Consider the following 144179-nt stretch of genomic DNA (forward strand, 5'->3'; position numbering starts at 1 on the left):
AACACTAAATACATTCTTATCAGACTAACAGCTGTTTTGAGGAAAACTAACATACAGATGAACTGGTCTGGACTCCAGCTACGAGTTTGTCAGTTCTTAATGAATGCCTGTAGCCTGGGCAAGAGCTGGCATCTGGCCTGCCAGCATCACAATGTCATCATGCCTTTGTGTGATGTCATCCCACCTCTGGGTGGCACTCAATCACTCCAGATGTGCCCTGATTAGATGTGTTGCTAATGACTATACGTGGGGCCCTCTTGACACCCCCTTTGGCACTGCGGCCAGCCAGAAGATGTAGGCCACATACTTGCAGACTGGGCCCATCAGCAAGGGCTGCCTGGTTCACTTGTGGACTGGCACAGTGCCCTACCCTCAGCTGTTGACTTGTTCAGACACTGAGACTGACACCTTGACTTGACCATCTATGTATAGTAGAACCTCAGAGTTACGAATACCTCGGGAATGGAGGTTGTTCATAACTCCGAAATGTTTGTAACTGAACAAAATGTTACGGTTGCTCTTTCAAAAGTTTACAACTGAACATTGACTTAATACAGCTTTGAAACAACTATGCAGAAATAAAATGCTGCTTTTAACCATTTTAATTTAAATGAAACAAGCACAGAGACAGTTTCCTTACCTTGTCAAATTTTTTTTAAACTTTCCCTTTACTTTTTTAGTAGTTTACGTTTAACACAGTACTGTACTGTATTTGCTCCTTTTTTTTTTTGTCCCTACTGCTGCCTGATTGTGTACTTCTGATTCAAATGAGGTGTGTGGTTGACCTGTCAGTTTGTAACTCTGGTGTTCGTAACTCTGAGGGTCTATTGTAAATACAATTGTAAAACATGCACGTGCACACACACACAGAGTGACAATGTTGTATCACAAGGATGTGCAGTAAAAGTCATAACATGAAGAGTGGACAGCTCAAATGGTGCCTGGGTGGATCTGGTGTGCAACTTCTGAGACATACATCTCAATGTGAGGCAGCTGTACGCACATGATGTCCATGATGGGACAGACTTTCTGGATATTTCATCATAATGAGTTTGGGAAGTTTGTTACATGTAGCATCTTGGTCATCTGGCTGTCAATTAGTTGTAACAACGGGCTGTGGTCAGTCTGGAATCTAGGGTCACCAGATAGCAAATGTGAAAAATCGGGACAGAGGGTGGGGGGTAATAGGAGCCTATATAAGAAAAAGACCCAAAAATCGGGACTGTCCCTATAAAATTGGGACATCTGGTCACCCTACTGGAATCCTCGAGTCTTCTTGCTCTCCCTCTGCCATCTACAGAGTTTACTCTGCTGATTGCTCTTTTTGAGGAACAAACTGTAGATGTTGATGGTTTCTGTTGAACTCCGTTGTTAGTCTCGATTACATATGATCTGGGCGCTGAATTCTTTTTCATCATGACAGCTAGAGTTGTCCATCCTTTTTCTCCATCCAATTTGACATGAACATGGTCACCATATGGGGGGGAGGGATAGCTCAGTGGTTTGAGCATTGGCCTGCTAAACCCAGGGTTGTGAGTTCAATCCTGGAGGGGGCCACTTAGGGATCTGGGGCAAAATCAGTACTTGGTCCTGCTAGTAAAGGCAGGGGGCTGGACTCAATGACCTTTCAAGGTCCCTTCCAGTTCTAGGAGATAGGATATCTCCATATTCTAGACCTCACAGTTCTCTGAGTGACATCGGTTGTAAAAGTGTTCATAAACTCTTTTAGCCTTTTTATCTGATTTGGCCACTCTCTTCATGTCTGGCGACATTGGAGATAGATTATTTTCCAAAGTTGGAACAGCAGTTCTGATTGGTCTTCCCATCAGGAACTGTGCTGGACTATATCCAATAGTTGCTATTGGGGTTGATCTGTAATTCAGAAGAGCACAGAATGGATATTCCTGCTGTAGGGTTTTATTAGCTATCTATACAACTCTCTCAGCCTCTCCATTCACTTGGTGGTAAAGTGCTCCGCTGATAATATGATCAAAATCATATTTAGTTAGGAATGACTTAAATTCTGCTGCAGTGAATTATGGTCCATTGTCCATCACTAGTTGTTCTGGAAGACCAAAGTGAGAAAAAGTGCACTTCAGTTTCTCGGTAACACTGCAACATCTTATGTCTTTAATTACATTATTTCTATATACCTGGGGAAATAGTCCAGTACGATCAGATAATGATGTCCTCTGATTTTGCATAAATCTGCAGCTAGCCTCTCCCAAGGTCTCTTTGGTAGAGGTGTTTGTAAACTGTATGGTTCAACGTTGTCTCTTAAGTTGATTTATACTGGATCTCCTTTCAAAAGTCCAATATCATCAAATCCTCCAAGTTCTTCCACCGGTCTCAATAGGCCCATCAGGGTGGCCACACTGCATCTGAGAAGGCTGGTGGTCTTTGATCCTTTGATCACATGCACTCTGAATGCAAAGCTTTTGTATTTGTATGTTATTTCTGTGGTGAACTGAACCCTGCAGTTCAGAATACTTCCAGGACTAGTCAGAGTTCTTTCAGGTGTCTTAAACTATGGGAGGGTTGAAAGTGATTGTAAATCCCTTCTGAGATAAGAACATAAGAATGGCCATACTGGGCCAGACCAAAATCCATCTAGCCCAGTATCCTGTCTTCCGACAGTGGCCAATGCCAGGTGCCCCAGAGGGAATGAACAGAACAGGTAATCATCAAGTGATCCATCCCCTGTCACCCATTCCCAGCTTCTGGCAAACAGGCTAGGGACACCGTTCCTGCCCATCCTGGTTAATAGCCATTGATGGATCTATCCTCCATGAATTTATCTAGTTCTTTTTTTTAACCCTGTTTGAACCACAGATGACTGAGAAGTCAGCTCCCGAGTCAATTTTAAAATCAATAATCTTGCCCTGAATATTCAGTTTCCTTCTCCAGGCAGGCGGTATGCCATCACACATCATAGATCCCAGACACAATGGCTCTTGATTGTCTGTAATATGAGTCAACCTAACTGCTTTGGTGTGGCAAACTGATGCAAAATGTTCATATTTCATGCATATGTCATACTGTGTGCCTCTGGCTAGACATGCATCATCTCTTGCATGTAGGCTGGAATTTGTCCCTCTTAGCCTGGGAGTTCTCTCTCTTTGGCTCAGGCTGTTTATGATCATGACTTTTAACACTCAAATGTCTGTATACAGTCTAAGATAGTTTCAGGTTTTTCAAATTTGTCAGGTTGCTCTGGGTTTTGCTGTTTCCAGCTCAGAATACATTGCTCTCAATATAGCTGTGGACAGAGTTAAATCCCTCTTGAACCGTAGCTGCTGTGAACGTTTTTTATCTGGTAACCCAATAATCAACCTGTCTCTGATATTTTCATGTTTTGCATTCCCCAAATCACAGTTTTCAGCCAATGTATGCACAGTTCTTATAAAACATTCAACATTTCCCCCTCATTCTTGAATTTATTGGGGAAAACATGCTCTTTCATAAACAACATTTCTCTGGGGTATAAAATATGCATCAAACATAGCCAGAAACCTTTCATAGTCACCTTTGTGACTGTTTTCAGTGAAGTCAAAGGATTGAAATATATGTTCTGCTTGCTTCCCTCTAGCATAAATTAGATACCTGTATATCTCCAGCTTCTTTGTGGAGTTTGTTTGCAATTCAAAAATCTTGCAAAATACTGCTTCCAGTCTGTCCATTGTGAAGGTTTGTCAAAGCTGAAGTTCCCTGGGGCATTGATGAGTGGCATGTTGATGAGATCCTGCAACCTTTGTTGCTGTTCCTGCTGTTCCTGTTCTTGGTTTACTCCTGACACCATGCCATGTTTCTGCCATGTGCCAGATATGGACTGGTCACAGAGCTTGCACCAGGTGTTTTCATCATAAGATCCTTTAATCACAGGCGCCAACTTTAGTTGGCGGCGGTGGGTGCTCGCGCCTCCCCGACTCTGCCCCCTCCCTGCCCCTTTTGGACCCCTCCCCAAATCCCTGCCCTGCCTCCTCCCCCAAGTGCGCCGCGTTCCCCCTTCTCCCCCCTCCCTCCCAGACTTGCTGCACCAAACAACTGTTTCGCGGTGCAAGCGCTGGGAGAGAGGGGGGAGAAGCAGGACTCAGAGGCGCGCTCAGGGGAGGAGGCGGAGCGGAGGTGAGCTGGGGCGGGGGTGGCGGGGTGGGGAGCTGCCGGTGGGTGCTAAGCACCCACCAATTTTTCCCTGTGTCGGCGCCTATGCCTTTAATTATCAGAGGGGTAGCCATGTTAGTCTGGATCTGTAAAAAGCAACAGAGAGTCCTGTGGCACCTTTAAGACTAATAGATGTATTGGAGCATAAGCTTTCGTGGGTGAATGCCTGCATCTGACGAAGTGGGCATTCACCCACGAAAGCTTCTGCTCCAATACATCTGTTAGTCTTAAAGGTGCCACAGGACTCTCTGTTGCTTTATGCCTTTAATGTTCTGCCCGGTATTGGTGAGATTAATTTAAATAAGGTAGTTTACACACAGAGCCACCTAGTGGCTGAACAGTATAATACAGTTTAGCATTCCATTACAACAGGTGGGCAAACTACGGCCTGCCAGCCATTTTAATCTGGCCCTCAAGCTCCTGCTGGGGAGCAGGATCTGGGGCTTGCCCTGCTCCGGCGCTCCAGCCGGGGAGCAGGGTCGCGGGCCGCTCCGCGTGACTCCTGGAAGCAGCGGCATGTCCCTCTGGCTCCTACGTATAGGGCAGCCAGGGGGCTCCACTCCGCATGCTGTCCCCACCCAAAGCACCGCCCCCGCAGCCCCCATTGGCTGGGAACTGCGGCCAATGGAAGCTGCAGGGGTGGCGCCTGCAGACAAGGCAGCGTGCAGCAGAGATGCTTGGCCGCGCCTCCACGTAGGAGCCAGAGAGAGGACATGCCGCTGCTTCCAGGAGCTGTTTGAGGTAAGCACCGCCTGCACCCCACTCTGCAGGGTTGCATAGGTGTAACTCCCAGTAGCATTGTGAAAATTATGTGGTGACGTCCTTGCATAAAGATGACCCTAACATTTCTCTGGTTTAGTTCACTTAATAGGTTGTGTATAAATACATATATGTTTTGTGACTGAGTCTCTTGAACTAGAAAATGTATTTTCTAAACAAACTCAGATTTCTCAGAAAACAGTTCCTTAGGGTTGTTTCCCTTCCCCCCCACCCCCCATAGGCACTCACTGCAGACATAGCCTTGAAAAGCAGAATAAAAACAAATTAGACTATTAAGTCTTTTTAACATGTTTTTGTCTAGAGAAAATAAAGCTTAGTGAAAATGACTACAATAAACATTTCCCCTAATTAAGAACATTAGAATATAAGCAATTTTAAAAGACTGTGTGTTTTTTTAAACATAATAAATAAAATTAATCCCTAATGTAGCACTCAGTAAATGGAATTCTATTGGGATGATTTTGACTCAGTATTTACTACTTATGTTGGTATATAATGAATGCCAGTGCCATGCAGCATTGTATATTTGCAGCAGGGCACGCATCCTTGACCCAAAGGGGTTCTGGTTACCTGTTTAAATACCCCCTTAAACACTGTTTGATAAATTCTGGGCTGAGTTCTGTTGATCTATCATCTTATCTAATATTCCTGTTTGTTCCTTTTCACAGTAAACATCCTCCAAGTTAAAATAACAGAATTTCTGTTATGCTGACTTGATTCTTTGTTACTTATTTGCTAAGTGAAGCGACTGTTAGTGACATTTACTGTCCTTGATGCTTAATGTACCTTTTACTACAGGGCTTTTAGCTTTCCATTATTATTACCAAAAATATTACATTTTTCAAAGCATAAGGCAGAGTTATAGCCACAGGATTCCCATTGACTGTAGTGAGCTAAATCTACAATACTTAAATAAATTTACCCCTTAATGTTTCAAAACCTGTCAATAGAGAGACAGAAAAATAATTTTGGAGGCTCTTTACTGGATAAAAGCTTCTTTATTATCACAGAGACAAATATTCCAAAGGGCCAAGTCAAGAATTGCTGAATAAGACAATTTCAGATCAACAACTGAATTTTAGGATTTTATTACGAGTCAATTAGGTATAGTTTGAGCAGCCATATTTGGAACACTTATACAGCATTTATATAATTAGTAACATATTAGAGTGACTCATTTGGCAATCCTGGAAAATGTAATGTCACTTTGACTATGGTAGGTCTTTTATGGAAGTAGAAACCGGCCTGAGTTTTATAGCGTAGTTTTCTGTTACTTTCTGGGCATTTTTCTAAGTTGTCTTCTCCTTGCTGAATGTTAAGCTTGGAATATTTTTAGTATCTGTTTTCCTTTTTCATATTGGGTGAATAAGGTACATTCATGAATGCTCACACATGCTACAGTGATACTATAGGCACTTTATAATTACCAAAAGAGGGAAGGTGAAAGACTGATGACACTGGTCTGAGATGGGCATAGTGCCCCTCAGTCCTACTTAAAGCACACCTCTACTGTTCCAGGCCTACAGCTCTATCAATGCATCTTAATCCTGACCTACTGTACACAGGGTTAGGCCAGTCCTAGGCTTCCAACTAACTCTCTCAATTCATTTCTGTCTTGCCCCACAGCATCTCCTGCTGTTCCAGTCCTAACCCAATCTCAACTCTGCTGATGCTGAGGCATCTCAGACCTGACCTGTAGCAGGCTCTGCTATATACTGGGTGTCCTACAGCTTTCTCAGTGCATCTCATTACAAATTGGCAGAGCTCCTGAACTGTTATACAGAGTACATCTGATATGGTTCTGTGGGGGCAATGGTACATATGTACAAAAAACAGTACTCTGCCTATTTGCCCAGTATAAGGAAGAGCTCATTGGATCGGCGGGTATCGTTCGATGTATCGGGGATCGATTTATCGCGTCTCGATCCGCGAATTGATGCCTGTACCCCACCTCGGCAGGAGGAGTAAGCGGAGTCGATGGGGGAGCCACGGCAGTCGACTCACCGCTGTGAGGACGGCCAGGTAAGTTGAACTAAGATACTTCGACTTCAGCTATGCTAATAGCGTAGCTGAAGTTGCGTATCTTGGTTTGAACCCCCCCGCCTGCTAGTGTAGCCCAAAGAATGTAGAATATATGGGGTTCATAGGAGTTCAGTCCCACAGTCAGGGGACCATCTGCAATGAACCATATCCTACATACAGTGCATACAACTTTAAGAACCATTCAGAACTTCAGTGCCAAGAACTCTAGTCTAACTCTAGTCTGCTTAGTCCGCTAAAGGAACAGCTTCACTAGAGCAGCTAGCAGACCATCAGCAAGTCCATTATATTGCAGCAGAGGGCATAGCACCTCTGCTGCAATATAATTACATAGTTCTATGTAATAGTCTTTGTCTCTGGCCTGTCCCATCCCAGGCATCAACAATACCTGGCTTCAAGCCATTTGTCTTTCTGTTGAGCTTTAATGATTATTTATTATTAATTTTTCTGACTTTAAAGAAGATTCAAGGCCTGTCACTCCTGGAGAAGGACAAAACCAAGAAGAGGGGTAAAATGGAGTATATCACTGTTTTAGGTTTCCATTTCAAGAAGTAAGGCATCCCTGCTTAAGATTCTCACTGGCTGAGATATAAGAGCCAAGTGAAGAGGGGGCAGAAGCAGCAAGTGCCTTACGGAGGCCAATCTGCATTCTCTCAGGCTCAAGGATTGGGCTCTCCACTCCCCCAATAGAATATTTTGACAAAAATAATTTGTTAAATTAAAAAAGAAGTGCAGCATAGGAGCAGGGATCCATGTCCCAGAAATACAGAACTCATTTGAACACTGGAAATTCTCATCAGTTGAGGTTTTAGTCTAACACCACAAATGGAGCAGTCCTTTTAAAACTGCAGCAGCAAAGCTTATACTACAAATCAAGTGATGAGCATTGTCTGTACTGTGGAGTCTTCTTTCTAATTCCTTTGGCTTCTTATCACATTGACTCTGTATAAACTGAAGAGAATGTATAAAGTTGGCCTCTCAAACTTTTCAGTGTTTAACTTCAGTTCGATTAAACACTTATGTATGTGTACAAAGTGAAAAATGAGGTTAAAGAGGTTAATGCTTTAATGCTTTTAATAACTCTTAACCACATGGCTGTATTTTGTCAAATAGAACATGGGTTCTACCAGGAAAAGCATGTGCTAGATAGGAAATGATGCTTCCAAAAAGAACAAAAGTGCTACAATGCAAAATGCTTCTAGGCCATCTTGAAAAGTCACACATAGTATTTCTGCACTGGAAATTAATGTAAAGGGCTTTACAAGGGTGTAACTCACAGCATAAACCAGGAAGGAATGGATTTTTTTTGTCAGACTTGCAGTTTAGAGAAAATTCACAAAACAGCCTGCAGAACTCCTCAGCACTGGGCAGGATTGAGGGGTTTTATAGAGTCCTGAGTGCAAAACAAAGTCAGTAAAACCAGGGGCAACCTCAAGAACTGGTCCTAGGGGCCTTAAAACAGTGCCATCATGTGTGCCAGCCCTCATCCATGGTGACCCACTGGCAGCCAAAATGCTGGAACTGGGAGAAGTGGAAATAAAGCAAAGGTTCCTTCTTTGTATAGTGAGTGTCAGGAGAAGGACGAGACAATATCAGAGATGTGGATGGTAGCTGAGAATGACTGAAGAAACTGGCCTCCTCACCACAGGAGATTCTTGCATTTAGTCAAAAACAGCATTAGACTGGCACCAATAATCACTATTAGTGGTGGGATCAGCATGGTACAAGAGACTATGGACCAAATTCCCTGCTGGTTTAGCTCTCATAGAGTACTGCCAGCAGAAATGGGCTCTGTCCCCGGCTGGAAGTGTTTCTCCTCACATCCCCGCTAGTTGGAAAATCCATTAGATTCAGTGTAGTTACTCTGGATTTAAACCAATGGAAGTGAGAAAAGAATTAGGCCCAAAAGAAGACAATTCTTGCCTTGAGGTGCTTACAGGCTGGATATCTTGGCTCACAATTTAGAAATTGAACTTAAAATATAATTAAATAATTATTATATAAATGTAATTTGCAATTTTTGGATGGCTCATTTTAAAAAGCTGTTTGATTATGGTATTAATGTGAAGGGCAGGTAATGTTGTGATTTAACTGCTACTCGCCTTGACAAAAACTGTAGCAATTAGCAGGATCCACAGAATCCCCACAACTCTCCACTTCGCTGACTAAATCCTATCTACCCATTTCTTATCCTTATATTCTAATGTGTAGCATTGCTGTGCAAAACAGAAATTCGGTGACAAAGGAGTACATATTGGAGGAAATGGATTTCAAAGTTACTAAGAAATGCAGCCCCATTGTTAATCTTAATTACCCAGTTTTGACAAATCTGGAAGAATCACCCATAACACTGTGTAGTTTAAGTTAATGAGTCTAATATTCTTTATATAATTAAAACAAACTTTCATAAGATGGAATCCAGCTTGGAAGAAAAGAAAAACATGATCATTGATAAATGGATGAAATATACATCCAGCTATTTTAGTCTCCCTGCAGCTACACTCCATTCCTGATAAAATGCTGATGGATGCATTCCACAATAATTATTTTGCAGTGCTTAATACAGGGTGTCAAGATACTCTGCCTTATGGAAAGCAAGTCTGAAGTCTGGGATCTCATTGATGTACTTACAAAAACATAGTTTGGTATTGTAATGAGCTGAATATTTCAAATCTTACCCTATATGTTCATTTAAATTCACCAGCATCACAAGAATTTGTGATCTAGCATTGATTAGGTGTAAATTGGCCACTTGCTTTAATATGTAGGTGCTTTAATATTTTATATGTAAATCCCCAAATATCTGTGCATTGTAATATTTCAGGAACAAACCTGGGTTTCTGTGCTTAGATCAAGTATATGAGTGTGGTACAGGGTGTTCCATGGCAGAAGGGGAAGCAAGCCTGCCATTTTGTTAGCATTACTATCCACAGCCACTACTGGAGTCTCAATGCTGAAGTAGGCTCTGGGGCTGTTGTCCCACCGGCCAAGTGGGATAGTGAGGAGGTTTGGCTAAAGGATCTGTATTATCATGGAAGCCAGCTCCCTTATCCCATCCTATCATGGTGCTTCAAAATGACCCCCACGGAACAGCAAAGTTCAGCACAGCTCTGTGAGGTGAAGGGGTGCAGACACCCTATGCAACCTCCCTGTTTCCTATCCTATCCATGCACATTGGGACTGCGCCAGTTCTGCTGCCTACCCAGTTGACCCAGTTTCTGAACACCCACATCTTTGTAGATGGAATAGTGCCATTTCCAAAGCTGATGGAGACCTAGGATAGGATTTTCAAAGGAGCCTAAAGCAGTTAGGCACTCAAATCACATTGAAATGTAGCAGGAGTTGGGTGCCTAACTATCTTAGGTATCTATGAAACACCCAGTCCTCATTCCTGACAGTATAATGGATGAATAGTGAGAATAAGAATAAAACTTTGCTTTTCATGATTGCAAGAGAACATAATGCAGTGTTTTAAGAATAAATAATTCAAGCCCATCTTTCTCCCTGGACTGAGGTATTTTCCCACCACTTTATTCTAGGAAAGCATTTGAGAACTTAATGAGAATTTATATCTTCCATTGACATTATTTCTCTATTAATTTTACTAGGAAGATTTCTCTGATGTCTTTGACATTAAACAGAAGAGTCTTCGTATTATCTAACACCAAGCCAACTGGAATAAGCTCCAGAGAAGAATGAACACCCTCTAATGCTAAACAGGAGCTGTTCACTGTATCTCAGAGCTTTTTCTCCCTGGGTCATAGCTGAGTAATGGAATTTTTAAAATCTGTGTAAATCCTAGTTGAAAGGTGATGCCTGATGAAATTTCCATGGCTGAAGCTCAATCTCTGGTTTTCACCCGCATGCTATAACATCAAATTCTGCCTTCTGAAGACTATTCTTCTTTTTGATTTAACTGCATTGTACAAAAAACTACATAAAGGGAAGGTTAAGACGGCACAAGTAAGTGCTCAAAAGTCAGGAAATGCCAAACAAATCTTGTTGCCAGAGCTACAGAAGTGAGCACAAGCCTGAAAGTTGCCAAAGAAGGAAACCACAGGATGAACTTGTATTGCAAACAAAACTATTCCCTCGTCCCAGATTTCAGGGCTTTAGATTATTATTATTTTATTATATGTATAAGAGCAGGGTCTAGAAACCCCAATCAGGTTGGGGCCCCGTATTGCTAGGTGCTGTAGACATATAGTAAAGATAGACCCTGGCCCACTGAGCAGGCATTTTTAGATTAAGACAAGATGCAACAGGCTAGTGAAATAAACAAAGGGGGATCAGGTGCCAGGGAGAGGGGATGGGGTACCAGTAACATTTCTCACAGACTAGCTGTATGCACCTAACCCTCCTAGATCCTTTAACAAGGAACAGTAACAAAGAATTAAGATCCCTTTGACCAGTGGTTCTCAGACTTTTGTACTGGTGACCCCTTTCACATAGCAAGCCTCTGAGTGCGACCGCCCTTATAAATTAAAAACACTTTTTAATATATTTAATACCATTATAAATGCTGGAGGCAAAGCGGGGTTTGGGGTGGAGGCTGACAGCTCGCGACCCCCCCCATGGAATAACCTGAGGGGTCCCGACCCCCGTTTGAGAACCCCTGCCTTTGACTATTCCTCTCTTTTTCATAACAATACAGCATGTGGTTAGAACCCTTTTTCTGGTTCTTTCCTCCCCAGCCTCTTGGTAATCAGTAACTTTATATGAGTAAGTGACATCACTACAAAAGCCACCCTCATCCATTCTACAATTCCTAGTGCCTGAGCTGCACCCATTGACATCAGTGGTGAAGGATTGGGCCTCTAGTCACCATCAATGATTGTACTGCATCATGAAAGGTGCCATAAAGTGAAGAGCAAGCAGTTGAGAGCTTGTATTTCTTCAGAGATCGTACTGTTCTGTCATCTCCCCATGCAGGCCATGAAACCCCTAATGTGCGGGGCAGGCAATTATTTTCCTTTCATATGCATTGCCATTTACATGAGCGGCTGCAGAAAATTCCAGAACATGCTGAAGAACAATTTCCATTTTGGCAGATATTGGCTCGGATATTTTTATCTTGGTACATGTGAACTAATCATTACAAGTGCAATGCCAACAAAAATGTATCCAATCAGGTTGAAGCTGATTGTCATGCAGAGAGCCAGCAGAAGTGCTTGGCACCACTTACACCCAGAAATCTTAAGTGGAATGTAAGTAGTGGATAGGCTGTGGGGCTGATCTTCTGCACGCGGTGAATTTCACCCCTAGTTCATAGAATTTTGTACACTAGCTTCTGCATGACTGGAAAAATATACCCATACCAGAAACACTGCAAGGACATCTGTACCTTTATCACTTTAATAGATTAATGGGGGCAATTATTCGTCCAAGAAATAGGTGAGCAGAAAACTTGCAGATTTCACAGTTTCCCCAAGAAATGGTGCATTTCTGTAATTCTCAGAACACAGTATATTTGGCATTTATTATTTTTTTCAGTATACCTTTATGCCTGTCTTTATTCCTGTAAAATTGAAAATACATACAGCCAAAATTAGACTGTTTTTGATGAACAAGTATTACATTCATTTTTAACTGCTCTCTTTCCCAGTTTTCAACATTTTGCTGCCATCAGTTATGCTTCTTTTGCATGGCATATAGTAAAAAAGCTTTATTAGTATAATCAATCATCTTAACATATTTTCTGTCCCACATACAACAACAGTCATTGTGGTGCAATCAACAATGAGTATTCCAAGGATTCCTGATTGTTTTGGGTTTGACTCTTCTTTTATCATGTAGTGATTTACAGTAAAGAACTGAAACATCAGTATTTTACATTGAAATGACCAACATTACTATCCAGGCACTGTTGCCCCTATATAACAGATCTCAGATGGACTCTCAGAGAGTTAGCCAAAAGCAATAGATGACTCCATAATTTCTATTTTATTTTTAATGAAAAACAACAAAAAGTGACCACAGTAATTTGCAATCAAAGTCTCAGTAGCTTTTAAAGGACTATTACTTTTCTGAGATTCTGCCCTTTGTTTAAATTTTGTTTGACAAGTGCTTTATAAATGAGCAAAAGAGGTGGTTTATGTTTCATTAATGAGGTTGATAGTGGTTAATTACTGACGTGGCATAAACAATCCAATGCCAGATCAAGCAGGAAGGGTCAGTTATGCAGAAAAGATCCAGCTGGAACAGATATGATTTCCTTTAACTATTTGAATACCAAACCATTTATAGACAAGATCTCCTGAGAACTCGAACCCATAAGAGTTCTGAATTCTATGGTTCTAATTGATGCTAGGCTTGGAACATAAAACAGGATTTAGGAACAGCAACTTTCTGTACTAGCTGTCTGCTGAGCTCAGACTCCAGAAGACGCTCATCACATTTCTTAGACCATTGAAAAGATAGAGACATCTTCACCACATAGGATGGCCTGTAGAAGGGGCCACAATGATGCTAATGAATGAAATGAGGTTGCTAAAGTAGTGTGGCATGACAAATATAAGAGGGTCTTTCAGGTCAGACTCACAGCATCATCACAGCTGATTATTCTTGAATATGAACTTACATGTGCCTTCCATACATTGTACCGTGGTATTTCCAGACTCCAGCTCCTGACATACACAAAGTGTTCTATCAATCTCTGGAGCCTGAATATATAAGTCAAATGAAGTAAACCTTCCCAGTCAAGCAAAGCATGCTCACTGAATTGGGTGATTTCCTTTGTCATCATGCTGTTGACCAGATAGGGTTAGTAGTGTTTTCAAACCTGAGCTATGCCTTATTGCTAAACAATTTGTAATCAGTTTATACTGATTATTTGCCTCATATGATTATTTTGATTTGTTTGTTTGAATTAATTTGCTGTGTTGGGAACTAAGATATGCTATCAAGATTGACTGGTTCTTGTGAACAATCTATAGCAAAAAATGAGAAAAGTTGTGGCTTTGTCATAGCAAAAAAAAAGTATAGAAATGAGCAGCTAATCCTGTGGTAACATCAAAAACTGCTGTTGTAAATGTGAAATGTCAGTAAAACCAGGGGCAAATATGAAATGTGACCTGAGTCCAAATTTAAACCATCTGATGCTTCCTCAACATCATATCAGGCAGGGATAATCATGATGCTTCATGAGAGAAGGCCCTGAACCCCAAAAGTCTTAAATTGTACCCTAGGAAGTCCCGAAAGCCCATTGCTGTAATAGCTAAATCAACAAAAATCTTTCAGAATGGAGGAGCTTTGAGTTCTTTTACAAAAGTGAAATTGGTATAAAGAAATATAGCTAAGCAACTGTTCTCTAAGACTGCTCAACTACAATGCAATATGCTAGAATACAGAACAGCACCATACTACAAAAGTGTGCATAATACAATGTAGCACAAATTATTCTGGTTAATTTAATGAAAAAAGTAGCACTAACTTCTTCATGGGCAGTTAAGAATGCCAAGGGCCAGATTATGCAACGTTTTATAAATGAAAAGAAACAATAGAAAATCACTACAAAAGACCCACATACAGAGATTTCATAAACTTCTCTGGAGCCCATTCCGGAGGTGTGCACATCAGAATTATGTGCTGTTGGGATCCTGAGTGATGCTGAGCTGTAGAATTCTAGGTATGTTCAAATTATAAAATACACAGCCATAACAGCTGCCTAAGAGCTTACAAACAAATGGCAAAACTATAGCCAATGTGTAGTGGAGACATGGATTAATCTTCCTGTACAATACAGCAGCACAGTATGTTAAAATTAAAATATGTAGAAAAAGTTTAATGTTTACATAGTTTAGAGACACTGGCCTCACATATTTCCAAATTCAATTTATTATGGCACATATATATGTTAAAATAATACTATTACAGTGCTCTCTTACTAAGCAACGTATGTTATCTATTAATGTGCAGAGATGCCAGTGTTAAGCAATTAAATTAGGAGAATGTCAAACTCTATCAAGAAAGCAAAATATTTAGTAAGCTGCCTAGAGAGAACTCTGGGAAAATATGACGTGAGACTCCCAGTGGCCTCTGTCCCTGATGATACAGTTATTATTTGATTTATGTGGACTTGCAGCTGCCCTTGCTTTGACCCTAGGAAGGGCTGTGTGGGAAGTTTGTGTCTCAGATAGGCTGAAGCGTTGGTCTGCAGAGTGTCTGGAGCCTAAGTGTATGCAAAGAAACTGATAAATAGGGAAAAGGCCCAGTTTGCTCCAGCTGGAAATCAGAAAGTTGAAGGAACTGCTGCATCCTCACAGACCCACTCTAGGAAGAGAGGGCATTCTCTCCAGAACTACTGTATGTAAGTATTTTATTCAGTTCTCTAAAATCTTGTGGATTTTACAGTATCAGTCTACACAAAAATTAACTGCTCTATTAAGATATTTGCAGTTTAGAACACTTTTGTCATCTGATTTTTAAAATGCTGATCAAGGAACAATAGAAAAAATTATACCTTTTAAATAAGGTGTTCTTTACTGCCAATCATTTTGTTTCAGGAGTATTAGACATATGTAAACTGCTTTGGTGACCTACAATATACTGGCCATTCAAGAGATGCATTTTCCCCTCCTGAAGATAACAAGGAAGTGCAAAATTCAGTGCAATAATAATCAGAAGTATTTTAGTCATATAATTATTATGCAATGGCAGCTTCTAAGCCCCAAGGATTCTGTGTGACATTCAGGATTAGATTTGGTGGTAAAATTAATCCTGTGTCTGAAGTACAAATGTGTCTGTTAACTGTGTAAAAATTTAATTTATTTAATTGTTGATGTCCTTCTAAACTAACTTTTTTTTAGTGGTGGATCCATTTCAGTGTTACCCATTCTCAACAAACCAGACAGGCAGACATCAAAGCTATACAGTTATAAAGGACCTGTCTCCCTTTATTTTTCCAATTAATTTAAATTATTCCTTTTAAATAATTACACACATAGCAATTATTTAAAAGTAAGTAGCAGAGATTACAAAATCGTCACATACAAAACTATCCATCAATAGGATAAAGCAATCCCTGTTACGGAAAGTCCCAAAAAAGACACCATACAGACAGATGAACAGAGCAAATACCATTTACGGGATGGGGGTAAGCTTTCCTCGGAGAGCAGTTTGATTTGGGATTCTTCACATATTAAAAAACAAAAATCCAAAATAAAACAAAAATCCCCACCAGAGCTCATATTATTAAAAGGCCTGATTTATGCAGCACCATGTTATCTGATTCTATTAGCTTTCTTTGCAAAATGAATCCACTCTTAGTTTAATCACAGATGTGGTTAGAGGATTGCCTTTTGAGTGCAGCCAAATATACTACCTGGGATATCAGAATATAATAGCCAGTGAGAGTGGCTGGTAACTTCTTGTCAATTCTTGGTTTAATTTTCATAACTTCAGAAAGTACAACTCCCACTCCGGAGACAAAACAAAGCTGGAATCAAAACTGAGATTGAAATCCACTGCCTAATTCGTGTGGTTGTTCATTCATGCTTTCTTTCCCAGGATATAGGGTGCACTAAATAAATCTAAAAGACCTTCAGCTCAAGTTCCTGACATTCCTTTGGAACAAGAAATTTCCCTTTTAACACAACTGTCAAAATATTTACGATAGATGTTAATGTACTGTCAATTCAGACATTTTGAAGAGCTCCCTGGAGGGTCTCCTTAAAGAAATATGTTCCACATTGTAATAGTTATCATAATAAAATTATGAAAAACAACATAGCATCTTCTGCCATTAATAACATGAAAACAGATGCACAGTATGTCTTCAGTTTGTATACGTGACTTCTGGTAAGTGACTCAGATGTTTTTGTGTCACGAGTTCATACTTTACTTTTTATACATTGATGAGTTTACCATTAAAACGTCACTTTCCCTTCACTTTTGATAAACTGAAGATGACTGACAAATCCTTTCATTAGGACTAATAGCTGAATATTCCTGAACCTTTGTATGACACGCAAGATTTACAGTGGATGGATAACCTACTGTTTTAGTAGATGTTCCAGTTTACATTTTGTCACCTGATGGAGATTTAATACTATCAAAAGTAAGGTTAGAAAAGTAAAACAGTATGATTTTCAGATGTGCCTATGTTACTTAGGAGCCTAAGTACCATTGACTTTAATCTTTGTCAATCAATTAGGCAATTCTTAAAAATTTTTGCTAACTCATTGTGGAAAGGACATTTTATTTCTTTTATATGCTTCCTAATAACTATGAAAAAAGACTTTCCATACAAAAGGCTTAGCAGGAATAACATCAGAAACAGTAAAAAATGAGCAGGGCATAATGTGTATCTTTATACATGAAAAACTCATCTTAAAGCAGCCTAATTAAGGACTAAAGTGTTGGGCCCTAAATGTGGCACTAATTGTGATCCTAGATAACTGATATGATTGCTCTCATTAAGGTGTGCATCACAGTTCCCAGTCTAACACCCCGTTTTCAGTCGCAACTTTCAAAAACGTTTACTTTTTAGGTTAAAATTCCCCAGACTTCATCTCTGTGCAAAGGTGATTTTTTTGTCTTTTCTTTTTAAAGTGTAAGTAATAATGGTTCAATAAGAGAAGTGTGTGTGTGTGTGTGTGTGTGTGTGTGTAATATTCTTTTTCCATTATAAAAAAAATGGTTGTAACTCTTCTGACTGGGGTAAAACATTAAAATTTGTCAGAGAAACAGCTGTCATTGAGGAGAAGAGCTTTTGAGTGTTCTGGTGAAATCTGGTTATGATTCGATCAAGTTATGATACTTTGAAAATTGCATGCGGAGCAATTGAATTTATTTTGCTAAGTTCAGCATGGGCAACTAAGGAATGCTGTGTTCTGTATGTATGCATGCCTAACTTAGAGTATGTGAAAGGAATACTGCAGGTAGACATGTGGGGTGAGGAAATACTTCCACAGAGTTCTTGGTTCAGTCCCTCCAGACCTCGTAAGCTGTAAGAGATTAGAGACAGCTACTGCACCCATTGTAGATGTGCATGTAGGTGCTCTGCACTTCATACGATTTGCAGGTGAAGGCCTCATTCTTGCCGACCTCCTCAAATGTGAGAGATAGAGTTTATAGATTCCAGTTTATAGCATATACACATGCTATTGTCAATTTTGCAAACCAGCAGAGCTTTAATGTCCTGGGGATTGAAGTTCCTTCTTTTAGTATTTTTTCTATTTTCCATATTTTTTATTTACTACCCACCCCTCCAAGGCAATTTCATACCTGAAAACTATATTAAAAATGGTCTCTCAAAGTCAGGAAATTCCAGTTCCTTGTGCATATGCATCACGATGACAATATACAGCCTTTAATTAATTCTCAAATAAACATGTGGTTCTTCATTTTAATATCATTTTGATTGTTTTCTAAAGTGAAGAAATACTCCAGTTTACACTGACCCAGTGTAACCTGAAAATTCAGCGGTCACAGCTGACATTCACATATATAACTGTGAACATAGAATTAAGGACTATGGGCTAGAATCACAAAGGGACTTAGTTATTGCAGTGCTTAGCACTGCAATGCCTAGCTTGGAGGTGCCTTGTCACCCAGTGCAATCCACAGACCTGAGTTAAGCACCTAGGCTCCCTATATAATGCATGGGGAGAGTTGGGTGCCTCAGAATAGGATCCACAAAAACCAACATGATGAGCAGGGTGCTGCCAAGTTAGCCAATAGGAAATGCCAAGGAAAGGGGAGCGTGCTAAGCCCTAGCCTTGCAAGGAGCTGGGTGCCTATCTCTGCTGGGATTCTCAGCTGTGAATCTTCTCCTGGAGTTAGGCACCTAAGTTGTTTTTTACATAAAATGTTGGGGGCAGGAGGCAGTAGCAGCAGTAGTCCTCTTATCTTTAGCCCAGTAGTTAGGACCCTCAATCAGCAGGTGGGAAATCCAGGTTCAATTCCCCCATCTACCTGCTATGGAGAATAGATATGAACTTGGGTCTTCCACTTCTCAGGAGAGTGCCCTAACCACTGGCTGAGTGTCTCTCTCTCCGTTTCCCCTGTTAAAGTTATACCACGTTGTATACATAATTAACTATGTATTGGGTCAGAGAGCATGTCAGACTGACTCTATAGTCCAGTGGTTGGGGCACTCAGCTAACTAGAGGAACACCCCAAGTTTAAATCCCTTCTCCACATCAGGCAGAGGAGGGAAATGAGTCTGGGTCTCCCACATCCTGGGTGAGTTCCTTAACCACTTGGCTAAAGGTTATAAGGGAGGCTGCCATCTCCTCCCCCAGCCTGGCTGTTTTATGTGGGGTCAGGCATGCTCTGATTATGCATACTGTGTTGCATCCCACAGGGTAGATAGACAGATGCCTAATTTGAGTATCCCACTGGGGCTTAAGTGTGAGATAGGCACCGTGTGCTTAGACTGAGGCAGCTGTGGGTATGCTCACTAGCAGAAAATTAAGTGACTTGGGAATTTAACAGTGGAAATATAGATATGTGGGAACTTAAGGTGCCTCCAAGGTTAGATGGCAGCAGCTGAGCAAGAATTTTGAGGATCCCCATGGTGCCTAAATGTTGGCACCTATCTCCTCTTGTGGAACTAGCCCCATACTGTAATGCATACAACACAAGATGATAGAATTAAAGTTGAACGTTCAATCTTAACTTTGGCATTTCCTAACTGTGGAGAGCTTTGCTATGCAACCTTAATGTTCTCATGTCATTTTTTGGATGAAATATAGAACATAATTTAACTTTTGTTTCTCCGTGACCTTGAAAGACCATCACAAAGAGCCCAATCCTGAAATCCTTTCTCAAGTAACACTCATTTAAGTCAGTGGAAACTTCGCCTGAATAAAGACTAATTCATTATATCAGGATCAATTTAATTAATCTGACACATTACAGATGTGAATGTGGGTTTTGTACTCAATTTACATTTTTGATAGACTGGATCAGTGTAACTTTATTTTACTTTGGAATACTTTTTCACATAGAACAACCATCAAAAGGATGTTGGAAACACACACATCAGTTTAAAAAAATGCATATTTACCGAAGGAAAAAATTTAGACTTTGTCCATGCCAAATTGATCTGATTGATAAGGCCCCCACCCAGGATTCACTGAGTCACTCTCTTTCAAACAAATATTTACTAGCAGAGATAACACAATGGCAGCATTCCAGCCTTACAGCACCTTTTCTCCTTGTGCTGGTGACATGAGGGGAAAGTTTTCTATTCCATGAATATGTCTATGCTGGGGGAGGGTATTAATGTATATTTTGGGAGAGGAGGTTTATGCCTCAAGATATGGCTTCAGTTCAGATTCCCTGGAGTCATAAAATCATCTTCTCAGGTACAGTAGATAAACTATTCCATGTAGCCGGCTGTGACCATCTTTCAGGTGAGCCCTTAAGATCCAAGCTCTTATCTGCTCTGCAGGAGTCATTACTGATCCCATGATGCCGTCATTTTCTTCCAGAGTACGGATATGTCTACATTGCAGAGGAAAGTGTGCCTACCAGTTTGGGGAGGCAGAGAGGCACATGCTAGCTTTGCTCAAGCTAGAGCATTAAAAATAGCAGCATGGATGTTGCAGCATGAGCTACCCACCCAGGTACAAGCCTGCCTGACCCTGTGGATCCAAGCTCAGGTGGCTAGGCCATGCTGATGCCCAGGCTGCAATGTCTACACTGCTGGTTTTAATGCATTAGTTAGAGCAAAGTTAGTCTGTCTCCCTAGGCTGTGAGGAGTGCTCCAAGCTGCAGTGTAGACATACCGTAAGAGTTTAACCTAGGATCTTCCCCAAACCATTGTGGAGCATACTATGTGCTTGGTGGCTGCAGTTCAATAATTTTTGTATCAACTGTGAATTTCTTTGGGATAAAAGTTTCAGTAGAAATGTAAAATATTGGGTGCATCTCTCTTAGGGTTCATCTACATTTGATCTTGGGGATGTGATTGAGGCAACGCTAGTGTGAGTACCTCTGTGTGAGCTGGGAATCACATCTCCCAGCTCAAATACAGATGGATCCATAGTGTGAGTATATACTATATTCTTTTTCTGTAGCACATTTCAGCATTTCATACAAGTTTTCAGTTACAGCATATGTTTTGTACACACTACATATTTTACATAAAGTCTATTTTAGAAATGTTTTAGACATTTTACATTTTTTTAGACAGGCATTCCTTGTATCCCTCCTCCTGTGAAGTAAGGTGCCTTATTTATCATGAGTCCAACTGTTCAGTACTTAGAGAGAAAATTATGATGATTAATCAACTTTAGAAACTTCTAAATATTACCTAAAATAGCTTTACTGTGATGATTTCAATAGTCAGAAATGTAGTTTAATTACAGTATTTTCAGCCCAGTTCAGTAGCTGTTAATCTGAAGTTCTCTAGCATGCAGCATTTTCATAGGTGTTAAAGCCCACATTATCCTGTTGTTACCTAAAATAACTGCTGAGTTTTGGATTTTGCAAAATATTGACTTTATATTTAATCAAATCCTGTAATTCTTTGAAAGCAACTTCACAGTTAACAGAATGAGCTTTCATTTATGATATTCTGTGACGTATAAAATGGTAAAATCAACATCACAATTAGTGCTAATTTGCCACCCTTGTCTGCTGTCTCACCCCCCTACTGGTCACAAAGCTCAGCAGAGGGGCCAAGAACCAAGTGAGCCATGGAGAGTTAATGTCCCTTCTCCTCTCTATAGATGGTTCCTCCTGAGCTGAGTTGAAGCATATTGATTGGGGACAGTGCTGGCCAGAAGTTTGCACTGCCACTGCCCATCTTGTACTTGCTCTGGGGATATGCATAGAACTTCTGAGTCCAAGGCTGTCAGACTGGTACTTTTCATCTCTTTGACCCTCTGTACTCACTCCTATCATGCACTTTTTATTTTTACCATATGATTATTTGCCTTCTTCATCTTTGTCATCCCTCCTCTTTGCTAAAGGAGAGACTATTAATATTTTAGTGGTGAGGCCCCCTTTGGAGCCTCACCTCTTCTGGAGAAGTCAAATTGACTGGTACCTTTAATCAATGCAGTTCCCCTAATCCTTCCCCACTGTGGAGGGAAGAGAAGGACACTAAGGCTACGTATGGCAGCTACACCAGACTTTAGGCTGCAGTAGTGGCTTCAGAGCAACTCCACTGCTGCTATGAGATTAGTGTTGGAGAATATTAATCCTAGTCTAATTATTTGGAATGGGAACATAGTTTAGAGTAAAATCAGCAACATGAGAAGACTTATAAATGAATCCTCAACCCTGTTCATTAGCACCAACACAGTCTGAAATGCTGTAGACTCACAGTGACTTTCCACCTATCTGCATTTCTCTCATAATTCGCAAATGGCCTCATTATCTGGAGATGTTTCTTTTTTTTTAGGGCTGTTTAACCTGCCTCCCACAACAATTCTTTCTGAAGTAATGTTTGTCTTCTTTCTAATGAAAGCCTGAGTCTTGTCTTTTGAAGTAACTGGCAATGTTCTACTTCCTCAGATTTTCTTCTTAAAAGCCCATCATACACCAAAGTGAATGAAACAGTGGGAGCTGGAGCAGAGTATGGCAAATACCTTTGTAACTGTATCTGATGGGTACTGTCTTGCTGAACCCATTCAATATTATGGTGAGTAAAGCAAAATGAAAGTATTATGAAAACTCAGATTGTCTGCAGCAGTTACTCTTTTCTTTTGGTTTATTATTACAAAAGGTGCCTACCTTAAAGATCTAGGCACTTATACATTCAAATGGGGAATGATAAGCAAGCAAGTATGTTTCTAGTGAGCTTCCACAGGGATGATAAAAAAGTATGAGATGATACAAAAATTGGCGGGAGTGGTAAATAACTAAGAGGACATGTCACAGATACAGAGCAATCTGGATTGCTTGGTAAACTGGGCACAAGAAAACAATATGTGTTGTAATACCGCTAAATGTAATATCTAGGAGCAAAGAATGTAGGCCATACTTACCGGATGTCATGTGGGACTCTATCCGGGGAAGCAGTGACTGAAAAAGATTTGAGGGTCGTGCTGGATAATCGCTGAATATGAGCACCCAAAGTGATGCTATGCCCAAAAGGGCTAATGTGATCTTTGAGTGCATAAAGAGGGGAATCTCAAATAGGACTAGAGAGCTTATTTTACTTTTGTGTTTGGCACTGGTGTGACCCCTACTGGAATACTGTGTCCAGTTCTGGTGCCAACAATTCAAGAAGGATGTTGATAAATTGGAGAGGGTTCAGAGAAGAGCCACGAGAATGATTACAGGATTAGAAAACTTGCCTTATAGTGATAAACAGACTGAGCTCCTTGATTCTATCTTAACAAAGAGAAGGTTAAGGGGTGTCTTGATTACAGTCTATAAGTACTTACATGGGGAACAAATATTTGATAATGGACTCTTCAATCTAGCAGAGACAGGTATAACATGTTCCAATGGCTGGAAGTTGAACTTAGACAAATTCAGACTGGAAATAAGGCATAATTTTTAACGGTGAGGGTAATTAACCATTGGAACAATTTACCAAGGGTCATTGCAGATTTTCCATCACTGTACATTTTAAAATCAAGATTCAATGTTTTTCTAAAAGATATGCTTTAGGAATTATTTTGGGGAAGCTCCAGGGCCTTTGTTATACAGGTCAGACTAGATGACCACAGTGGTCTCTCCTGGCCTTGGAATCTATGAAATATCCAGTGAGAGATATTCAAAATTCATTAAAATAATTCAGGTACAAAAATCTGTGCATTCAGTGTGATATGCTGACCATCAGTTTTATCCCAGGGTTGCACGGAGCAGTTTTTTTGTCGTCCTCTCGCACACAAAGGTTAAAAGTCTAGGTGTCATTAAACTATTCCAGACATACTGTAAAGGCCCTATGACTATTGCTTCCGCTCCAATGTGACTGTGTAATTGAAGTTAGTATCTGGTTCAGGATGAGTGAACACTAAAGTCCTGATCAAAAGCCCATTTAAGGCAAAAAGACTTTCAAGATACTTCAGTGCTCCTTGGATCAGGCCTGAAAGGTAGACTGAAACATGATACATAATGTACTGAAATATGCACACATATCCTTAACAAGAGGAAAGAACAGGTTAAAGAATATTCAGATAAACTAGATGCATTCAAGTCAGCAGGGCCTGACGAAATTCATCCTAGGGTAGTTAAGGAACCAGCTGAAGCAATCTCAAAACCATTAACAATTATCTTTGAGAGCTCCTGGAGGGCGGGTGAAGTCCCAGAAGACTGGAGAAAGGCAAACATAGTACCTTTCTTTAAAATGGGGAACAAGGAGGACGTGAGGAATTATAAACTAATCAGCCTAACTTTCATACCTGGAAAATACCTGGAAAATACTGGAACAAATTATTAAACAATCAGTTTGTAAGATGAAATTCAGTAATGATAAGTGCAAAGTACTTAGGAAGAAAAAAATCAAATGGACTACTAAAAATGGTGAATAACTGGCTAGGTGGTAGTACTGCTGAAAAGGATCTGGGGGTTAGAGTGGATCAGAAACTGAATATGAGTCAACAAAGTGATGCAGTTGTGAAAAAAGCTAATATTCTGTGGTGTATTAACAGGAATGTTGTATGTAAGACACGAGAAGTAACTATCCCACTCTAGTCAGCAGTGGAGTGGCCTCAGCTAAAGTACTACATACACTTCTGGGTACCACACTTTAGGAAGGATGTGAACAAACTAGAGAGAGTCCAGAGAAGAGCAACAAAAATGAAAAAAAGGTTTAGAGACTCTAAACTATGAGGAAAGGTTAAAAAACTGGGCATGTTTAGACTTGAGAAAAGAAGACAGAGGGGGCACCTGATAAGCCTTCAAATATGTTAAGGGCTGTTATCAAGAAGACTGATCAACTGTTCTTCAGGTCCACTGAAGATAGGACAAGAAATAATACGCGTAGTCTTTAGCAAGGGAGATTTAAGTTAGATATTAGGAAAAACTTCCTAATTATACAGGTAGTTAAACACTGGAATGAGCTTCCAAGGGAGGTTGTAGAATCTCCATCATTGGAGGTTTTAAAAACGTGTTGGACAAACACCTGCCAGGGATGGTCCAGGTTTACTTTGACCTGCCACAGCACAGAGGGCTGGACTTCATAGCTTCTCAAGGTCCTTTCCAGCCCTACATTTCTGTGATTCTTGTACATTTTGTTTCATTTTTAAATCAACTGCAAACATGATAAATAACTGTAAAAATAACTCCTGTCACAATGCTGTACAAACATATTAATGCAAGTATGACTATATGAAATCTGGGTTACACAGAGAAATATTAAATAAAACATGTTCTGGCATTTGTGGTCTGTTGAATATCAGCTTTGAGATGTGTATGTGATGGTAAAATATGTCACCCTTTGGAATTTCTGAAATGCCCTTCTCTGCTTGTTAATGTTTTTCATTTTCATATATTGTGCCTGGAATGTGTTTTAATACAAAACATAAATGTTTCCCTCCTTAAAATGTTTACTTATTTAAGGGTAAATTTTTTGCTGGACTGATACCCAGCCTCTTTTCTGGAGCTCAACCTTAGTCCATATTAATGAACTACAGGCATAAGTCTGAGTATACCAAACTCTCACTACCTGAATTTCCTGCAATTTAACGATCTATGGAAAATTAAATTACTAATCTACAGGATTCCAGTAGCCCACAATATGACACTGACCAAACACATGAAAAGAATTTACTAAGAAAAATTGCAGGCACCAATTTTTAGGTGCAAAAGTGAAGCTACCCTTCTGAAAATTTCTCTTAATATTGACACATTATAAAAATAATTTAATATTTTCAGGTATATGAAGTCACAAATTCTTCCACAGCCTTTTTGTTTTATTCTCATTTTTTTCATTATCTAGATGTTTTGCCAGAGCACATCAATTATCAGCTGCAAGACTCAGACTTTCAGGCTACTCCTTACTGCCAGTATTCAACTGTTCAGTTTCCTCCAATGTTACAGTCACAACCTTCCCAGTCACAATACAACACATACAGCCTGGATTCTCAGTACAGTGATGGGCAGTACATAATCAGTAATTGTGAATTAAACAAGCCCCCCTGCATGGTTGCCCATAATGATGATGATGGATATCATGGACTAAAAAGGCCAAGACTAAGTCATTCCTCCTTGCGAATGAAGGGTCAGGAAGAGCTCTGTGTTGTATGTGGGGACAAAGCCTCAGGATACCACTACAATGCGCTCACTTGTGAAGGCTGTAAAGGTAAGGGAGAAATACCGTATATACTCGATCATAAGCCGGTTTGTTTATAAGCTGACCCCCCCCAAGATGGATAAGTAAAAATGGAAAATTTTTATGACCCGTTCATAAGCCAACCCTATAGTTCAGGGGTCAGCAAACTTTGGCTCCCGGGCCATGAAGATAAGCCGCTGGCGGGCTGAGATGGTTTGTTTACGTCGACCGTCCGCAGGCACGGAGGTAAACCTAAGTAAACAAAGTGTCCCGGTGCACTAGCTGCTAACCCTGACGGGCCGGGACAGCAACTGGTGGGGACATTTTTTGGGGGGGAGAAGCTAGGGGTCAGGGGAGTAACCCCTGTGACCACCCCCCACATGACCCCACCCCTAGCCCGGGACCCCCACACTCTCCCCATCCCATCCCTTCCCACCTTATCTGGGAAGGATGTCTCTGACCTGGCTGGAGCTGCTCCGGCAGGCTGGGCAGCGCGGCCGCAGGTTGCTCCGGCGGGCCAGACCAGGCGGTGCGGCCGCAGCATGTTCCAGTGGGCTGGGCCGGGCAGCACGGCCACAGCCTGCTCTGGGGGGCGGGGCCGAGCGGCACGGCTGCAGCCTGCTAGCCCTGGAGCTGCAGCTGCTTCGGAGGCTGGGTGGAAAGCAGCGTGGCCAGAAGCGGAGAGACTCTGGCCCCGCCTCTTCCCTTCTGGCTGTGCTGCCTCTCCTTGCTCCCTCTGTTGGGGGGAGGGGCTGTGTCCCACCTCTCCCTCTGTATACCCGTTCATAAGCCGACTCCCTTCTCTGGTGCTTCCCTTTTTTACTAAAAAAATTCAGCTTATGAACAAGTATATACGGTAGTTTTATTTTGTGACTTAAAAGAAAAGTGCCCCATATTAATCAGTGCAGCATGCTGAAATTCCACATGTGCAATTTTAATTAACACATTAATGTTAATTTTCAATTGACATTTTGGAGGACAGCTGCAGTCTAGTTGAAGAGTGGAATAACTTATGGGATCCCCTCCTTTGAATCCCACTACTGACTGCTCCTTCTCTGCTACATCAGACTCCATCTTCTTGTCTTTGCTTTCAAGTATCTACATAACTCAACTCCTCTGTACTTATCTACCCTTGTCTCTTTACATGTTGCCCCATCCCCTCTGTTCCACCAATGATGCCAGACTCATCCACTCATTTGTCAGGTATGTAAAAAAAACATCACCACCCTTCTCCCTCCCTGCTTCCCCCACTGCATACAAAGTCTTCCTGAGCTTATGTGTAAGACCACTACCCTCACCACATTAAAATCCCTCCTAGAGATCTATTGCTGCTGTGAGAACTATAGATTGGGCAAATTCTGGAACTCTCTCATACAACACACACACAAAGCTATTGTTATTCAAGCAATATGTTGCAGTGGACAACTACCCCCTTGACCACTTTATCCACATTACTTCTCTTCCTCTATCTTTTATCTGCCTGCTTGTCTTTCAGCTTCTAAGTTGTTCAGGGCAAGGACTGTGCACTCTTTTGCGTTTGAAAAGTGCCTAGCACATTGTGGAAGCTATCAGAAACAGATAATACATTATAATACTGGTCCCAGTTTCACATTTTTGTGGAATTTAATTAATATATATTTTCACAGTAAACATTATGTGAGGTGAAAACTGATTTCACACAATGCTACACATGGCTCTCGGGCCTGGCTGACTTCAGTGAAGTTGTGTCTGCTTATGCTGGTGGTGACTTTGGCTCATAATGCCTATGTATTAGCCCTGTGTTTTTCTCTCTCTCTGCTGGACTTGGATTCCTGAGGATCACTGCGATTTTGCATTTATCAAAGTTCCTTTTTCATGGAAACCAACTCATTTCTCAGGAACCAGATAATACAGCTCTAAGAATGGCGAAATCCCTACAAAGTGGTGTGGTGCATTCATAAGAACACAGGAATGGTGATATTGGGTCAGACCAATGATCTATCTAGCCCGGTATCCTGTTTTCCGACAGTGACCAGTGCCAGATGCTTCAGAGGGAATGGACAGAACAGGGCATCTATCGAGGGATCCCTCCATCATCCAGTTGCAGCTTTTGGCAGTCAGAGGTTTTGGGACACCCAGAGCATGGGGTTGCATCCCTGACCAACTTGGCTAATAGCCATTGATGGACCTATCCTCCATGAACTTAGCTAATTCTTTTTTAAACCCAGTTATGCTTTTGGCCTTCCCAAAATTCCCTGGCAACGAGCTCTACAGGTTGACTGTGCATTGTGTGAAGAAATACTTCCTTATTTTTCTTTTAAACTTGCTACCTATTAATTTCATTGGGTGACCTCTTGTTCTTGTGTTATGTGAAGGGATAAAAAACACTTCCTTATTCATTTTCTCCACACCATTCATGATTCTATAGACCCCTATCATATCTCACCTTAGTCATCTCTTTTCTAAACTGAACAGTCCCCAGTCGTTTTAAACTCTTCTCAGATGGCAGTTGTTCCATACCCCTAATCATTGCTGTTGCCCTTCTCTGTACTTTCTCCAATTCTAATGTATCTTTTTTGAGAGGGGGCAGTGTCACGAGGTGGTCTACTCATCACTGGGTGGCACCCCCTTCTGGCAATTCTGGGGATTACCCCCTTTCTTCTATTCCACTGTTGCAGCTCTTCTCCTGCTCACTGAGTCGCAGTATGGCTGCTTTGTGACTTGGCAGTGTGGCGAGGTCACACTGTGATTTCCCCTTCCAGGGGGTCTGTCAGAGTTCCCTTGCACAAGCAGCGTCAGGCAGTCCTTATGCCCGCTGCCCTGACTATATCACTGCTGTAGCGACTCAGGCAGTCTTCCATTCACTGCCTCCCAGCAAATACCACTCTGCAGTAGATGATAGGGGAACCCAGGCTTGCCCTCTACTCTGGGTTCCAGTCCAGGGCCCAATAGTGAGCAGTTAAGGTCTGGACTTCCCTGGACTACTTCTTACCAGGCTTCCTCCCTGCTGTCTCCCACACTGTTGTTGGTCTCCTGCCTGTTCCCTCACAGCTTCCTTCTCATTGGCAGCCTCCACACAGCCTAATTCTCCCATTTGCAGGTTAATTGATTGATTGGGCCTACCTGGCCTAATTCAACTCTTTCAAGGCCGGAGTGGAGAGTACATCCCATCACAGGCAATCAGAACTGCACACATCATTCAAGGTGTGTGCGTACCATGGATTTATATAGTGGCATTATGATATTTTCTGTCTTATTATCTATACCTTTCCTACTGGTTCCTACCATTCTATTAGCTTTTTTGACTGCTGCTGCACACTGAATGGATGTTTTCAGAGAATTATCCACAATGACTCCAATATCTCTTTCTTGAGTGGTAACAGCTAATTTAGACCCTATTTTAAATGTGTAGTTGGGATTATGCTTTCCAATGTGCATTACTCTACACTTTTCAACTCTGAACTTCCATCTGCCATTTTGTTCCTCAGTCTTCCAGTTTTGTGAGATCCCTTTGAAACTCTTTGCAGTCAGCTTTGGATTTTGTATCATCTGCAAACTTTGCCACCTCATTGTTCACCCCTCTTCCAAGCTGCTAAACATGTTGCCTTTACTGTGTTCTCAGTCTCTATCAGACCGATATTATTTTGCTCATTTCAGTTTTCTTGGAACTACAGTGTCAAGTGTTAGAGTGTTGGTTAGACCTCCTACTTAGAATATGGTTTGAGCCATTACTTAAAAATTGGGGGGGGGGGGGGGAGTTATGCTGGATTCCCTGCCTCTTTTAATAGATCCCTCTAGTTATTGGTAAGGTGCCTGTCACTAGAAAAAGTGAAAGGGAGTTACCTTGGTGAAGCACTGGTTAATATTAGGCATAAAACAGCAACAAAAGTAATCAATGATTATTAGATTCTTAGAAAATATTAAAATTTCATCAATCTGATCCTTTCATTGTAGAAACATCATACAGTAACTCTTTAAATAACTGAGAGTGGAATTACAAAGATTCCTTATATTCCTTTCCATCATCCAAAATATCTTTTGTTTCTAGGATTCTTTCGACGTAGTATTACCAAAAATGCAATATATAGATGCAAGAATGGTGGCCACTGTGAAATGGACATGTACATGCGGAGGAAGTGTCAGGAGTGTCGCCTGAAGAAGTGTAAGGCTGTGGGAATGTTGGCAGAGTGTAAGTGCTTCACTGCTCCTCAGAAGTGCAACAAATTCTCTGGCATACTATTTTCCAAAGCCAGTTTCTTTATTTTGCTTTAGGAAGTTTTAACTTTGGAGGGTCCTCCCCTAGGTTCAGAGCATTTGTGGTATTTCTTTTTCCACCCATATTGGTCATCAGTATTTGGGAAATATCCTCTCTAAAGTGATGCGGACTTACTTGTGATCTAGAATTGCTGTGTCAGGCACCTTAACTGAATCAGAGAAGGGTCTATGAAATTGCCATCAAGAGATAGCTAAAGATGGTGAACTGTGACTGATCTCCATAAGCGTGTTTAATGCTCTTTCATGTTACAAAAAGATAAAAAATAAATTTTGCCCATGTTCATTCTTCACGTGAAACCCTTATGTTCATATGGTTCAGAGCCTAGGTTAAGCGAATGTGACGTCAGACTGTTTGACCCCTGCCCACATCTAGGCTATTGATAGGAACTGACTGACAAAACACATTATGTTGCTACCATCATAGGCAGAACCTGGAACTACCTGTTATCTGAGAACATTCATAGGTAGGAAGCTGCTTTCCATATAGATGATAAGCTACTGAGGTGCCAGACTTATAAAGTCTGCATAATAACACAAGTGTTTGTTTTGAACAGTACAGGTATTTGAACTTTGATAAATACTTTGATACAGAATTATATATCTTACAGGTTTGCTGACTGAAGTCCAGTGTAAATCAAAACGACTCCGAAAGAATTTCAAGCAGAAGAGCAGTTTCCTTTGTAGCATCAAGGTGGAAGATGAGGGAGTAAACAGCAAGCATGTTTCATCCACAACTAGACCTGGAAAAGTGGGAGATTTTACCTATTTAAAATGCATCTTTTCATTGTAATACATTATTTTTACCTTACCACTTATGTATTGTCATTTATCTGATTCTTTTTTTTAAAGATCCAAGAGAGGATGGAACTAACTCCAGTGGAACATCAACTTATTGATCACATTGTGGCAGCCCATCAAAAATATACAATTCCCCTAGAGGAAGCAAAGAAGTTTGTACGTGTTCAGAATGGACAGGACACAATACAGAGATATTAATTAATATTGTTATATTTATTTTTTCACATTCTAGCAGTGTATTTTGGCAATACCAAATGTTTCTAATCTTGCTTGCTTTCTTTTATTCAGCTGCAGGAAACTGCAAACCCTGAAGAGAGTTTTCTGCGGCTCTCAGAGACAGCAGTTGTTCATGTGCAAGTACTAGTGGATTTCACAAAGAGACTCCCAGGTAACTTTATAAAATAATTTAACAAACTCTTCACCACAAGCAGTATAATTTAGCCTTACTGTAAGAGAAGGACATTTATTTATGTGGCATGCATACTCTGAGAAAAGATATACAGTTCAGAAAAACTATTCAATTGATTCATTATTAATTTTATTTGCAAATGTTAATACTTAGGGACGCTCTGGTTATCTTCCCTAGACCTGAGGAAGACCTCTGTGAAGCTCAAAAGCTTATTCCTTCCACCAACAGAAGTTAGTCCACTAAAAGATATTACCTCACCCACATTGTCTCTCTCATATCCTGGGACCAACACAGCTACAACAACACTGCAAATGACAATTAGGAAGGCCATTAATTCACTAGCATTTGAAAAACAAAGAAGCAGTTCCTTATTCTTTCTTTCAAGAAGCCAACTCAACATGTATGACACACATTTCACTTCAATAACAGTACAATTCACCACCTTTTTTTCCAAATCCAAAAATCAGACAATATACAATATGCAATAATTGAGCCATATTTTCTCAAAAATATACAATTAGAAATGCTGTCTCAAGTGAATTATTGTTCATCTTATTGTCTGAACTCTGTTTCACTTTGTCACAGCAAAAAGTGAAGTTACTTTATGTGTCAAAAATAAAAGAGGTATACTATAATAAAATAATGAATGGCGTAGAGAAGACAAATCAGGCACTCCCATTCATCCTCTCTTATAATACAAAAACAAGGAAACGTTTGATTTAGTTGAAAGGTGATACATTTAAAACCGATAAAAGGAAATACTTTTTTTACACAGTGTACAATTAATTTGTAGAACTCATTGTCAAAAGATATTGGGTTTGTCTACAGCAGGAATTTTCACACTAAGTATCTAGCACTGGTACAGCTTCACTGGTGGTAGCACTAGTGGAAAAACAGGAATGTTTACCACCCCGTTAAGTAAACCTGCGCTGATCAGGATCAAGAAATCCTTGCAATTTAACTGAATGTCCCCTTGCTCTTGTAGGAGACCAAGAGGTGAGTACATGTCTGTGGCTAAACAGAACATCCACAGTTACACCAGAGAAGATAACAAATGTATAGGATATAAGCCCTCTGGCTGCAGGGCAGGTTATTCCAAAATTGTCTACTGGTTTCTTGTACCTTCCTCTGAAATTTCTAGTATTGGCCACTGTCATTGACAGAATGGTGGACTAGATGGATCACTGGTCTGATCCATGATGTCAATTCCTATGTACATGTAAAATATCTAGAAAGACCACAAGACTCTGCTAGCTGTGATTGCTCCTTTACTGCTTGGTACAAGGTCCTTGCCTTTGATGCAACTACGGTTCCTACTGTCTCTTAAAGCCAGAGACTAATAATTTTTGGTAACTTATATTGGTAGCCTGAGGCCAAACAGCCACCCCTAATTTTGAATCTTATTGAATACAGGATTTGAAAGTTTAGCCAATGATGACCAGATTGCATTGTTAAAAGGTTCAACGGTGGAAGCAATGTTTTTGCGTTCGGCCCAGATATATAATCAAAGAGCTAATGAATGCCAGTCATCAGTGAGTGAAAGTAAGTAAGTTTTAATGCTAACAGTTGTGTGAATTCAAACAACAGTTTTGTATTTCTTGACTTATTTTTTTCAGCAAGCCTGGCTCCTCTGGACACTGCACCTAAATGGGTTTGTCATTCAAGCATAGAAGGGTTTTTCTTATAATAGCTTTGATAATAATGTCCACCTACCCTTCACTTTTTTAAAAGACCCCAACATATAACTTTCTTGCCTCTCATTAGCCTCAAAGAGGTAGCAGTGCTTCTGGAATGTTTATACAACAGAATATTGGGTGGGTGGGGAGGTATGTGAACTTAACTGTACTGTGTATCTCCTGTATTGGATTTACAAATTGTGCACTCTTGTCTAGGACTCATTTGCAAAACATTTGCAACCCAATGTTTAAATAGAGTAAAATTAAATGCAGAAGTGGACTTTTAATATTGTTTTCCTTGTTCTAGGTCATGTAAGATTTTCTGATCATGCTGTGTATTGTCATGTTCAAGACATTGATAAAAGCACTATTTATTCCATGGAAATATCTCACAGTGAAGAGAGTCCAACTTCCACAACTACCACAGGTAGATGAGCCCTCAATACCTCAAGAATTATCATTCTTTTACTAAATTTGCTAATAATTTTGAGATAAAATAGTTTGAGGATTTTAAAATTACTCAAAAGTTTTTGAGAAAATGAATTGACAATGGCAACACAAGTTTGCTCCTGGATTGATTTTTCAATAGCTTGATTTCATTTTTAAAGGTATCACTGAGGAGTTTATCACTGCGCTATTTTACTTCTACAGAAGCATGGGAGAACTTAATGTGACTGAGACGGAATATGCCCTACTTGTAGCAACTATTATATTTTTTTCAGGTAAACTTTCAGATTAATGAAGAAGTAATTATCTTACATATACAAATTAAATTTTTTTTTTAAATTAACTGATCACTTTCAAATCAAATATGCTCAAGCCACTGTCCTAAGAAGCAAAAAGTGTGTAACTATTTTATGTGTTATTTTGCTTTGCTATACTTTTTCCTCAATGTATAATATTTCTTGAGAGTTCAATTTCGCTAATCATTGCATTTCATTTTATGCCTTTCATTTATGTCAAATCCTGTTATCATTCAAATGAGTAGTCTCACCAAAATTAATGGGACTACTCAGAGAAAATAAAGTGATCAGATTTGGGTCCCAAATTATATTAATATACTATTGTTGTTTTGCAGATCGCCCACTCCTAAAAAACAAACAACACGTGGAAAAACTCCAAGAACCCCTTTTAGGTATTTTGTACAAATATTCAAAAATTTATCATCCAGAAGATCCACAGCATTTTGCACGCCTCATAGGGAGGCTTACCGAACTCAGGACCCTCAATCACAACCATTCAGAAGTGCTAGTAACTTGGAGGACAAAAGACCCCAAACTGACCTCTTTACTCTGTGAAATTTGGGATTTGCATTGAACTATATTACTGTTGTTATACAAATGGCTGATTTTCCTTAAACTTGCAGAAATGCAAACTGTTCAGAAACGTCTTACTTTTATAAAAACATACTAAAATTTTCACTTTTATTTTACATGGCTGCAGCGTCTTCTTCAACAAAAATATTGTATTTAATATCTGTAGTAATAATCTATATTTTAAACAAATATTGGATCACAAGTCATGCTCTGTTGAAGTGATCCAATATTAAATATATAAAATTTATCTTAAACTTTATTACCACAAATGGGAAACAAAGTAGAATTTAAATCAGGTTCACAGTTTGAACTGAGTCCCCAGGAAAAATACAGTAGCAGATCCTTCATTTAAAAACACAAAAAATCTAATCCTCCATGCAAAGTTGTAGTCTGCTCTTACTTAGGTACTATGATTCTAATATTGCTGTGCCATTAGACTGAAAAGTTAATTTCCTGGGATCTGTTCAACTTGTGCAACATCTTCCTTGCAAGAATTATGTGACCATGTTGGGAAATTTGCCAGGTGTATAATCCAGTGGGTAGCATGTATGTCCAAAAGGCCCCAGAAAAAGTAGGAAAAAGGATACAGTGGCCCCGATGGACACTGCAAGTATAATGTTATTAAAACTTTTAAAATCTTGGGAAGGCTGGGTGCATAAATTGTCACCTGAATGTGACCCTGGCAGGATTATAGTGCTCATATTTTTACACATGAATTACTCTGGAATGGTTTCTCCAAAGCAGATAAGCACAAAATATACTTTTTCAATTTCAGCAATGTAGGTCTTTTTTTCTTACCTACTATGGGTGAAATCCTGTCCCCACTGAAGTCAATACCAAAATGCCAACTGACTCTAGTGGGACCAGGATTTAACTGTGTATTTTTGCCTACCAACCATAGTGCAAGTTTTATAGAGGATGTCATAAGGACTCTACATTAATGCTTGAATTCTCTGTTACATTTATCATGACTATAATGGGGTAGAAGATTCCTATATGGATTTGAGGATTCTTTTTCAAGACACCAGTCTCAATTAGAGGCACTCAAATTCATTTGTTGTATAACTTCATTAAAGAAAATGGAAATACAGTGGAGAGGAATGTGATTTTTCTCCAACAATGGTCACATTCTGGAGCGGTTGAGATCAATGTTCTACTGCTGGCATGTGCTGTTCCAGAGTCTGCTCCATCTCCCAACACAGGCTATATATCCCATTTCCTTAATGTATACAAGGACTCCAGCAGCACGCTTTTCCTGCATCAGACATAGCATCATGATAGATTATGTTGGAGGCAGAATACTATGAAGAGTGAAATTCTCCTCTTACTCAGAAGAGCAGAATCAATGGAACTACTTATGTGAGGTTGTCATGGGGTGGATGAACTCCATGCTAGGCCTGCAACCAAAGGGTTAATACAAGCACTGCTAACCACTGCTGATTGGCAGTCTCACAGCAGCTGGGAGGATAAAAATGCTTGGAAGCAGAAAGGTGGGGTGGCTGCCAGAGGAGTGAGCAGGCTAGAGAAAGGAGCTTCTGTCAGCAAGCTACTAAACAGCTGCCCAAAGACAACAGCACAGGAGGGGATGAACTGACCAACAGGTGAGAGAGCCTGCAGAGATCCAGGGGAAGATAGGAAGGTGCTCAGGGCACTGTCTGTTGAAGAGTCCTGATCCTGTTTATCTAGCTTGAGGGCTCTGAGCTGGAACCCCATGGAGTGGGTGGTCCTGGGTACCCCTACTGACAAACTTGTGAGTGAAGAAAGGGTTTTCAGACTCCTGGGCATCAGGACTGCTAGGCTGTTAGCCCCAGGGCTGTGCCATGCTTGACCAGAAGGGGTGCTGTTGCATGGATATACCACCTCACAGGTGAACAGAATCTAGCCTATAAAGGGGAATAATTTGAGGGTTTTTTTTTTTTTTTTTTTTTAGTAGTTTTAGAAAATTACATGCTCCCATTGGAAATTTACATCCAGTCACACTCTGGGCACTGCCTATAACTGTGTGTGGGTAGAATTCCATAGAGTCAGTAGTGCCCCCATCTCTCTAAAAAGAGAGGAATAAAGAGATGAGGGGTATATAAAGAAGACTATAATAAAATCTTATTTGAAACATTCTACACAGCCATTAAACATTTCTCACCATAGAATGAATGTGAACTTTCAAATTGTTCAATCTCAGGATTATTATAAAACTTCTTAGTTTTTTTTATTTTAACAGAATCAAAACATAATATATGTGAAAGAGGATCAGGCAGCTGGTGTGCATCTCCTCCCACAATGAGTTTGCTATTGCACCTAATCATATTTTTTTTACTCCAGACACTTGTCCAGCTTCATTTTGGAATGTGGTTTTTTTTTTTTTTCAATAAAGTTTCATGATACTTAATGGGCTCTTGCTAATGTTTTCAAGGTTATGCTAATATTCTGGCAATGTTAATTAGCACCTATTATATTTTGTCATTAAAATATTTTCATATGGCAGATTAAAAACCATGTATCAATACTTTCATCTAGTCGATATAGACAGATTGAATCAAACCATCATGCATGTGGATCTTGCATCACTTTTGAATTATAATGCAAATAGTGACCACAGACTAAAGATATCTTTAAAACCTTAAATTTAAGTTTTATATTTTTTTTTCAGAAATTATATATGTTTTTGCCCTATATACATACTACTAGTGGTGTTTACTATAGTTTGAGACTTTTTTATTTTGTATGGATTTAGGAAGAGTCAAAGGAGTGCTCTAACCACATAACTTACAACTGTAAGTGGTGTAACTATGTGCATCAAGTATGACTGTTCTGTGGCCTAAACTCTGTTATACTGACTAAAAGGAGTGGAAAATAAGATATGTAAAGCTTTGAGGCACCACAGCCTCAGACTAAAGGAATGAAGGGAACAGGTGAAACAAACACATCAGACCAAGCAGAGACTATTAGGACAAAAAAGGAAATGGAGATAAAAGAAAATAAGTGAAGGGAGCTGTTCCTCCTAATCTTTTCCCCCTCCCTACCTGTTTCTATTTCTTCTCCCTCTCTCCTCCTCTAAAATGAGATATAGTAAAGTGAGTACAAAAGAGCTATTTTTAAAGTGCAGTCCTATCCTGAAAAGTAGGTCTGTAACAAGCATGGGTGGAGATTTCTATGTTTATTACCTTTCAGTGGTGTCCCACTCAAGTTTGCTGTTTAGATAAAAATAAACAGGGGATGTGTACATTTTAGAGCGGGAGTAGGCAACCTATGGCCAAAGGCGGCATGAGAACTGATTTTCAATGGCACTCACACTGGCCGGGTCCTGGCCACTGGTCCGGAGGGCTCTGCATTTTAATGTAGTTTTAAATTAAGCTTCTTAAACATTTTAAAAACCTTATTTACTTTACATACAACAATAGTTTAGTTATATATTATAGACTTACAGAAAGAGACCTTCTAAAACACTTTAAAATGTATTACTGGCACGCGAAACCTTAAATTAGAGTGATAAATGAAGACTCGGCACACCACTTCTGAAAGGTTATCGACCCCTGTTTTAGATTTTTGTCATATCTCACCTTGAGAATCCACCTGGGCTCTTTCCTCCTTATGCACTATCACCAGTAATAGTCCACTGATCAAATTATGCTCTCCATACCACCTGTGCAAAGCCAGTAGCCTTTAAGACAGGTGCAACTGGATAATAATTTAAGAAAGGCCGAGACATTATTTGGCATAGAATGGCAGGCGTTAGGTTTTCAGAGGTATTACCAAGAGCAGAAGTTGGCCTGAAGCATTATTACGGGTAATGACAAATGATATGAGCAGCGCACAGCAACCCTAAGATCCCAGGGAGAAGGTTTGAGGCTGGCAGGTATTCCAAGCCACCTTTTCCCTGAGGGGAGTTGCTGCTGCGAGGCAGTGAATAGGGGAGCAGAGGAGGCTACTGTATCTGAGCACTACGCCCTTCTCAGGGCAGGCCCCGGGGAAGCTGCCCAAAGACTCGGGGTCAATCTGTTTCCAAACAAGGCTGAGGTGTGAAGGGAGCGTCCCGGTTTCTTCTGCCCCACCTGTGTGTGTCCACTTGAGCCGTACCCCGCCGGCTGACAGCCCGATGAGCGTCCCTGCGGCTGGGGCCAGGCTGCGGCCAGCTCGCGCCACACCGCGCCGGGGGCTCCCCACACAGCCACCGCTGCACAGTGCCCCCTCCCAGCTGTCCCCGCGCGGGCAGCACGCGGCCCCCCGGCTCGCGCCACACCGCGCCGGGGGCTCCCCACACAGCCACCGCTGCACAGTGCCCCCTCCCAGCTGTCCCCGCGCGGGCAGCACGCGGCCCCCCGGCTCGCGCTTCCCGCCTTTTCCGTCTCCCGCTGGCTCGCGCGGCCGTCGACCTCCGCGCCGCTGCGCTCGGGTGGGGTAGGGGTAGCGGCGGCGGGGCGCGGTCCCTTTGAGCCCCTGGTTCTCATGCTGCGGGGCCTGGGGAAATGGAAAAAGAAAAGCCCTTTAAACTGTTCGTGCCACCCAGGCTGAGCAGCGGCCAAGTGTCTGCCGTGAAACCGCAGGCGAGCGCCAGGGACGATGGATCCCGTCAGGTAAAGACGGTACGAACGAAACGGCCGCTGCTTGGCCGCTGTCTGTCCTGGCGCGGGCCAGGGGCGGAGACCATGCCGAGCTCTCCAGGCCCCCCCTGCTGCGGGCAGGGAGCGCGACGGCCCGCGCAGACCCTTCTCTTGCTCGAAGTCCTGGTCTTGGAGATGAGTTCAAGGCCCTTGTCAGGCAATATTCGTGTCTTATCGTGTAGTGTCACTTCTACATTGACGCTCCAGGCCAGCCTGGTTCTCATCTAGGCTTGCCAATTCTGGTTGGACATATTCCTGGAGGTTTCATCACATGACCTAATATTTAATTGAATATTAATCTTTACTTCCTGGAGACGCCAGGACACTCCTGGAGGGTTGGCAACCCTATTTCAACCAGGAGTCCAGGGTCCCTAAGGGGGCTGCGAGCAGGTTTCAGGGCCTCTGCCAAAATAAACCAAAGAGCAGGACAAGTGTTAGACTCACAGGAGCGGAGGGCAGAAAGCTGAATCCTGAGCCCCGATGCTCCTGGCTGAAGCTGAAGCCTGAGCAATTTAGCTTTGCGGGGCCCCCCTGTGGCGTGAGGTCCTGGGCAATTGCTCTGCTAGCTACCCCCTAACACCGCCCCGGCTATTAATCTACTGAAAAACTTGCAGTGGCACAAGTGGGCCAGGGAACCTGTATAGCATGGGAGGGGAAGAGGAGAGCCTCAGAAAGAAAAAGGTTGAAAACCCATACACATACACCAAATAATGCATCTGGAAGGTTACACCTGTTGCACTCTGAAAGCTGCAGGGAGAATTATGGTTGTAGCTAGGCTTGGCAGAATTTGGTTTGTTTATTTTTTTAAATAATTTTGATGGATAATAATTAGTTTTAAGCATTTTTTTCAGTTTTTATAGATTTAAATTTTTATAGTTGTGGGAAACTGAGAGGTTCGACAGTAAATATTTAGTCACAATAGATGTTGAAATTCAAGAAGTTAAAGATTTATAGCCATTAAAACATTATCAGTATCTCATGTAGAAATATACAAAATCCTGAAATCAAACAAATAAGCAGCGTTTTTCTTACTTTGCCTATTTGTAAATGTTGATTATTATAGATGGAAATATTTTTTTAGTTGGTTTGTGTGTATATGCTGAAATTGACGCTTATTGATAATATAATCCTTCCAAGCCTAACTATAGCTCCAAAACAACTAAAAATAATGTTACCCGAATTTCCAAAAATGGTAATATTTGGCCTAAGAACAAGAATGAAAAATTTCATCCCCCCCAATATTGTTTTTTACAGAAAGCTACAATAATTTGAGAACAATGACAGAAAAAATATATAGATATTCAGCCAACAAGAAATAAAAGTTGCAAAGCCTATTGTGGATAATTTAGAATACAGAAAATGATCCAGGGATTATAAAATGTCAAGGCCATATTCAGATATCCTTATTCACCCTGAATAGTACCTTACTTGACAAATAGTCCCACTGAAAGTAATTGGATTATGAACTATTTCATGTTCTGTCAGTCAGTAATACTAGTTGAGGCCTGCACACGCTCAATTGTCTATTATTGCATAAATATACATAGGTTCAACATATTATTTTTTTCTTATTGGGGTCTCTTATTCAAGTACTGATCAGTTCCAGATATGCTCAGTTTTTAAAAGCATTTGAGATCAGGTATACTCATATCAGATTTCTATGGTATTTTCTAAAAATGAAAAATTGATTTATAAGGTAAGATTTAGGTTGTGAAATTTCATCACACGTTTTCTGAGAATGTTACAGGGAATGGAAAATAAATTTTGAACAGAGCCTTAGCTATAATATTGTTCTGGGATTGGCACTCCCAGTCTTCAGATATACCTTAACAAACTAATTTTTAAAATTTTCCAGGTTTTTAACAAGTGCACAGAAGATTATTTCAGTTTGCCTTTTGTAATGACAAGTACACCAAGCCATGGTGAAGTCACAGATCCAGGTAAGGCCAAAAAAGGTATTACATCATCTTGTACAATAGTCTCTTTAAATTTAAGTTTCTAGTTATATGCACTTTTTAATGTCTTCTAAGAAGACACTTCTAAATATTGTAACATTTTGCCTAGTTTTAAGCTATTATATTATATGTTATACAAATTTATTTAGAAAAAATACTTATCAAAGTATCTTTTTCAGATCCTGTTTCACAGAAAATAAATTTTTTGCCTGGGGTAGAAGAAGAGGTCAGTTAAGTGTACAGACTGTGAATCTAATATCTCAGCACCTCACAATCTTTAATGTATTTATCCACACTCACAATGCTCCTGTGAGGTAGGCAAGTAATGTTTAACACATGAGGAAACAAAGGTACAGTCACTGAATGACAGAGAAGGTCTGTGGCAGAGGAGGGAATTGAACTCTGGTCTCCAAAGTCCTAGGCTAGTACCCTAACCATTAGACAGCCTTCCAATTATACATAGTACAATCTATGGAAACACCAAATAATTTACTAGCATGAACTACTGAAAAACTGAATTACAGTACTGTACTTTCAGCCCATTTTCCCCAGTTAAAGCTTTTGTGGGTGAATACCCATTTCGTCAGATGCACCCACGAAAGCTTATGCTCCAATACATCTGTTAGTCTATAAGGTGCCACAGGACTCTTTGTCCCTTTTTACATTTCTTGTGTGGTGCTCTACAGTTCTTTTTAGAGTTCTTAATTGACTGATATAATTAACGGCACATAAAGACCCTCTACTGCAGAAAAAACATAGGAATTCTTGGATATGCTCTCTGGAGTCCTACTGATTTCACTCCCAATGTCTGGACTTTTGGGCATTGGAACTTGGTATGGGAAACCTAGTGGGTGAAATCCTGGCCTTAATGAAATTAGTAACAAAACTCCCATTTACTTTAGTGGGGCCTGGATTTGACCCTGTGTAATCATCCATGACTGCCAGGATTTGCCTTCAGCTATGTTAGAAGATCTGAGTATGTTAGGATAATTTTCCCTTATTTTTATTGTATTGTAATTATGCCTTTTTTGTTATTTCTTATTCCATGAAACAAATTGGTACACAGTGGTTTTTAGTGGCTGCTGTAAGCATTCAGAATAATGCATCAATGGTGCTACCAAATTTAATCAGTTTAAACTTTGGTCCCTAGAGCAGCTTGCTTTGCAATTTATTAAAGAAATATGAATTCTTATGATATTTCTAAGAGACGTGTGTAGAATATTTTTAATTAAACAGCATTTCAGATTAAATTGTGAAACCTGTTTCAATAGAATATAGAGACAATGCATGAGCTTTATTCAAAACTCTACAAAGAGGCTGAAAAGATCAAGAGGTGGAAACTGACAGTAGAATCTGAACTGAAGCAGAAGGAGAGAAAACTGCAAGAAAATAAAAAGATTATTGAAGCACAACGTAAAGCTATTCAAGAGTTACAGGCAAGTTTCTGTATAGGATACCTCAAAATATATTTTTAAGAATAAAAACTTTCTGAGTAAACACACATAATTTGGATTTCTGATATAATTTAATATTCAATAATGATTCACAGCTCACAAAAATATTTTAAGCAATTAATCTCATGTGGAAAAAATGTGACTGTCTAATTGATCCAACAGCTTCACCTTTTTACAAGCAAAACTTCACTTTTTAATTGTAAAATGTAAAAACTTATCCTCTCAATAATGAATGTTTGTTTTGAAAGAAAAAAATGAGTTAATATATACAAAGAAAAAATATTAATGTAATTAACACGTGGAAATGAAGCTTCTCTGTAACTTGTAAAAAGAGTACAGTGAAACTTGATATGTTTATTCCCTCTTTCATACAAACTGTATCACAAAACATGGTTCAGAGTTAAATATTGCAGTCAGACTGAAATAACAGCGCAGAGAGAGAAAATAAGAGGTATAATTAACAGCACATAAAAATATATTATCAGGTGAGATTTGAAAAGAAATGGAGCTAGATAATAAGTGTATTTTGAATAACTAATTTTTTAATTGTGTCTCTTAAAATTAGTTTGAAAATGAAAAATTAAGTTTGAAATTGGAAGATGAGATATGTGAAAATAAAGATCTTCTACAAGAGTAAGTAATATGAATAAAATATTATAGAAAAATTTTTCATACTGAACACTTCTCATTTTTATTTATAATTTTAAATAATTGCACTCAAGAAAGACATTAGATTGCAGAGCTTCTCAAGGCAAGGACCTTGTCGTTTTTATATCTGCAAAATACTATGCACCCCTGTAATATTATGTAAATAATAATAAAATAGCTATTTCTTCTTTCAGAAACAGTGCAACAAGACATTTGTGTAATCTGCTCAAGGAAACCTGTGCTCGATCCACAGAGAAGTCCAACAAATGTAAATATATTTAGATATTGTTTTACATTTGTAAATGCACACTGCTGCATGGGAGAAAAAGCTTTCTTTCTGCTGGCATGGATTCTAGTGTAGTTTGAATAAGTTGTGCCTGGCTTATCTCACTAAAATGAAGTTTTCTGTAGAAAATAAGCCATAGACTTAATAGCTATTAGTTTTGTGGTCTTAATTTCAGAGGGTTTTTTTCCCCAAAGGCAACAAGGTTGTTAAAGAGTTATACATTTATGTCTCCCAACCTTTTCTTTGGCATATTCATCGGAAGCAACATTGACCTGTTTGGGGCAGCTTGATTCCTAAACAATGCAGAACAAAATAAGTTCATCACTCTAGTATTCTGTACATTACATTGGCTACCCATTTAGACATTGATCCAGGAAGGTATTTAAGCATATGTGTAAATTTAATAGTCCCATTAAATTCAATTTAAGTACTTAAAATTATGCATGTGCTTAAGTATTTTCCTGAATTGGGACTTTAGAACTATAATCTTGAATTTGATCTGGATTAATCTTCAAAACCCTCACTGTTGCTGAACCCATGCCGCTGGAGAGTTGCTCTGTTTCTCTGGCCTCAATCCTGCACATATTTACACATTTAACTTTACTACTGTGAGTAGCCCCGTTGTTGACCATTATCTTTCATGACCGCTGTGTCAGCTACAAGGGTGAAAGTCTTAAGCGCAAGATGCAGAGATTTTTTTAAGAGTTGTCTCATGGCTTTGAAACCTCTTTTCACAAGAGAAGAGGATGACCTGCATCTTGCCTCATATAGGATAAAATGCAAGACTAAACCTTGCATCATAGCATTCCCTCAATAATAAAAATGTAAAAATATATTCTTCATTCTACAGCAATGGAAGACAGGGCAGAACAAAAAATCAGTATTGATTATGCTATATGGGGAACCCATGACATTTTTGTAAGGTGCTTAGCTACCACAGCAGTGTGATTGGTCACTCTGGCACATTAACTTTGACTCTTTTATCTCCCTTGTGCTCACATCTAGGTCACGTGCAAATCCTGCTGTATTTTCCTTCATAACATTTCTAAAATAAGATCTTTTCTTTCTGTTCACACAGCTAAAACATTGACATCATCCCCCTTTAGTCCATATAAAACAAAGGTGCTAAGATAATCTTCTTTGCCTGTTGCACTAACTATATCACACAAATCTCTTTGGATCTCTTTGCTGACCAAGTTTTCCATTGCATCAGATTCAAATGTTTTGTTCTCACCTTCGAGGCCTTTCACAACATTGCCTCATCTTAGTTATCTGTTCTTGTCGTTTATCACATCAGCCTCATGTTCCCTCGTCTTTACCAACAATGTCAGCCTTGATGGTCCATTTGACTGATTTTCTCACAAGTGTCTTCACACTTTCTTCTATGCCATCTCTTACATATGGAACACCTTTCCTGAATTTATCTTTAAAATAACTACCCGCTCAAGACTCATTTCTGCCATGATGGTTATTGGAAATTGGCCAACTAACAATGGTTAGGTTGAGGGGGTAATCCATGAAGTAAATAAATATATATAAATGCTCGATTCAGAAATATCTAGTTGTATGCGGCACTACTAGCATGTATAATGATGTGACCATATCACTTGACCTCCTTATTCCTCAAGTAGTCTCAGTGAAACAGAGTGGATTTCAGTGGGGCTACTCAAGGAATTATCAACTTTGATACTCCTGCTGTCGCTGTGTATTGATGTATCAGAATCTGTTATAACAATAAAAATGATAATATGCTTATACTGTTTGAACCTGGATTTACATCTAGCCTGTCATTCTGTCTGGAAGAAGTGGAATTCAGAATGAAGCCATGTAAACTGATCTGGAATGCTACTTAGATGGAGAATACACTTTTTCTGCATTGCATAACATTTGCCAACAATATTTTTGCAGACATTTTGGTAAAATGATGAGAAAAAGCAGGATCACCATATCCATGTTTTAATTCTTGATGCACTGTGTATTGAAATGCTTGGGCAAAACTTTTTTTAAAATCATATGTAGAATCTAATATGCCCTTGTATATTACATTTATTGCTGTATTGTTATGCATATCTTAAAAGTAAAATTTTGTTCAAAATATTTTTATATTGACAGATGAACATGAAAGAGAAGAAACCAGACATCTATATATGGCACTTAATAATAATATTGAGGTAAGTGATTGATTGTGAGAGGTTTCAAAATACTCTACATTTAAACAGCTGAATTGAGTTGATGTGAATGCTGAGATTTTCTTAAATACAAAACACATTTGTCATTGATCTACAGGAGATTTGGTAATTGGGGGTCAAAGACCAGAGCCAGAAAACAAGCTGGGGATCAGAGACAGGATTGATAGGGCTGTTAGAACAAGGTATAGGGGCAGGAACCAGAGATGAAGCAAGGATCAGGAACAAGGCAGGAACTGAGAAGCAAGGGAAGGAGCAAGATAGGGATCAGGAACAGGACAATGGTTGAGTGGAACTAGGAACAAGGTTGGATGCAGATTGCAGAAGACAGAGAAGAGTGGGGTCTGTTGCAGCATCATCAAAGAGTCTGCACAGTTGCTCGGACAGCCCTGCCTGGGACACTTCCTGGTGTAAGTAGTGGGTGTGAGCCAATCAGATGGCTCTAGGCCTTGGGCATTCCAATAGGACCTTCCTGTGAGTCCTGATCTTCTAGGACTAGTGAGATACTGCTTTGTCTGTCTTCACTGGTGGCGACAAGGGACTGTCTGAGACCCATGCCTCCCTCCCCCCCCCCCCCCAAAAACAAACAAACAAAAAAACCCTGGGTTGTAGACCTGCCAAAACTGAGGACCCAAACCCCTGGATCCTCATAGCCCCAGCCTTTATACAGTTTCTTTGGAGTATCCCTATTTTTTGCCAAGCCCTTTGCTTTTTACAAGGGTGAGACCCACAGTTGTACAACTCTGAGGCTGGGCCTTTAGGCGCCAGCGCTCTTGATTTTTCTCTGTGGCTCTACAGCAAGTCTGAACAAGTTCAGACTCCTTTTAGAAACTTCCACTACTTTAGGGAGCAATATAACCAGTATTTGCAGTGACAGAGGGTAGCCTTTTCAAAACAAGCCGGCATTTATTAGTCAATTGGAACACCACATTTGAGAGTCATTAGATCATCATGGAAAACTTAACAGAGTCTATATTGGCAGAAAACAACTGTGCACTGTTCCATGTCATCCTTGAATCTATCCTAGTCTCACTCTCTCTGAACCTGTCTCGCTGCTCTGGGCAGCAGTAAGTCTCAAAAACCATTCTAGTTGCACCTTATAGATCAGGGGTCGGCAACCTTTCAGAAGTGGTGTGCCGAGTCTTCATTTATTTATTCACTCTAATTTAAGGTTTCGCATGCCAGTAATACATTTTAATGTTTTTAGAAGGTCTTTTTCTCTAAGTCTATAATATATAACTAAACTATTGTTGTATGTAAAGTAAATAAGGTTTTTAAAATGTTTAAGAAGCTTCATTTAAAATTAAATTAAAATGCAGAGCCCCCTGGACCAGTGGCCAGGACCCGGGCAGTGTGAGTGCCACTGAAAATCATCTCGCGTGCCGCCTTCAGCACGCGTGCCATAGGTTGCCTACCCCTGTTGTAGATGCAGCCTTTCTTGTCTCCCAGACAGTTAAAAGTTAATTTTCAGTCATTGGGTCTCCCATTGTCTCTCAAGGGTGACATCCACTTATGTCTCGCTTCTCTGTGTCCTGGGGAGAAGTTAACCTCTTTGCACCTAGTGGGTAACAATACAAAGTAAAACTGAGTCACATGGATTGTTCATAAAAATAAAACAAGAATTCCCACAGTCTCCCCAGCATTCCCTTCCATTGTCACATGGGCAGCTACTGGTGCCGAGTGCCCAAGTCTTTGATAAGAACATAATTATAAGAGTTTGTTCTATTCGGTTGGTGGTGGTTTTTTTTAACATAAAGAACTTTATTTGAAAAATATATACGTGTTCATACAAAACATGCTTACAAACATTATAAGGTGCAATACAATTATATTATGACATAAGAATTGAAAATATACACCAGTTTTAAGTACAGCATAGTAAGTAGAGTGAACATTTAGTCTTAAGGCTGGTCTACACTACCGCACTATGCACTCTCCTGTCATCATAATTACTCCACCTCAGCGAGAGGTGGAAGCTATATTGGCGGGAGAGTGTCTCCCGCTGACATAGCATGGTGTATATGCCACTTTAAGTCGATGGAAATTATGTCGCTCCGGGGGGTGGCTTTTTCACATCCCTGAATGACTAAGTTACATCAGCTTAAGTGGTAGTGTAGACAAACCCTTAATATATTTTGTGGAGGAACAGATGAGTAAATGTGGAAGATTAGGGAGGTATTAAGCTCTCTTGCACCATTTTTTGTCTGGACTTTGGTATTTTAAACAAAGTAATTGTAAAACCATCAGTAGAGTCTTGCAAAGTACATTTGACCTTCAGTTTTTTTTCTGAAGTTCCTTGGGGATATAGTGAGAATTTTGAATATTTGTCAATGAGAAGGGAGAGGCATTTTTATCTGGGGTAGAGAATTTGATATTAAAATAGTTAAGTTAAATGTTTGTCTTTTTAACTTTTGACTTTTATTTATTGTTTGTACTGTGATAGCACCTAGGCACCCCATGTTGTGCACCAGGGCTCCATTATGTTAAGCACTGTACAAATAGCTAGCAAAAAGATGGTCCCTGCTCTAAAGAACTTACCATCTAAGTATGGAATTACTTGAATTTCTAATTTTTAAAATAATTAGTGTTCTAATAATATTGATTTAAATTAATAGCTGTCTGTTTACAACTGTAACTCTGTTTTAACAAAGTACTTTTTAATCTGGAAACATTACCATTGGCTTATAATACTGCATATTTTTAAATGGTATGTACATTCCTTTTTCATTATAGGAAATAATTTGTCTGTGAACATTTATTGCTATGTTTTATTTTTTAGAGAATGATATTGGCTTTTGAAGAACTTCGTGTGCAAGCAGAGAACTCCAGATTGGAAATGTGTTTTAAATGTGAGAATTCTGCCTAATGTTTACAATACTCATAATGTACTCTGTATATGTAATAATCTCTTTGATCCTTGGAGATAGCATAACATGCACTTTTGGCAGGAATGATGGGATTTATTAGAACCAATGAATTATAGGCACACTGTTAAGCATGATTATAGGACATGCTTATGTGGTGGTAAGGGGAGCAGATGCCCTTATTACAGCATAACTTGGTTCCACAATATGGCAACAATTCCTGAGGAAGGTCAACTAGGTTCTAAAAAGGGGCATAAAAGAGATTCTCATCCATTCTTTGTACTCATTTGGCCTAATCTTACTCCCCTTAAAGTCAATGGCAAAACTCCCTTTAATTTAGTGGGAGTAGGTTTGGAACCTGTATACTTGTAATACTCTAAAACAGTGGTTCTCAACCTATTTACCATTGTGGGCCACATCCAATGCTACCTCTGTGGTCCTGAGGATGTCACGTGGGCCGTAGCTCTGCTGATTGGGCCGCAAGCGGGCGGCAGGTTGAGAAACACTGCTCTAAAAGCTTGAAAATAACATTATTCACCTGAGAGATAGGGTGCATGAGGTAATATCTTTTATTCTGTTGGTGAGAGAGACAAGCTTTCAAGCTGCACAGAGCTCCTCTTCAGGTCTAAGAAGTGTACTCAGAGTCACAGGTTCAGCTAAATACAAGCGGTGACAGATTGTTTAGCATAAAAAGTTAACACACATCTCAAGGGACCATTGAAGGTGAAGTGCCTGTTAACACCACCCCAGTTATTGGGGGGGTAAGTAGGTTACAGATTGTTGTGATAAGCCATAAATTCAGTCCAAGATTTTTAGAATCTAGCAAAATTATGAATTTAAGCTCCCAGGTTCATTCTTTGAAGGTGTTATGCAGGTTTCCAATGAGGATGAGGACTTATAGGTCAGATATAAAGTAATTGCTTTGTGAAAAGTGTTCACGCACAAGTGATAAGCAAACACCTGTCTGGGATGGTCTAGATAATACTTAGTCCTGCTATGAGTGCAGGGGCCTGGACTAGCTGACCTCTCGAGGTCCCTTCCAGGCCTATGATTCTATGATACCATATTTTTTGTCTTTTATCATTTTTCTGTGAGAGTTAATTTGAGTATAGTGATTGTCTTGTTTCACCCACATAGTTGTTGTTGGGGTATTTAGTGCATTTTCCAAACCTGAAGAGTGCTGTATAGCTCTAAAAATCTTCTCTCTCTCTCACCAACAGAATTTGGTCCAATAAAAGATATTGCCTCACCCACCTTGTCTCTCTAATATACTGGGACTAACATGGCTACAACAACACTGCATACATTTATTTTCCTGTCATAGAATCATAGACTTTAAGGTTAGAAATGACCATTATGATCATCTAGTCCGACCTCCTGCACAACGCAGGCCACAGAATCTCACCCACCCACTCCTGTATCAAACCCCTAACCTATGTCTGAGCTATTGAAGTCCTCAAATTATGGTTTAAAGACTTCACGGTGCAGAGAATCCTCCAGGAAGTGACCCTTGCCCTACGCTGCAGAGGAAGCCGAAAAAGCCCCATGGCCTCTGCCAATCTGCCCTGGAGGAAAATTCCTTCCTGACCCCAAATATGGCGATCAGCTAAACCCTGAGCATGTGAGCAAGATTCACCAGCCAGACACCCAGGAAAGAATTCTCTGTAGTAACTCAGATCCCAACCCATCTAACATCCCGTCACAGGCTATTGGGCATATTTATCGCTAATAGTCAAAGATCAATTAATTGCCAAAATTAGGCTATCCCATCATACCATCCCCTCCATAAATTTATCAAGCTTAGTCTTGAAGCCAGATATGTCTTTTTGCCCCCATTGCTCCCCTTGGAAGGCTGTTCCAGAACTTCAGTCCTCTGATGGTTAGAAACCTTCGTCTAATTTCAAGTCTAAACTTCCTGATGGCCAGTTTATATCCATTTGTTCTTGTGTCCACATTGGTACTGATCTTAAATAATTCCTCTCCCTCCCTGGTATTTATCCCTCTGATATATTTATAGAGAGCAATCATATCTCCCCTCAGCCTTCTTTTGGTTAGGCTCAGGGCTGGCTCTTGGCACCAGCGAACGAAGCAGGTTCTTGGGGCGGTCAATGGGAAGGGGCGGCACATCCGGGTCTTCGGCAGCAATTCGGCGGCGGGTCCCTCTCGGACCGAAGGACCCACCGCCGAAGTGCCGCTGATCGCGGCTTTTTTTTTTTCCTCCTTCGCCGCTTGGGGTGGCAAAAAAGCCTGAGCCAGCTCTGGTTAGGCTAAACAAGCCAAGATCTTTGAGTCTCCTTTCATAAGAGAGGTTTTCCATTCCTTGGATCATCCTAGTAGCCCTTCTCTGTACCTGTTCCAGTTTGAATTCATCTTTCTTAAACATGGGAGACCAGAACTGCACACAGTATTCCAGATGAGGTCTCACCAGTGCCTTGTATAATGGTACTAACACCTCCTTATCTCTACTGGAAATACCTCACCTGATGCATCCCAAGACCGCCTTAGCTTTTTTCACAGCCATATCACATTGGCAGCTCATAGTTATCCTGTGATCAACCAATACTCCGAGGTCCTTCTCCTCGTCTGTTACTTCCAAGTGTTGCGTCCCCAGCTTATAACAAAAATTCTTGTTATTAATCCCTAAATGCATGACCCTGCACTTTTCACTATTAAATTTCATCCTATTACTATTACTCCAGTTTACAAGGTCATCCAGATCTTCCTGAAGGATATTCCGGTCCTTCTCTGTATTGGCAATACCTCCCAGCTTTGTGTCATCCACAAACTTTATTAGCACATTCCCACTTTTTGTGCCAAGGTCAGTAATAAAAAGATTAAATAAGATTGGTCCCAAAACCGATCCCTGAGGAACTCCACTAGTAACCTCCCTCCAGCCTGACAGTTCACCTTTCAGTATGACCCGTTATAGTCTCCCCTTTAACCAGTTCCTTATCCACCTTTCAATTTTCATATTGATCCCCATCTTTTCCAATTTAGCTAATAATTCCCCATGTGGAACCGTATCAAATGCCTTACTGAAATCGAGGTAAATTAGATCCACTGCGTTTCTTTTGTCTAAAAGATCTGTTACCTTCTCAAAGAAGGAGCTCAGGTTGGTTTGGTATGAGCTACCTTTTGTAAAACCATGTTGTATTTTGTCCCAATTACCATTGACCTCAATGTCCTTAAATACTTTCGCCTTCAAAATTTTTTCCAAGACCTTGCATACTACAGATGTCAAACTAACAGACCTGTAGTTACCCGGATCACCTTTTTTTCCTTTGTTAAAAATAGGAATTATGTTAGCAATTCTCCAGTCATACGGTACAACCCCTGAGTTTACAGATTCATTAAAAATTCTTGCTAATGGGCTTGTAATTTCATGTGCCAGTTCCTTTAATATTCTTGGATGAAGATTATCTGGGCCCCCCGATTTAGTCCCATTAAGCTGTTCGAGTTTGGCTTCTACCTCGGATGTGGTAATATCTACCGTCATATCCTCATTCCCATTTGTCATCCTACCATTATCCCTAAGCTCCTCATTAGCCTCATTAAAGACTGAGGCAAAGTATTTGTTTAGGTATTGGGTCATGCCTAGATTATCCTTAATCTCCACTCCATCCTCAGTATTTAGCGCTCCCACTTCTTCTTTCTTTGTTTTCTTCTTATTTATATGGCTGTAGAACCTTTTACTATTGGTTTTAATTCCCTTTGCAAGGTCCAACTCTACATGGCTTTTGGCTTTTCTCACTTTATCCCTACATGTTATGACCTCAATAAGGTAGCTTTCCTTGCTAATCCCTCCCATCTTACTCCTTGTAGGCTTTCTGCTTTTTCTTAATCACCTCTCTGAGATGCTTGATCATCCAGCTTGGTCTACAACTCCTGCCTATGAATTTTTTCCTCTTTCTTGGGATGCAGGCTTCTGATAGTTTCTGCAACTTTGACTTGAAGTAATTCCAGGCCTCCTCCGCCTTTAGATCCACAAGTTCTTCAGTCCAATCCACTTCCCTAACTAATTTCCTTATTTTTTTTAAAGTTAACCCTTTTGAAATCAAAAACCCTAGTCACAGATCTATTTTTGTTTATCCTTCCATTTAGTTTGAACTGAATTAGCTCATGATCGCTCGAACCAAGGTTGTCCCCTACAACCATTTCTTCTAAATGGCATCCTGTAGTGGGGCAGTTGCCCCACTCCTACAGAACAGGGGATGAAAGCAGCCCTGGAGAGGGCTACAGATGCAAAAGGCTAGGCTGATTGGGAAACAGCCATAGCTGGGGCCACGCCCCAATCAGGCCGCAACTGGCCCTATAAAAGGGCTGTGAGCCAGGAGCTCAAAAAGGGAGTCTCTCTCTCTGGCTTCTGAGAGACAAGGACCTGGCTGCCTGCAAGCTGAGCAGGGTACCTGAGGTGGAGCAGTGCTGGGAAAGGGCAGAGGGAGCTGGGGAGCTCCAGCCTGATAAAACCTCAGGCTGCAGGCCTTGAAAAGGGCCTATGAAAAGGTACTGGGGCTGCAGAAGGGCAGCCCAGAGATAGGCAAAGGCAGCAGGTCCTAACCCCCCCTTGCTAATGATGAGTGGTTTACAGACTGCAGTCTGCCCCAGTGAGTGGGGGCTAGATGGTGACTGGCAGTAGCCACTGAGGCAAGATGGATAGAGGGTTGGGGGTTCCCCTGGGTGGGGGGACCTAGATTGTGGCTTACTGCTGGGGCAGAACCCTGACGTAGAGGGGCACCGGGGTCCGGGAGGGACACGGGGGCAAGCGGCAGGCAAGACACCGGCCTGCAGAGGGCGCTTTGGGCTGGAAGAGCTAATTCCCAGGACGACCAGCAGGAGGCACCGTGCCCATGAGTCGTCGCCTTGCCACACATCCCCTCTTGTTGGTTCAGCAACTACTTGGTGAAGGAATCCATCAGCTATCGCATCCAGGAAAATCTGAGCCCTATTATTATTACTAGCACTTCTCCTCCAGTCTATATCTGGGAAGTTAAAGTCTCCCATGGTCACACAATTCCTATTAGTATTTACTTCATTAAAAACATTAAAGAGGTCTCTATCCATATCCAAATCGGATCCCGGCGGTCTATAGCACTCCCCAAGCACTATCCCAGGGGAGGCTCTAGTAGCTTTCTTCCCCAATGTGATTTTTTGCCCAGACAGACTCTGTCTTATCCATTCCATCCCTTCTTATTTCTTTACAGTCTACCTCATCATTGATATTCAATGCTACTCCACCACCTTTGCCTTTATTTCTGTCTTTCCTAAACTGCATATACCTTTCAATACCTGTACTCCAGTCATGACTATTATTCCACCATGTTTCTGTTATCCCTATAATATCTGGTTTCACTTCCTGCACCAGTAACTTTAGTTCCTCCATTTTTTTTTTTTACCTAGGCTCCTCACATTGGTGTACAAACATCTTAATTTTTGCTGTTTGGCTTCGCTCACATTCTTTACTTGATTAGGCACAGACATTCTACTGCCAGTATCACCTATTAGACTGGTATCTACACTACCCTTCCTCCTTATGTCCATTCTCCTACCCACGGCTGTATCCTTTCTTACTTCGTTTTCTTCCCTCTCAATGTTAAAATCCGGCGTGGAGATTACCTGGACATCTCCCCCAAATTCCTAGTTTAAAGCTCTCTTAATCAGTTGTGCCAACCTCCATCCTAGAAGTCTATTTCCCTCCCTACTCAAGTGAAGTCCATCCCGAGGAACAGTCCTCTGTCCATGAATGCCTCCCAGTGGCCATACATCTCAAAGCCCTCCTTATAGCACAACTGCCTGAGTCATCTATTGATCGTCATAATTTTGTCACACCTTTGTTGCCCTTCTCTAGGAACAGGCAGAATCCCACTGAAGATCACCTGAGCCTCGATTTCCTTTAGCGTCTTCCCCAGCCTAGCCTAGTCTCCCTTGATACGTTCCAGCGAGAATCTAGCCGTATCATTTGTTCCCATATGAAGGACAATCAGTGGATTCTTTCCTGCTCCCATTAGGATCCTCTTCAGCCTCAGGTCCACATCCTGTATCTTAGCACCTGGCAGACAGCACACCCTTCTGTTCTCTGGATCAGCTCTGGTTACAGGCCTGTCTATTCTCAGTAAGGAGTCCCCAATCACGTAGACCTGCCTTTTCCTGGTGATGGTGCAATTCTCCGGTCTATCCCCTGTTCCCTCTGGCTGCAAGTCCTCTCGATTCCTATTCTCCCTTGCAATCCTCTGTAACCCATCCCGTATCCTCCTGGGGCTCATATTTGGTGTTATCTCCATTGACTCTTCCCCTCTTCCTATAGGACTAGCTGCTCTTCTCTTCTTCCTTGCCCTCTCACCTTCAATGACCACCTCGTACTTTTGCTCCATCATCTGCTCGAACCCCCTTCTAAACTCAACCAGAGTTTCCACCTGCATCTCCAATCCTCTGATCTTTTCTTCCATCAGCTCTATCAGGTGGCACTTCATGCAGACGAAACTCTTTTCATGTACCCCCTCCAGGATCATGTACATGCCGCAGCTTCCACATCCAGTCATCTTCATTGTGTCTTCCACTGCTTGGGTCACTACCGTTGCTGCCTCTGTATCTGTCATAGCCTTCCCACGTAAATCCTGTTAGTCCGTGAAACACAAACCAAACCAAAACACCACCACCCACAGCAAAACAAACCCCCAACGAGCACCAAAACACTGCCAGAACACCAGACACTCCCTTCACTAGCCTGTCTATTCCTCTGCCTTTCTCTTTGTCTTCCCCCCCAAACTCCCCTTGCAAAGTCCCACTCAAATTCCCCTGTTTACAGCTCTGTTTGCTGGCTCCTGTGCCGCTGCAGCTGTCTGTGCTGCTGCCTGTCAGCTTTGTTCTTGTTTTACTTCTGTTTTAGGGTTTTGTATTAGTACCTATCACCATAAGCATCTTTCAGACACTGTTTTTCTAATTATGGAGCCCAGCCAACAATGGCACTGCTTGTTTTCTGTAGTTACCTTCTTGATATATGATGAAGCTGCACTGGTTTATACCAGCAAAAAATTTGGGCTCATTAATTGCTTATTTACACTTAAGTCCCCAGCCTTGCATCATTTCTATACATGAAATTCTCATTGACTTCCCATTTTACATAATACTGGAATAAATATGTAGAGAGACAGTGCAAAAAATATTTTCTCTGAATGGTTCATAGCTTCAAACATAACCTCAGCAGTAAATCTATAATGAAAAAGCTATACAAATATACATATATTTTAAAATGATAATTATATTTGATTTCTTGAAGTATATTTAGTTTAAGTACTAAGTATTTACATTATTTTATTTCTGAAGTAAAAGAAGCAGCAGAAAAAGTAGAACAGCTTGAAAAAGAATACAAAATGGAAATAAATGTCAAGGAAAAGCAGGTTTGTTTAGTGTAAAGTCCAATTTGTACATTTTTATTTGGAAATATAATTTGCATTATATGGAGCAAAAATTTCAACTAATTTTGACTGATTTTTGTTGTTGTTGACTAATTTAGTTGGAGTGCAGAAAAACCAAAATAGTTCTTTAAAAGGTGCTTTGTCTGTAAAAGATTTTGTACTTTTGAAGGATGAAAATTATTATTATAAGTGATATTTAAATTGTGTGCTTTTTGCTTTGTGGTGTTTGAATTAAAATGTTAATGGGAGTTATATGCTATTATTTTTTTCACCACAAAGCACCATAAAAATAAGTACTGAGTTCTGACAGTCCTCATATTTGAGCAAGGTTCATTCCACATCTGCTGGTGAAGAAGAGATGGGGGAAGGACAATGATGCAGAAGCTGGGAGGAAGGATCAGGAAACAGATCAGACCAGGGACTGACTAGAGGAATACTGAGACTAGGAGAGGGAATAGGGTGTTGTCATGGTATTGAGGGAGCCAAGGAAGGTGGGCAGATTGTGGAAACTTGTGGTGGTGGTATTAGGAGTGTAATCAATAGTGTGGAAAGAAGGTTTTATTTCTTTATTTTTTTTAATCTGAGAAGGGTCAGAAGTTGGACCTGTTGGTTCATGGGGAGAATGGATCTGAGGAGTGTCAAGCAGTCTGACCAGGCACTGGTGTAAGTGTAGGAAATGACAGCAGGAGACTACTTGAGAGTCTGAACGGATACTCCATTCTCCCTAAATATAAGTTTCTACACCTCCATCCTGTTGGAACTTACACTCTAGTTTTGATGGCAGATCTGCTGTCTCTAGATTGCAGCACCTTTTTTTGTTGGACATTTGGTTAATGCCTCCCTATTTTTTCTTGAGCAGTATTCATTTTTCTACAGTTATGTAATGAAATCCTAATCCTGCGTATAACGTACAAATGTGAAAATAATATGAAGTTAGTAATCTTTTCTAGACCTTGTTATTTATATATTGTAATTGCTCTTCACTTCATTAGCTATCAGTTTTGACTGTGCAAAGTGGTGAAAAAGACAATAAAATGAGAGACATCACAGTTCAGTTGCAGGAATCAAGGGATAAGATTATTGATTTAGAAGAAGCAACAGGTAAGAATTATAATCCAAATAGCATTATTTGTAATAGTGAAAGAGACAGAAAAGCTAGAGATTGATCATGGTGGTGTTATTCTTTTACTGAGCACTGGTGGAATTTGGGGCCTTGCAGATCACTTTCCTGTTTTGAAGCAGAAATTGGGTGAAATGGGAATTGGGTATTTTGTTAGTGTGATTTGTTTGTTTACAAAATATACACAAGTGCTGTTTCCTTGAATGGAATTGGTAACAAACATCGGATAAGCATATACTTTTTGTAGAAACCTCAGGTAAGGTGCCCCTGTCTCAGTCCTAAGAAGCAGTTGTCTTGCTCTCCTCTCACGCCAGGGAAAATCTCAAATTGCTAACAAACCCAGCTGCTTTTAAACACATCCTGTGTCCTTTTTTTCCCACCCTCAGCCCCTGCACATTACACCTGTGAAACCCTTAGTCCAAGGCTACTCACTGAGACCACGTGGCCTGGAAAAGTGAGCCTTGGCATTGTTCACCTGCTTCTTAGTACAAAGGAGTGTCAAAGCTGTAACTGCCAGACCAGTGCTTTAATCCACACAGTCTCTTTAATTATAGACTTTTATAGATCAGTGGCACCCTAATGGACAAACAATTAGCACCTTATGCCATAACAGTATGTTCAAACTTTCATCTCTAGGGTCTGGTCTACAATTATTTATTATTGTATTAAATAAGAGCCCCAGTCATGGACCAGGACCCCATTGTGCTAGGTGCTGTACAAACAAAAGAAAAGATAGTCCCTGCTCCCAAAAGTTCATAATCTAAGTATAAAATGAGACAACAGATGGATACAGACAGATTGATGAGAGAGAACAAGAACATTGAGACACAGTGTTGTTCAGCATGGTAGGCTGTTTTTGTCTCAATACGCCAGCAGCTTTTGTAGCGGTATAATGGACGCATAGTTTTTGTATCGATGTAATAATTTGTTTTGGGGGTGTAGTTATTATTATTTGTGGTGGTGTTTTGTTTTGTTTTTTTTACTGCTAGTGTGGACACTGTTATACTAATATAGCTTATTCCCTTATAGGAATAAGCTATACTGGTATAACTGTGTCCACACTGTGGGAGGAGTTCCATTTTAACTATCCCAATATAGCTAAAAGGGTACCATTTTTGTGTAGACCACCCTAGGTCCCTAGTTACTGAAAGTTGTTAGTTTCCAGCAGTTGTTCATCAGCCAATGAAATAAATGGTGGCTTCACTCTTCTCTATTGGACATGTTTCCACATCTCCAAAAAATACCATTACAGATGGCATTAGAGTTGACATTCTTGTAGGCAGGCAAAAGGCAAAGGATTGAATGGAGTTGGAAACTGAACTGCTTTTAGAAGGGGTCTTCCATTTCATGGTTGAGACATGTCAATGAGTTTTTGAGTGAAACTTGCAAAGGACAAAGAAAGGACTTCAGTCTTCTTAACTGTTAATCAGCCATTTTTAATTAAATTAAATACTTCTTAAAAATAGTGGTATGTTTTTAGTGATTTTTGACACAAAATTATATCATTTTATCAGTAATTAAGTTATTTCTGTTTCCTTCGCTTTGTAAAATTGTGGGGAGAGTCCTAATTCATTGGGTAGATGAGGAATAATTAATATTTATTTTGGAGGGTTGTAAGTTTTATAGTTAGGTGTTTTTTTTTATACCATGTTGTGCCTAGGATGGGTACATTTAATTAAATTTTATAAATAAAATATATATAAAGTATGGTACTCCTTGTATTTTATATTTACATAATGAAAAGTGATATGTATGCAGTGCTGTCCCATGTCTCTCTCCTAAACCGTTGAGATAGATAAATTATTTAAGTGGCATATATCGTACAAATTATTGTAGAGTACAGTCAAATTTATTGTTTGGTACATGACATAATGTTTAGAAACATTAGTGTATATCTTATCTGTAACAATTGTCATTTAGAACAACAAAAAGAAATGTTAAAAGAATCACAGAGCAAACAGAAACATTTGATGGGAGAACTGGAAGAAGCTAAAGTTTTGCTGCAAAAAACAGAGGTATGACTTGCTCTAACTTTTTTTTACAAATCAAAATGTAATATAAATAAGGTAAATGTGTAATTTGTACAAGCAATTGTCAGTAATTTTCATCCAAACCCTGAATTGTAATTGCTTGCTACTACACATTGTGACGAGTTGGACCCCCCTTCTGGGATGCCACCTGATGTACTAGGATTTCACTGAACCTCTCCTTCTCCACCAGCCTGGATTCCAACTCCCTGTTTTGCTGAATTAGGCTCCCCGGCCTCTTGCAGCACACACACACAGGTAGGGCCACACCCAGCTATAGCCAGACTGAAGTCAGCTCTGTGTGAGAGGACTCCCCCAGCACTCACGTGCACACCCCTTTTGGGAGATAAACCCAAAATAATACTGTCTTGCGCTGTGCAGATTTTTTTTATACAGTGCAAGCTCATAAAAATCTGCCCTCTTCCTCAATGTGAAGAGAGATGTGCACGACTTCTTCCCCCCCTTAGAAATTACATAAACTGGGTTTAATAATAAACTAAATAAGTTTATTAACTACAAAAAGTATATTTTAAGTGTCTAAAGGGATAGCAAACAGAACAAAGCAGATTACCTTAGTAAATAAACAAAAGTCGCAAACTGAGTTTAACACACTGGATAGGTAGGATACAAATTAGCAAATTCTCACCCTGAGTGATAAACAGGCTGGCAGATTCTTAAGGCACAAGTTGCCTTGGCTTTCCGAGGTTTTCTTACACAGGCTAAAAATCCTTCCAGCCTGGGACCAGCACTTCCCACAGTTCAGTCTTTGTTCCTCAGGTATTTTCAGGTGTGTTGTTGTAGGGAGAGTAAGGCCACTTATGTTGTCATTGTCCCTCTTTTATATCTCCCCCCCACTTGCTGGAAAGCTTTTTTGCTGTGACCTGGGTCAAACAGTTCCCATTGTGTAGAGCGATCTCTGAGAGGTTTCTATTGCACACAGTTCCTGGGGTAATCCTTATGCTTGTGTGCATTGTCTTCAATAAGCCACTAACATTATTTGGCCTCATCCAACGTAGCACATTTGAAATACAGAGACATGGTCAATATTCCCAGCTTCTGATACAAAAATGATACATGCATACAAATTGGATAAACACATTCAGTAAATCATAACCTTCCCAATGAGACCTTACATGAGCCATCTTGTATAAAGTACATTTCAGATATGTCATACCCATATCATAACCATATTTCCATTAAGAATATGGGGGGTAACGTCTTACACATATTTACAACAAATTTTATTTTTTTACACTTCTTTCTATTTAGACTGCTCAGAAGAGTTTAGAAACCGAATTACGGACTGCAATGAAAACCTTAATTGAAGTCACTGTAGAAAAAGAAGCACAAATGGAAGAACTTAAAGAAACTAGGGCTTTGCATGCCTCAGTGGTTGAAGAATTTGAAATTGCTGTTTCTAATTTGAAAGAGTTGCTGAAAAGAGAACAAAATAGGTTAAAAAGATTTTTACATTTAGAGTGAAAGGATGATCTTGCGATTTAAGGCACTAAACAGTGTTCAGTTCCCAGCTCTTCCGTAGAGTTTTCTGTGTGACCTTGAGTAAACTACCTAATCTCTGTGCCTCAGTTTTCTACCTGTAAAGTATCATCCTTAATTTCCCACATCCTTTGGGTTTTTTTTTTCCTGAATAGTTAGCTTTTTAGGACCGGTTCTTTCTTTTAGTGTGTCTATGTTGTATTTAGCACAATGTGGCCCTAATCTCAGTTGGGACCTGTAGGCAGTACTGCAATAGAAATATTCAATAATAATAAATGTAGTGATATGGACATTCAGTGGGTATATAATAGTATTACTCTTTAGTGCTATTTAATGTTCTTTCATTTCATTTGTTATTAAAATGTTTGGAGTTTTTTGCAAGAAGTAATTGATGGTAATCAAAATTAATCTCAGCAAAACTAGAATTTGATCTATAAAGTGGGTATTTTATTCAATTCTTTTAATGGAGTTTTTCAGGAGATTGACTGCATTGCACTATAATGTCATGTCACTAGTAGAAACTGTCTCTCACATAAATTGGTGTAAATCTGGAGTAACTGCACTGACTTTTCTATGATTACTCCAGATTCATAGTGGTCTAAGGGTAAAATCTGGACATGATTTTTTTTTTTAAACGTAACATTTACTTTAAAAAAAATCTAAATGTTGGTAACGTATCTTTTTATCAATTTATTTTTAACTAATTTTTTTTAATTACACCTCTACCCTGATATAATGCGACTCGATATAACACGAATTTGGATATAACGTGGTAAAGCAGTGCTCCGGGGGGGCGGGGCTGCGCGCTCTGGCGGATCAAAGCAAGTTCGATATAATGCGGTTTCACCTATAACGCGGTAAGATTTTTTTGGCTCCCGAGGACAGTGTTATATCGGGGTAGAGGTGTAATTTTATTATGCCTGGTATTCAAGCAACATGTTGAAAGAATGTTTGTTACTTAAATTTCTCACAGCTTACTTGCCTATATGCATAGTATATTTACCTATCTGCTTGTTAGCAGGCAGAAAGACATATTGTATTTCCAATAGAAATATGACTGACTTTTCTAGTTTAAATCCTACATGGAAAAATATTGTTTTTTAATTATGCTTTTAAATAGATTGAAGCAACTTGAAGAAGAGTCAGAAATACTTGCCTCAGAGCTCCAAAATAAATCTGTTGAACTGGGTAAGATTTGCCAAAAAAGGAATAAGTTGTTTTGCAAGAGCTGGTTACAGGTAAAAAGATCAGTATTAGTTCTCTGAGAAGGTTGGTGTTATCTGTATAATACCCACTCCAGTGTCTTGTATTTTGATTCATGATGTAGTATGTGTATGATCAATGTGTGGGAGATCCTCTGGTGGTGTAATGTTGATGAGTGCCTGTCTTTTTTAGACTGCTCTAAATTATACTGAGGATCGGTTCCAGGATTGAGGAAGTAGAAAGATGACAAAATAAACTACCTTTTCTTCTTTTTCCCAGATCCCTTGCGAAGCAGAATTTGAATTGATCCAGAATGCTGGCCCTAAGATTTTCATTACTTTAATATTCTTATAAATTATATGCCTTATGCAAAAATATTTCTGCCAAAAGGTGTTTTTTGAACTGTTTGTCTTGAATATTAGCAATCATTATTTGTGGTGTGTGATTGGTGTCTGAAAAACAGTACTACGGAATTTACTTCCTGATTAATAAAAGTTGCAGCTATTCAAACAGGAGGAGGAAAATCAGTGAGATTTCAGGATAGCCATGTGAACACTTGTGGTCCAAATCTTTGTGCAAGAAGACATTTGCATAAGTATTCTAAAACTAGCTTTCTCTGTACATTCTTGCAAACAACAATTCACTTATAGATGTGTATGTGGAAAACATAAGTAGGGTTGTGAATACCACTGAAGTGAATGATTTAATTTTTATTGAAATGTATGTTCACTAATACTTTTTTGAAGTATTTGTCCAGCTCAGCTTTCAATTAAGTCATGTTACCAAGCTATAATTTAGAGCAGAATATAGCCTTGAGTCAAGATTTCTGGATTTGGGCCAGTGTCTTTTTTAACTCCATAGAAAAATATATTCAGTGTAAAATATAAATTAATTTTCATACATGACTTGAAACTAAAAATAAAAAGGCAATATGTTTGGCCCTGATTCAGCAAGATACTTCAGTACATTTTGTAATTTTGAGCACATGCAGTGCCAATGAAGTCAATAAAGCTACTCATTTGTACAAAATTAAGTACTTTATTGAATTGGGGCCTAAAAAGCTTTTGAGGGGGAAAACAATGTTGATAATATATAAAATTGTATCCATTTTGTATTATATCTTTACATTGTATTTGCTGTAGAAGAGATGGCCAAACTAAAAAGTGACAAAGAAACACAACTTGAAGATCTGACAGAAGCCTTGGTAAATATAAATTGTCCTACATGTTAATAGTCTAAAGCAGTGGTTCTTAACCTTTACTGCAGCCTGCACCTCTTTGGTTCTCAAAAATATATTCTCGACCCTTTATCAAAAATTATTGAAGTAGGTCAGTTATTTAAACCTAGATATATCGTAACTATAGAATGAAAGAGAGAGAATTATATATTTATTTTAATTTCACAGTTAAAATTTAACACAGTAATCATTAAAAATGTATAATGTTAATAAATACATAGGTTTGATGAAACAAAGTAGTTGTACTTACGTGCCTATGCTTAATTTGTGTTTTCGATGATTTACCTTCTAAAAAAATCTGGCATGTCTCTCACCCCCAGAAAGGGCATCTCACACCCCCAGGGGATGCGTGCACCCCAGGTTAAGAACCACTGGTCTAAAGACATTTATTTTTCGTTTGGGGTCCAGCGTCCCTTCTAGAGGCTTCCTAGAGACCCATATCAACCATCTCCAATCTATTCAAAAGCTGCCACTAAACTTAACTTTCTAACCGATCATTTAGACTATTTCACTCATCTCTTTTGAAGTCCCTGAATACTACTTCTGGTTCCCCTTTGCCCGGGCCTTCCACAACTCCACCATAGCCTACGTCTTGGACTTCGTCTCTTATGTTTGCTTCCTGTGTATGGCTATGAAATGAGCCTTGATGCCCTATTCATTTTCTTCTTCACTTCCATCCTTTCGCATGCCATCTCCTATGGATGGGATGACCTAGTCTTGGTATGCCAAGCATTCACCCTGTCTTCATTCAGATACCTTTCTAAATACTCATTTCTTCCATGATGTTTGCAAACTCCTACCCCTGTTGAACTCCTCTGACATTACATTTGAGGCTGAAGTGTGAAATGAATTCCAATCATAATTTAAAAAAATGATTTAATGCCACCTTCTGGGATCCCCACTGTGGTCGGTTTTTTCTGTAACTTTTAGTTTGTAAAACTAGAATGTAAGTTCTTTTAGAGCGACTGTCCAAATAAATTATGCCCAAATAAATTTGTTAGCCTCTAAGGTGCCACAAGGACTCCTCGGTTTTTTTGCTGATACAGACTAACACAGCTACCACTGAAACCTGTCTATTTTGGTGTTCAGTATGGATTGTTAAACTTCTAACTTCACACAAAAAGTGCTATAGAATTTTGAGAATATTATGTTTAACAAAGAGCATGTCTACACTTTGAGCTGGAAGGTATACATTTCAACACGAGACATACTTGTGCTTTTTCTGATCAAGCTAATGTGCTACAAATAGAGTGCAGCTGCAGTGGCATGAGCAGTAGGTGGGGCTAGCCACTCCAACTACTTACCTGTCCAAGAGGCCAGTATATGTTCGAGGCAACTAGCTGCCTGCATTGCCACGGCTACCCTCTTATTTTTAGCATGCTAGTGCGATCAGAGCTAATGTGTGTGTGTCTCCTCAAGCTGGAATTTACACCTTCCAGCTTGAAGCATAGACAGTCTCATCAAAGTACTCACACTAGGGTATCCTATATACTTTTCACATTTTTACAGACATGGTGTGGGATTGTGGGAAGTGTGTGAGCCTTTTGTGGGTGCTTACAGACACTTTTGAATTTCCCATTGGAAATACTTCAATGGAATTACATTTTCTCCCTACGAGGCACTATTTTTTCCTGTATGTCAGGCATAACAAGGAATTGCAGTTCTACCAACCTTTTCCCCAGTGAATCATTATGGAAGGGAATGACATGTACTAGAAATTTCCCTTTAGGGAAGTACCTTCAGGAACTGGTGCTGACCCTCTAACAGAGTGTGCCTGCTCTGCAGCACTCCTTGCCTGGGGTAGCTCTGTAGTACTCTGCCTCTGTTTCCCTCTTCTTCAGAACCTCTTTAATAAACTCCACATACACAAGTTGGTGCTGGAGATGTGGCTTGGCCCTCTGGTCAAGTCACAAACAACACCTTCTGGGGTAGCAAAAGTCCTATTAAAAAGTCCATACAAACAAAATGTGTTTTTCTGCCCTTTGTGGGCTTCTCTTCAGCTTATTTTCTGAACCCTCTTTTCTGCTGCTTTCTGGGCTACTTTTGAGTCTCTCTGATACAGAACACTGTCCCCCAGGCTGGTTCCCCGGGAGTACCTGGCCTCCTGCCTTGCCTGCCAGCCCTCAGCTCTTTTGTAAGGCCCATGTGTCAGGCTGGGAAGGAGCTAATTAATTAGGGCATTGGTGGAACTGGTCACATCCCCTCTTACAAGGGAGCCAGTCACCTGTGACACTGCCAGTATGAATTCCTTAAATCCAGTAGATTCTTATACTAGTGCCAATCACTGTATTATCTGAGTACTCTTAATTTTTATTAGATTCGCATAGTATGGTTCATAGTGGATTTCATGGTCCTCTTTCCGTTCCGTCATCTGTGGGGTTTACCCAGGCATGGGCTGGGAGGCACTTCCAGCATTGACATTGAGTGAGGGCGGGATGGGGGAGGGAGTAGTATGTATTCTTTGTTGTGTAAAAATATGACTGAAAATAACCCATATACTTAATAAATCTTCTCAGCTTACTGGTACATTTTAAAAGATACATTTTAAAACATTTTCCTTTATTATTTAGGAGAGGTCAGTAAAACTTCAAAAAGATTTGGAGCAGCAGCTAGTGTGTGAACAATCAGAAAAAATGATATTAATAAAAGAGAGAGAAATTAGGGACTCTGACCACTCAGAGTTTAAGGTTAGACCATGTGGATTTTCTTGTTAATTATACTTAAAATTTCATTTTATTTATGTTACCTCTTGAATTAACTATTTCAAAAGTTATAGCTAATTTTTGTCGATTTTTCCCCCCAAGGGAAGTTGCTTTTCTTTGAGAATCGCCTGTACATAAGATTCTCAATTATAGTGATGCGCATGCCCAGCTCACAGAGGTTGGCAAACTGTAGATAGCAGTGCCTGTTGGGGCACTACAAGTGCCCCTTTATAGACAAAACCTTCAGGGGTCTGAAGCTATAAAAAGGATTCAGGGCCCCAGTTGCCACAATTCCTTCACTGGAATTGTGTCCCACATCATTCGATCAGGTGGGGAGGGTTCTTCCCCTTAGAACAGACTGAGGGGCCAACTAGGGTGACCAGACTTCCCAACATTATCAGGACCGTCCTGATATTAGGGGTTTTGTCTTTATATATGCTACTATACACACAGCCCAAGCCCTCGCAAAGTGTCCTGATTTTTCACACTTGCTATCTGGTCACCCTAGGGACAACTACAGGCCCTATGAATCCTAGATTCGGCCAGCACTGACTCCTTGTTACAGATCTGGTTAAGCTTCCCCTGCTAGGCACTCGACAGATTGCAGTGAGGGGATGCAAATACTGACTCCCACATGCCTTTAGTTTGCTGGGGCTGGGTGGTGGTTAGCATTGTCCCTGGCTTTGGGCATTTAGGCATACACTCCAAGTGCAGATTTTGTGTCTGACAACTCTTGGCAGTGGGGATGCTATGGTCCAAATGCATATCTCCTGAAACGAGTGCCATCTCCTGCAAGCCTCCCCAGCAACTCTTGCTTGTTCCCTAGAATCCTATTGAATGTGTTAGCCTTGTGTTTAACCCTTCAGGGGCATGTGATAGTGAAAGCCATCAGTCAGATTGTGCACAGGATTCTAAAACACTTACTCTTTACTTAACAGCACGAGAGAGAGGCAGATTTAGATTAAATAATAAATACACCTATTTGTGTTTTCCTTGCCTCAATTTTGTTACACTTTGAAGAGTTTTTTTGGGCATGGGCAGAGTCCTCTGCGGTGTCTGGGATCCTTCTGTCACTACACAGCCTTTCTAGGTCAGCTAACTTTCTCTGATCTTGGCTGGTCCCACAGTTAAACTGGACCATCCCAGCTCCTCCCCACACCCCCTCCCAGGTGAAGGCATGTCCATTTCATCCTCACTGCAGTCAAAGTTTCCTGTTTGTCTCAGTGAGTCTGTCACTCATGTTATACGGCCCACCAATAATACCTGGTTCCTTTGCTACTGGGGATTTTCCACTCCCCCTCTCTGGAGAGGAGATGGAGGGACTAGCTTCTCCCAGCCTGTGCCAACCTATTGGCCCAAGGTGTTTCCACCTTAATAGGCAACAGTTTAAGGTTTAATGATTGACTGTTGCTCTTGGTCTGGCAGAAAATGGTGGATTCCACATCCACGTTCCATGATACAACAATTTCATAAGAACAACTTCATAATATCAACTAGAATTAATAAATTGTACATAGACAGATTCCCCAAATAATTAATGTAGTCTAACTTGGTTGCAATGTATATGTATTTATTACACGATGTTACTTATGGTCCTACATTTGATTGTGTAAATAGAAATTATATTAAAAAATATGCTCACGTATACTAGGGTTGAATTTAGCCAATTAAGCGTATTCTTTATATGTCCAAGCCCTAATTTTGTAAATTTTGAGCTCAATGTTCTTAAACAGGAACAAGTTCAAGAACTTTTATCTGAAAAGAAACATCTTGAGATCACTATTGAAAAATTACAAAAGAGAGAAAAAGAGATGAAGGATATTCTTCAAATCAGAGAGGTCTGTAGAAAGGGTGACTTTTTTCTCAGAAATATCTTATTGATATAATGCGCTTGAATATCCTGATTAGTGACTTACAGAAATTATTGTGCATGCAATGAAATTAATAGACAGCAGGTTTAAAATAAATACAAGGACGTACTTTTCACACAATGCACAGTCAACCTGTGGAACTCCTTGCTAGGGGATTTTGTGAAGGTTAAAAGTATAATCGGGTTCAAAAAAGAATTAGATAAGTTCATGGAGGATAGGCCCATCAATGACTATCAGCCAAGATGGTCAGAGATGCAATGCCATGTTCCAGGTGTTGCTAAACCTCTCTCTGACTGCTAGAAGCTGGGACTGGACGACAGGGAATGGATTACTCCATAATTATCCTGCTTTGTTAATTCTTTCTGAAAGCATCTGGCACTGGCCAGTGTCGGAACACAGGATACTGGGCTAGATAGACCATTGGTCTGACCCAGTATCACCATTTTAATGTTCTTATGAGTTTTTACATTACATATATTACATTTAAAAATCCAGGAGAAGAAATGTCCTGTCAGGAACCAAGGAGGCTCTCCTCTGCAAGTGCCCTGGCAACCCGGCACACTTCTGATTCCAGCAGGGAGAAGAGTTGGAAGAAAGTTGACACTGGCATCAGGAGTCCTAGAACTGATGGGTACTCCAGTACTGCAAAAGAACGGTTATTCACGTTCTCGTAACTGTTCTTCAAGATGTGTTGTTCGTGTCCAGGGTCTTAATTAGCGGTAAGACGATATGGGAATGGCCCAAAGGGGGCAGGATGTCTACCATAGAGTCTGCATCATCCCTAACTTTTTCTGCCTTAATGCTCAGACCCTGTGTGACCCGGCGGAGCAACTGCTGCAACATCCTGGAGTCTTCCAGGGCTGAGGCAATGGTAGAGCCTGCAAGCGCCTCATCTGGGGAAGATGAGGAGGCGGCCACTAAGGGAGGTGGTTGTTCCCTTCCATTCCCGCCGGAGGAATCACATGAGCCAGTGGGGACAGTGATGGGCTGGTCTGGTCTTGGTGTTGAGAAGCGCACCAGCGTCGACATCGCCCCCCAGGTCGGTGCCAGAGGCACGGTTAGGTAGTGTGTCTGCGCCATGGTGGTCATCGACATTGGTGCAGGCAGTGTTGATGGCAGTGTCGGTGCCTTAGCAGGGGCCGGTGCCACAGTCAGGCCGAGGGTGCTGTTGGTGTCGTGACCTGAGCCCCTGGAGCCGAGCGCACTGCCGAAGGGGCTGCTGCTGTTGGTGCCGACGTCGGCAATGTTGACTCAGACGCCAGCATCGACACCGGAAGTAGCTGCTCAGCCGTGGTGGGACAAAGGTAGCAGACACAACTGAAGTGGCACCCGAGTGAGGGCCTTGTCTCCAATCCTGGGCTTGGTGGAAACCCCATGGAGTCCAGAAGGGCAACTGAGCTGGGTTCTGCCATTGAGGGGCCCACTGCCTCGGTCGGGACCTCCTATGGTGCCTGGAGGGATGACCTTCTGCTCCCACTATAGTCGGAGCGGTACAAGTCCGACTCAGAAGCCTCGGAATATGAGGACCAAGGTGGCGCTGCACCTTTTAATGTGGAGTGTCGGGAGTCCGGGGACTTTGCTCCCTGGATGGAGGTGCTGGCATCTGTGGTTGGCGACGGGGAACAGCGTGTTGTTATAGCCGGCTTTTCCTTAGACTGCACAGTATGGGATGGAGCCTGCGATGCCAACGTCTTCTCCTGTGTGGGCGGCGAGAACAGTGCAGTGAGTCTGAGCAGGTCCTGCACTGCCCCAAATGCTTCAGGACTGGACGGAAGCGGCAGGCTCTCTGAGGGGTTCGGCAAACATGATTGGTCCGGACTCGACTGCCTCGCCTCAGCAGGCGTCGACATGGCCACCCCTAGTGTCTGAAAGCCGGTGCCCGATTGTGGTGCTACTGATGGCTTGTCTCTGGGTCTAGGTATTGGGGATCGACCCCTTTCAACCCTCTCCTTTTTCTGCACTGGCGACTGGGACCCGTGCCGAAGGCTGAAGTGTCCTCGAGACGCTCCATGATGGTGCTGAGGCTCCTTGGGCACGTCTTTCTTTGGTGCCTGGTCTCTTGAAGAGGGCGCCGGCACGCTCCACACTGAAGACAACGTTCTGGTGGTAGGGTCCCCGGAGTGGGGTCCTACTGTGGTTGAAGAGCTGCCTCCATGAGGAGGATTTTAAGCTGCTGCTCTCTCTCTCTCAGGGTTCTTGGTTGGAATTCCCAACAGATTGTACAGTGGTCTTTTTGGTGACCTTCGCCCAGACATTGTAGACAAGATATGTGGGGGGTCACTCTTTGGCATGCATTTCACTCAGTCCTTGCAGGTCTTGAAACCCAGGGATCGCGGCATGCCCCAGGTGGCAAGGAAAGTGGGAAGCAGGAGGGAGAACCCCCATAACGGAACTTATGACTAATTAACTAGGTAACAAACTAAACTAACTGACTAAACAAGAAGAATACAATGAGAGTGGAGCTGCTAAGCCACTTACTGGAGCAAGAGCCAGGGAAGTTCCAGCTACCGTCACTGGCGGTCCGAAGGAACTAAGGGAGTGGCGGGTCAGCAGAGCTCTACATTGGGCGCCATGAAGGCGCAAGTCCAGGGGGTGCCCAGGCCGACCCTACGGCGGCTGCTAAGGGAAAAATCTTCCAGCTACTGTGCACGTGCGCGCGCACACCTGATTGGAATTGACATAAACATTCTCTCGAATAGGAGAACATCAGAGCTGACCTCGGCACTGACACTGGAAGAGAGAAGCCCAGGACATTTTGAATCCAGCACAGAGCGCTTGAAGCTGCATTTGCAGCAGTGAAAATCATGGGTTCCCTGGAAGGAGGTCTCTAAGTCCAAAGACATATTACTGAGGCATTCCAGTTCCAGAGACAGTGGCAGGGCACCAATATCAAAGAAAGCCAGAGACACTTTGGCCCCTATATCAGCTTTGGCACTGAGATACCTTCAAGCCCCGACCATGACACTGACTAAGAAATCACTTCAGGCACCAAGGTTTGAGGGTTTCACTTTCACTGTGTCTCCCACATCGACTCAAGCACCAATATTGGTACCAGTACTGACCCTGGTACTTGTACCAGCACCATCCTTGCTGGACCCACACCTGATGGCACCACCATTCCTGAAGAAGATTTTCTCCTTTTTCTCTCCTGGCTACAACAGCAAGTCCTCCTCAGAGAAACTGGAATGATACCCTAGGAGATACCCAAAGGACAATCAGTACCTGGCCCTCTGCAAGATGGTAGTGAATGGACCACCCACAACCTAGACAGTATCAATATGAGATGCCACAATGGCTGTATTGCCCATGGGGCCTGCCGTCCCATCAGCCCTGGAGTCACTCCCCTTGGTAAAAGCCTCCACGAGGGGGAGAAGGAGATCTTGCTATCTGTTGTCACTTCCTCACCAGAATTGGAAGAGCAGGAAGGAGAGCCAATAGGGCAGGCTAGGGAGACACTCCCGTTTCCCTCAATGCCCAGGGAATTCTCTTCCTCACCTGATGAGGCTATCGATCTGGCCCTGGTGCCAACAGTGGATGACTTTTGGGTATTCCAGGAACTCTTGTCTGAAGTTGCAGATACCTGGGCTGTCAAAACAAACATAATCCAAAAGAATATCCATAAACTATTTGACATTTGAGTTACATACTGTCCACAATAATTGCCTTACCTATTAATGACAGTTTGTACTCTGCAAGCACCTTGGAATACCTGAGCCTCACTCCTTCTGCCTTCAGGTTGAAAAGTGGTATTAAGTACCACTGAAGAGGCTCAATCAGTTCTGTGCACACACTATCCCAAGGTCACTCTTACTGGTGTTTACAAGAGAAAATAAGGCCTGCCAAAGGACAAGAATCCAAAGAAACTTTTCAGTTGGAAGGCATACTCTTTGGCCTTCTTGCAGTTCCTCATGGCAAATTAACAGGTGTTATTCATGAAATACAGCTTCTTGGTGTGGGAAAGTGTGACCCCCATTCCTTTCCAATTTACTGCAGGACTACAGTGTTGAACTGAAGGATGAAGTGAGAGAAGGGCAGATGATAGGCAAAGTGGCATTACAGGCAACCATGGATGAGTTGGACACGGCCACCCAGTCCACAGCCATGGCTATCACAATGCTGAGAATCTTGGGTGCAGGCGTTGGGCATCCCGAAAGAGGTCCAAGCAACCATTGAAGATCTGCCATTTGAGGGGATGGTCCTATTCAGTTCCAGGACAGATTACATAGACTATGGTTGCTAGACATCAGGCCCCTGGACTGGAACCTGGAGTAGTGGGCTGACCCATGTTCCCCTACCAGCTACTGGGGAGGTAGCTCCACTGCCCAGAATGTGCTGAAGACTGATTCAGACAGTTAGTCCAGAGGGACTTTGATACCCTGAAAGAGGAAAACTATAACTAGAGGGCCAAGTCATAAAGAGGGTGCACCCTGAGTCATGAGGAAGGAGCAATTGAGTCCAGAGAGAGAGAGAGAGAGAGAGAGACCATGGGGCAAACAACTGAAGGAGGTGGTGTCAGACTGGTTGAGAGCTAATCCCTAGATAAGCCACAAGGAGGTGCCCAGCAGTGAGTAGCAGACTCCATGACAGGACTTCAATATATTATTAACAAGATTGATGGGGGGCCTCCCCTTCTTCCCTTTGCAACCTGTTTCCTATACCACCTATCAGTGAATATTGCCTTTTTAGTAGCCATTACATCACATCAAAAGGTAGGGGAGATTCAGGCCCTCAGGGCATGTCCCCGTCTACAGTATTTCATAAGGACATGGGTACTCTCAGGTCTTGTCCCAAGTTCCTGCCTAGAGTTGATTCAGAATTCCAGAGGAACCAATTTATCTGACTTTCATTTTTCTTCCACAAGTCTCACTCAACACAGATGAAGTTAAACTTTGCACACTTGATGCAGTAACAGCACTGTCTTTTTACATTGACCGAATCGTTCAGAGAAACACAGATTATTTGTGGCCTTTGCTGATAGGGTAAAGGGGCAACTTATGTTCTCTCAGATTGTCTAAAGTGGGTCTCCAGCTGTATAGGGACATGTTATGATTCAACCAGGTTAAATGCACCAAGTCTCATTAGAACTCACTCCACTACAGCTCAGGCAGCCTCTGCTGTCCCAGTCAGGCAGCCTAATACAGGCCAGCTGTGCTTGTTAGGTTGACCAAAGACTGGCTCCGCTGCAGACCCTGATTCCTGACAGTGCCCCCTGCCTCAAGGGCACTTACTTGGGGCCTGTTTTTTTCTGGGTACTTCCGATGAAACTCTCATAATAAGTCTGGGGTTTGGATGTTCTCTGCCAGTTACCAAGACTGCTTGTCCAGCCTGTAGCCTTTCCAGTCCACCAGGTACTGGAGCCTTTCCCTAACTTGTTGAGAGTTGAGGATTCAATGGACAAAATACTCCTCTTGTCTGCAGACTGTTATGGGTGGGCAGATTAGAGTGGTTTGGGTATGGGTTCCTGGTGTAAGGCTCTAAAAGTGAGATGTCAAGGATGAGTGTATCTTCAAGGACTTGGGCAGCTGTAACCTGAAGGTCACTGGGTTCATCTGTTCTATAATCTTGAAAGACTCAGATATTGGTAGTCTAGTTTGGTAGATCAGCTCAATTTAAGGTTCTGGGCAGAGAGCCCTATCTTCTCCCCCTACATCCAGATTAGCAGCAGCTTGACCATCTTGGTCTGGGGCTTCTTTAGGGGACTGCAGGTGTTCTTTGAGCTGCAAGTTAGGTGGGAGACCAAATCTGCAGCAGCTGCCGTACTGGGAAACTCACAGGTAAGTGTGAATGGAAGCAGGGGTGAAAGCCCTAACTTGCAAAGTATGGACTATTTTGCGTAGCACAGCAGGGGAAGCCAGTAACATTGGTGGTAACTCAGGAAGCAGTGAAGATGCTACTCCAAGATTTGATTGACCCTTTCCATTTGCCCATTAGTCTGGGTGATAGGTAGACAAGGTGAGAGACTTGATGCCAAGGAGTCTGAGAAATTCCTGACAAAATCAGGAGCTGAACTGAGGACTCTGGTCTGATAAAATGCCCATTGGTGACCTGTGGTAGCAGAAGATGTTTTCCATGAAGAGCCAAGACATCTCATGCAGTAGGAACAGTATAGAACGGGTTGAGGAGCTCTCTTCTTGTTAGGAGGTCAATGACAACCGGGATTATTGGGTGTCCCTTGGGAGTGTGGAAATTTACAGTGAGGTCCATTGATATAGTAGACCAAGCCTGCGGAGGTGTGGGCAAAGGCGGGAGGAGACCTAAGGGTCTTGAACTTGGGTTTTTGGTATGGGTACAGAGGTCGCAGGACCTTATATAATTCTTGATGAAAGCTTATTCTCTTGGCTAGCAGAAGCTCCTTGAAACTGGATCCCAGGTCTTGAATTGGCTAAAATGCCCTGCAGGCAGCAAATTGTGGCATTGTTTCAATACCTGAAGCCTAACTTATCCCTCCAGAACAGAAATACAACTCTTGTGGTAGAGGAGGCCATTTTGTAGTCAGAACTCTGACTCAGGTTGGGTACCCACATTGTTCAGAGTCTGTCGGATCTGGGTTGTGAATGTGTCGTTGGAGGGCAGGGAGTAGATGGAGAAAGTCAGACTGCTGTCAGTCATCTTGTTGACAAAGCTGGACATCTTGAGCATGGTGGCAGAGAATTCATCGCCTGCTTCAAGATATTGTCTTTGTGGGACAAGGCATCTATCTTCCCGTTTTTGTCACCAGGTGATAACTTACAACAGAGGCAAAGTGAGAAAAGAAGAGAGACCAGTGGATCTGGCAATGGTTAAAATGTCTAGCAATCCATAGGTATTCCAAGTTCTGGTGGTCTGTCAGGACTTTGAGCAGGAACTGGGCTACTTCTAGAGGTGTCATCATTCCTTGAAAGCTGCCTTAATAACCAATAGCCCCTTATCCCAAATATCATAATTTTCCCCCCACCAGGGTTAGCTTCTGAGAATAAAAGGTACAGGGGCGGAGTTGGTTGCAGGTGCCCATGTATTGAGATAGTATTGCACCCGTGGCAAAATTTGAGGCATCCGCCTCAATCGTAAATGGTTTAGCATGAATTGGTGCTGAGGTGAATGCCGATTTTAGTTGATCAAAAGCCAACTGAGCTGCTGTGGATGAGGTAAACTAGGCCACTGTTCGTAGGATCATCATTTTGGGTGCAACCAGTGTTAGAGAATCCTTTAATAAATTGCCTGAAGAGATTGGTGAACCCCAGGAATCATTGCATACATCCTTGGATATGGCCCAGTCGGATATTGCTGCCACCTTACGGGGGTCCAGGGTGAGTCCCTTGGGTGAGACAATAAATCCCAAGAATTCCATTGTATCCTTATCAAACTCACATTGCTCTTGATTTGCGTAGAGGTCTGGCAGAGTCTCTCCAAGACAATGCACATGTGATGATCATGGAGATCCTGACTTTCGGAGAAAATGAGGATGTCATCTAGAAAAATGACAACAAATTGGTCCAGCATGTCCCTGAAAATGTCATTAAAGAAATGCTGGAAGGTTGCAGGGAATGTTGCACAATGCAAAACAGCATGATCAGATGCTTGAAATGGCCAGCCCTGGTATGGAATGTAGTCTCCTACCCAGATCCTTACCAGGTTGTAAGCTCTGCAGAGGTCCAACTTTCCGAAAACCTTGCCAGAGCAGTCTTTCGAACAGCTCATTTATGAAAGGGGTACCAGTTTTCAGAGTGTGATCTTGTTCAGAGCATGTTAGTCCACACAGTTGGAAGATTCCTGACATTATCTAAATAGGACTCCCAGTAGCCTCAACCAAGCAAATGTTTGAGAGTCACCAAGAGTAGAATCCATGTGGCCAGTCTCTCAGAGAAGAAAGAATGGTAACTTACCCTACAGTAACTGCGTTTCTTTGACATGTATTGTCCACATGGATTCTATGACCTGCCCTCCTTTCCCACTATTATGGAGTTCTGTTTCTCTGGGATTCTGTATTGGTGATGGAATGGAGGGATGGGTGGGTGTGCTCTGCCCTCCTCTTTGTAGCACATCCCTTGCATATACATCTTAATAACATATTATGTATTCCTCACTGAAGGCGCTATCCTGAATTCCTTGTACTCCCAAACTTCCATTGGATTTGTGAGGAGTGCATGTGCCCACCCATGCACCCAAACAAAACACTTATAGCCTGGTTACTCAGGCTATGCGCTAGGGAGAGGATTGGCCTAGTGTGTATCTATGAAATGTTTTAATACAAACATTTAATATCTCATAGTAGTCCATATAATGCTATATAAATATAATCTGGCTAACAGATATCCATAGGTTTATTTATTATGAAGTTTTGGGTTGTCTGTTTCTTTGCAGCAGTATTCAGAAACTATATATTATAAATGCATAAGCACTTGTGACATTTTTTTCTGCAGAAAGAAGTACATGATTTGGAAGTTCGGTTAACTGGTGCCATTGAAAATGAGCAGAATTGTTTAAAACAGATTACAGCACTGAATGCAGAGCTTGAAAAAGAGATGTATGACTTTATTTTTAATTACATTACCTTTAAAGTTGTTGCTCCTTTTAATGTATATTTAAAATCTGTGATTTGTTTTCTTATGAAAAATGTAACATTTATTTTGTTACATACTAATTGCAGAAGGGTACAATGTATCTCTCACTTCACACTTGTCTCTGCTGTCTCTCCCTCTTATTGGTACCAGAGCACAAAGGGGGGGAAGCGTTAGGTATGGAAAGGGATTGTCTTCAGGAAGAACCATAGAAAACTGCTTAAACTGTAACAAATGTCAATTTTGAAGTTTGTAAAAAATAAATCAAGGTGCAACTGTTGCTGATACCTCAATTCCCCCCCCCCCCTTTCTGGTCCTCAGAGTATTTTTCAGTAATGTAAAAGCTGAATAGACTGCCACCCTCCTCTTCCCCCCCCACAACAGTGTTACTATATTTATCTGTGCATTTTAAAATTAGATTAATACTAGTATTCGTATTTACAGCTGGAGACCCACTTTAGACAATCTGAGAGATTATTAGTATTTATATTATGACTGAGGCCCCAGTCAGGATCAGGGCTCCACAAGCTGTGCACTGTAGAAATATCTAGAAGAATCCATAGTGACAGGCAACGATTTTATAGTCTTATTTCGAATCATAGAAATGGAGGACTGGAAGGAACCTAGATAGGTCATCTAGTCCAGTCCACTGCACTGAGGCAGGACTAAGTATTTTCTAGACCATCCGTGACAGGTGTTTGTCTAACCTGTTCTTAAAAAAACACCAGTGACTGAGATTCCACAACATCCCTACATAATTTGTTCCAATGCTTAACTACCCTTACAATTAGGAAATTTTTCCTAATGTCTAACCTATCAAGCAACCATTTATTTAAATATTTTTTGATGTTTTCTACATTTTCAAATATATTGATTTCACTTACAACACAATACAAAGTGTACAGTGCTCACTTAATATTTTTGATTACAAATATTTTTCAATTCACCTCATACAAGCACTATGGTACAATCTCTTTATTATGAAAGTGCAACTTACAAATGTAAATTTTTTTTGTTACATAAATGCACTCAAAAACAAAACAATGTAAAACTTTAGACCCTACAAGTCCACTCAGTCCTACTTCTTGTTCAGCCAATCGCTAAGACAAACAAGTTTGTTTACATTTACAGGAGATAATGCTGCCCACTTCTTATTTACAATGTCACCAGAAAGTGAGAATGGGCTTTCGCATGGCACTTTTGTAGCTGGCATTGCAAGGTATTTACACGCCAGATATGCTAAGCATTTGTGTACCCCTTCATGCTTTGGCCACCATTCCAGAGGGCATGCTGATGACGCTTGTTAAAAAAATAATGCGTTAATTAAATTTGTGACAAGTCCTTGGGGGAGTATTATATGTCTCCTGCTCTGTTTAACCTGCATTCTGCCATATATTTCATGTTATAACAGTCTGGGATGATGACTCAGCACATGTTCGTTTTAAGAAAACTTTCACTGCAAATATGACAAAATGCAAAGGAGGTACCAATGTGAAATTTCTAAAGATAGCTACAGCACTCGACCCAAGGTTTATGAATCTGAAGTACCTCCCAAAATGAGAGGGACAAGGTGTGAAGCATGCTTTCAGAAGTCTTAGAAGAGCAAAGCTCCGATGCGGAAACTACAGAACCTGAACCACCAAAAAAGAAAATCAACCTTCTGCTGATGGCATCTGACTCCGATTATGAAAATGAACATGCATCGGTCTTCACTGCTTTGGATCATTATCGAGCAGAACCTATTATCAGCATGGATGCATGTTCTCTGGAATGGTGGTTGAAGCGTGATGGGACATATGAATCTTTAGCGTCTCTGGCACATAAATATCTTGCAATGCTGGCTACAACAGTGCCATGCGAACAACTGTTCTCACTTTCAGGTGATATTTTAAACAAGAAGCGGGCGGCATTATCTCCTGCAAATGTAAACGAACTTGTTTGTCTGAGCAATTAGCTGAACAAGAAGTTGGGCTGAGTGGACATGTGGGCTCTAAAGTTTTACATTGTTTTATTTTTGAATGCAGTTTTTTTGTACATAATTCTGCATTTGTAAGTTCAACTTTCATGATAAAGAGATTGCACTACAGTACTTGTATTAGGTGAATTGAAAGACTATTTCTTTTGGGTTTTTTTTACAGTGCAAATAATTGTAAAGTGAGTAGTGTACACTCTGTATTCTGTTGTAATTGAAATCAGCATATTTGAAAATGTAGAAAACATTCAAAAATATTTAAATAAATGATTGCTTGATAGCTCTACTGCAAATACATCTCAGAATGATGTTCACTTTTTAAGACAAGATGTATTAAGTGCATGTAACAAATGGTGGGAGGAGCATAAAGATAACAGCAATAAAAACATATGGTTATATAGTCTAGCTGTGTACATAAGTTGGTAGTTCAAAGTCATTTTAAATGTATAGATTAGGTAGATATATCAGCGTGCTAAGCAGTTAGTAGAATCAGGGCCTGAGCGCACAGAGATTTGCATTCTGTACAGTCACTGAAAAATAATTGTACTCTAAGGCAAATCTGCCACCTGTTAATCCAGTCAGCGTGCAGGGATTTACATAACCAAAAACTAACTCTACAGTGGTGAGTCAACAATTTTTCAGTTAGCCTGTATTCAAGGAGCTTTGTCATGGTCTGATTTGAAAGGGAATTTGAGAATACAAATAAATTATTCCTCTTGTCTCCCAATTATTTTAATAGGCTGCAGAATGAGGAACTAAATATGAATTGCAATAAGCTTTTATTAGAAAAAGAACAAATAGCACAAAAGAAAAGTGATACTGTCACAGAGCTCAAGAAACTACAAGAAGTTCATAAGGCAAGTTGAGAAGTAAACTTACCTTCTTTTGGAAGACACTTCTTACTTAAAATAAAATGTGATAAAGCATATTGTATATCGAAATATGACACATGACCATTTTCATGATATTAATTAATTTTGAAACAACACAATTTTTGCATTTTAAAATACAAATGGTGAAATTCACCCAATGTAGAGGACCAGATGAAAGCGTATGCACTTCTTTGTGCTGTCTGTCACTGCACGGATTGAATTTCACTCAAAATAAATAATTGATTGCATGCATCTTTGTTTAGGATAACAGAAAGAAAGAAGAAAAGACTAAGAAACTAATAGAAAACCTTGAAGAAACAAACGGCCAGCTAAGGGAAGAAAAAACAAATATATAAGTAGCATATTCTCAGAAAAAGTCTTGATTCCTTTACCATTAGATTTTGGTGTTATCCTTTTTTATGTATAAATGTATGTAGGCATTGGCTTCTATGACTTCAGATTAATATATTTGTTTTCAAGCTGTATGTTAATGAAATAGGTCTTACTCTCTCTGTGGTGATTTTTGGGGCACCCAGGACTGAGAGTCACCTTGTTACCCTCCTTCCTGAAGAGGAGGAGGTAACAAAGGAGAGTCTTGCCTGTGATGGCTGGGTGGCCTGTCAGCCATGCAAGCACCCGCCTGCAGGCTCTGCCAGGCCCTTTCAGGTGTGCATGAATTCCTCTGGAGCATTTCCCTGTGATATCCAGTCCCTGACTCTGGTTACTCACAGAAATTCCAGATCCTCTGCTCCCAAAGGAGTAGCATACCCCAGTTTTACCTTAAACCCTCCTCCTGTATAAGATACAGCATTGTAATAAAACTAAATAAGGTCTACTTAAGAAAGGATAGCGATTCTACTAGAAATAAGAGTATTGGAAACAGATGGTTACAACTAAATCATAAAACACTAACCTAGGTCTACACTTGTTAATATTTACTTTTCCTATCTAATAAAGTAGGTCGTGTTTCCCCCCCTCTCCCCCCCAAAGTTCAGTATGTTGCAGAGCTGGCTGGCTTCAAAGGAACATGGCTCCAATTTTTCGTGAGATCAAGCACCGTCCTCAAGATGTCTTTTCAGTGAAAGAATACCAAGTGCCTTTCCCCTTCTGTGTTATACTGAAACAGTCTTTTGTCTTCATTCATAGACAGGGTGATTCTCTGTCTGTTGTAATGTTCCTTTTTTTTTTTACCTCCAAGTGGTTTTGATTGTTTGTGATTGTGTCTGATGGTTTTCCATTGAAAGTCTTGGGATGAAGCAAGGCTAGATTATTGAGCCCTGCATTACATCACTGGCTAACCAGGACAGAATGACAACTCCAACCTCCTCAAATGAGCCATTGTGGAGACATATTATCCTCTGGTGATGAACTTCTGCTTCAAGTCCATAAAGCATACTGTCCATACAGTTCATTAAATATTACCCACACATTCATCTTGTAATGCTCGAGTCTTGATAAGTCATGAGCTTTCTATAGGTACCTTATGTGTTACTTTTGGGTAAATATCCTGCAAGATGTGTGGTCTAGTGAGCTTGTCAGGTTTGAGGTGAGAATTGTTTGCAAAGAACAGGGGACCCTTTGTTTGTGTCACATTCTCATTTACATTAAGACTACTCTGGCAGTGTACAGAGCCATGAAACTGCTATGACAATAATTTACACCCACTTTGTATTTGTTAGTTATGTTCTTTTTGTAATTGCTGCACAGTTTATACCAAGAACTATACTGCATCATTCATTTTCATCTAAGACAGAAGTTTGGGTTTTCAGTTTTCTGAGAAAAACCCTTTAATTGTAGAGGAAATTTAAAGAAAATAGCATATACAAAGTTATTAGTTAAATGTGGAAAAAATGAGACATAACTATTATGGAGAAGAGGATTCCTATTAAATTTTACCATCTGAAATGTTGTATATTTTGACAAGTCTCATTGTTAATCTGCCTTCCATAATATGGATTTAGATATTATGGAGATAGATGCATTAAAATAATGTAGATAGAAAGATAAACTTATTGGATGCATAGGACTTTCTAGGTCTGTGAAAAATAAGTACAGCTCAGAAGTGAAAGTCTGGGCCACTGCCCTGTACCTTTTAGGGACATCTTCAAAGATTGGCATAAACCACCCTTAATATTAGCTATAAAGGAAGCTGCTTTTCTTGCCTTGAGCTAAGCTGTGATATTTTTTTTTTTTAGCAGCTGTGAAAGAAATCTTCAGTTTTAAATTAATTATTTACTAATACTTATTAATTTGGCATTTAGAAATGACTTGGAGTCTCTGAAGGAGAAGATGAAAAAGAAAGATGAAGAGGCTAAAACTAAACTGGATGAAAGTGAAGAAAATGTATGGGATATATACAATGCTACATCTTATTATGAAAAGCTATAGCAGTAAATGTCTGAGCCAAAAAAGGTATCCTTAGGAAACAGATGTAGGAGAGTAGGAAATAATAGCTGTGTAGGAAGGGGCCGGCTGTGATGCTTTCCACGAGTACCCAGGGTTGTGAGGCTTCTATCTACCCCTTAGAGTGAGGAAGTCTTGACTGTGCCTGTTGGGGATCAGCTCCCTGACTGCACTGGCCTCTGACAATGCAAACACTACCTTCCAGGCCTCCTCAGGCCTTGCACTCCCTCTGCAGGTTAGTGATAGGAACACACCAACCCCCAAGTCCTCCGACTGTCCCTCTGGACTGCCCAGCCCCTGTTCCACATTCACAGAACTCAGCTGTGCTACTCAAAAAGGAATAATACACACCAACTTATAGTTTTAATTCAGGATCACCAGTCCACTTAATATACAGCACTTAGATATATTTATAGTGAAAACAAGAATAAGTTTATTATCAAACAACAGAGATTTAAATGATACAAAATCAGAATATTGGAAACAAATGGTTGCAGAGAAAACCAAATCATAACATGCATTCTAGAGCTTACACTTTGTTGTCAGATGTTCGGCTGCGTGCATGTGTTCTTTCTGCATGCTGCTCTGGCTTTGGCCAGATAGCCAATACAGCAGGCTCTGATCGAACTGACCAATAACACAAGACTTGGTTTAGTAGCAAAGGCACCCGGCCAGGTTTATTGCCAACAAAGCACAGTGCTGATGCCCTTGCTCAATGTTTACAGGTTCACTAACACATGTATGCCTGTGACAATGGACCAGCTCAGTCAGTGGCGGGACTTTCCACTGTCCCCTAGGCCAGACAAAGGGTTAAAGCGAGGTATCCCAACATTTATAGACTAAGACAAACAACCTAGGGTAAACAACTTATCCATCACCTTACATGTTTCATGATGTTTATTATCTCCCCTTGTACTTTTTCCTGATGTTTCAGACAAAATATCACTATTCATTACTTTTGTCAAACCATTTTATCATGTGCTGGTTTGGGGTGTTCTTGTACTGGCCTGCTGGAACGTGTTTACATATTCAGTGTGTTTTAGCAATGGTAGCAATACTGGTGCCGAGTTCGTGTACCGGACACTGACTTCCAGGCAAGCATCTGCTTTTGACAGGGCTTAACTGTTGCTCACAGCATAACTTTTTCTGACTTTGGTTGAGACCTCAGGCCTTGCACTAGGCCTATGCTTCAGGCTCTCTCTTTCTACTACACACTTAACTACAGGACATTCCTCTGTCTCCTATAGGATAACTTACCCAAAGTCCTTTCCCTAGCATTTTCAACCAGGACCTTTCATACAATCAAGCTTGCTGGCACCTTGTCTTCACAGATTGAAGGATGCCAGAATGTCTCTGCATCACCAGCTGTACCAGACTATCCCTTTGATCTTCACCTCAAAACAGGGGTGTCCCCTAGCTGTTTACGTCTTACTGTTCATTTCATTCTGAAGTCTCCACAAGCTCTTTGTTAGCATTTGACTCAGTATATTAATAACTTATATTGTAAGACCTGCAATACACAGTGATCCATCAGGGGAAAATGTCTCCCACTTCCTGTCTGTAGAAGTTTGTCTCAAGGCACTGTACCTTTGAATGACCTGCCTTTAACTACAAGGCCTAGAGAATGTAATTTTCATCATGCATAACACCTCCCATGTTTTCCATATGTATGTCTCTGAATGATTATAATGACCAATGTGACCCATGGTTGTCTGGGGATTAGATGAGATTTTAATACTAGTATGTCTGGTGTGGAGGATTTTTATTTTCTTATTATTGTTTTCTGGTGCATAGAGATATATCTTGGAGCATGCCAAACAGTCTCTTATGAAGTTTTACTGTGAAATTAAATTAGATAAAGACACCCAGAACAAGGGATGGTTGCTTGTTTGTTCTGTAAATATAAATAAGTAGCAGAAGAAAACTAGCTGCATATTTTGGGGCAATTTGTGGTAAAATTTCTAATAATTTAGCCAGATTTTAAAATAATGTATTTCAGACTAGAAACATTGGAAGTGAAATTTCAAGAAAGGAAAAGCAACTGAAGATGCTAGAAAATAAGGTATGAGAGTATACTGTTATACTATGAACTAGAGAGAACTTCAAAAATTCTTTTCAGTTTTAAAGCATTAACTGCAGTATTTCATACACAATTTGTGAACAGAAAAGAGGTGATTATGGTTCCCTACTACACATTTTTGCTCTGCTCTAATTACAGCTTTTGATGGGCTGTCCTACTACAGTTTTACTTAGCTAGCAGTAGACTATCAAAACCATTACAGATTTAGTGCTCTAAATCCTGATTCAGCAAAACACTTAAGCTTGTATTTATGTCCCACTGAAATCGGTGGGATTTATGCATGTGATTATAGTTTAACACATGCTTAAATGTTGTACTAAATAGAGAGAGAGTTGAGCATGTGCTTAAGTGTTTTTACTGAGTTGTGGCCAAGAATAGTTCCAATGAGCATCAGTGAGGTTAATCACATTATTGAAGTTGAGTATGCTTAAGTGCCTTACTGAATTGGGACCTATGCAAAGACAAATGCAATTGTTCTTAAAATATCAATCAAATAAATTAACAAATTCTAAAAAATAAATTATTTTGCAATGATTCATTGTTTGAAATCTCTCTGTTTTTAGTTTAACAATTTAAAGAAACAGGTTGAAAATAAAACCAAATACAACGAAGAACTGCAGCAAGAGGTATGTAGACTTTTTAAAAGTTACAGGAACATGGAATACATAGAAATCCAACTGCATGTGTGTAGAGCAATACTGTTCAGTTTCTGGTAGGATTTTAAATAGATGAGGAGTCTTTGCAAATGTCTATGAGATTACATAACTGGTTCTCTTTTCTATGATAGTCTTAATTCAAGTCAAATCTAAAGAAAGTTTTGTCTTTACAATGGTTCTTTTTAATTGCAAAACTTGGCCTACTTTAGTGAAAAGCAATTGTAGAGAGAGTATATTTATAATGAATTCTGATTATTTTGTATTCGATACAAAGTGTCATCAGTATACTTTAAATAAATACTTGAGTTATGTCAATTATCCATCAGTAAGAGAAGAAAAATCTGAGCTCAGATTGTCCTCTCTTGTTAAAAGCCATGGGAGTAGACTTTTTATGAGGAAATCTCATTGAAGATTTTTTCACAGAGTTTCCCCCATCTCACCCTACAAGGGGGCAGAGTTGTCTCCTTGTAGAAAAGCCATCCAGAAACTTGGGCCATCTGCTTGGAGCCTCTGTATCACTGCATCAGGTCTGGCCCTCTGGAGATTCCTTTGTAGTGCAGCCTGGGGCTGTATTAATTTTTTCATAGAAGTTCCACAGGCAGGAGGCAGAGATGTTCTGCATCCTGCTTTTTCCTCCTTTCTTCCACCCATATCGCTCATGAACCTTGAACCATGTGGAGAGTTTTCCACAGTGTCCACAAAGGATAAAAAAGAGTTATTGAGGTACTTGAGCTCTCCTTCCACAGGGAGGACTTTTCCATGCACAAATCTTAGGGGGCCTGATATGGGATGTGGATTGTAAAAAATTTTTAGAAAAGGGAGAGGGTACTGGGATCAATCTTTAGCCCTAATTCTGACTGTTGTGTGCTGGTGAGGCAGTTCACAGTATGCAGAAAACTGCTGTAAATGGGCAGCTGAAGTTTACCCTGCCTCAATTTGCCCTGTGTGTTTTACTAATTTTAGCTGCTGAAGCAGCAAAGCAATTCTCCAGTATGTTAATAAAATAATGTAAATGTTTAAATGCATCCCTTTAGTCTTTATTTTGGTTTTAACAGAATAAAGTGTTGAAAAAGAAAATTGCAGCAGAAAGCAAGCAATCCAGTATTTATGAAGGGAAGGTAGGTGTATACTAAATATTTATTGTAAAAGTGAAAGACAAGTAGTTGAAGAACATGAGTCTGTCCTTCAGTCCCATTGAAGTCAATGAGATTACTTATGTGTTTAAAAATTAAGCAAGTTTAATTGTTTAATTGCTGGATTGGGGCCAAAATGTTCAGCATCTTGTTGTATCAAGCTATGATATATTGGAGGCTGTCAGCTCCCCATTGAAATCATTAGGAATTGAAGTTTCTCAGAATCTTACAGGAGATGCTCTGCACCTCACTGAATCAAACCTTTAATAAGAAATTTGTGAAATTGTATCCACTGTTTCTAGGACAAGATTTCAAGGGTAGTCAGACTTCTAGTGCTGCAAGCACCCATGCACGTATTATCTTTTTGGATCAGTTAATACTTTGAATTAGAAGTTGGCCTGACTTGCAATATTCAGATATAGCATTCCAGTACTACAATATCTGTGACCATATAAGAACCTTTATGGATAGATAAGCACATTTTTATTTAGATTTTAGTTTGGCTCATTGCAGAGATACAGGTCAGCAACAAAATTCAAATCCAAATAGGAGTTTGGGAGTTCAGGATCTCTCTTTACTTTTAATTTGGTCAGTTTCAGTTTTCCTGAAAAATAAAGTTATCCAGGGCTTGCTTCTTTATCATTCAGATCAAGGAAGTTGTCCCATTGACTTGACTAGGAGCAGGGTTAAACCACAAATGATTTGTTCATAAATGAGTATTTTCTGTGTGCATTGTAGTTGGTCAGGTCAGCCAGACCTGAAGAGGAACACTATGTAACTCAAAAGCTTGTCTCTTTCATCAGCAGAAGTTGGTCCAATAAAAGAGGTTACCTCCCCCACCTTATCTCTCTAATATCTGGGACCAACATGGCTACAACAACAATTTTAAAAATACATTTACATACTTTGACAGCAATATAACATTATTTGTGCTTTACTAAAATGAACAAAATAATATAAATGGTTTGTTTCTCCTTCTGAACTTCTTTTCTCTAGCATCTACTGAAAGTAGCACAAGACATGTCTCTATAGCCTAATTATTCATATGCATATTAGCTGGTTATATGTAATTTGTGTGATAATTTATTTCTGTCATAATATATGAGCTTTTGTTTAAATATTCTAAGTACTTAATTTTGAATAAACTAATTTTACTAGGGTGCACCCTTTTAATTCATGTCATGGTTTCACTGAAGTCAGTTCCCAGTCAAACATGCAAATTGTTGGCCTCTTCCAGGCATCTTGCCAGCAAAATCAGCAGTTCAAAAGAATGTTTTAACAAGTACAGTTCCTTTCATAGAGGTTTTTGTTAATAATAATAAAAACTTACTAAGACTAATGGGCCAGGAAAATTCCCTGTTCTTCAATCAATTCTATTATAAATGGAAATTATAAAAAAAACCACAGGACTAGTTCATTGACTGTGGCCGAAGACTACGCAGTACTGCTTAGGATGAGGATTGCAAAGGTGGCATGGGAGTCTAACTGTTGCAGAGCCCTGCTTTGCATAGCTAATCCCCTCCCCCCCAAGAACAGGAAGAGTACAAGAATGGAAGATTATTCTGTGGCTGCACAGCTCTGGGAGGAAGTCATACTGCCAGTGGATGAGTGTCCAGGGAATAGCAAGCATGGTCTTATTTCCTTGTGAATTTTAGGACATCATGTACACTTTGGGGGGCCCTGTCCTCTCAAGTAATCAGAAACCTCGCCCTCTGTAGGGGATGATGTCTTGGAGACAGTATTAGTTGAAACTCATTAAGTTCCACTTTTCCTTTTTCATATGTTTTTCAATTGGAGGGGGTGATTTAATTGAAATTGTTGTTGCTATTTTCCCAGTAATTAGGAAAAAATGTGAAAGGCCATAGCTCAGATCCTTGTTTAAAAAAATTTGAATCTTGAATAGAAGGTAAACTGTCCCAGTACAGAAGTTGATCCAATAAAAGATATTACCTCACTCATTTTGTATCTCCAGTACAGGGTAGGTAATAACCGCTTAAATGAATCAACATATATTAAAATTTACTCCTGAATGGTTAATTAAATGATTTTGTCTTGTTAAAAGGTGAATACATTACAACTAGAGCTCGAAAATGTAAATAGGCAACATAAGGAAACAATTGACAGCTACCAAAAAGAAATTGAGGCAAAAAACATAACAGAAGAAAAACTTCTTGAAAAGGTAAGAATTACTAAAATTGACTGTTTCTTTGGATTCATTTGAGTAATTTGATAATTTATCCAATGTTTAATGTGTTTTGTAAAGTTATTTAGGGCTGATCCTGAACTCCCTCCACATATTATTGTCCTGTGGACACCCGTGACCATATGGGGAAGCTGTCTATATACAATTTATGACTTCTGTGTGAGATCATGAATTGTATGTGAAACCCCAACCCTCAATTTGTAGTAAGTCAGTCAAGGGCTGGGAGAAGTTACAGATCAAACAAATTAAGTCATTAATGTGAATGAATCCCATTCAAATGGGACCATTTTTTGGACAAGGTGATGGCTGAAGCCTTGGAGAAACAGTTTTCTCTAACTTCTCTGCAAGGGGGTTTGAAAAGTGGAAAATTCCCAAAGAGCAAAACAAAGTACCAAGATGTTAGTGCTAGTTTTTAAAAACACAGAATCTGGGAGGGTAGGGTTAGACAGATGAAGAAAGCCTGGTGCAGGAGAGAGGAACAAAGACACAGTGTTTTGGAAGGAGAGAGGACTTTCTTGACTTTGGGGGACCAGCCAAGGTCAAAGGAAACCAGCATAAGGAAAGAGAGAGAGACTCCATGATTTGGAGGAGAAACTATAGGCAGCAGGAGGGGGCTCCTGGACACCCTAGAGGACTCTTACCAAATCCCAGAAAACACTCAGGAGGAAACTGAAACAGGTGAGGAAATTGAGACAGGGAATAGCATATAGATGTGTTTTATTTTGCATGATCTGAATTTCTTTTGTGCTAATATAAAAAGTAATTACTTTAGCAATTCCTTTTGCAAAGCCTATCTGTGTTTGCTTCAACTATCATGAGTCCCTGAAGAGAAACTAAACCAGAGAAACTAAACCACGAGGTTGGAGCTCTGAGAAGGTGTGTGAGTAAGCTACTGGGGAGCCTAGGGATGCCAGTGCTAGTTTTCAGGGCCTAGGAAGTTGAACCATGGAGTCTCAGCTTGCCAGATGGTTGTTAGCAGAATATTTGTAGCCTGAAAGTGTGCCTAGAGACCCAGAGTAAGAGACAGGGAATGCATGGACTTTGTTCAGATTCAGGAAGCATAAGAGCACATGGATCCAGCGTGGTGAGACCCAAACACAGCACCTGGTGAATGTCTAGTAGGGGGAGTTAGGCCAGGGCCATGACAAAGTCAGTGGAACTGCTTGTGTGTGAACTACACATACTGGTGATTATAGGCTTTCAGCTTTGAGTTCTTAAGTGAAAATGTTCATATTTGGGTCTCTAAAGTTAGGCACCTAAATAAAAATTAGGATTTAGCGCGTCAGTTTAGATATCCAAGTTTAAAAATGTAGGCCTTAGTTTGTTAAATTGCCTTTCAACTAATGTGCATTCTAGTACAGGAATTTTTAAAATAAAAAATATGTTATTTTTAAAACTAATTGCACAGTAATTTTTTGTGCTAGAAAGTACCAGACCGAAATAAAATGAAAGTGGAAAAAAACTATGATTTTAAAGTATCTGTTTTACAAATTTTTGCAGGGCAGCCAGGCATTTTTTAGTCTTCAGTACTGTAGATTATAATATCACAAAGAAGGAAATACTCCAAATCAATTGGTTCATTCCATCCATATTACTGTAATTGTTAGAATAACTTCAAAATGTATCTTGTGTGTTTCATTAAATGAATAGCTGTGGTTTCATATTTGATAAAATATAAAAATGGTCAGACAAGTCCATTGTGGAAAAAGCATTTCTTTTAATGTATATATAGTATTTTAACTTTTTATATATTTTTAGCTTTATTTTTTTTTACTTGATGCCACAAAATTTTGCCTGTTTACAGTTAAAGATAAACTGTGCAATAGTGCAAGCACTGCAAGTGAGCCATATAAAGAACAAAGTGGCTTTTGAGCTAATGGACTGTCATAAAAACTAAACTATATGTAGCGTTGGGGGTTTCATTAAAATATTGCATTCAATGCTGCTTACAAATTAGAAGAAAATACTGTTATTAACAGGTGGAAAAGATGAGGTTAATAGCTGATGAAGCAGTAATACTGCAGAAAGAAATTGATATTCGATGTCAGCACAAGATAGCTGAAATGGTAGCACTTATGGAAAAACACAAGGTAAAATGATTTTGCTAGTTGTATATGTACAATATATGACATTATGTCTGGAATCAGTAAAATTGCACAAACCACAAGTATTAGGAACTAGGAAATGGAGCTTTATTATAAGGACCTTGATCTAGGAAAATTAAGCTGGAGATATGATCAGTTTCTTAACATCTAACAAGAAATGCATCAATGACAGGAGGCATTTCTTCATTAACTTAACTCCTAAATAAGTAGCTAAGCAGAAATTATACTACTACTTGTAACAAAAGTATTTGGCAATCCCTAATACTGTAATACTAGTTGTGGCAGAGATGCAGCTCTCCTAGAGCTGCTTTGGGGGTTGCAAATATTGAGGTATTATATTTGCATACATTTTTATGGAAGAAGGGAAATACGGACCTTAATGATCATTTAGAATTCTGAATATTCCCATGTCTGTTCTGTGGGAAGGATACTGAAAGGATTTTCTGGCATTTCAGATTCCTTTTGGTCCCATTCTCCCACCCCAGGTTTTCTTTCAGTGTTAATTCGGACCCATTCTTGTAAGGCCTCTAACTTTTCAGTGGCCCTAGGTAGTTCAGTTTAACATATTTTAGTGAAGCACTCTTTTTAAATGGATATGTTCATAAATGTTACTTGCTTCAGTATAACCAGCCTTTACACACAGGTACATTTGATTCCCCACAGAGGACATAAAATGCTTTTAAATGGCCTCACAGAATATTATTGCATAGAGAAAAAGTGTGAGTATCATCTGTGGAAAGAGTTAAGATATGTATCATTGAAGCTTCAAACTAGTTTTGTGTCTAAAAAAGTTAGTAATCTTTTGTAACTTCTGAATAAAGAATGAATGCTAGCTGGTTTTAAGTGATAATTTTTGTTTATCACACTTATGCACATGACTCTTTGTATGCAGCATCAATATGATAAAATGGTTGAAGAAAAAGATACAGAATTAGAACTCTGTAAGATGAAAGAACAAGAACAAATGTCAGTAAAAAGATCCTTGGTAAGAGCTAAACCTTAATAGTGAATAACTATGAGAAAATTAAAAGAAACTGCTGCAGATGAGTGACATAACTAGATAACAATTTTTCCTTTTTTACTGTTTATTTTTTCTCTGTTTTAGATGTGTACTTTATATTCTGGAACTGTACAATGAAGGCTAGCCCCCCGATTTCTGTGTGCCATACTTGCTTATTATTGTTTTTATATGTGTTACAGTATAAAGTGTTTTAAATGAAATGTAAGCAAGTGTACTTTCCTGTCTACTTTTCTCCTGATGGCCTCTGAATGTTTTCACCACTCTATCTGATTAAGGAACTTTTGTATCAAACAGTGTGCCATTTTTTTCCTGGTAATAATATGCCACAAATAACATGAGAAAAACTGCTTGACTTGAATAGTCCTGTCCAAATATTAATAGATACATTTCTCAATAGTTCTTGATCTGTTGAAAAAAATAAAAACAACCTCCTAGCCTATGACTGCATTAACTTTTCTGTGCCCCTCCTTTACCTGGCAAAACCCCACTTTGGGGAATGTTCTGAGAGCAGTCACCAAGTCATTGAGAAGTCTCTGACAGTGTAGCCTCAGCTCCTCAACCCCCTCAAACCCAGTGAGGGGATTCTCATGGAGATTTCCTTATTACAGGACTTTTTCACACATATTTCCATGGGAAGGGGTTGATCCAAGTCTACAATTTAACTCATTCATGCTGAACATACCTGTTCCTTAGATAGGAAACTCCATTAGCTCAAAACATCCAACTTAACCATAGGCCTGTAAATGGCTTTGTGTTTGAAGGTACCCACAGTTAATTTTTAGAATTAATTCTGTCATTAAAATAATGTAAAGTTGAACAGTATAGTAGTATATGACAGATGCATTTATTTGAGTTTTTAAAAACTATTTTCTTTTTCAATTTAACAGAAAATTATTAACTCTTATCTGATTGTAATTTTTAGGAAATTGAGCTATCTCATGTGAAAAGTGAACTATTATCCCTTAAGGAGCAGCTTAAAATAGAGGTTGAAGAGAAGGTATGTCTTGTGGCATGACATTTAAAATTTTTTGGCTTAGCGTGTGGCTATATCATTTAGTGCTATGGAGGAAATTTGGGTTGATTCCTCTCTCTCAGGACTTGTGTACACTAAAGAGCCTTTGCGAGTATAGATTTTCTGGCAGAGCTATGCCAGCAAAGCCCCCTGTTGGAGACAGGATATGCTGGCAAAAGGAGTCCAGCTGGCATAGCACTCCCCCAAATAGCATTAACTATGCTGACAAAACCAACAAGGAGTCCAGTGGCACCTTAAAGACTAACAGATTTATTTGGGCATAAGCTTTTGTGGGTAAAAAAACACTTCTTCAGATGGTTCTTCTTCTTTTACCCACAAAAGCTTAGGCCCAAATAAATATGTTAGTTGTTAAGGTGCCACCAGACTCCTCGTTGGTTTTGTGGATACAGACTAACATGGCTACCCCTCTGATACTATGCTGACAAAGCACTCTTCTGTCAGTATAGTTATGTCTACACTGGGGGTTTTGCCACCATAGCTATGTCAGGTAGAGGGGTTCACTTTTTCACACTCCTAGCCCACATAGCAATGCTGGCAAAACTTTGTAGTGTAGACTAAGCCTCACTCTGCTCTCAAGAGCTTGATGTGCTCTGAAGTCAGCATGCTTAGCTGAATTTAAGTCAAATTCCCATTGACCTACATGGGTCCCGGATTTCACCTTTGGCCTCTGAAGTAATCCAGTTGCAACTCTACAGAAGTTTTCTATACAAGAGTACAGGCATATGAAAAATGAAATTATGTTTTGGACCCAGACATTTTAGCCTTTCCTTATCCAGATACAAACTGTTGGAGGAATGTTTGATGGTCTGAATCTTGGCATACGGATTGCTGAGCTTGTACCCTACCTTTTATTACAACTTCAAGCACTCTCATGGAATTTGTTGCTAAATGACTCATTCTAGCACAAGACCAGAACTGGCCAAACAATATGCAACAAATAATCTCATGAATTTAGCTTCTTTTTTAGTTCATGAATTATCTACAAACAGATTGCAATTTTTATTTATTTGCTCACTATTCGCAGTTGTTCAGTAGATTACTTGTGCAAATAAATTCTCTATTCATGTTGTGTAATTGTTAATGGACTGTTTAATGGGTCTGTTTATGTGCCTAAGTGCTTGCAGATTCAAGCCCTTAGTGAATAAAAGGGATCACAAATATTTGACAGAAAATTCATGAATACATTTTTGCTGTATTTACCTGACTCTGAAGAGGACAAAACTCCCTATGTGGCAGAACTCCATAGAAGTAAATGAATGAGAAACAGTCTGAAATAAAAAAAATCTTACTGCATAAATCAAAAACAAACAGTAATGAAAACTGGGTATGTAGGGACAGTAAGAGATGTATCCTTTCCCATATATAATTAAGATAAGTTCGTTAATTCTTATTTCCACTTTTTTAATATCTACTGAAGTCTGAAATTTAATTAAACGCTGCTTGTATATTGTTGTGTGTGTTTATAACTGAATGCTGAACATGTGTACTACTTCATTATTGTACAGAAGATATAGTCAGCTAAAATATTTGCAAATAGAGTATTTACTATATCTTACACTACTCTGTTTTTTAAACAGGAAAACCTTGCAAGAGAAGCTAAAGAAAATGCGGTTTCTGAAAAAGAAAAAAAGCATAAGGTGGCTTTTTAATTTGATTTTTATAAAATGTTATGATTTGTGTTAGCAGGCATGTATAATTAAACTAAGGTTTCATACTAACTGAAAACATTGGCAAGTTGGCATTTATTAATATGTTATTGATTTTTAATATATTTTCATTTATTATTATTTTTAGAAAATACAAACATCCTTTATGGAGACTCCTAAAACCAGTTTAAAGCTTGCCTCTGCATCAGTTAATTCAAAAAAAAATTCATCCCAGAATTTCACATCTTTTAGAGAGAACAAGTTGGAAAACAAAGAAATGTCTTCTTGGACACCTACTAAAAGTGTCTTGGTCACTCCATCATTAAAGGTCTGTTGCTTATTGGATAGTATATTATTTCCATGTTTTTGTTTTTATTTATTTTTTAAAATGTACCTTTCATTTTATTTTAAGGGCCCATGCCGATCTAATTGTCTCCGGAGTCACTTTTTCACTTTTGATTAAGGAAAGCATAGGTTAAAAAAATTTACAGTATTTTTCATGTGCGTATATTGGGGGATATTTAGGGAAAAACAAGTTTTTGAAAAGGGGAACAGGGCTCCAAGATTCTATTCCTGACTCCTGCTAGTTGTGTGATCGTGGACAGGTCAGTTCACTCATCTCTGCCTCAGTCTACCCATCAGTAAAATGGGGCTAGCAAAACCCAGGGCTGTTGTGAGGCTTTATTTAATTATTGTTACAAGAGTTTTTTGACAATCTTGGTGGAAAAGTGCTGTGTGTCCTGCACTGCAGAAATGTTTCTAGTAAGTAGCAAAATAAATAAATAAATAGATTGATTGCATGGCTATAATAGCATTACAGTGTTCATGGCTGTTCTATCATAGCCATAAAATAGGCTCTTTTTAAAATGTGAGAAACTCACATACAATTTTTACAGCATTTGAACTAATACAATTCAAATATGTAAATAACTAAGGTCAACTTTATGCTGAATAAATCTATAAGAATTTAAAATCAGCAATAAAGTGTACTATTTAGAAAAGAAATCTAAAACCCTTTTCTCCTCTTCTGACAAATTTATAATATATTAAATTTTACCATAATAATAATTAATAAATAATAAACATGAAGGAGAACAAAGTGGCTAAGATGGTAAGTGTTAGCGTACTGTCTTCTGTATAATTCTTTGTTAAATGTGTTAACTATGTATTCATATTGTATACATTATGAGGTAAATCCAGACCCTTCTTCTGTGGTCATGGTGTAGTTCTGCAGTACAAAGTGAGGAGCCCAGAGCCCTCTCCTGCCCACCCCCAGCCTCCCCACCCCAGCCTCAGGTCGCCTGAGCGCTCCCAACCCCGGAGCATTGGGCAGGTGGGAACTGTGGCCTCCAGCATCCCCAGTGCTGGGTGGCTGGTGGCATGACCCGGAGCGCCAGGCAGGCAGCATGGCTCCTAGCTCTCCCAACCCCAGAACGCTGGGGGCAAGCGGGCGGCACGGCCCCCAGCCCCAGAGTACCAGTCGAGTGGGCAGGCAGCGCGGCCCCCAGCCCCAGAGTGCCAGGCGGCGCACTCACAAAAGTAGTCCACCAGCCTCACTACTTAGATCTTGGTAGATACTTTCTAAAGCCAGTAATAACGGTTTCAGTCATTTTAAGACAACAGCCAAGGATCGCTCATGAGAAAGCCAGCAGGTTTTTCCAAGTTTTTTGAACTTCAGTCCTAGTGTATCTTCTATTTGTTTCCAAGATGTTCAGTCCTTTTGGACTCTTGCTGAAAAAAGAGTATAACAAAGCCATTCAATTTATGGCTTTTTAATGTCTTTTGAAGATTCTGCAGCTTGTATTAGCGCTAGCTGGACTAGATGGCCTCTTCAGTGTGTATAGGAGAGATTAGGGTTACACTTTTCTCTGAGTAAAGCTTGTACTCCACTGTGTCTTCCAGAGAAGTTTGTAGGTCCATCAAATGCACAAGCAGCCATCTGTTTGGGGTCCAATTTACAAGCATTTAACTCTTCTAAGATGTCACAGATACAGCTGATGTCTTCTATAACCTGAACATCTAGAATGCATCTACTGGCCTACCATGGACATCAAGATAACATATGCAACGACTTAATACTTGATGCCTATTTGCATTGGTGCATTCATCAGCCACGTATGCACATTTATTGAATATGGTGAGAGAGTTCTTCACTTTTTCAACTGCTGAGTCTTTCACTGTTGCAGTCCATGTTTCTAGACAGTCAGCTGAGTTTTTTGCAGAAAGATAGCGAGCATTTTCCAGTCTTATTCGGAACTAGTGTCCAACTTCAGGATTAATAAGTGACAATGCACTTAACATTGGCCTCCAGTTTGTAGTGTGTGGTATCTCTTGCTTAAATAGAAAGTATGATGCAACAGCCATGTTGGTTCACATAAACTGAGTTGTGTCTCCAACATTCTTAACAGCCTTATTAAGTACTTTTAAAACTGGGTTTGACAGTGACTGGCTCATAAGGCTTTCTGCATGTTGATGCGGTCCAGAGGCATGCTGTTTTGCAGCCTTTTCATGTAGGTTGTCAGTATTGGCTCTGCTGATCAGTCTGGCAAACCAACCTCCTCCACTTTTACTATATAAATCCATGATATGCCCACATCTTGAATACTGCGTGCGGTTCTGGTCACCCCATTTCAAAAAAGATATATTGGAATTGGAAAAGGTACAGAGAAGGGCAACAAAAATGATTAGGGGGTATGGAACAGATTCCATATGAGGAGAGATTAAAAAGACTGGGATTTTTCAGCTTGGAAAAGGGATGACTAAGAGGGGATATGATAGAGGCCTATAAAATCTTGACAGGTGTGGAGAAAATTAATAAGGAAGTGTTATTTACCCCTTCACTTAACACAAAAACTAGGGGTCACCCAATGAAATTAATAGGCAGCGAGTTTAAAATAAATAAAAGGAAGTACTTCTTCACACAATGCACAGTCACCTGTGGAACCTTTTGCCAGGGATGTTGTGAAGGCCAAAATTATAACAGGATTAAAAAAAATATAGATAAATTCATGGAGGTTAGGTCCATTAATAACTATTAGCCAGGATGGGCAGGTATGCAACACCGGGCTCTGAGTGTCCCTAGCCTCTGTTCGCCAGAAGCTGGGAATCGATGACAGGGGATGGATCACTCGATGATTCCCTGTTCTATTCGTTCCCGCTGAAGCACCTGCCATTGGCCACTGTCGGAAGACAGGTTCTTCTTCAAGGAGTGTCCCTATGGGTGCTCCATTTTAGGTGTTTGTGCGCCCCTGCACTTCTAGTAGGAGATTTGCAGTAGCTGTGCCCCAGTTGGCTGTGCACGTGCGGCAGCCGTCTCTCACCCAGGGCCGGCTCTAGGTTTTTTGCCGCCCCAAGCAAAAAAAATTTTGGCTGCCCCCCACCCAGCCCTGTGCTTCCCCCCGTGCCCCCCTGCTGCCCCAGTCCTGGGCTCTTCCTCCCACACCCGCACCCCCTGTCACCCCAGCTTTGGGTTCTCCCCTTTCTCCCCCACCAGTGCCCTCCCCCCCACCCGCACCCCCCTCCCACCCCAGCCCTGGGCTCTCACACACCCCCACCCACACCCCCTGCTGCCCCAGCCCTGGGCTATCCCCCCCCCCCCACACACCTGCACCCTCCTGCTGCCCCAGCCCTGGGTCACTGGTAACTTGCTCCCAGGGCAGGTCATCAGCATCCTGCTCATGACACTAGCAGGGGCGGAGGCTGCATCCACCCGACTCCTTCCCGGCGCCCAGGGGGGCTCTGACTCCGCCCGCTCCCCCCTCACCTCCAGCCGGTATGACGCTGGCAGGGTCAGGGTAAGCAGCGGGGCTCCCAGGCCGCGCCTCAGCCCAGGGTCCCTCCAGCCGGGACTCCTGCCTTCAGGACCGGCCGGGAATTGGGAGGCAGAGCCAGGGGGACCGCCCCGGCAGGGGGCTGAGGAGCCAGGGCAGGGCAGCCTCAGAGGGAGTGGCCGGCGGGGAACGGAGCCTCTGAGAGTGGGACGTGGGCCCCGCACGGCAGCGCCCCAGGCACCTTTCCCCTCTGTGGCCCCTCTGCTGCTCCTGGGCGCCCTGCCACAGCCTCTGGGTGGCTCGGGCCATTTGGCCCAGCCCCGCTGCGGCACTTGCAGGCGGCTCCGTGCGCCCCGCGGGGCGGCCCCCAGACCAAGTGTCCCGTGCTCCACGTGTCAGATCCCGCTTTGGCCACCCGCTGCGGCTCTTCCACCTGGACTTAGGCATCAGCTTGGAGGCCGAGACAGCATCTACCTGGGTGAGCGCCTGCAGGGCTGCCCCCCCCGCAAAAACAAACCAACCAACCAAACAAACAAAAAAAGGATGGCCCGAATGCCGCCCCTGCAAATGTGCCGCCCCAAGCACCTGCTTGCTTTGCTGGTGCATAGAGCCGGCTCTGCTCTCACCACTCCGAGCAGCTATCCAGCCTGTATGGACAACCACCCCCTGTTCTTTCTCTACTGCCATTGGCTTTGGTCGGAACAACAACAGCGCCCTCAAAAACCTTGCTATTCCTTTAGTTCAACCCTTGTAGTTTTATCCTTTCTTTATTTACTTCTTCCTTCATTTTTTCTCTATTGAAAAAAAACCTCCCCCCATTTCCCCCTCCTCCGGCGGAAATCTGCCTCACAGCCCAGAGGCACTTGGAAGGGACTATTCCCATTCCTTCTTTGTGAACAGCCTCTTTGACATGCCTGGTTCTCCAGGTTTTAAACTCTGCCTGACCTGTAGACTGTCAATACCAGTCTCAGATGGTCACTCGCAGTGTGTCCGTTGTCTGGTAGAGCGAGACATCGCACAGAAGTGCCACCACTTTAAAAAGCTGACAGCGAGGACTAGAAAAGCTAGGGATCTCCAGTTAAAACTTATGATGATGGAGAAATCCCTTCGACCTGCTTCTGATCCTGAGCACAGGACCCCTTCCTGCTAGCACTCACCCGCGGCGGCATCGGACATGGGTTCATCTTCAAAAACAGCTGCAAAGGACCCAGTCCCGCAGAAAGCCACAAAAAAGCGGTCTCACTCCTCGCCTCAGCAAGAATCACCTCAGTAAAGGCGATTGCTGATCACCAAATCTGTTCCAGTACCATCGGCACCCAGATCTCCGGACCGAGAGGCACTGGGATGGCCCAAGGAGCAAAAGACCCCCCCGCAGTCTAGCTCTAAGACAGGCACACTTAACAAAGCTAAGCCTGCTACCTTGGCACCGAGCAGCGCAATGGTGCCACCTCCTGCACCAATACATTGCAGCAAGTCTACAGCACTGGCGGCAATCACAATGATTTCGAACCAAAGCTTTCCTCCTCTGTTGGCACCGAGCCTACCCATGCTGCAGCAGTTTGTTAGCCAGGCAGACCTCTTCATCATGTCTACTCCAGGAACGCCTCTCTTTGTTACTGACTGTAACCCATGGTACTAATACACCTGCTGGCTCAGCCCCTCCTCTCTCCAGCGATGAGGAGGAGGAAGTAGGGGAAGGAATGTACACCCCTCACCATTCCTCGCCCAAACCTGGACCCTCACAACAGCAAGACATAGCGTGGCAACCTCCGCAATGGGTGCACCCCCCATGGTCCTCCTACCGAACTGGCCATATTGGGACCCATGGGCGTTATACAGAACCCAGAACATGCAGCCCTCCAACCCATCCAGGTCCAGAACACCAAGATCACAGAGATCACCTTCACCTTCTGCCCCAGCCTCCCCAGAAGCTCTCGAGGAGGAAGCAGAAGCAATTGAAGACCACCAGACGGTGACACCATCCCACCCACCCACATCTCCTCTTCGTTTCCTGACGAAACAATAATGCCTCCTCCACCCACATCAGGCGATGACTTTAAATCCTTCCAGGAATTATTTAAACGAGTGGCTGACTCCCTCGACCTTCCCTTGGCAGAGCTGCCAGAGACACAGCATAAACTGACAGATGTTCTCCATACATTTCCTACTGCCAAGATTGCACTACCCATCAATGCTGCTATCATGGACCCGGCAAAAACTGTCTGGCAGACACCAGCTCCACCTTCTTGTAAAAGATCAGACAAGAAGTACTACGTCCTAGCTAAGGGAGCCGAGTTTTTGTTCACCCCCCGTACCCCTAATTCATTGGTGGGGGAGGCGGTTATTCAAAGGGGAAAAACAACATCTGGCTAGGACCACCCCTTATGATAAAGATTGGAAACGCCTAGACCTCTTTGGCAGGGTAGCCTGTTCCTCAGCGACCCTTCAGTTTCACATAGCAAACTATTCTGCGTTACTGGCCAAGTACACACGCAACATTTTTGCACAAATGACAACTTTTATTGAACATCTTCCAACAGATAAAAAATAACAATATAAAGGTAACATAACAGAAGGCTCCCTCATTGCCAGAACAGCCTTACAGGCTTCCTTGGACTCTGCTGACAAGGCAGCGCGCTCCATCGCCACATCCATAGTCATGTGGAGGACGTCCTAGCTCCACCCTTCCCCAAGGAAATTCAGGCGACAGTAGAGGACTTACCTTTCGAAGGTCAAAAACTGTTCGCGGAAGGCACAGATGCAACCTTACACACACTCAAGGATTCCCATGCCACATTAAAAACCCTAGGAATATATGCCCCTTAGAACAAAAAGAAACATGGTAGATTTTATACCCAACGCTTCCCCGTATGCCCAACCTCAAAGAGATTATGACCAGCGCTGCAAACAACGTCAGATGAGATGCCAACAAGCCCCAGAGCAATCATCGACGTCTCAACCATCCACTTCCAGACAAGCATTTTGAAGTGTTGGTTGAGGACACGAGAGCCCCACATACTCCACTGCAGGTCTAAGCACTTAGACCTGATTATCCGTGATTTCAGTTCTAATGGTCACTTAACAAACCAAAAGACTCTCTATGGAGCTGTAACAGGGTCAGCACCCACCTTTCGTGGGCATCCCCTTTTCTTTGGCCAATAGTGCCTGCAAACACCGTTCTTTTCATGGAGGGGCACCCATCTCTCATGGATGGCCTCCTTTCTCTTGGTTAGGTTTGAGCCTGCTTTTCTTTTTTGGTCTTACATCAGGCTGGCGCCTGCCCTCACAAACACCCCCCTGGCCGCTGGTTCTCTTGGCTGGTCTTCGGCAGCTCAACTCTCCGGCCAAGCCGCACACGCTGTCCCCCCTTCTGGGGTATACAGTCCAAGTTTCTCAGCCCTGGTATGGGGCTGTAGCTCTAAGGCTTCTTCCCTGAGGCACTGCCTTTTTCAACCACCCAGCTGGGGCCCATCTTGGTAACCTCAGCTGGTGTCCTTTTCAGCAGCCCTCCCAGCCTGAAACCAGACCAGCACAGTCCATCTTGGTACTCTCTCCTGATCTGGCCAAGTCCTGAGCTCAGTCCCCTGGGCTCAGCCTGCCCGCACTGACCTTTTCACCACATGCTGCTACTCTATCCAGCCAGCCAGGCACCTGGTCTTTGGCAGCCTTCGCTGGGCTCAAATCTGTCTGGTGAGCTCTCTGCTTGTCTATTAAACCCTAAGCACTGATCTGTCCACATAACCTCATTGCTTCCAGCCCAGCTCCTCTCATTCCTTGTTTTCCTGGTATCCCCTTGTAGCAGGGTGCTGGTGCAAAAGCACCCAATTAGCCCCTGCCCGGTCAGCTCCAATCAAGGGAAGCAGATTGGAGCTGATGGAAAAATCCTGATGCCGGCCTGAGGATTGTCAACACCTGCTGGCCTGACAAGCCTAGGGCTATAAAGGCTGGGAGGGAGCCAGAAGGCAGGGGGCAGCCAGGGAGAAGTCAGTCAGGAAGGGAACTGGAGGCCTCCTAGCTGAAGGCTGACTGCCTGTAAAGGAGGTGACTAATCCTGTAAAGCTTGTATATAGATAGACATTGGTGATGGGATAACCTTAAGTAAATAAAGACACGGGTGTTGCACAACCCTGAAACTTCTCTGAGCCTTATAGGGGGCCACAAGCGGGCCCCAGGAAGAGGGGCAGGTCATGGACCCTGTTACACCTCTCCATAACAATCCCTGCAGGGAACATGGGCCCTCTGACTCCAGTTCCACTTATTATGATTAATCGTCCCTATTTTGCACAACATTTTAATATAATAATTAAAAAACAAATAATTGATACCAAGACCCCTACCCTGTATCCCCTGAACCAGAGGTTGCTAGCACATAGTCGAGTTGGAGTCTTGTCTTTACCACAGAATCTGCTGGTTGCATAGTCTTTGAGATAGTTTGGTCTCCTCAAGAGGCAACCACACCAGAAGTGACCTATCTCTGTCTTCCTGTTATCAAGTCTAGCAAACCCGCTCTCTCTTTCGAGTCTCTGCCCGCTTGGTGTGGCCTCCGGATGGTTCTCTGTCATTGCATTATGTGATAATTTATGTATTTCTGTAGGCTTGCTCTTGGTGTTGTGTCTCCTGGTTCACAAATGGCTCTTGTTCTTCAGATCACTTGTCCCTCTGGCATAGTCACCTCATATGACCTTCGTGCCACTGTGCCCCTCACAACTCCTTTAGTCCACTCTGTCTCGCTAATGTCTGTGTCCTTACAGGAGTACCTGTTATGGAGGAGAGTCCAGGAAAACATGGGCCCTCTGACTGCAGTTCCACAAATCACGATACAACTCAGACTTTGTACTCTGCTCTGGGTTTGGTCCTCCATTTATGAAATTAGTGTAACAACATAATCTTAAATATTTTGGGTTTTTTTCTCCCCCAGACATATACTGTGAAGACTCCTCCAAAATATAAATTGCAAAGAGAAAGCATGAATCCACTTTCAGAAGAAGACATGAAGAAAAAAAGAAAAGTGCTTTTAGAGCTGGATACTCACTCAGATAGCTCAGAACACAATGACCTCCTGGTAAAAATTTCAAAATGAATAGCATCTATCACTGTTTATTCTGTCTGCACTCTTTGCTGTATCTCAGAATGTGTGTCCACCATTCAGGATATCATATACTGTACAAAATAAAAATATGTATGTGTGTGTATATTTAAGAAGTAACTTAGATTGTTAGTTTATGTGTACATAATCAATAACTCTAGAATATGATCAGGGCACGTCTACAGAAACATTATTATATATTCAGTTAATCATTGCAATTGCACTAAATAATATCTCTGGCATTTAACTGAATGTTGTTGAATTCATCAGGATGTATAGTAATTTTTAACATTATTTTTCATGACTGAATGTTAATAAATAAGGTAGCATAGAAAACATATATAGTTTATTATGTCTTTGATTATGTAACTTTCTTTTTAATTTAAGAGCATAGTTTCAGAGGAAGAAATGTTTAAAAAGCTGTACAAAAATTGTCCTCAAGCTTCTCGCTTATGTGTCATGACACCAAAAAAGGTATCTTCTTAACTTTACTTCAGATCAGACTACATACTTGAAAGATTTGGTTACAAAAATAAATGGATAGTTTTATTTTTGTTCTTAGATATCAACTCTGTCAACCATAAAATCTACTGGTGCTGCACTGAAACTTACAGCTATGAAAAAGATGCGAGAGACTGGATGGACTGCAGTTTCTAAAATGGACAGGAAAAAAAAAATGAAAGAAGCTGAAAAACTCTTTGCCTAAAATTAAAACTGAGCAATCAGTTAGGAATTTTCTGTTCATATAAAATCTTTTACAGTAGAATTTATTAATCCTACACAGTTAGCACTTGCAGCATATTACTGGTTTAGGGTTAAATCCTGGAAGTGCTATGTTTGTGGAACTCCTGTTGATTTCATTGTGGTTACTTTGTTCCACCACAGCCTCGTCCTCTGGAGGACTCTTCACATTGGGTTTACACCATCATAAAACAACATAAACCTGGGAATAAATTTGGCCCATTTATGTTTTGAAAATTGATAGAAAAAAATAATGTATGGTGTGTTAAAATGGAAAAATATGTTGCAAAATTGTTTGAAGTCATTTCAATAACATCCGTTTTTGTTCTTTTAAAGTTTACTGTCACTTTTGCAGTATCTTATCCATAAGAGTATTGTTTTATTATTATTGATATTGTTGAACTACATTCATTTAATTGAATACTTATATTTGAATTCACTTCTTCTTTTTTGTTCTTTTGATGTATTCTTTACAAATATTCTTTTAAAGTAGTTGGTTGAGGTATTAGCCTGGTTTTCAGTTTGTAACAGTATTGAAACATTTAAGTGTTGAACTTCTAACAATATTGATTCAAATCTTATTTCTTTTGCTTTTTGGGAATCTAGTTTTATAATAAATGCCATATGTAAACTTGTTCTTTCAGATTACTGAAAACACACTTTCCAAATGTCATTAAACGGTTAATCTGAAAAAAGTTCGAGAAAGTGTTAGGCTAAATAACAAGGAGTCCGGTGGCACCTTAAAGACTAACAGATTTATTTGGGCATAAGCTTTCGTGGGTAAAAAACCTCACTTCTTCAGATGCATGGAGTGAAAATTACAGATGCAGGCATTATATAATGACACATGAAGAGAAGGGAGTTACCTCACAAGTGGAGAACCAGTGTTGACAGGGCCAATTCGATCAGGGTGGATGTAGTCCACTCCCAATAATAGATGAGGAGGTGTCAATTCCAGGAGAGGCACCTCCTGGCTAAATGCTTACCTATAAAATGATGAGCTCATCAGTAGTCAAGTTAGCACCAAACAGGTCTTAAAGCAAAAATGTTGTTCATATTCAGGTAGCAGAGAATTATCCTAATTTGATCTCTGAATGTAAATAGATCCACAAATATCAAGGAAAATAAAAATCTTTGGATGAAACCTTGGCCCCATAGAAGTTAATTGCAAAACTCCCATTGACTTCACTGGGACCAGGATTTCACTCGTGTCTAGAAATTATTATTATTAGTTTTTTTTGTTTGTATTATCATAGCACCTAGGATCATTAGTCATGAACTAGGACTCCATTGTGCCAGGCAGTGTGCAAACACAGAACAAAAAGATGATCCCTGCTCCAAATAGTTTATAATCTAAGTATAAGATAAGAAATAGATGGAGAAAAGCAAACAAACAGGTGAGTACATGGTCAACATGATAGACGGTGGTCTCAGCACATCAGCAACCTAATTGTTGTCAGGGTTTTTTTGTATTGCTTGTTTGGGGGTTTTTTTGTATTGCCTAAAAAGGGAGTTTAAGGAAGGCTTGAAAAGATAATTCAATAGTTTTGTGGATGTTTATGGGGAGTTCCCCCCCAACTGAGGAGCAGAATGGGAGAAAGCATAGAGGTGCTTGTTTGAAAATTTAACAAGTGGGTTATGGAGGCTGATATCATAGGTTGATCAGAGGCGGGAACCAACATCTCAATAGTGGATGAGAGATAAGTACATAAGAATCGCCATACTGGGTCACACCAATGGTCCATTTTAGCTCAGTCTTCTGTCTTCTGACAGTGGCCAGTGCCAGATGCTTCAGAGAGAGTGAACAAGGCAGAGCAGTTTATTGAGTGATCCATCCCCTGTTGTCCGGTCCTAGCTTCTAGCAACTAAAGGTTTAGGGACACCCAGAGCACGGGGCTGAATTCCTGAACATCTTGGTTAATAACCATTGATGGACCTATCCCCCATGAATTTATCTAATTCTTTTTTGAACCCAGCTGTACTTTTGGCCTTCATAGCATCCCTTGGTAACAAGTTCCACAGATTGACTCTGCATTGTGTGAAGAAGTACTTCCTTATGTTTTTTTTAAAACCAGTTGCCTGGTTCTTGTGTTGACCCTTGATTCTTGTGTTATGTGAAGAGGTAAATAACACTTCCTTATTCACTTTCTGCACACCATTCATGATTTTATAGACTTCTATCATATCCCCCCTTAATCATCTCTTTTACAAGCTGAACAGTCCCAGTCTTTTGAATCTCTTCTCAGATGGAAGCTGTTCCATACCCGTACTCATTTTTGTTGCCCTTCTTTGTACTTTTTCCAATTCTAATATATCTTCTTTGAGATGGGATGACCAGAACTGCATGCAGTATTTAAGGTATGGGTGTACCATGGATTGATAAAGTGGCATTATGATATTTTCTGTCTTACTATCTATCCCTTTCCTAATGATTCCTAACATTGTTAGCTTTTTTGACTGCTGCTGCTGCACATCAAGCAAATGGCTTCAGAAAACTATCCACAATGACTCCAAGATGTCTTTCTTGAGTGGTAACAGCTAATTTAGAACCCATCATTTTTGTATGTATAGTTGGGATTATGTTTTCCAATGTGCATTTCTTTGCATTTATCAACACTGAATTTCATCTGCCATTTTGTTGCCCATGCACCCAGGTTTATGAGATCCCTTTGTAATTCTTTGCAGTCAGCTTTGGACTTCACTATCTTGAGTAATTTTGTATTATCTGCAAAAATAACAGGAGTACTTGTGGCACCTTAGAGACTAATTTGTTAGTCTCTAAGGTGCCACAAGTACTCCTGTTATTTTTGCGGATACAGACTAACACGGCTGCTACTCTGGAACTTTGTATTATCTGCAAACTTTGCCACTTCCCTTGTAGGGTGGTAATAGGCTGTGAAGTGTAGACAAGTAGCCTTTCTTTGATGCTTTAGAGAAGGAGGAGCCAATGGAGGCATGCAAAGAGAGAGTTGACATGGTGAAAGTGAAGGGTTAGGAAAATGATCTTTGTAGAAGCATTCTGAATGCATATGAGCAGGGCAAGGCCAGAGAGAAGGCTCTTGCAGTAATTGTGATGTAAGATGATGAGAGCCGAGACAAGAGTTTTAGCTGTGAGGGTGAATAGGAAAGGCTGTGTCTTAGGGCTTGTCTACATTGGCAATTTCCAGCGCTCCAACTTTCTCGCTCAGGTCTCGTGGAGGTGGTTTTTTTAGAGCGCTGGGAGAGCTCTCTTCCAGTGCTGCGCTGCGATTATACAAGCCATGTTAAAGCGCTGCCGCGGCAGCACTTTAGTGTTGCCAGTGTAGACTAGCTCTTAGAAATGTTATGCAGAAAGAATCTGCAAGTTTAGACATAGCCTTGTTTTGAGGACCTAGAGCCAGGTTTGAATCAAATACAACACATGGGTTATGGATCTGAGTGGCAGGCAAGATACTACTGATGTCTTCAGTTAATCGAAACTCCCATTGACTTCACTGGGATCATCATTTCACTCTGTGTCTAGAAATTAGGCTGCAAACTTTGGTCCTGATATATTGCCTATTGAGCAATGACGCTTATGTCATTATAACTGTTCCAGTGCATAAAGCTAAAGCAGATAAACATTTAACAGAAGGGGATTTAAAAGATGTACAGTATCTTCAGAATGTTGTGACTGGAATGTAGGGAGTGTCCCAGCTTCTGAGTAGTCATTTGCAGACATGTTTTTTTTTTTTTTACAGGAACGTAGTGACTTGACACACACACAATATTGTGTTCTATTCTAATTTTTTTCAGTATGTATATTTTTAACAGATATATTAGAAGGCAATTCACAGACCCTCTTATAACACAGACAGCAGCTGTTTCCTAGAGACTAATCTCTCTAAATACTGTAAAACTCTCTGTTTTAACCTTTGCCAAATACATTAATTAATTTTGTAGAGCCATGTATGTGGGCTGTGACTCAAAATGAACTATTCCCCTGCAATCAGTTAGTTTGTTGACAGTCAAAACCACCTATGGATATGGGTATTAGTATTGATACATCTGTAGCTGCTTTGCAACAAAAAATTAATTCCTCCACCCCCCCTTAAATATAAGATGTGAAATCCTGGCCCCATTAATTTTGCCATTGACTTTAATGCGGCCCAGATTTCACCCAGGGCTCCAAGTATCTGCTATTAATTACCATTTCATTTCAAAACAGACAACTGATAGTTTTGAGTGCTGCCATTTTTGATCTATTCAACAACAGAGGTATCTAAATTCAGAGACCATTCTAAAATGTGAACCTTAATTACTCACTGAGCTTGCTAGGGAACTAAGAATAATGGTTGGCCTGTCTCTTTTATGACCCAGTTATAAATCCATGCATTTAATAATTTTGCAGCAGTAAGACTTAAAATCCATGTTTAACCTTTACTAATCATTTTATGTTTTTGTTATATCCCTGCATACCTTGGGTGAGTCACTTCACCTCTCTGTGATTCAGTTTCCCCATTATTAATATGCGGATAACAATACTTGCCTCCTTTGGGAAGTGGATTGAGGTCTATTGATTAAGAGCGAGTATAATTATTAATATTATAATAAAATGATACTTAAAAATTAATATTACAACTAATTAAAGAGATTGCTCTATACTACTATCATTATTACTACATTATAAGTGTTGTTGTGGTGACTGAAATCTATCAAAGGTTGGGGAAAGTCCTTTATAATTTTCCCCAGATAAAATTTCAAGTCTGAACTTCCCAGGTCTGGCGCCAAATGGTAAGTATTCAGCTTGAAGCTCATCATCGTCCAGTACAGTCATATTGGGGTTATAAACCCTTGGTGCATCATATAGTCCTCCTGATATCATCAGTGTGTCATCTGGAGTAGTGTATATGTCATCTGTAAAATATTGAAAGCATTATTAAACATTATTAAAGTACTATGGGGAGAAATGTAGCATATTCAAGCAAATCACAAGGTCTAAAATCTTCACTGGGCAAAGATGTTGTCACGTTGTACTACTATTTTGTGTATCTGTGGATTGACTGTATTTGTTAAAGTAAAAATGGAAATATAAACAAGCATCATTGTTCCAGGCACTAATCCAAATAGCATAGGAGGCAAATGAAAAATAGCAAATGAAAAATTAGCGAATCTACTACTTTATAATCTGTGTTTTGGTTTGTACATTCTTCAAGTAGTAAAGTGGTAGAAATTATCTGTTTCTAACAAATTGTGAAGCTGATCAGAGTATTAATAAAATAACCTTAAATAAAAGAATAGAAGTACCAGAAAACACTGAAAGAATGCCAGGTTGTTTTGGGTGAGTGGCATTAAAAAAGAGGGGGGTATGATAAATGTAGAAGTACTTTGACAAATCTTCACATGTTTTAACAGGGAATATTTTCTCAGTCAAGACCTGAGTGAAAGACCACCCAGATGTGTCATTTTAACACAGGATTTTATTAAATCCTTAATTGTCAGCCAGTTGCTCTTTCAATAGTCCATGAAAGATGTTATAGTAAGTACAAAAAATATTACTATTATTACATGGGAATGTGGGTTTATTTGTAACCATTTAGTCAGGAAAATAGAATATTTTTAGAAGTTATAATTTATAATATTGAAGCATTTAACTATTGAAGCATTGATGCATTTACCTGTGCATTTTTATTTAAGTTTTTAGACTAAATTCTGCTTGGTTATCCCAGATCCACGTTATGTGTCCAGTCCCATTCAATTCAAGAAAATTGTGTTATTCTACCATTATCTGCAAGAAGTATAAGCAGCACAAGCATATCTCTAGCTGTCATTTTCTCAATGCTTGTATGTATTAGCTATACAAAGAACTATTTGGATGATTCTCTGTCAATGGCTTTTTAATTCAAATTTATATTAGTGATTCTGTTGACATCAATTTATTAGGCATATTTGTGATTCACCTCCTTTAACTCAGCTAATTTATACCTGAAGTACGTACACATTATACATTTGTTATACTACATTTTATTTTGTGAACTTAATCCACCTAACCAGTTCTCGGGAGGATATAGCCTTTCAGCACCTGATCTCTAAAGCATCTCACCAACTAGAGATAGGCACAGTTTGAAAACTATAACCTCATTGTACCTGCAGATACTAAATAATTACTTGTTTTCAGTAAGTGACCCTAATTACTAATGAAAAATTCTGATAAAATGAATTATCAAATTTATTATCCAAAAATAAGTGCTGGTGTTGAAAGTGTAGTCTCATTTGCATTTGTCACCACTGCTATAGTCAGTAGAAGACAAAACAATGATACAAAACAAGGACTAGAGATAAAAAGAGCATTGAGAGGGAAATCTTTCTTAATTGTTCTGGGGACTTTCTCACTAATTGTAAGCTAAACAAATAAATATATTGGAAGATTTCCAGATTTATTTGTAGGATAGTGTGCCAGTACAAAGGATTCTTTGGCTTGTTACAATGTCATCAGCAGCTCTGAAGATTCTTTCTAATTATACACTGTGGCAAGATTAACAAGCAGATTTTTGCCAAAACGGTCACTGGCTGTCTTTTCAGTTCCCACTTCATTTAAAGTTATGGAACTATAAAACTTCCATTAATGAAATATGCTCCAGTGGATGTAAGCCAAGATTCTGTAACAAAAAGCCCCTGGTACCCATATGCTTTCTTGCTTTCATAAATGGCAAATATTATTTGCTGCTGTTCCTCCTGCTGTGGAAGCACTGGTGCTAATGTTGACACTGGGTGAGGTGTGCGTGTCATGCATTCTCTGGCCCTGTCTTTACTGCTGAAAAAGTTGTTTTACCTTGGGGTAACTAAAGCTATCTTGATATAAACACACAGTAAAAATGGGGCACTTTGGTTTTACTGCAAGGTAAACTAGGTGAGGTCAATGCCAGATTGGGGTATAATGCTAACCTCTCTAGTTTATCTTGCAGTAAAACTAAAGTGCTCGTTTTTTATTGTTTCTCTAGTCTGAATTTGACTAGCTGTTTTAAGCATCTAAAGATGCAGATACTTGCCTAATGGTGTTTTTTATTTAAAGCGCCTAGGCAGGTTAGATGTGTAAATACCTTTGAAAATCTGGCCCTATGTGTTTAAGGATTTTTCATTGTTGCTATTTCATTTAACATAATTTCATTTAAACATAAAACACACACATAAATAAATATTAAGTATAATAATATACATTCTGGGTCAAATTCCAGTTTCAAAACCCGCCTGCCTAATTGTCCACAACAGTTGTAATTGGAAAAGATGGTAAGTTCTCACTTCCTGCCCAAAAGTCACATCTTCAGCAGGTGTAAATTGGTGTATTTCCACTGAAATAATTGGAATGATACTGCTTTACAACCACTGAAGATCTGGCACTTAGACCATTGTGTAGCACTACTTTACCCAGTGGTTCTCAACCCGTGGCCCACGGGCTGCTTGCAGCCCAGTCAGCACACAGCTGCAGCCCGTGTGACACCCTCAGGGCTATACAGGTAGTATATGTATCAGGGGTCGGCAACCTTTCAGAAGTGGTGTGCCGAGTCTTCATTTATTCACTCTAATTTAAGGTTTTGCGTGCCAGTAATACATTTTAACATTTTTAGAAGGTCTCTTTCTATAAGTCTATAATATATAATTAAACTATTGTTGTATGCAAAGTAAATAAGGTTTTAAAATGTTTAAGAAGCTTCATTTAAAATTAAATTAAAATGCAGAGCCCCCCGGACCGGTGGCCGGGACCCGGGCAGTGTGAATGCCACTGAAAATCAGCTCACGTGCCACCTTTGGCATGCGTGCCATAGGTTGCCTACCCCTGATATATATTGTGTGGATGCAGCCCACATAAGACATAGAGAGCTGCATATGTGGCCCACAGTGGTAAATAGGTTGAGAACCACTGCTTTACACTGTTAAAAAGTTACCACCTTCTTCCTCAGGGGTTGCTGCATTTCATTACTGGGGGAAGTGGTTGTCTTGAATAAACAATTTGTAATGTGCACATGTAGAATGCACGTTTGTTATATGATACATCTTATTAAAAATATGCCAACCTGTTTCAGAAGAGGTGTCATATAGTGGGTGATGGGAATACTGAGCTCTTCTCTTCCTGTACTTATCAAGACTGCATATGACAATTGCTAGAACAGCAAATGTGAGGATGCTGCTGAAAATAATGATCAGAATGGCCTCTGAATTCCTTAGATGAATTCCTCCTGTTTCAATAAAATAATTTAGAAAGTTGTTCTTATTTCACAGCTACAAAAACAACAAATCTCAATCTTTAGGTTTCAATATGGCAATACAGAAGGTTTTCATGTGCTAAGTATTAAAGAGACAGATTCAAATTCTAACCTCTCCCTTAAAAAACCTCCCTAAAATAGACTTGAACTGCCTTAACCTCCAAGTTGCCATGGGACAACCCAACAGCAACACACCCAAGATGCTATGTTTATTCAAATGAGTCTTGTAGTAAAGTCTGGTTATTTTATTATTATTGTGGTGAATTTTCAAAGTAAATGTTTCAGTTTGGGTTTGACCCTCCCAGGTTTACTGTAAATATATGAAAGCAGATCAAAGATATAGCACATGGTCAAAATTTATAAAATCAGGGTACCTAAAGTTAGTCAACTAAATCCATACTTAGGTGCCTAAATTAAATTGACCTGATTTTCACAGCGGCTGAGGACCTGCAGCTTGCATTGAAGGCAATAGGAATTGTGGGTGGTGAGCCCTCTAAAAATCAGGTCATTTTGACGTAAGGGCCTAAATAAGGATATAGTTATCTAACGTTAAACCACCACACTTTAAAATGTTGGCTTACGTGATTATTTGTCTTTGTTATGTTGCTAGCATAGATCCCCAATACCTGTTCCATCAACCTGTGTCTACTTTTCAGGAGGCATGGGTGGCCCTCTTTCTCATACTCCTTGACACCTTGGCTCAGTATGTTGCTTTGTTTCTGTCCTTTCCTGTCTCTGCTTTCCACCTTCTCATCTTGAATTTTTTCTTTTCTGTGTAATTTTCAATCTTTGGTTTTCCACTAAATTTTTTTCCCCTTCCCCTCCCAGGAAGACTCCTTCTCCTCAAGTCCTCCACTCAACAGAAGTCACATACTTTTGGGTGTCCAATGGTAGCTCTTGCAGCTGAGCTGAGTTCATGGGAACAGAGAAGAGAAACTTGAGCTGATGGTCTGTTCCCAGGACCTGAGGCCCTGAACACGTAAGCTGGGCGGGAATGTTGGTGCCCGGAAAGCAGCTAACGCTGGATACTTGTTGACACATTTGTTGTGTGTACATGATGAACCCCAATGCCTGATGCCATTGCTTCTTTCCAACAACTAGGTGCACACAGTGAACTAGTCTGACACCACAGGTTAGGAAATGCTGCCATAGAATCTAATGACACCTACCTGAAGCGTGTGTTATAGGAACTGAATCCAAAGCTTTGCTAGTATTTAGTTGTGTGGCTGTAGAAGACTGAGCTGTTGGTTTCAATGTGATTGCAGACATTCTGGGATTAGAATCTTTATCAGTTGCTCGATTAAAGGTTGAAACTGTAGGTGATGTCACAACAGTGTTGAATCTAATAGTAATATCTGAAGGGCTGCTAGTGTCTGTGTTGAGGGGGTGTAGAGTGCTTCGTGCAAAATGTGACAAAGTTGTTAAAGCCAATGAACTAGTTATCTTTGCTGTCACGGCAATTGTATTCCCACTGGAACTTATATTCTGCACTGTGGTTGTATTAACTGCTTCTTTATCTGAAATGGTGGTCATTACAGTACTTCTAGATATGGTTGTATTTCCAGATTCATTGGATGCTGCTTCTGTTTGCATGTCTTCATTCCCGGGGGGAGTCTGATCTGAAGCCTGAACAGAAAACATCACTACTGTATGACAAATCAAAAGGAGCTTGACACACACACGTTGTGTTCCATCCATTATGGCTTCTCACTCTTCCTGCTCAGCTGAAGATTTACCCTTCTCTGTGCAAATATACAAACAAACAAAGCCATGAAGATAAGCAAAATAGATTAACTTAGTATCAGTGGGCTAGTTCCTGCAGGAGTTTTGGGTGATGGCTGTGACAGTAGCTGGGCTTTATTACTTGGGATTTGAGGGCTTGCTTGTCTACGCAGGGACACTCAGGAAAGTAAAGATGAATTAAGGTAGTAAAGTTAAAATTAATTAAGGTGTGAAGTTAAAACAAATATTCTGCAATATTCACTTAAAATTAACTGTTTCTGCAAATTTTCTTGTCAGTAATATTCACTGTTACCACTGAACTTATTTTCTAGATTTGCAGAAAACAAGGGTGGGCGGGGTGAGGGGGGGGGGGAGAAGGGAGGGGAGGGTTGAAGGAAAACAAAGTTGAAGGAAATTTTGTTACAAGTGTGAACGAATATTAATGGAAAATTGTTTGCAATACTCAGCTAGTTTCTGTGTTTACCATGGGTTCCTGTTAAAATATTTAACTGTCAATCACTGTAGTTTCTATTATTATCACCTACAAGCCTTTTTTTAAGCATGGAAAATTGGAACATTACCTATTATTGCAAAATTATTAGCTTGCTTTTATTGCTTTAGCCCAGAATGCCAGTATTTTGGGATTTAGATATCAGGGTTTTTTTTGTTTGTTTATTTGTTAAACAATAGAATAAACTAGAGTTGATAGAGTACCTGACACAACACTACACACTGTAAGTCAAACCAGCAAGTTGTCTTAATAACTGCAAAGAAACCCCAAATTTACAAACTCCAAGTGAAATATCAAACACTTTTGGAACTTAAAACTAAAGTGCAAACCAAGCATGTCCAAGTACTTCCGGGTGACTCGTAGCTGTGAGCCGACATTAATGACGCAGTTACATTCCACACACTTTGTATTCTCTGCCTTAGTGTTAAAAATAAGTGGAATTTTTAAATGCCTTACGTAAATATCAAATCAGAACAAATTTTACCAAAATAATACTTTCAGAACTCACCTAGCCTATGAAACACGGTGGCACTTGTACCTGCAGGTAGTTCTGAGTAACATACACTGTCTTAGCATGTTCCTGTTTATTCAGACTCTGGAATACACTCCTTGGAGGGCAGGGTGAAACACTGAGGTGTCTCTATGGTAACCAATGGAGTTGCAGTGGAGTTTCGAGATTAGTCAGGGATAACTGCACTAGGGTTGGGTTCACCTGTCTATGAATCTATCCAGGTCACATTACAGGGAGGTGTGTGTGTCACGCTAGCAGTTACCAATAACTTAATTTCACAATAGTTTTTAAAAAGCAGCTTTTGCAGACCTAGAGACAATTTTAGACGGTTGTAAAGAATATATGTAGCAATCCCTTCAAATGTTTTCCCTCAGAAGTGGTGTAGGTGTTTAAATCTTCTTGCTAATAGCAATACCATTCTCTGATCAGAAGCAGTGAGTTTTAGAAAACCTATCCGACATGCATGATAATTACAGTAAAGGACAAATTAAACCCAGAACAAAGATAATACTCAATGCAACTTCTAAATACAAAAGGACTAAAAAAAATTAAGGTATAGGAAATAAATGAAAGTAATAAAACAAGACCCAGGAAAAGTGAAGCTCCATTATCACTAGACTCCAGGGGCTCTTTCCTTCTTGTGGGTGTCAGTATTATACCCAATTCTTGACTGCCCATTTCTTCAGCTAAAGCAGATTTCTCGGCTTTCTCTTTGTCTCTAATTGCCTGTGTTTTTGGAGTCGCATTTCTTGGAGATCAACAGTAAAAATTCAGAATTGGGGAAGGATGTGAATTTGATGATCTGCAATGTCTTTTCCATCTTTCACACCTATGTTACTCTGAAGAAGGTGCAGAGATGAAAATCCAGATTCTCATTTACACTAAGATCACTTTATATCATTGATAGCATGAAGGGGCTTTAAGATGGGAATAAATTATATTTAGTATAAAAGAAAATCAGTCTCAGAATCTTTAGGTGAGCTGGTGCTTATAGGTTGGAAGTAAAAAGCAAATCTGACTGCATGTTCTCTTATTTAATGTGACACATTGTGGTACATGGAAAGATAATAGGCTAAGTTCTGCTCTCACTGATCCTGAAGCCAAAGGAACAACTCTGGGTTTAGGACAGTGTCAGTGGTAGTAGGTTTTTGCCCAGTGTGAGTGTCCTGTTTTCAAGGCCAGGTTTCTTCTCTTTATCCATCTCATATGCTAGCTCTCTGGGAGAAACACAAGTTTATCACAGAGCATGAAGCCTTTTGGGGGGCAGGTTTCATCCATATATCTACCTTGGATTCGGGCACTAAATCAGCCCTTTTCATTCTGAAAAACCCTCCTGCAAAAAGGCCACTGCTCTTGGCTCACTCTCTCAGAGTAGCGCTATTTATATCTTGGATGCAAAAGAAAAGGAAAAATGAACTTACCAGTAGAATCCCCTTCCTGATTTAAGAGAACATCCCTTACCTGTGCTAGAATAAAGTACTAAATATCCTCAAGCCTATTAACTGACTGAACATAATAATTGTTTTGGCAACACTCACAGGTAGGTAAATCATTAACATGCCATTGTGCATTCATAGTACAAGTGGGAAAGAGGACCTTTTGTTTTCCCAGGTAGTTCAGGTCAAACTGCAGCACCTGAAAAGCAGTGGGTAAAAAAATCATATTTGGATAGATTTGGATACATAAAGGGCTGACATACACCTCTACCCCGATATAACGCGACTCGATATAACACGAATTTGGATATAACACGGCAAAGCAGTGCTCTGGGGGCGGGGGAGGACTGCGCACTCCGGTGGATCAAAGCAAGTTCGATGTAATGTGGTTTCACCTATAAGACGGTAAGATTTTTTGGCTCCCAAGGACAGCGTTATATCGAGGTAGAGATGTACTACAAAATGACTGTCAAATTTTCACTGTCACAATGTCACTTGACAACTCACATATCAGATTGTAATTAAAACAACTTGTGAACAGCAGTCCAGTTGAAATAAACACATGAAATCCAGAATGGCCAAAGCAGAAAATATTTTGCCACGTTTGTTAACAACTACATTTAGCAAAGCAGGTTGAAGATAAGTTTGGAAAGTTACTTATTTTATAATAAAACCCAATTTGAATAAAAGTTGGTATTTTTATTTTACAGAGACAGTAATATGTTTCCTACCATTGTATTAATTTTTAGACAAAGTTTTTCAAATAAATGTTGGTATTTGCATTTCAGTTCAGAATAGTTTATAGGGCATAGATAACCTAAAAATGGAGCATACCTAAATTGTCACAGAGGGAAATGCATAGAGTGCTTCCAAAGCTCTAAGACACCCACTTTCCATTGTTCAACAGCTTGTTTTTTAGTTTGTTAAAAGGCAACAAAATTAAAGGGAAATTTGTTTACACATTGTGCAACTAATTTGTAGAACTTAATGCCACAATATGTCATTGAAACCAAGATCTTAGCAGCATAAAAAAGGATTAGACATTTATATGGATACAGAGCACATCCACAGTTGCATTACATGGGTTAAGAACAACCATAGTGGGTCAGACCAATGGTCCATCTAGCCCAGTATCCTGTCTTCTTACAGTGGCCAATGCCAGGTACTTCAAAGGGAATGAATAGAACAGGTAATCATCAAGTGATCCATCCTGTGTCGCACATTCCCAGCTTCTGGCAAACAGAGGTTAGGGACACTTCAGAGCATGATTTTGCATCCTCGCCCATCCTGGCTAATGGCCATTGATGGACTTAACCTCCATGATGTTCTTTTTTGAACCCTGTTCTAGTCTTGGCCTTCACAACATCCTCTGGCAAAGAGTTCCACAGGTTGACTGTGAATTAGATATACTTCCTTTTGATTTACTAATGTGGATTAGGAAGAAACTTCACATATGGGCAGGTTTCTCCCTAATTACCCGCCAAGTGGTTTCTTGCACATTCCTCTGTAACATTTGGCGTTGGTCACTGTCAGAGATGGGACTGGACTATATGGACCCCGGTCTGATCCAGTCTGGAAATTCTTGTGTTTTCTAATCCATTGAAACATGTAATTGCCCTTTTTAAACCGATATTATTCTATTCCCTTTGTAAGGAATCAGCATAAATAATAAGGCTGAGTAGTGTGAGTATGAGATACTGACTAGACAGAGAATGTGTGCAGACAGAGAGTTGGAAATTAATGGAAGTATCACTCAGGGACATCACAGATTAACAATTCTACAATAAAGAAATGTTGTAATCTTAGGAGTCAAGAAGCCTCTCTGAGGGGAATTTTGCTCTTTTTCACATTGTGATGGGATGTATGCCCCCCACAGTTAGTGAAATGGTTAACGTGGGTCTGCAAGGCTAATCAATCCATGTTGTTGCAACTGAAGGGTGGGCCAGACCCAATTACAGATGTGTTCCAACTTCAGAATGAGTTAGGTGGTTAATATAAAGAGAGGAAGCACAGACTAGAAGGAGGCTTCAAGGATAAATTCTGCAGTGTTTCTTTGCAAGATTCCCAGTTGTATCTCAAGGCAAGACAGCAGATAGAAGGGTAAGAGGCAATCCTGGCCTCCAATACCTGTATCTGCCTCTTGATTTCTAGTTCTGAAGGAGAGATGAACATTCATTGGTACTTCCAGCTTGTCCTTCAGAAAGGGGTGTAGTGTCCTCTCCTTCCCAAATACATGTGCACACAAAATACCCAAAGATAGGACACATTCCACTGAAGTTCAATGGCTTTTATGAAAAGAGGGGGTCAAACTGCAAGTACCTTGAGATTAGTGCATAAGAGCAATAGAACTTCACAGGCTCAGCCTTCTCTCTGGACAGATTAATGTGCAGCAAGAATGTTTTATTGATAGCAGATCTAAATACATACTAAAATTAAAGTTGTGATCAGTGATGAAAAGTTGGGTAGACAAGGCTAAAACCTCAGTTCCAGTCATTCTGGCTGCACACTGTGCTGTTCTGTATAAACAACAATAATTAAGCAGATTATGTTGTATTTTCAATATCTAAATGGAGATAGTTATCATATGCTATGCAACGAAGAGAGAGTATTAGTGTTGAAATCCTTGGCTGGTAAGGAAATACTGCAGCTAATCCTGGAAGCGGAGGAGCAGAACTGTGATCTGTGAATCTTTGATTACAAAAGACTAGAGCTAGAAGGAAACATTAGAAGAGATTACTCTGAGAGCCTGCGATGGACAAATGGACTTTGAAAATTCATCAGCCACAAACATTTTAAATGTGAAAGCTAATGTGTCTATCTCTTTGCTAGGATCTTATTTCCCTTTGTCACTGGAGCTCTGCATTGGGATGGTACTGGCAACGATTCCCCCACCATAACTGTGATCCTGTTCCTGACATTTTTCTTCTGCTCAACCACCTAAACTATCTCAATACTTTGGGATCTAGCTGCCTTGTTGCTAAATGTTGGCTTTGTCTCCAATTCCAGTATTATCTGCAAACATGGATATTTTTTTAATTCCAAAACCCAGAATCTTACCTATAATAGTAAGAACAGATTTACTCACACTGATTTTGGGCTAGCCCACTCATAACACCTACAAAGTTTTCTGTCACTGCTTCCTCTTGTTAAGCTAGCTTTCCATCTGCCTCCTTCCTCCCACTTGCTATTCTCTTTCCCGACTCTATCTTGACATTAGGCATTGGTCTCTGTTGTAGATCCTTGTCAAATGATTCAGTGAATGCCAATGTATGTATAGAATGTCTCTGGCCTACCAGAATCTCTCTGACAATCCTGCATACCAAACCAAATATTTTTATCCCTTATTTGGTTCCTTCCATTGTGATCACCCATAACATTTCTTGTGTAGCAGCAGCACAGAGGCTTTCACTTCATGAAAGTGTAAATTACTGATGTCAGAGAACTAATTGTTTTGGTTAGCAGAAAGGCTAGAGATAAATAATTCACAGTGTGACTGACTGTCACTGAATGCAGCTGAGAGCTCGAGGGCTGCAGTGGCACATTGAGAATCTGTATAACTGAGCAGGCAGCAGGTCAACAGTGGGTCAGGAGGAGAAATGGATCTACAGGAGTCTTAAGAGTAAACTCTGGACTCTACTGGACTATTCAGGGAGATGCTTGCAAAAGCAGCCTTGTGAACTTAAGGAAATGCTCTTAGACCAGCAGGAATCAGAGAGGCAGTCAGCCAGGGATCTAGCTGCAGTGAGAGGAGCCCCAAGTTTAGAGAGAGGCCCAGGGTGAAAGGGAACTACACAGTCCAGTGCACAAGGGAAGGCTGCACACCATCAGTTTAATGGCTCATGTAAGTCACTGGAGAAAACAGCAGACTTATATCCTGTCTGATGAGGCCTCAGGTACCTCAATGGTACAGGCAGAGAATTGAGCCCAATGGTAGCAAGGGTGAAAAAGTCACTAGTCGGTACATTGCGTTGCAATGAACAAATGTACCACAGAAATACCACCAGGCACAGTGATGAATTATGCTCCACTGCTCTTCATACACCATGGCCGGCTCTGTGCAATGGCTCCCTGTAGCACTGAATTTATTCATGGAGTTCAAGGTCATCTAGTTTGTCCTGTGTAACACAGGGCAAAGAATTTCACCAAATTATCCCTGTATGGAGACCAATAACGTGTTTGGCATCCATTCTTGATACAAAGACATCAAGAGATGAAGAATCCACCACTTTCCTTGGTAGTTTGTTCCAATGGTTAATCATTCTCCCCTTTAAAAATGTATGCCTATTTTTAATTTGAATTGTTCTGGCTTTAGCTTTGAGCCATCAAATCACCTCCATACTCCTACTCATTGCTCCTGTTTCTACATCCAAGGGTCACGTTAGACTTTTTTGCCACAGTGTCAAACTGACAGCTTAGGTTGCATTGTTTGTCCACTGTCTCCTTTTCAGAGTCATTGCTTTCCAGGAACAGTCCCCCATTCTGTAGGAGACATTTGCTCCTAGATTTCTGACCTTGCATCTGGCTATATTAAAACACATTTGTTGGAAAGGGACCAACTTTCCAAATGATCCAGATCATGCTGTATGACTGCCCTGTCTTCATTGTTATTTGCCATTCCACCAATTTTTGTGTAATCTGCAAATTTTATCAGTAATGGTTCTTTTTACTTTTACTTCCAGATCATTGATGAAACTGTTGAAAGCAGTAGCCTTAGAACAAATCCATTTGTAACCTCTCTAGAAACATCCTCCATTTGAGGGCGATACTCAACTGACAACTGTTGTTAGTGTTGCTAGTGCTGCTGTTCTTGGAGCATCTGTGTATTCTGCACCAGCGTAGATTGTTGATTCAGCACACCTCAGTGTTACTCCTAAAGAAGGCCTGTAGGCTCGGTTCAATGGCGAAGGCTCAGCAAAGGTTTATTGTCAACAAAGCACGGTATCAGAGCCCCACATACCAAGCTGCAGGTTCACTAATGCATTTTCTGCACTTTATTACTTCCAATTTAAATTGATTGCTACTTGATTTCCCTTTTTCCATTTGTTTATATATTTCTAATTGCTGCCTTTATTTCCCCTCTTAACCAGGATGGGCTTTTAACCCGTTTTCCTCTTTTGTGATTGTAGAATTGTGGCTCTTTTGGACATGTAATGAACTCTTCTTAAGCAACTACCAATTTTCATTCATATTTTTGTGTCTAAAGGTTTTCTCCCAGTCAGTTTCACTCATAATATTCTTCAGCTTTGGAAAATTATCCCTTTTGAAGTACTTAGCATATACCTTTCTGGTTGGGTCTGTCCTCTGCTCATACTAAATGTAAACAGCACGTAATGTGGTGAGGGCACATTCATTCCTTATCCTTAAGGGTTCCTTATGTCAGGACCAGCAGATACAAGCACAACCCCAACAGCCTGGGGTCCTATATGTAAAGGACGTTGAGATCTGTGGGTAAAAGGCACTAGTTGCTCCCCAACTGCACTCTTTGCAGGTATGCTGTGAAGGTGACAGATGTCAGTGTTTTGACTTGTGCAGGACTGGAAGAGGGACTCTAGATAGGACAGGTGTCTATGAAGTTTTTGCATCTCACTGGATTTTATCTCCCCCTTACCACATTTTGGAGGAAATATGTTTTCTCTTGCATTGACCTTTTCTGTCCTTCCTGGATCTCAGTAGAAACTCCAGTGTCCTTGTGCATGCTTGTAAATATTAGATTTTCTCAGGCAGGAAGTTATTCCCTGAGACTAAAGTTTTATGCACATACACTCACATGTATAAAATATATGTACCCACACAAACAGTATATCTAGTTACATTTTAATTATATCAGGATAAGAAAGAGTTAAATAGTAATAGGAGCAAAATATCAGTATTATAATTTTACTGCTGAGGCAGCATGGACAGATGTTACTGAGAGTACAGTTAATACTACACTCATACCCTTAAGCCAGAAAGAGTCATACCTAATTCCTGGCAGGTTATATAAAGAAACCCATTATTAGAGACCCCTGGGAAATGAAGGGGGAGGAGTAAAAAGTGTTTTTTCTGACATTATGGTATAACTGAAGGACTACCCCAGGACAAAGAGACATGTGCTGCAGTCTGAAGTCATGGCAGTGAGGTAACCTAATGTGCCAGTGAGTGGAGAAGCTTGGCACTAGTCTGGGCTAACTGGATCCCTCCTGCCCAACTCACCATGTGCTCACCAAAGTCAAGTTAATCTTAATTGTATTGTATTTCTCATGTCCATGTAAATGGAGAACTGGGCTGTTGCTATGTGATATGTTATGGATCAGATTCATGAAAACTTAACGGCAGCTAGTGGTTACTGAGGATGTGTTTGGGATGCTAACAGTGGAGTAAGAACCAGCAAAGCTCTAAGGACAAAATAAATGAGATGGGAAGGCAGGTTGGCTACTGATGAAGCAGGAGAGCGCAACAGCCCTACTATAAGTGAGAATGCACACGTCTCATCGAGGCCAAGTCACATGCAGCCACGCAACCCCCTTAGCCACCCAGACTGCTTCCCCAGGATCTGTCCAGTCTCCACTGGGACCTGAGCACTCCCATTTCTAGACATTCTTCAGACATAGTTATTCTGTATGGTGCTTCTAGCTATGCTGCATATAGCTGTTTATAGAGACTTGATTCCCATTGGATATGACTAACTTCTGAGTCATTTATTGCCATCAATCTTTTGCAAAATAGGTTCAATGCCCAAATAATTTCTGTATCTACTTGTGTGGGTAGATTAAAACTCCTCCTCCCATGTGAAATGGTGGAGTGACTGAGGGAATTTTTTCAAATTAACTACAGTTTGAATCTTATTAATTTTGGACTAGATTCACAAAAGGACTTAGGCATCTAACTGCCATTTTAGGCAACTATATTCCAGAATGAAGCCCCACTGGGATTCACAAACCCCATGATCTGCCATTGAAGCCAGTAGGTGTCACAACTTACTTGGCACCTAAATTTTTGCAGTAAGCATTCTCTATGTGCCTACATTTCTGCATGTGCACTGCAGCCCCACCCCAGGCCTCTGGATACCTAGGCCCCAGAATGATGCATGAGCTGGGGGAATATAGGCATTCCTCTGCCAAAGTTGCCTGTGGGGATTGATCCATTAAGTGTGGTCATAGCTCATCTACTAAGTTGGACCTCTATAGGGGAGCTTATGTAAAATGGCTGGGTGGCAGAGAGGACCTCCCTTCTAACTTTCAGCTCGCTGGTTAGAGTACTCAACTGGGATGTTGTGAGATGCGCCCCGCCCCCCAGTTCAAGTCCCCCCTCTACCTGAGAAGAGATTTGAACAGGGTTGTACTACCATTCAGGTGAGTGCCTACACACAAGGCAAGGGGATATTCTGATGTGGGTCTCCATCAGTCTCTGCTGTTGAAGCTGTTCCATTGTGAATAAATAATTTTAAAAAGTCATTGGAACAGGGAGACTGGATCCTGGGTCTCCCAAGTAGCGCTCTAACCATCAGGATAGAGAGTCATTCTCATGCTTGAGATCTTTCTTGCTCTGGCCGAGTGACTCATTATTTATTTATAGTAGAACAGGTTCAACAGGACAGACTGAAGGAGCCCCCCATATCAGAATATCCCATATATAGCAGGTGAGTGGGGCACTCACCTGAGAGATGGCAGATCCTTTCTCACCTCAGGTGGAGATAGGGCTTGAGCTGGAAATCTTTCATATCCCAGGTGAATACCCTAACCACTTGCTAAAAGTTATGAGGGAGTGTCTCCTTGCAAAAATGGTGTAGTCACCTAACCACAAGAGAGAGTTTGCAGCTGAAAATCCCAAGCAAAGCGGGGTGCTGAACTTCCTGAGTGGAGCAGAGCTTAGGACACCTCCCTCTTCTTGGAATCTCCCATTGGCTAATTGAGATGGGGAACTGCCTAGCATGCTAGCTTTTGCGAATCCCATTCTGGGATGCCTGTCTCTCCCCATTCATTGTACAGGGAGCCCCAGTGCCTGACTTAGACTTCATTAATCCCAGTGATTTTCTAGGCACCTGAAAGTTAGATGTGGTGATGCTGAGTGCCATCATGCCTAAGTTTCTTCGTGAATCTAGCCCTTTCTGTGCATGCTACTGCCTCTCTTTGTTATGTCTATCTGGTTTCTGGTCACACTGCAGCCAGTGGGAGCCAGAATTAAGTCCTTCTCCAAAATAAACAATTAGGGAAAAATAACCATCTGTAATTCCTATAGCAGCCCTCAGTTCTAAGCATCCAGGTTGGCTATATGTCCATGGTAGTCTTTTTGTTGTGATGTTACTGTCCTGTGTAGTCACTAAACTCATCAATAAAATCTTTTTTAAAGCAACATTTGGTTTAAAAGTCTGAGAGGAAAATGAGTGTTAAAGTAATTAGATTTCCAGTCCCAGTTTCCATGTGAGGATATAATTGGAACATTTGTTCCAATTACATTTGCTTTATAGTTCAGTATGAATTTTCAATAGATAGGTTTGAGATAAGAAAGCAGCAATTCAAATGCAATTATATAAACAGTACGCTCAGCCTGGTATTAGCTTGGAGAGTATAAAGCACAGTGAGAGCTTGTGCTAGGTCACAGCCTCTCCAACTCCACAATGCAGACTCAGGCTCCTGTATTGAGGAAAGATTCAGCTGCCAACAGGTTGGTCTTTGCAGGTTCAGCATTGTTGCAGCTACTGGGTGTTGTAAACTGGACAACATAATGGCTTTGGCTGGGGAAACTAGACGCTGAGAGAATTCAGAGGGTGATGTCCATAAATTTGTAGACACTGTCAGTTCAACTTTGGAGGCTGTTGAGCAGACCTTGGAGCTAATAAGAGCTTCATTCTAGGGCTCCCTCAGCATGTATGGGAAAGGTCAGCAGCTCTGGTAGATGGTTGATTGATTTGAACTCTTTACTGATCTGTCATTTGTTGTCATTTACAAGAATGTTACTTAATTACTGGCAGTGTGCATATCTCGCCAGCTCCAGTCAGTGGGCCTCTATTAAAACAGCCAATTGGAGTGTCAGAAATGTGATGATGTAGTCTGTCTACACAGCCATTTCTTTTCATTCTGTCACCATTTTATAGGACTCGCTTTCTTTAAAGCCAATGGGATTATTTTAGGTTTTGTGTTTGAACTCTAGAGCTCATTGTTTCTTTCATGTGTCACATTTCTTAGATCCTTTAGTAGGGAGGGTTGGGGAAACTTCCTGCTATTTTATTGTATCAGCATTTTAGGACTCATTAACAGAAAGCTCCATGTAATGGGATTTAATAGGAGGAAGTGAACATGAGATTTGCCTCATTGTTCCGTGTTTTGGCACCCTGCCTCTGGCAGCAGTCAGTACTATTTCAAATAAAGGACTGAGGGTAGTGGAACTTTGTCAGGTTCTTGTTAGATATAATTTAATTGTCTTTCCCTTTTGTGAATAATATAACTGGTTCCGCAGTGGCTTTTCAGAACATGGCAGAAGGTCACATCTAATGCTTTCTCCTTTGATATTTTGTCTTTTCATCTAGCATGAGTCCCATCTTTCTGATGTCCCTTCTCTTTGGCCTGACTTTTGGGCAGGCAATGTCTTTTTGTGCACCCACTGAGTATATCATCCACGTGGAGAAGAGAGAATGTGCCTACTGCCTGGCCATCAACACAACCATCTGTGCTGGATTCTGCATGACACGGGTACCAGGCGCTATTCTGTTCTAGGCGGGTGCTTCTATTGTGCCCACTGCTGTGGTATGAACATCTGAGCTCACTCATTACTTCCTCTAGAAAATCAGTGGGACAAACCATTTATCTCTTACTTTATTTACGATAGAAAATCACACACTTGCCACATTTGGCAAATCATTCAGACACAGAGGCGATGGGGGGAGGGAGGAGAAGCCATCTGATGGATCTGGTGCCTATAGCAAAAATGTTGTAGTAGAAGATTGGCGGCTTCTTCTCCTATGAATCTGGGGGTTAGGATGGAAAAGAGGTTCTTCTCCCACTTAATGAGGGACAGAATTTTTTTAAATTACTAAGCGAATTGTTTCAGTAACTTCTGCCTCATGTGTGCAGCTGGTAAGTCAATGCACTGATCACAGTGATGGCAGTACAGTGTGGGGAGAGAGGTGTCTCTTATATAGGCAGGTCCCGTGCTACCCTTAGAGCCAGCACCTAAAATTCTACCCTTAAACCAATAGGCAGTCAGTGCAGGTCACGGAGCTCTGGTGTCACTCGTGGGTTTACCTCTGAGCCAGGCAGCAGGTGCAGCATAATGTGGAAATCTTCATAGAGATGTGGAGACTATTCACATGCAGATTTTCAGTGAGGGATCTCAGTAGAATAGTGGTTCCCAAACTGGGGTTCGTGAACCCCTGGGTGTTCGCGAAATGTTACAGGGGGTTCTCAGGAAAAAATTCCCTAATGGCAGACAGAGCTGTCCCTAGGGACCCCGGGCAGCATGGGGCCGGCAGCCCGGAGCCCCTGGACTTCCAAGAGCTAAGCAGATCAAAGCAAGCCTATCTATCACACTGAGGAGATTTAAACTTCAAGACTCCTTATAAGAAATGGAAAGGGAGGTGGATATTTTTTGCTGTTTTTAAAATTAAATAGGCAGCTAGTCTTGTTTTTAAAATGATTATAAAGAACAAGTTTAAGCTTTGTTGTAACGTGTGTTGTTTGCGTGGACTGCTCAAGACCTGAATGCTTGTGTAGGAGGAACTCTTTGAGTTGGCTTCTTAAATACCTTCATGCTGGTTCACATCTGATGCTCCTTGATGAAACATAGGAGCCTTGTCTTATAACAAGCTTATTCAAAGTGATACAAGCTACGAAAGTGAGATCTTGGAAGAGTGTTGCCGTTTTCATAATGTAATCAAAATACTGTAATGATAAATAATAATTAATAATAGTGTGTAATAAGCATGTCATAAAAACAAATTGTGTATTTCCAAGATCATTGCTTTTATAATTTATACTCAGGAAATATTCATTTTTAGGAGGCGGTTCGTGAGACCTGACATTTTAGTGAAAGGGGTTCACAGGTTGTTAAAGTTTGGGAACCACTGCAGTAGAACTACACTAGAAATGCAGCCATTACAGTCTGCAGGGAAAGATAACTGCCTTCTGAACACAATCAGAATGACTCAGGGAGGTCTTGAGTCACTAGGTCACTTGTGTATCCTTCAGTAAAACAGAATAACAACATCTCTTTTTTTTTTGTAGGACAGCAATGGTAAGAAGCTGCTCCTCAAAAGCGCCCTGTCCCAGGATGTGTGCACGTATAAAGACATGGTGTACAGAACAGTGGTACTCCCTGGCTGCCCACGACACATCGTCCCCTATTACTCTTACCCAGTGGCGACGAACTGCAAGTGTGGTAAATGTAACACTGATTACAGTGACTGCATTCATGAGACAGTCAGGACAGACTATTGCACTAAACCACAAAAGTCCTATAATGTGTGAGCTTATTACTGAATGAGGTAGAAATGTACCTTCTGCCCCACAGCTAGCTAGTGGCTATCTATAACTGAATCATGAATAAAATTGTATTTCACAACAGAACTGCAAGTTGGTCTGTAGCATTTTTTAATGTAAAGGAATCCTAGCAAATTTACTGTTGTATCACCCTGATAGGACAAAGCAACTGCAACACTGGAGGGCACTGGTGGAAGTGAAGGGAGGCAAAAAGGATAAAAATAATTGGTGTGCAGGGAGGAGTTAGGCATTGCTAGGGGGATGCGCCCTGGCCTATTGGATGATGTTCTAAGATGTGGTGATGCTGCTGTGTCATCTCCAGGCTCAACACCTGATTGTGATTATTTATTTTGGATCTGTTCCATGCCCTTTCGTGCCTTCTAGACTGGGTCACTGCAGTGTGCTCATTTCCTCTTTGCTCTCAGGTGCTGACATCCATGTATACAGCTTAATACTGTCTGTCTGAGAGATGCCTCTCCCCATGTGTAGTGTCCTTGGGTGCGCAAGCTATATGTCCGTGGCTTTAAACATCTGGGGCTGGGACTTCCAGAATCAAGGACTTTGCATTGAAAACCCCCCTTCCCCACTTGACTGAAGGAGCCTGAGTTTGTTGAGTTTTATGGCTTATCTGTAATTTATGTTGAAGGGTAAAGGGACTGGGGGCAAGTTGAACCTTCTGTTTGAGTTTTGTTTGTAAAGATTATATGAAATGTGGTTCGGACATATTGGGCTTGGTCACTTTAAAAAAATAAATAAAATAGGTGGCACGTGGTCCTCTCCCAATGTACGTTAAGTGGAATTACACATGCCTTGCTCCTCAATTTGGAGTCTACACTCACTCTGTGCACAGTAAGTGGCAGCCTTCTTTTAGGTGCTGAGCAGGCATGGGTGAAGAGTCTGTGCCCACTCGTAGGGAAGTAAGAGTAGGTGAATGAATGAATTTTTGCCTCACTATGAACCCCTGCAGATGTGAAACTGCAACAGGTGGCTCAATGGTAAGCTATAAATAAAACAGACCAAACACGCCGTGACAGGGCTAGGTAGTTTCTAGCAGGTGGTTCACAGCAGGGGAAAAAAGCTGCAGAACCCACTTATGGAATTTTACATCCCTAGCATTCACACATCTATTTTATTAACAGAATTGGAGAAGTCAGAGATGGAAGAGGGCCATTCTGTCCCTTCTCTCCTCTGCCCAAGCCAATCTCACTCCTTTCACTTATCCAAGGACTGTGGGAGGGCCACGCAGGGCTGCAGCAAAGAAAAAATATGCCTCATAAATACAGAAGGATCACTAGCTTTTACTGCAAGGTGGTATGGCAGGCACAGGGTACAGATGGCTTCTACAAAGTTGCCATTAATGTCATAGAGGGCTTCAAGCTTTCCTTGCACTATATACATTTAAATTGCAGACTGCACACAGTGGATTTGGGGAAGGGGCCAAAGATACTGACCAGTTTATTCCTCTGCAAACAACAAAGAAAAAACTGGGATCAGCCATTACATGAGCTCACTGCCAAGGAAAAGAACTGGCTAAATATAATCAAAGGTAATATTTTAACATGGTTAAAAACTCTTGATTCAGTTTTATCCTCAGGTGCAGCTCCTAGCAAATTCAGTGGTTGCACTGTATGTTTGTTTGAGGGAAGAACTGGTCTTTTATTGCTGAGAAGTTCAAGTATGGAGTGAGTTATGCTAACAAGTTCAAGTAGCACCTATGTCTCTGCTGAACAATTAGGGTTTATGAGCATACAAAATCCATTCAGGGCTCACTCTAGAACCCATATTGTAAGTCATAAGTAGGCCTTGTACAGGATGAATTTCATACTGAGTGCCTATCTAGGATAGTTTGCCTACTATGCATGTATGGTCTGAAATGGCTTCTGTTTTTAGCAGTCACCAAAGCAACCACCTTCTTTACAAGGAAATGCTCCAAGTTGTAAACTATGACTTTTTATAAGCCATAGCCTTCTGTTCCCAATTAATTGTAAAGAGTGAATTAATGAAACAGCATTGATGGAACAGAGAACAAAGAGAAATACCAAGACAGACCTTTCTAGTCCGGTAGCTGGATAATCAAGTGCAGCTAATAGAGAAAGACTTGGCTCCAAACCCATTAGAAAATGTGTTGTTCATGTTCCCTTCATTAAATATATATATATATATTCCTTCAACAGCATGTCCTTAACCTCCATGTAAGACTGAAGTCTTTAACCTGTCCCATTAAATTCCACCACCTACTGAAGTTCCAAATCAACTACCCCTAATGTCTGATCACGCTACCCTCTGAAAAGTACACAACATTCAGTAAAGCAGCAATGGTCGTTTCACATATAGAGATTTATATCTCTTAGAACCCTTAGCACTGGGAGCCATTCTCATACACTAACAATATGCAGACTCCTGTACTGCACTGGTTGTTGGTGTCACAAGTCTGACTCTTGGTGCAAAAGGATAATAGGAAATGCCATGAAAAGGAGACGTACAGCATCCCCAAGCTGGGGTGCAACACTGAGCAGCAGCCCAGGGGATACGTTGTCCCAACTTTCCATTAACTTTAGTTGATTAGTAACAGTGTATTCAGAGAACCCCAGATTCACTTAGAATGTAAGTAAATCAATCTGAGTTGCCATTTGTTTCTTGGGTCCTCTCTATATCGATGATTCTTGCAGGTTCTGTTCCAACATGTCCATGGCATGAGGAGTTAGGATGAAAATCTGCCATATTGGGAAAGCTCAGCAAGGAACTCCCCTACTCCAATAAAGTAAATGACTTGGGATACCAAAGAGAGGAGCAATGACTAATGCTCTGCAGCCAGCCCCTCTCAGGAAGGCAGAGGGACCCTCCTTCCATCATATTTTCCTGAAAATAGAAGACAATATATATTGTTTTTGTTACCAGGCTCTCAAACATGTCATTTAACACAGAACGTTTTTCCCTATACACATTCAGCTTTCATGAAAGAGAGAGAAAAAACACAAATGTAAACTTGTGGCAGCAGCATGTCTATCTAATTCAGAACTAATGCTTCACAATCAATTAAAAGCTAAGAATATATTCTAATGGTAGGAGTCCTTAGATCACTGGCAAGACAGACTTCCAACCCCATGCCACTGCACTGAAATCAGTGGAATTTAGAAACCTAAATGCCTTTGATCTAGGTGAAAGTGTATTGACATTTATATCATGGTAGTCAGCTAAGAATGGCTCCCACTTGTATAGCTCACCAGTGCCATTTCCCTCATGGGTGCACACAGCTGTCGATACCTAGGTGGCAACAATACAATGATGAAGGATATCACCACATTTTTGTTGGTGATATGATGTTTGAGCCGAGGCAGTTCATATACAGGCAGTGGCTGATTCTCAGTACTTCTGCACTGAGGGACAAGACTGTTATTACTTGTGTTTTATCAAATAAGAAAAATGAATTCACATTCAGCAAAAAATATCCCATTTATAAATGAATTGGAATATTAACTCCCTGGCTGTCTGCCTAGTGCTACAAAACTAGTTCACCATTAAGAACTCACTGATCTCCACAATTACACAAAATGACTCAAAGCCACAAAGAGTACAATTTTCAAGGCTGCCCAAGTCACACAAACCCCTAATTAGTCACTTTTGAAAAATATTGCCCATCATCATTCTTCATTTGTTACCTTACACAGTCAACTAGTCCGCTGTAGCTGTCCTCACTTGTTCCTTTGGTTAGTGACTGGAGCCGTGTCTTTATTATTGGAAAATCAAAATGTTCTATGGTAAAGCATAGTGTTGACTTGAACAGATTTATACAGGCAGGGCCAGGAAAGGACCCCTGAATGCTCTTTGAAGACACACATCTTGTCAGTTATCCATACTAAGACTTTTCTTGCTTTATTTTAGTAGACAGCAGAGACCAGAATGATCTCCTCTGCCCCATACCCAGAAAGATGAAGGCAAGTGTGTTAAATGCTGTTTGACTCCCCTTCTAGCCTAAAAAAAGTGCCACGTATTTCCACTGACCTGGTTGAACACTGAACAGTTATTTGTATTGTACAAGAACATACGGACTGCAACATTGATCAGACCATTGGTCTGTCCAGTCTTGCCTTCTGCAATAGCCAACACTTAATGCTTCAAAAAAGGCAAAAAGACTATAATACACCTACCAAGATATTCCTCCTCCTTTCCAAACCAATAGGAAGTTTCATTCATGTCTGTGTGAAGTAGCATATATTGACCTTTAATTTCCATTGAGCTTTCCTGGAGCCATCAGCATTCTTTGTTGGGACATCCTAACAGCACTCAAGGACTGTTTTTAAGGTCCCATTGATACAGCCACCCTCCTCAAAAACACCTCTTCACTACTCTATGGTACAGCTGTTGAGGTGCCTATCTCAAAGCACAGACACGAAGGGGATTGTTCTTCAAGTGACGGTCCCTATGTGGATTCCAAACGTGTTATAAAAAGCCTCTTACCATCACACGGATTGACACAGACTGCTGCCACAGAGCCAGCCACATAACCAGCTAGAAATAACTGATAAAATGGGGCTCTGTCATCCAGAGACTCCTGTCCGCCTCTGTTCAAATGTGCAAATAATGGAAAGTAGATGATGGAGAAGGAAACATCCCTGAGAAAAGAAGACACCATGTTTACATAACACCCCTTGATCAGCAGTTCTCACCAATGAAAGGAGAAAATGAGAAATGTACCATTACCACCTCAATAAAATGGCTCCAAGACCCCTGTAGAGTCCCTTAATGCCTTGCGTATGCAGAAGTGCATCTGCTATGTGTGTAGCAGATAATCTGTTTGTAAGTGCAGCAGGTCCAATGTTGTATGCTCTAGTCAGGGGAGAGCTGACAGCTACACGTTTGCAGCCAGAACTTGAACAGTGGATTCCACTCACAAGCTGTTGAGATGCTGAAATGAAGCCGGAAATGTCAAGCTTACTTATTTCCTGGCACTCTTCCTGAAGTTTCAGATCTAGTTCTTCATCCTCAGTTCAGATGAGGCTGGAGAATCTGGTCATGGCCACCACCCAAATCACCTTCTTACAAGAACTGGCCTGCACTCAAGAAGTCTCATACCAAAGCTGCTACTTCTCGCTGATCTTTCCCAACCACTGAACGGTGCTCCTACCTGACAAGACATTGCCAATTCTATATTACCACACCCAATCAGCCACAACAGACTGACAGAAGATCAGTACAAGATTCCTCTTTGTCCTCCATTCCCCTGGGGCCAAAGTGTTGTACAGTACAAAGATTGATCTGCACTGATTGTTGCTCTCAGGCAGTGAGAGCTAAAACCTGAAATAATATTAACAGCTCCATCATTCATGACTTCAGAGATCTGTGTGTAAATGAAAATGTGGCTCTTTAGCACAGACACATTAGCACCCAGAAATTGACACTCAAAGCCAAGCACATTGTAAATGAGGGGGGTAAGTGCTCAATTACCTACTCTCCCTGATTCCTGTAGTTGGATTTTCAGCATCTCCATGGGAGTGGTGATGATGACCTGGCATGTTCCAGCACCCACAGCCTGCCACCATCTCTCTGGATATGGTCAGTCCCGTTCTAAAATGGAGACAAAAAGATTATGGTATAGCAATCTCTGTTTAGACCACAAATCATACAGGAGCAACAGAATACCTCACTGCCAATCTCATCATCTGTAACCTTATTCCAGTGCAGAGTCTAAAAGGTAGTAACTTCTTCCAATCAACAAGTTAATTACCTAGCACTATACCCAACACTGTGCTGCATCTGCTACTTAACATCTTGGGCAGCATAAGGTGCTGTATATAACTAGCAGTTTTGTTAAACAGCTGAGTTACTTTCAGTTCTATTCAAAGCAAGGGGGGAAAGTTAAGATTAATAAAACTGGCAGAAAAAGCCATGTCTACCCTATGAGAAGTTTTCTTCATTTTCCTCCACCATACACGTTTTATGCTTCTAGCTGCTGTGTAATGATGGCCAAACATTACAAGTGTGTTTGCAACCTAACAGGCTATTGTAATATTAAATTGTTATGAACATATTAGTTCAGTTTTTAAAACTTTACTAATTTTGTGCCCTTCTGTACACGTTCAGAGTTCGAGAGAAGCTGGCCTCCATTTATTTCAGCGGGACTACCTGATGTGGGACTGCCTTGGTCTTACCTCTGGAAGTAAGGTAAGACCAAGGCAGATAATCTGTTCCACTGTAATGAACTAGTAACAGCCAAAGCAGAAGTCAAGTGTAAGAAGCCCTCAATGATAGGGGGATTTGGGTACTAACCTGGGCTGTTGGAACCTGTGGGTCAATTCCTCCCGCTCTGGGGCAGGGAGTTGAGCGAGCTTTTTCTCTTGAAATTGTTGTAATTAACTATTAACTGGGCCAAGCATAATTTGAGAAGCCCTGTGTGGTACAGTGGTTAGAGTACTCTACGTGGGGGTGGAAGCTCCAGGTTCAATTCCTCCTTGTGAGAAATACCCTTTTCTCTTGACGCTCTTCCACTGTAATTAACTATGAATTGGGCCAAAGGACACTTCCCAAAAGAGATGCCTTCTGTGGTGTAGTGGTTGGGGCTCTTGTATGGGCTATTAGAGTACCTGGTTCAATCCTTGCTGTGAGCAAGGGCTTTACAATGTGTATCAGCTGCCTGTGGGGCTGTTTTATTTAAATATTCCTTGAGCTACATTAAAAAAGAAATCACTCTCTTGTCCCCCGTGGCTAGGCTACCCACCCAGGCAGTGGGAGACCCCAGGCCCATTCTTAACCGGCTGAGCGAGGTGTTGGAATAAGCTCTTGCACTTTTGAGGTCAGCAGCCTATCAAGCAATTCTGAGCCTTTCACTGGCCCAATTCATAGTTCATTAAACCGGAACAGCTTCAAGCAGCTGGGCATTCCCTGTCGAAAGCCCTTCTCCTCGGCCAGCAGAGGTGGCAATTGAACCAGTGTGTTCAACTGCCCAGCAGAGCTACCCTAACTACCATTCTGTAGCAGGCTTCTTGTGCTTTGCTATTGCTTCACACAAGTCATACAACTGAAGTGGAACAGCGTCAAAAAGAGCAGCCCACACCAGCCTATCCTTTAGCTCAGCAATTAAGGCACTCGCTTGAGAGATGCCAGACCCCCTTTTACAGACTTTCTGCTCATCAAGCAGATGGGGGAAGTGACCCATGGTCTCCCACATCAGGTCCCTAATCACTGGGATGGGGGCAGACAGCAGGCTTCTGCTGCCTTCCCCCCACTGGTTTTGTATGGTGTTGAGGTGTCTATGGGTGTGTGAGAGGCACTGTGGAGCTCCCTTTCCTCTGCACACCTGCAGGGGTGGGTGTGGAGAGAAGAGCTCTAAACTCCGTCTCCACCCACTTCTCTGGGCGCTCAGCTGCTGTGTTCAGCCATCTTTTCCCATGCCACTGAAAGCTGAAGTGGATTCACATCCACTGGCCGCATAAGGCACAATGTCCATTCCCAGCTCCAAGAACAGAGCAATATTTTGGGCACATCAGTGCAACCTGAGTCCAAGCTCCACAGTAGCATCCTGTTTGCTTTGCATGAGCAACATACAAGAACATGAGTGACTCTGTTTGCTTGTGATCTGCTTTGAATTCTGGTATTGCAGCATGGGTGCCAGGCCCTACTCTCACTGCTCGTGCAATGTCATGAAACTCACCAGCAAGGTGACAGGCTCTGCTTACACATCACAGTCCAGTCATCAAGGAGACTGTTTGCAATGTTAGATTTATTCTTTGACTTTGAATGCTTCGATTAAACCCTACCCCCTATGTAGACATACCCTATCACAGTGGGTCTCAAACTTTTTTACTGGTGACCCCTTTCACATCACAAGCCTCTGAGTGTGACCCCCTGCCAATAAATTAAACACACTTTTTAATATATTTAACACCACTATAAATGCTGGATCCAAGTGGGGCTTGGGGTGGAGGTTGACAGCTTGTAACCCCCCCATGTAATGACCTTGTGACCCCCTGAGGGGTCCTGACCCCCCAGTTTGAGAACCCCTGCCCTATCATTTCAGTTACATCAGCTGGCTCCAGTACCAACACACTGTATCAAAGGCAAAGCCACTGGGCCGAAGTATTGTGTCTTCTCGCCAGGCTCTGCCCAGTCCCCTCCCACACTGTTGCCTGGAGTTTATTGGCAAAGGCTTAGGCCTGCTCTGCTCTAGAGAAGGTATCCAGGGATAACTGTCAGTTGGGCTGTAATTATTTGACCCCTGTAGCTACACTGGATTGAGCCCTAGTGTGCGTGCAAGTTTATCAGTCCCAAGGTGTTGGCTAGCCACACAGCTCGTTTTGCTTCCTAAACCAGACTAAAAACGTTTTTAGAAGGTCTCTTTCTATAAGTCTATAATATATAACTAAACTATTGTTGTATGTAAAGTAAATAAGGTTTTTAAAATGTTTAAGAAGCTTCATTTAAGATTAAATTAAAATGCAGAGCCCCCCGGACCGGTGGCCAGGACCTGGGCAGTGTGAGTGCCACTGAAAATCAGCTCGCATGCCACCTTTGGCACATGTGCCATAGGTTGCCTACCCCTGGTTAATACACTTAAGCAGCATGGGTCACACACATGTGAGAGAGAACTCGGAATTTGCCCAACACTGAAACAAATGACATTAATGGCTTGTAAAATGGTTGCAATAAAAACCAGTACATTTTGTTGGATAATTTTTCATTTGCCACACTAAAGATCTGTAAAATTCATTTACTTTGCCAAATACCAGCAATACGTAGCACAAATCAGATTATCTAACAAACTCCTTTATTTTGGCTCCTCACCACTATCCAGCCTTAGTGGGTGGGAGAAATTATTTTAAATGTTAGATTAAAAGCTATAACAACCCATTAAAACTTTTAGAATCTATCCCAAATTAAAGGCAACCTTCCATTGCTGGAAAGGTGAGACTGGATGTTTTTGTTAAACATCCATAGTGTCAAGATTCCTTGTTGGGAATCCAATATACAGTGGGAACTCTCCCAATATCGATGAGCCTTTAAAACAGATGTTTGGCAGAGAAAGAATTTATATCGAAGTTAAGGGAAAAATTCTTTACTGAGAAAGTAAACACCTAAAGCTAGGCAGTGTCTACAGATAGGAAAAAAATGGAACTACGCCTGTTTACAATGGTAAGCACCACTTCAAAACCATTAAACGTTCCATTGTGGCTTGACCAGATTGACTAGCCTTCAAAATTCACAGGAGCCAAGGTGTGCATTATGAAAAACACAGATGCTACAAAAAACAGTCTACTTTGCCTAGATAGTAGCAGTAAAAGTCACTGAGGGAAAATAATTAGGATGTCTGCCTTTATATTTTTCTTAAATTCCATATTAAAATGCTGGCTTTTGTGTTAAGGGATCATTTATTGCTTAGTCTCCATTCACATGCTCTGAAAGCTTCTTTTCCTTGGCAAAGATTTCTGCACTATGTGGTTTTGGCTCCTAAAAACTAAACTCTCTTGAAGTAGATTTATCAGAGGGGAACATTCTTTAGGTATAGTGAACCTGTGAACAAAAAGTAGCTACCTTAAGAACTAACTTTCCAATTTGATAAAAGTGGATTTATAGAGGATCCTGGCATACCCATCTCCCTCTCTAACACATCCCAATCCTGGATGTGAATCCTTCCCTGGACATGAACTGATAGAAAGGCATGGTCTATGCAGTACATAAAGGACCCTCATATACTACTTGGCAGAGTCAAAACCCTTGCTGTAGTGAGTGTGTCCTTAAACTTTAATTGGCCTCCTCTTAGGTATGGATATCATGATTACATTCGATATATTAGGCCTCTCACAAATCCAGACGAGACCTGAAAACTGGATCCCTCAGCTGCTTTTAACTAACTTTTAACAGCTGCTTTTAACTAACTGCTCTGTGCCCATAACTGAGTTCCTTGCTTGCCAACTGGCTACCAGCACTTGCACATCAGAGCATGGAAACAATAGAAAGTTTGGATAAAATGTATAATAACAATAACAACAATTTAAAAAACGCTCTAAAAACTTCCAGTCTTATGAGATTTTTTTCTAGTGGTTGGTATTGTTCCACTCTTATGTCCTGAAGATAAAGGGCCAACTTTTCAAAAGTGGCCTCTAATGTTGGGTACCCAGCTTTAGACATGTTGGGTCTGATTTTCATAGCTTCTGAGTACCTGCAACTCCGATTGATATTAATACCTCTGAAATACTGGTCCATGGTGTATGATGTTGGGAACCCAAAACATTGTGAAAATGTTGGTGAAAAAGAATGAGAATCACTGTGATTATGTGTTACAGAGTTACCTATAACTAGCTACGAAACAGGAAAAAGTCTTACCTCTGTACATCCCGAAATAGCCCTCTGAACGCAGTGTCTTAACAAGACAATCCAGCCTGACCAGACAAAACACAGTAATTTGAATTCATCTGTCAAAGATTTAAACATAGCCTATAAACTTTTGGCGAGTATCCATATATTTAGTTATTCCAGTTATTAATATTAAAAGCGGAAATTCCAAAGGAAAAACTAATCCATCATTAAAGGAAGCTGCATCCTCATGAAAGAGTTTACACAGCCAAGCCTGTGTCATCTGAGCACAAAAGTGCCTGTTTCATGAGACGCTTAACTTGCTGACACCAGGGCTTTGGCAGCAACAGAAAATGAGAGTCTCAGCACAAAAAGATTAAAAAAACGGAAGGTGCATACCAAACTACTGCAGTGCAGCCACATGTTTGATGTAGAAGCACCTGTGACGGGTCAATACGGGAGGCAACAAATTAGGAAGGCAACAAAGTCTAATGCAGGGGTCTCAAACTCAAATGACCATGAGGGCCACATGAGGACTAGTACATTGGCCCGAGGGCCGCATTACTGACACCTCCCCCGCCCCGCCGCCCTCGGCCCCGCCCCACTCCACCCCTTCCATGAGGCCCCGCCCCTGCCCTGCCTCTTCCCACCCCTTCCCTGCCCCCATTCCAACCCCTTCCCGGAGGGGTGTGGGGTGTGGTGGGGGCTCAGGGCAGGGAGTTGGGGTGTGGGGTGCAGGAGGGGTGAGGGGTACAGCAAGGGGTCAGGGTGCAGGATGCAGCAGGGGGCTCACGGCAGGGGGTTGGGGTGCAAGAGGGGTGCAGGGTGCGGCGGGGGATCAGGGCAGGGGGTTGGGGTGCAAGAGGAGTGTGGGGTGCGGCAGGGGGCTCAAGGCAGGGGGTCAGGGTGCAGGAGGCATGTGAGGTGAGGCAGGGGGTTCAGGGCAGGGGGTCGGGGTGCAGGGTGCAGCAGGGGGCTCGGGGCAGGGGTCAGGGTTCAAGAGGGGTGCAGGGTACGGCAGGGGGTTGGGGCGCAGGAGGGATGCGGCATGGGGCTCAGGGCAGTGAGTTGGGATGCAGGAGGGGTGCGGGATGAGGCAGGGGGTCAGGGTGCAGGGTATGGCAGGGGGTCGGGGAGCAGGAGGGGTGCGGCATGGGGCTCAGGGCAGGGGGTTGGGATGCAGGAAGGGTGGGGGGTGAGGCAGGAGGTCGGGGTGCAGGGTGCGGCAGGGGGCTCAGGGCAGGGGTCAGGGTGCAGGGTACGACGGGGGTCAGGGTGCAGGAGGGGTGCGGCATGGGGCTCAGGGCAGTGGGTTGGGATGCAGGAAGGGTGAGGGGTGAGGCAGGGGGTAGGGGTGCAGGGTATGGCAGGGAGTCGGGGTGCAGGGTGCGGCAGGGGGTTCGACTGCAGGAGGGGTTCGGGGGGTAGGATCTGGCCCGGCATGTACCAGGGGCAGGGCAGACTCCCTGCCTGCCCACCCTGCCCCCGCAAGAGGCTGGAACGTGGGGAAGGGGGGGCGGAGGGGCTGTGCGTTTCTGTTGCTTGAGGCACCGCCTCCAGCAGCTCCCATTGGCCGCGGATCCCCGTTCCCGGCCAATGGGAGCTGCTGGGGGCGCTGCCTAAAGTAACAGCCACACACAGCCCCTCCGTCCCCCCTTCCCCACGTTCCAGCCTCTTCCCGGAGCTACACAGGGCAGGCAGGGAGCTTGCCCTGCCCCCGGTGCATGTCCGGCCGCCGCTCTGGTAAACACTGGGGGAGGGCGGGGGGCTGTGAGGGGCTCGGGGGCCGCAGAAAATCACCCCGCGGGCCGCGTGTTTGAGACCCCTGGTCTAATGAATACCCAGCATGACACTAATATAGTGGTGTGTCCCCCTTTGCTTAACTAAATTATGAATTTCAAAAGAGGCTAAATGTTAACACAGTTTCTAACATTTCTTGAAAGGGCTTGTATTCCACAAACTTCTTGTTGGTGGCAGTGTCTCCGGCATACACATACAAACTCTGCTGTCTTCAGAATTCATTTCCAAAGTTCACTTACATGCTTTTGTATGCTTGCTGTCCTCTCCTCTGGTTCTGTAACCTGGTTTTAGTCAGATCAGTTGGAAAAACAGAGGTAACAGTGATCCCTGCAACTCCCCCATTGATGAGTTTAGCAGGCAGACTGAACAAGCGAAAGTGCATGTGAAATGAAAGCAAATGAAGCAAGAATCTTTATTTCCCAAAGCTCGCCTGTGCTATGTAAAACCAACAAGTCTCCTTAATACCTTTTCACGCTGAACTGGAAAAGCTCAGCATCTACTTAGAGTTACTTAACATAATCTCAGACTCCCTTTCAACTTGAACTAGTGTTTGGAATGGTGTTGGTTTTGCATTGCACATACAGCCCTTGTTCAGTCATTACTACTATCACAATCAGTCTGCTCTGAAGCTCTCTCTATTCCTTATTTAGATTTAGTGCTACACTTCCTCTGCAGATAGCTTACATAACCATATACAAAAACCAAAGCAGTTCTGAACACTTTATGTGGAACCTCCAGACAAAGCTGAATTCTCTGAATAAGTGCAAAAAAATGTCAATTTTAAATAGTACTATTGTCAGACCTTTGCACTTTGTAGAGACATGATTTTGCAGACTATATCCACAACATCCACTAGCATATTATAGAACATTTTAGTTACAAATGAAAATTTGTCAAAATAAATGAAAAAAAGACATTTTTCGATCTATTTGATTTTGATGTATCCTGATCATTTAAAGTATGCTTGTTGGCTTACTCGCTAATTTCCAAACTCTAGCAAAGGATCTCACAGTTTTTAGCGTGAATTAGTGAGGTTCTATTGTACCCACACAGGAACACACCTAATACTTTCAGCAGTCCTGCTTTTTAACATTCCAGAACCATGAGACCTACCCAATGTGTTTCTCAGCCATTTTCTTTGAAATTCACCAAATGAAAAGTGTTTGCACTTTTTGGTCACTCAATACAGATGCTGCTGGAGAGAAGTTGGTTGTTAAACAGAAAATCCCAAGTAGTCTCTGTGAAGTAAAATGAAGCTTTAAAACCTTCTGGTTGTTCTATATACAACCCAGCGTTACCTCACTGGCTGTATGAGAATAAAGCTATTTCAAGCAGCTCCATCCCACTCAAATTCCGTGTGCAGGGAACGTGTAACTAATCAGCACCCGCCCCCGCTGCAGAGGGACAGCTTATCAGTGGACACAAGGGGGGGCACGTGACCTCCCCATGTGACTCCTCCCCGCCCCCTCCATGCTCTCCCTGTCCCCTCCAACACCTCCCTTACCCATCTAAAATTTTACAGATGCAGATGTTTAACAGATGCAGTTGTAAAATGATGCTTTGGGCCCCTGGTGCCACCTGTACTTCCAGGTGTCATTGAGGATCCAGCAGCATCCCAAATTGAAAACTTCTTAAATGAAAGAAGGATGGGAAGGACAATCACCCCACTTTCCCTTAACACACTATCAGTGCCTCCCTTATGTCCAAACTAAGCTTCTGCCAGCTTACCTTTATCTAAGGGTATGTCTTCACTACCAACGTTAAAGCGCTGCCATGGCAGCGCTTCAACGTGGCTGTGTAGTCGCGGCACCAGTGCTGGAAGAGAGCTGTAAGCACGCCCCCCTCCCCCCGAGGGAAGTAGCTTCCAGCGCTGGTGCACTGTCTACACTGCCACTTTACAGCACTGAAACGTGCATCACTCAGGGGTGTATTTTTTCACACCTAGAGCGAGAACGTTTCAGCGCTGTAAAGTGGCAGTGTAGACAAGGCCTAAGTATTGCTCTCTGCCAGGCACTAGGAAAGCAAAGATGCTGTGCCATCTGGGTTTGATGGAAAAGAGGCATAGAACTGTGTGTGCCATGTGCATCTTGATAGAACTACAACCCAAATTGTTTTATTATTTTCCTCAGCATGACATACAGGAGGGGCAATCAAAATCAACCTGGCAGACTGTGCATGACAACTGTCTCTGGACAGATAAGCAATTGATCAAAATCACATTCTCTGATCTCTTGGGGGCAAATCCTGTTCCCACTGAAATCAAAAGAAGTTTTGCTGTTGAGTTCAATGGGAACAGGCTTTGACATTTGGAGAGGAAAGAACAAAACCACTCAGGCAAGGGCTATCTTGCTTATAACATAGTATCAAAGGCTGCTGACTCATATGAGAAAGTCCGCAGACATCTGATCTTTGTCCATTGCAAGGGAGAAATCAGCAATCAATGAGGCTAGAACAGTCTTTGTACCATATCCAACTCGTAAGTCCATCTGCAAAGGATCAAGGAAATATGAAGGCTCAAGATTACCTTAGAGTCCTCAGTCCCTTGGTTAGAATGCTCCCATCAGTAGATGTTCATAGTTCAGAGGCTGGAGCAGGAAAGAGGCAAAATGGAGATGTTTCCAGGCCAGGGCCTTTTAGCTTCTGCCAGTAAAGGAAAATCTGTTCTCACTGTGAAAGATGGTGTTTGGAGTCACATGGGCAAGTTACATGTCCATCACCCCCACCCATATTCTAGTTAGAATGTTCACAAAAAGCCCATTAAGTGTAGACAGGCGTTTTCCAGGGACCATTATGAGCTAAGTGTTCCTTAGTGGGCCATTCAACTTGACTTGTCCCTTCATGTGTTGGCTAAATACCTTGTGGGCGTTACCACAGGAGCAAACATGTAGTAAACATAGTTAATATTCATAACTTCAGATACCAAGATGAATACACATGCATACAAATAGCATAATCATAAGTACCAGCTATTTCCCGTACATGACTATTCCCAAAAGAGATTCTGAAAAATCATACCACATACCTGAGACCCTATGTGACAGCACCATGCCCCACTGGAGTTTCGTTATCTGTTATGTAACAACAGAGATGGAGCCTAAAAGGGCAAGGTTAATTTTTAGCTGTTCAGGTGTGACTGCACCTTTAGTCAGTGAGGGGATACTGGCTAGCACACATTCAGGTTAATGGGCTTCAGTGTTCCTTTGCAGTAAACGTTTTAATATTCATAAATCTAGTATGTGCTGAGGTGGTTTAAAGCATAACACAGGTTTTTAGGTTTGCAAATCTGTGAACCTCTGCCTCTTTGAGATTTTATTATTATTATTTTTTTTGCTGGTCATAAAAGGGTATCTTCTCCGCCCTCTGCTCATGAGGTTATATATGTGTCTTGTAGCACTCTTCTGAACACCAGTTGGAAGGAATTTTTTTTAAAGTGTGGACTGATTCTTTTCTCTTAGAAGGCATGTAATTTTTTCAGGTACACACTGATTAACACAGAAAACAATTGGGGCTGTTAATTTTCTAGGGAATTTGAAGAAAGTTTAAGTTCAGCTATATTTTCCAGTACAGTGATGAAATGGGTGTTTGTATAGACAAACATCAACATGCTTTACTACTCACTTTCCCCGCAAATGTGTAGTATTTCAGTCTGTTTATATGGAATATGGGAGTTAGGTGAGGAGCCATTTCAGCATATGTATAACTTATTAAAAGACAAATTTTAAGTAGAACTGTATCCTAAACTACATTACAGTATTGTACCCAATCATTGCATTTCAATGGGAGATTCAACTTCCTTTATAGGAACAGAACAGACTCCTGAAACTCTTACCACAAAAGTGGTCCATAGTCATGCAAATAGTCCCATTTGTCTTCAATGGGATTGATCGAATGATTAAGGGTTTACAGGATTAGGTTCCAAGTTTGTAAATTGTTCTGGATGAAACTGACAATGCCTGAGCTCTCAGATCAAGAGCTTCATTCGAATAAAGGTGGGCAGATGTGTGATAAGTCAGCTCCGTTGCTAAGATGAGGAACATATTTTCAGCAAAGTTCTTGGCAGATTCCTGAGGCAGCTGGTTGAATCCTGTCAGTTTCCAGCATTATAATCTTCACTTATTGTTCTCTCACCCACAAAGCCGGAAAATGAGGCATTTATTTTCTTTGTTTTGTTGCTCCAGTTCCAGTTAACAAAAGGCATGTTAGACTAGTTTGGCTGCAAAGAAGAATTTTATGTACACTGGGGACAACACCTGATTCCTGTCAAGCTGCAGAACTGGGCTGACATCAGAATCCAAACATCCTCTGGTTAGTGCAAGCAGAGGCATTCCTCTAATGATTTGGACTTGATGTGATGCAGTTTGGATGTCATGGATAATTCAGACTAATGGGGAGAAACAGAATCAAAAACACAGTTTAAACACCTTCTGTCCCCCCCACCCCTCCTGAGGACTCCTGACCAACTTAACAGCACAATACATATGCTAACAAACTTAAACAAAGCCTTTGTTTAAGTTTGTTAGCGTATATATCGTGCTGTTAAAGCCATATAAAGAATGAATGCCCTCCCTAGCCGCGTTCTGCTCCAAATCTTTCCGGTACCCGTACCCGCTAAAAATCTCTTGCCAGTACTGCATACTGGAGGGTACCACCCTACTTGCACTACTGCAGCTTGTCCCCAGTTAATGCCAATGAAGGTCTGCATGTGGTGTCCCAGGAAGCTGTAACAAGTTTGGAGGGGACACAGAAGTAGCGGCTAACACCCTCTGGCAGATCACACTAGCAGGGGCTGCACCCCACCCACCCCAGGGGCAATAACAGCACCCCGGCCCCCTGGGATTCGGTCACGCGCCCAACAGAAACTCGCTTTCGCCTTCACTGCCAGCCCCACCCGGATACTGTGCACATGCGCAGTACGGCCGATGGATGGCGCTGCCCGGGGTGAACTAGAATAGGGGAGAGCTTCCATTAGCGGAGGTAGGGGTATGAGTGACAGGCGCAGTAGCCAATAACGTGCGGGAGGGTAGGCGCCATCTCCTCCGGTCCTAACATACTAGAAACAGCGTCCTGCTCTCGAGCTCACTCACTCGCTTCGGCATCGTCCGGTCCCGTCCTCGCTGGCGCCGCCGGCTGAGAGCATCGCGCCCTGCTGACAGGAGCTGGACCTGCCACAGGGGTGCGCGGTGATTGGCCACAGCCGCCACTAGAGCTAGCCAATGCGGACCGGGTGCCGCTTTTTGCCCCACCCATTGCCCATGGTAGCGGCTGGGACTAGTTCCCCCCTTATGGCGGCGGAGAGTGGCGCGTCCTT

At 41.2% G+C, this 144179-nt stretch overlaps 3 protein-coding genes and 1 pseudogene across 3 annotated transcripts; 3 read left to right on the forward strand and 1 right to left on the reverse strand.

The window, feature by feature from the left end:
- The first annotated feature begins 22488 nt into the window (after positions 1-22488).
- Positions 22489-34615, forward strand: LOC135878271 (bile acid receptor-like). Its single transcript, XM_065403887.1, has 10 exons — positions 22489-22579; positions 25829-26191; positions 30189-30329; positions 31024-31163; positions 31265-31369; positions 31502-31601; positions 33036-33164; positions 33606-33725; positions 33907-34020; positions 34377-34615. Exons 1-10 carry the CDS (start codon positions 22489-22491, stop codon positions 34613-34615), a joined length of 1542 nt encoding a protein of 513 aa, XP_065259959.1.
- A 7835-nt stretch (positions 34616-42450) lies between these two features.
- SYCP1 (synaptonemal complex protein 1) lies at positions 42451-102897 on the forward strand. The gene is made up of 26 exons (XM_065403430.1): positions 42451-42603; positions 43187-43254; positions 43464-43537; positions 45668-45726; positions 48521-48590; positions 55926-55999; positions 57010-57118; positions 59058-59152; positions 60434-60618; positions 61782-61849; positions 63007-63068; positions 67537-67641; positions 76074-76177; positions 78923-79031; positions 79319-79385; positions 81313-81398; positions 84102-84164; positions 85250-85312; positions 87390-87506; positions 89510-89620; positions 90528-90620; positions 91579-91653; positions 93267-93326; positions 102024-102167; positions 102579-102665; positions 102754-102897. Exons 1-26 carry the CDS (start codon positions 42451-42453, stop codon positions 102895-102897), a joined length of 2445 nt encoding a protein of 814 aa, XP_065259502.1.
- Positions 102898-123927: 21030 nt separating this feature from the next.
- On the forward strand, positions 123928-126772 carry TSHB (thyroid stimulating hormone subunit beta). The gene is made up of 3 exons (XM_065403931.1): positions 123928-123974; positions 124837-124999; positions 126530-126772. The coding sequence occupies exons 1-3, from the start codon at positions 123928-123930 to the stop codon at positions 126770-126772; spliced, it is 453 nt and encodes a 150-aa protein (XP_065260003.1).
- Positions 126773-129485: 2713 nt separating this feature from the next.
- On the reverse strand, positions 129486-133937 carry LOC135877907 (mitochondrial glutamate carrier 1-like; annotated as a pseudogene).
- Positions 133938-144179: the final 10242 nt, after the last annotated feature.

The sequence above is a fragment of the Emys orbicularis genome, chromosome 4 (assembly GCF_028017835.1).
Source record: "Emys orbicularis isolate rEmyOrb1 chromosome 4, rEmyOrb1.hap1, whole genome shotgun sequence".
Classification (NCBI taxonomy): domain Eukaryota; kingdom Metazoa; phylum Chordata; order Testudines; family Emydidae; genus Emys; species Emys orbicularis.

Excerpts from the sequence above, each read along its gene's own strand:
- LOC135878271 (XM_065403887.1), top strand. The coding sequence starts at position 22,489 with ATGAAACAGTGGGAGCTGGAGCAGAGTATGGCAAATACCTTTGTAACT. Across the intron at positions 31,370-31,501 it reads TAGAGGAAGCAAAGAAGTTT|CTGCAGGAAACTGCAAACCC; the intron begins GTACGTGTTCAG and ends TCTTTTATTCAG. Across the intron at positions 33,165-33,605 it reads CCAGTCATCAGTGAGTGAAA|GTCATGTAAGATTTTCTGAT; the intron begins GTAAGTAAGTTT and ends TCCTTGTTCTAG.
- SYCP1 (XM_065403430.1), top strand. The coding sequence starts at position 42,451 with ATGCATGAGCTTTATTCAAAACTCTACAAAGAGGCTGAAAAGATCAAG. Across the intron at positions 81,399-84,101 it reads TGGATGAAAGTGAAGAAAAT|TTTAACAATTTAAAGAAACA; the intron begins GTATGGGATATA and ends CTCTGTTTTTAG. Across the intron at positions 102,666-102,753 it reads GTGTCATGACACCAAAAAAG|ATATCAACTCTGTCAACCAT; the intron begins GTATCTTCTTAA and ends TTTTGTTCTTAG.
- TSHB (XM_065403931.1), top strand. The coding sequence starts at position 123,928 with ATGCAGACTCAGGCTCCTGTATTGAGGAAAGATTCAGCTGCCAACAG. Across the intron at positions 123,975-124,836 it reads AAAGATTCAGCTGCCAACAG|CATGAGTCCCATCTTTCTGA; the intron begins GTTGGTCTTTGC and ends CTTTTCATCTAG. Across the intron at positions 125,000-126,529 it reads CTGGATTCTGCATGACACGG|GACAGCAATGGTAAGAAGCT; the intron begins GTACCAGGCGCT and ends TTTTTTTTGTAG.